This window comes from Patagioenas fasciata, chromosome 8 (assembly GCF_037038585.1).
Source record: "Patagioenas fasciata isolate bPatFas1 chromosome 8, bPatFas1.hap1, whole genome shotgun sequence".
NCBI lineage: Eukaryota > Metazoa > Chordata > Aves > Columbiformes > Columbidae > Patagioenas > Patagioenas fasciata.
In genome coordinates, this window is record NC_092527.1 from 4,650,806 (window position 1) to 4,791,666 (window position 140,861).

The following is a 140,861-nucleotide window of genomic DNA, read 5'->3' on the forward strand; positions in this document are numbered from 1 at the left end:
AAAACCACTCCAAACCAGGGCCCAGCTCCACTAGGCCACAGCTCCTCAGGGTCAGCTGCAGTTTGGCGGTTCCTCACTTCTCAGTGGCATCGCCCCTGCCGCCTGGTTCTGAACCGCACGGGTTCCAGCCCCAGACACCGTCCTGGAAACGCCAGCAGCACAAACCCCAGCTCAGCGCAAAGGTCAGGAAACAGGGGGTGCAAGTCCAGTCACTGCTGCAGTCCTAAATCCCAGGGCCTGCAGCCAGCTTTCCACGTGCATCCAGACTCCTGGAGCTGGCGTTAGATCTTCACCTCTGCTCTGACAGAAATCCAAGTGTATGGCAAGAAAAACAAAACCAAAAGGAATATCCTTCTTCCACCTTCCTTCCTTTCCTATGGTCACAAACCATAAGTCTGAACTTGCCAACCAAGCTGTCTCAACAAAACCGAATAGAAGCATACTTCGAATGAAGCACATACCTGGACATGACCATGTTCTTAGAAGGTAAGAGAATGGGTGTCGATTTTCCCCCTCAGAAAGCGAGTCATCTCCATACCATTTACGTCCATTCTGACAACTGGGAGCTCAGGGGCTGCTTCCCGGGTGAGGGGGCACTGTTCCCGAGGGCTCGGACCCACCGCCTGGCAACACCGTCCAGTAATACTGCCCCATAATACTGCCTGGCAATACCGCCCAGCATCTCAGCGCCGCTGCCACGGGAACAAAACACACCATGAGGAGCGACCGAGGGCTCAGCCACAGCTCCACTCTGGTTTTGAACATTCCCCAGCACAGGCTGATGTCCCCACTGTAACACACAGAGGTGAGGGGGAACCTCCCCCTCCCACATGTGAAACTCCGTTTAGAATATAAAGAAATTTTACCAAGAACATATCAAATATTAACACGATAGGATCAGACAGCACATTTATACCACACTATAACCTGAAATGGGACTTTCAAAGCTGCTGCTGTGATGTCTTCGTTGCTGACACTGTGTGAGCTGACACAGGCAGGTGGCAGAACAACCAGAGGCCACAGGTACAACACAAAGAGCAAATGTATTGTTGTTCATTGCTGCCAGGGGGATTTCCAAACAGCACCTCAGCTCCTGGCAGAGCTCACATCAGTGTAGCTGCAGGGCTGCGGAATTCAGGAGCATCCAAAGACTGGGGCAGTTCCCTTGGGGTGCAGCCTCCATATCAACATCTTGTAATAACTGGTCATTTTCTTTTCCTGGATATCCAGGTTTAGAAAACCAATGTTTCCACAGCGCTTCTCATCGTCCTCAGTTAGGAAAGCTGTACCTTCCGTTACCTTTTCTAAGCACAAACGTTTCTGTTTTAATACACACCAAAGTGTGTGAAAGCCATAACATCTTTAGGCCATGACATTTGATGGAGGACACACACTGAAACTATGGAATTATATAGAGAAAGCACAGCCCTGACATTTACAAGTGTTCAGATGCTTTTATGCCAAGGGTGTTTTTTGCAGGTTATATTCATCTTGTGTGAAAAAGTGACAATGACTCACAAGCTTTGCTTTGGAGATACATCTCATCAAATACCAGCCCTGCCTGAAACCATTCAGATAAAAGCCACTGGCCTATGTGGGCTGTACATGTGTGTGCACGAGGAGTCAAAGGGAAATCAGACACCCCAGGAGCCACCCTGCAGCACTGGCCTTGGTAACTGTGAGTCTCTGGTCATGTCCCATGTGTTCTTCACCCTTTCCATTTCATAGAGAAGCTGTCAGGTACTCAGCAAGGAAACACGGACATCACTGGCAGTGAGTTACTGCAATGACAGCCTCTGTTTTCTTTTTATAGTTGCTCCACTGAAAAAAATTTAATTTGAGCTATTTTTTCCTGCCTGACAAGCCAGGCTTCGCGAACAGACCCAGGTTTGCTGAGCGGGCTGAAGCCCCCGCTCAGGGCACAGGAGCCGCTGAGGGGTCTCAAACTCACGGAGAAGCTGCACGCACAGGGTGGCACCTGCAGCTGCGGGGTCACAACATCTCAACACGTCCCGGATAACGGCCCTTAAAGCCATTGCAAAGGGCAAGCCAAGAAAACCGAACATCTCCAAAAACAACCAGTCAAAAAAGCAATCACAAAACCAAAATCCATAACCAGCTGAACGTGGTTCACATCTCCAGTAAAGCAAATACTGTGCTGCAATTCAGACCAGTTTGTTGATCCCAGCAAGGAACTCAGATACTGCGATACTTAGTAGAGAAAAATAATTCGTTAAATATTTGCAAGAAACGACTACCATTGTTCTAACAGAGGAGCTGTGCCGGTGCTTGGAACCGACCAGCAGAGAGGCAGCTGGGTACAAAAGGGGTAGAGCCCCGCAGGGAGACGGCAACGCCGCCGCCCCGCCTCCTCAGCCGGGAACCGGCGGCTTCGCCCCGGCAGCCCCGCCGGCAGCGAGGCCTCCCCGGCAGGAGCCGCCCGGCCCGGTCCCGCCGCTGGAGCAGCCGCCGGAGCAGCCGCCGGTGCTGCCCCCGTTGCTGCCCCCGTGCTGCGCGGCGTCTGCAGCTGCCCCGGGGGGCAGCGCGGCGTCCACTACGCTCCCCGCCCACCCGGCGCGGAGCAGCTCCGGCCCGCACTCGGCCCCCCCCCGCCATGGCCGCCCCGCCCAGCGCCGGCCCTGCGCGCGGCTCCGCCCAACGGTCACCCCGGCACCGCCCTCGTGACGCGACGGCTCCGCGCACGCGCAGTGACACCCCCGTACCACCGCCGCCCCGCGAGGGTTTGAACAGAAAAACCGCACAGGGGGTGCGGGAGCGGCCGTGACCGGAACAGCGGAACAGGCAGGTGCAGCCACGAGTTCTGCACAACGTGCAATTACTGACGATCAAATACAACTAAACGCTCTGCTGTGCTCTCTGAAACATGAGTGGAGCGTCTGAACGTGATCTGTCCCACATTCATTCCTCAATACTCTGCGGCTGTTTTAGCAGGAGTTTCACACGTTTTCCCCCTGCTCAAGAATTTAGATACCAAAAGATCCCAATAAAAACAATAATGCTTGTTTACATCTAGAATTGTCTTAAATATACGTCCTTCTATGCATGTTATAGAACACTGTAACCCTGCTTTGTATATTGACATGTAATACATGCCACTAAAACCGTTTCAATTAACTGACTAGGCAAAGTTTTCCTCTGGAATTTAACACGTGCATTAAAACCCCTCCAAACCGAAGCCCAGCTCTACCAGGCAGTCCCACAAGCGCAGAGCTTGAGCTCTGGTTTGAGCCCAATGCCGTACACTCCCCGGGCCGGGCTTACAGTACCGCGCTGCGGCCACCAGGCGGCAGCACCAGCGACACCCGGCGGCCGGTGCACAGGGGAGCACCGGGGCGCCACCGCGCTTGCGTGGAGCCGGGGCTGAACGGGCGGGCGTGTGCAGGGTTGACCTGCACCGGGGTGACCACACGGGACCACCCACAGCAAACGAGTCAGCCGGGACAACCCGCAACAGAGAATCCGCTCTGGAGAACCACCCCACCCAGAGAACCCTCCTCGGCGGAACCTCCCGGCGGCCCGTTCGAGCTCGCTAGTGCCCTATTTGCATAGCCACGCCTCTGATTTGCATTTCTCCGCCCCATCCTCGCCCCGCCTGTCGTTCCCATGCGCCCCGCCCCTCCTCTTACCTCTCGCAATCTGATTGGCAGGCTTCGAATCTCAATTTGCATTCTCTCCGCCCACTCGCCTACCTGCCCAAGCCCCGAGGAAATTTGCATATTCGGCACGACGCTCTGTTCTGTTATGCTTCTATTCGGCCCCATCTATGTCTACTATTATTTCTATTTCTATTAATTCTCGTTCTATTTCTTTTCCTGTTTTCTGTTTCTTTCCCTGCAAAGTGCAAACCACACCTGATCTCACAGATGTTCAGTGTAACCTGTAGCTGCTTTTGGTAACTATGTGCAGAACTTTACAGCACACAGCTTTCCCAGCAACGTGAAGCAGAGAGTGTATTTAAAACAAAAAAAAATACACACAGCCTTATAAGTCTATGTGATTAATTCTATTCAATACGCTTTTACTTAAGTTAGATTACGTGAAAACTAAACTGGGCTCATCCAGTGACCTGTGAGTAGTAAAAACCATCACCACACAGTCAGTCATTCAGCAGAGAGCTCGCAGCAGCTCCCGTGGCTGCCGCAGTTGCGGAATAAAGTGTTTGGCTCGCACACAGACCACACCAGCCCCCGCTCCCACCGCTGTCCAGTTGCGAGTGCCGCTCTGCTCCCTGGGGGCAGCTCAGGCCTTTCCCTCGAGTGCACCCACCAGAGACACTTCTGGGTGAGGATGAGTTTTTTAATCCTTTTGATAAACAGGATTTCTTTGCATTTTAAAAACCTTGTACATCACTGACACTGACTCTTCTGTCTCTTTTTACATATACATATGTATTTAGGGAATATATTTGATTCATATATATCATCTATTTCCACTGTAATATATATCTACTTAGACATCTGCACACTTGTTTACACATTTACACGTATCTATGCTTAAACTTATACAGAATATCTGTTTACGCTTATATATCAACAGTTATTATCTAGAATATATACTTATGCACCTGTTTAGCCTTCTCTTTGGACACAAATATCTTTTTAGACTTGCAGATATTGGCGTATTATTACAATCATATTATTACAATTATGTATATTTAGACAGAGACACCGATTTACACTTTGCGTGTGACACGATGAGCAGTGACAGGTGGCCAGCTGCACGGCCCAAGTAAGAGGCACACCCCTGACATGCCAGGGAACGCACCACTGAAAGGCAGACAGAAATAAAGTACGTCAGAGCACTCTGTCAAAATATTGGGGAAAAAACCTCATAGCATTCAGTTGCCTCTCTTTTTAAATTTTTAGAACAAATACCCATCTGCTTAAGTGCATCTAATAAATTATATGCCGCGCCTACTCAGCAATTACTCTTAACTATGGAAGTCAACATGTAAATTAGACCATTTTATTTGCTTTAAGTTTCATTGATAGGAAAAATCAGTGAGATAGAAGACATGGATTTACTTTAAAAAATAAATAAATATCCCCATTCCTGCAGTACAACATAAGGCTGCGAAAAAGGAGCGTCAGACTCGCTAATGCTTTTGGCTGCACCACAGCACACAGGGGAACGTGTTTCTGTGACAGCTCAACTGTCACAATCAGGAACCCAAAGCCAGCGGTGCCACCAACCTTTGGCAGGTCTGCTGTGCTGGGCTCCGTGGAAGGAAATGGACTTCGGTTGATTGTTTCAAAGAAAATGAACAGTCCTGTTGTGGATGAGGCCACCGCCCATTACATCGCCTGGGAAGACCCACTCGGAGGGCAGGTTCATAAAACGCAGCTTCTTGGAATGAGGAATGCTGCCGTTTTGGAAGATTTCCTACCAACTGAAGTCAGAACTACACACTGTAGGTTAAGAAAAAAAAGTAATTATTGAAACAATAACTCACCCAAACCGCACCAGGACTCATTGCCACCAGTTACAAGGCTGAAAGTGCTTCTTGGGAACACCTGGCAAACGCGCAGAAAAAAACAGACTTGCCCAGGTGCCTGTATCTCAGTCAGCTTTTTGAGTAATGTTCTAAGATATTTTAAAAACCCGTTGACTGAAAAAGAACAAAACATTTGTCATTGAAGCAGGCTGTTTCTTCTGGACATCTGAACTCTTACAAACACCTCCTTCCCTCTTTTAGTACAAAATCATTTCCACTGTGTCATTCAATAGTAAGCCCACAGAAACAGAAGATAACACTTTCAGGAAGAGAAAATAAACAGAGGGAGGTGAGCTCTGCTCAGGTGCTCTGGAACAGACCTTATTTTTAGTACTTGTGTTAAAATATTTCATATGAAAAATATAGGAGAGTCGGTGCATTCTTAATGTTAACTTTAAAGTCCACTCTACAAGTACCTTAGGAAAAATGCAGACACACGTCCTAGCTGTACTTTGTACGGGCAGACCACTCCGGATTCCTTCTGTCTGTCTGCTACTTCTGTAGCAGAAGACGGAGCAAGCTGAAAGAGGAAAAACCCTTCAGAACAAAGCTGGATAGGAATCTGACACTTCCTTTTTTCTTGCGAAGGCTACAGCTGAGCGGAGGAAAAAGTATTTCGCACCTTCTTTAGCACAGTTTTTGATACGGCCACTGGAGCGTTTGCGTTTTTTAGACAACCAGGCCTTTTGTTTTTTTGACTCATTGGCAGCCTGAGTTCCCTAGAATGCACTTTCCCAGATACACACAGAACACAGACACAGATATCACCTAAGTATAGCCAAGATTTCCTTCCTCGCCCTGAATGTTGGTATTGAAGAGTCCAGCAGCCCATCTGCCCTTGGGAATTGTCCCACTGAAAAAAAAAATTAAAAATTATCTTTTCCAGGCTGTTTCTTCAAAGGGTAAAGATATTTTAAATTGCAGTTATCTTTTCCAACAAAGTGATTTTGTGATTCCTTTGAAAAGGAGGGTAAGGAGCAGCTGGTCCTTTCAATCCGCTCCGCCGGAGCGAACAGCTTCTGCTGTTTCCAAGCAATCGTGAGCCACTGACTGCAGAACAGATTCACTGAGGAAAGAAGCCGGATCGACAACGTTAGTGGTAGCAATATTTACATCGTTAAACTTTCTAAGGAGCCATCGAGGGAGGGATGTTGTTTTGACACAAATGGGAACGGACACTGACACATAGATACCCGGCTGCGAGCCCTGCGGGTCAAACAGCGTCTCCTCTCCCCGGCCGTGCGCTGCAGTACCCGAGTTTCGCACAGGGCGGCAGCACTGGGGCGCGCTGCGGCACGGCATTGGGGCGCCCGGGTGCAGCACCGCGCTTTGCGCACAGGCCGGCAGCACTGAGACCGCCGCGGCAGCCCCGGGCAAGCGGTCGTGCCGCGTTTCGCGGGAATCCCGCAGAAAAAAAAACAAAAACCAAAAAACAAACACAACAAAACAAAAAAGCACACAGAGAGCCGCGGCACGAAAGCCACGCGTACAGGACACAGAACCCGCCGGGCCTCGCCCCGAGCTCCCGCCGAAGCGGCGCCCGAGCCGCCACGCCACCGAACCTGCAACCGCACCTTAGCTCTGGTTTTAAGCGTCCTCCCCCACAGCAGACCCTTCTATCTTGCATTGCCCTTCGGCATTACAATTGCACAGGTGTGAACTCGTAAAAGTAAAGCAGCCGTCTGATAGACACGCACTCAGAACTTGACTAGGCTGGGGTTTTTGTTTGTGTTACACAAACGGACTTCTTGCACTCCTCTGAGGAAACAAATTCATTTTTAAGCATAGCCTCTCCTTGGGGGAAAAAAAAATGCCCACTTCGAGCTCCCAAACATTAGGGAGCCGTGGGGAAACCAGTGAAAGCCAAGACAACAGCAGCAACGTCAAGTGCAATTTTGCTTCAATTCTGATCGTGCACTTAAAAGCCTCAACAGTCCTCAACATAACATCAATCAACGGACCTATTAGCAGTGAGACTCGGGCACGTGGACAGCCCGTGAACATGGACAATATTCAATCAGCTAATGCATGCTTGGAGCGTGGACGCATGATCAGGAAATAACTGCACATATAAGGAGGCTTGTCTCTGTAATTATTGGCTTCGCTTGAATTCATATCGGATTGTGTGGAGTCCATGAGTTTTCACCCTCGTAGGCAAAAAACAAAAACCAAAAACTCAACCACTGAGCTTCTCTTCTACCAGTTAAGATACTTGATTTATCGTTGTGTGGAAGGAAAAAATAAAGACAAGACTTGTAGAAACCACTTCAGATGTGGCAGGACTGCCTTCTTCCTGTCTGTGCATCAAGAATTTCTACAGATTTTATTTCTAATTTATCTTGTTAAAACTAAGCCATCATACCTGGAACAGCTTTTTCATTCCATGTGAAAGCAACATGCTAAATACCTCCTAGCTACATTTTCACTGAAAAGCAAAACAAAACTGTTCATACTGTGCTAATATATAGCTACTGCTGGTACATTACCAACAGTCAGCAATAACTGAACTTAAAAAATGCCCAATTATGAAAATATTTTAACTCCAAGAATTTCTGATACTGTACTGAGGAAGTTAGGCGTACCTTCAAAGAAAAAAACCCAAACATCTCCAGTTGTATTTCTGTTTTTATTTTAAAAAATTAAAAAAAAATACTTGTAGCCCGTATTTACATATTCAATCCAATTACTCTTTAAATTGTTCTGGTTAATGAAAAACACATTCTTACAGTAATTAACAGAAGTTCTTACAATGAAGCATTTGTACTTGTGGAAGAAATATTAAGTGTCTGCTGAACGTTAACCAGCATTCCCGAATCGCCAAGAGAACTCTGTTCCTGTAATACGGCATTCCTCAGAACATGCACTGCTTTACAGAGAGTGAAACCACCTAGTAAAGGGTAAAAGGACATTTTGGAAATACGGTAAATTGGATGATCAATTTGAAAAACTGAAAACAGGTTCTGCAGCAGAAGTTTCATTCAAGCCACAACATCATTTTTCAGTTTTCTGAAAACGTTAGCACTGGAAAAATCTGATTGCTATCCAAGATAGGATCAGAACAGATGGCTTTTGCAGGCAAATTCACTTTGCGTCTTTAAAGTCACACATAACCAATGCATAAAATGCTTTAAATGCAAAACTTTTGTCTCTTCTTCCAAATACCGCTAGTCTTTCGGTGCTTTATTTCTCAGTCAATCATGTCTTCTGAATTGAGACAGTCTCTTATTCTGTTGCTCCCTTATTAGAGCCAACACGATCTGCATTTTCAGGTAAATACACACCCATGCTCTGTAAAATGTTTGAAGTGGGTCCTGCCAGTCCAGACTGAGCACTATAGGATTCCAGCAGGTTAGTTACGAGGTTCATATCCACATCGACTGGTGTCAGCTCAGCATCTTCAGCTTCAGAATCAGGGCCAGCACTTTGAGATGTTGTTGCTTTAACAGAACTTGCCTATGGCAAGTAAAAAGAGAAAGTTTCATCAAATGGTATAAACAGGTTTAGGAAAAAAAAAGCAACCAACAAACAAACCAGAGTAACCATAAGAAAAAAGAAACAAGGAAACACTTCTGCAGCCAACAAAGTTCAGTACATTCCACACTGTCTTGACAGGCAGGAATTTAGTCACCAAATGCTCACGACAGTTAAAACATCATCGCTTTACATTATACAGATGAAGTTCCAGAAGGACAGAGCGGGTTACTGAGTGCTGGCTCAGCTTCCTACAGGAGTAACCCACCACAGGAGTAACCCACCACAGGAGTAACCCACCACAGGAACTCCAGCGGCCAAGCTGCAGCTGCTCACCTTACTACTAATGCAGAGTACAAAAAGGAAATGAAACTAAGTCTTGGAAAGGATGTGCAAGTTAAAGCATAGCTAACTTTTTGTGTCCAAAAAACATTCAATTGCATCACATTTTGCTTGCATGTGGCTTTATTCTTTTTAATAATTAGGTAGCACAAGGTCAGAAGACAGAAGTTTTTGATCACATTACTCAGAATGACCACTTCTAGCATATTTCCTCTTTCCTACTAAAGCTCTTGAAACCATTATGCCACGAACTAGAACTCAGGGCATACTTACCCCTTTCTTTTGGGTGGTGAAACTTTTACCAACATTGGTATGTGCCAGTTCCCGGTCCATCTCATTCATATATGACTTGAGGCTGCCTATAAGCTCATCAGGCGACACCTTCTCGTCTTGCCTTTGATTTTCAGCATCTAAGTCTTCATCGTCCTCATCTGAGAAATTAAACTCCTGCTCTTCATCCAGATCATCAGAATCCAGCTCTTCTGAGTCCTCCCCTGTGCATTGTTTTGTGTCAGTAGACAGCAAATGAATCAGCGCAGTGCCCATGGGTGATTAGAAAACCCAGGGACACCAAATAACCAAAAGCTATTCCAACAAAGCAAACAAAGAAGCAATCTCACCTAAAATTCTGTCTAATGCTCTTGTGAAAGAATCTACATCAAAGGTAACATGGGATTCATCAGATGACCTGAAATATAAAAATATTTTTAAATAAATAAAGCTTTTATGCTTCCATGAGCCTGATGCAGACACATTATTTTTCTTTTTCTCTGAAGCCCAAACCAAAGTTGGGACATTTGAGCTGCTGCTCTTGGGAGTGCTTAGAAGTGAAACAACAAGTGGAGGAACTCCTGGCAAGAAAGAAAAAAATAAACAACTTCAATTGTTTGTCAATCGTTGAAAAAACCCTACATTATAACTCAGACATTGACACCAGCACTCATTAAAAATGATGAAACAGTTAAGGGATAAACTGACTAGATTCTTATATGCTTGATACAGCTTACACAGCATTATTTTCTCAATATCAAAGTCTTAAAAAGAACCTGGACAATATGCAACTACCCAGCTCTCTGGTTTTTAATTTTAAAGGCCTGTCCACACATTCACATACACTTTTTTGACTCCAACAATTAATCTGGTGGCATTCTGCTGTTGTCTAAATAGTTAAGTATCTTCAGTTAGCATTTTCTTCTGCTGTTGGGAACCATGAGAGGGATCCACATTGATTCTTTGCTGCTGCTTTCAGGTGCACAGTATGTGCTTCAGGGCTGCAAAAACAGGCCCGGTATATTCAAAACACTAACCTACAAGAAATCTAAATACAGTTGTACCACAAAAATCAACATTCTTAATTCAGAGAGACAGATTCCCTCCCCTTAAGTTTCATTTTTACTTCCGGACGGCCTCATCAAAAGAATCTTAGCAGTCTGAATAGTTAGTCCTTCACATAAGAAAAATTTCAGCACAAATGAACTTGAGATGCACATTTTAATAACAGTGCTAAGCACTATGGTAAAGAACAACAGTAAGCCTTCAATGTAAAACGGTTAAAATTTTTTTAAAACCACAAACCCAAAGTAAAAGTGCTGGAAAATAGTGCAGTTTCCAGCATTTTTACCTGTTCCAGTGTCAGAGTTGCCACAAGTTGGTTTAAAAGCAAGCACATATTTACTAACAACATGGATTTGTTTCATGCCTCTGCTAAATAGAACACTCTCAGACTTGGATTCTCTGCTTTACAGAATCAACCAAAGGGCTGCAGGAGAACGAAAACACATTCTAAACCAGACACCCAACTTGAAAATGCTACTACCATGGCATTTCTGCTCCTTCATGCGTTGAGACTTTGGATACAAAAGCTTTCATACTTTCAGCAACTGCTTCCAAGTCATATTTCTGCTCTTCCTCATTCAGAGAAGGGAGGGACTTGCTTCTTGCCTCCTTCAGCATCTGATCTAAATAATCTGGTGTAATCTCCAGCCAACTGTCATCTGAAAGAATACAGGACATATTTGTTACTCTGCACAGGTCTGTTAGCCCACAAGGTCCAAGCCAGATGGTTGAGAGTACTGACAGCATTTTGTAGCTTATTTTTGCACTATTAAGTTTTCATGCTGATACTGGGTAAGACAGGATATAAAGCAGTGGGAAACTGTGAAGAAGAGAGTTCATTTCACTACTTTAAAACTCTGCCTTATATGCTGCTTCAAACTAGCAGATATTTTTCTCGTCACAGATAATCCTTATGCCACTAAAAGAAGGAAGAAAAGGCTTACACTATCAAGGGAGAGACAATCCAAGCTCTGACTATGATCATTAACACTGAATGCTGCATTTGTGAGCTGCTGCACCATTCAGAAATACTGCACACTGGCAACTACATTTCTGTCAAATGAGTGAAAAAAACTCTATTATATGAAGTTTATGCTGGTCTTATATTGGGCATCATAGCAAAGTAGATCATAATTAACTTTGTATTGTCAGTATTGGAATTGGTTTATTATTACAAAACGTTTAAATACTTTCTGTCTGGTAGAGAGGTGACACAAAGTACTTCACAGTGCTCCTGATCTGGTCGTATCAAACCAGCGACTGGAGAGCAGATCTTGCCAATCCCACAAACTTTGTGGCTTACAAAACTTTAACTGTTCACCTCAATGTGAAAAGATGGCCCATGAGTAACACCTGTAGCAGTCACAGGAGAGGAGACAAACTAAGCAGACACAGAGACTGGTCCGGTGCTGTTGACATTCACCATCTCTCCCAACAAATAATCATTTCTGATGGCAACAGTCCACCCCCCATCCCGCTCACCATCCTCAGGAGGAAGGCAAGCTGCTTCCCTCTCAAATTCCTTCATGTCAATGGTTGTTGTCTGTAGCAATGTCAAGATTTCATCACCTGGGCTCTCTTCAGAGCTAGAAGAAAAAAACCCTCAATTTTCTGAAATGGAATTTTGCTAGCATTACAATGCCAGTGGCATCACACACTCTGCATGCAGGTTTTCATTTTAGTTCCCCATTACTCTTTCTGTGCAAAAAAACATCAAAAACAGAAGTGAATTTGGGGGAAGTACCAGAATACTACACAGATAGTATTAGCCAAAATAAGACACGGTCAATTACTGTAATTCCTTGTCGATAGCTCCAAAGCCCATTTCTCATGTTTCCTTCTCTGTCTTGGTAAACATCAGGATATTACAAGCTGGCAAACCCTCAGATATTTCGCAATGATCTATTTTTTGGATTCGATCTTTTGAAGAAATCTACAGCGAGCTGGCTGTCTTGGGTAAAGCACACAGGTTACTCTGTATTTACTGTTCACTGGGTTTGTTTGTCAATGAAACTTTTAAACACTTTCTATAGCCAAGCAACCAAATGATGCTTTTTAGTCACCTCTTAGCCCACCTGGAATAGCTTATCATTTTGCAAAACCAAGATAAATTGTCACTCAAGTAATAAGTTCTACTAGTAGAGGGCATTCTAGAGGCATTAATACCCATGTCTCCTAGCCAGAGCACCAATGTTAAGTGTACAAGGGAGAAAAGGGCTCAGGTTTTTTGTAACAAGTGTTTAAAAAGTTAAGTTAAAGTACTTGTAGGTACTGTGTATGATTACTCATGAATTTCAAGTAGCTCTTACCACTCTGGCTTGGTCACAGATCGCTGGAAGTAATCCTCTGCCATACACAACAGTTCCAAGTACTTGGTAGATCCTTCCATTTCTCCCTATTTAATGCAAGTCACAAGCGTGAGTCTGAACATCTCCCCCTCACAGTCAGGTGCACAATGACGATTATTTCATCCCGCAGAAATCCAGTGCTGAGAAAATACTGACCTACAGTATATACTTGGAACAGAGTATACGGAATGGACATAAGGTGCCTTCAGTCTGGTATGAATTAGACTTATGCTACAATATCATAAAAACAACCAAAGGCAATACTACGATTCCCACAACAGAGTGGATTTATCACACCCAGGTTCCAATGGTACAGGAATTGTGAATGGGTCTCTTGGTGTTTGGGAATTATTTACAGACGTGGCATTGCAATACTGTAACAACATGCCCCTTTTCCTGTCTTTTGAAGATATTAACCTAAGCATTCCCATAGAATTGCCCAATTTCATAACCTTCAAATAAGGAGTCAATTTATGACCAATTTGCAAAGTTCAAATAAGTAGCCAAAGCCATCTTTAAAAAAAAACCAAACCACAAACAAAAAAACCCACACCAAAACACACACACAAAAAAATACACTTACATGGGCCAAAATGGGTCCATGGGCATTAAGTGTGGATATTTAAGAATATTTAAGTCTACAGGAATGCAGATGAAGTGTAAAACAACAAAAACAGTTCGACTGACACAGAACCATATTGTGGTTTCCTTTATTCACATGTATTTCCCCTTTCTTTAGATGAATGAATTCATCCCCAAATTCTGCTTTTTCCTACTTCATGTCCAAAATAAATTAACTAATTTTAAAGGAGAACAAACTGCATCTACCTCCTTTAAAGATATTTATTCGTTTTCCATAGCCAAAAGCATCAGATTTCTTGCCCTGCTATAACAACTTACACAAGTTCAAGAGCTAAAAGGTGCTTTTTCCTGGAATGTTTAAAAGAGGAACACACACAACTTCACCTTGAAATAATTCTTTTCCTTCAGGCTGTTGAGGAACCTCTCCCACAGGGGACCACTTAACACATTCCTCTTGGAGTCAGGAGATCCTTTACTGCACTTGGAGCACAAGATCTCAAAGCCATGAGCCTGCATAAAAGACGCAACATCGAGAGACTCTCCAAATGTGAGAAATTTAAGTGCACCTTTCAACGAGTGCGTCAAGAACTGACTGTCACCGAGCTCCGATGCTGCCATTTGAGAAGCAGGTGACAAATCCAATTCTATGTCAGGTTCTTCATTTGGAAGCGGAATCTTTCTGCCACAATAACAGATCGTTTAGGTTTTGCAACGTTTCTCTACATGGACAAAGCAACCTAGAAGACAGATCTATAGTGCACAAGATATTCCTCACATAAGCACGAAGACTTTACCTGGATTTATAATCTATGTAAGTACAAGAGAGCTCTGTTCTGTAAAAGAAAAATCCCATGATATTGTACTTCCAGAAGAGTGGTAGCCGTGAATTTGCTTGGATTTTTCTGTACAAGCAGGCAACTTACAAGCAAAGCGTCATTTCTCTGACACATGTAAACAATTAAACCAAAGACTAAGTACAAAACACATAAAAAGTAATTACCAGTTTCATGCCCAGTTCATAGGCTTTGTATTGAGGGTGAGATGGGAGGGGCAGTGTGTACCCACTGCGTCTATCCGGAACAAACTTCTGCTGCACCAGTTGTGCGTATAAACACTTGGTGAAAGTAACCTGAAAAAGCAAAAGAACACTCCCTGCAGTGTGCCTGTGTTGTGTGTTGGCATCAGCTTCCAACCAGTCTCATCTCCATTTTGTTTTAAAGCATGCGTAATACAGACGATGCCTGAGACGGTGTTAAAAATACGACTTAGATACATTTACCTAAGATATGTTGCTTTTCAGATCTTAGAAAGTATATTCCAAGTTGATATCACTAAAAGAACATTAATTTCATGCAATCTAAATAAATTAGAAAAAATCCTCAGTATTCATGCCAACAAGGTATATTTTGGAAAACATAAAGGCTCTTTTCAATTAATGAAACCAGAGCTGAGATTTTGAAAACAGTCCAGAAGTCTAAAATTTTATTCCAAAGCTTATTTTAAGGAGTCTAGAGAGCATAACTCTGTAATGCAAACGTATCAGACACAACACTGCTTGGACAATGCTCACTGAACACTTCATAAAACAGCTTTCAGAGAGCTGTGTGAGTGCAGCTGAGAAGGTGAAAAGCCTTGGAATTAACAGCGAGGGGTAGTGAGGAGCAATTCCTTACGCTGGCTGGCAGTGCTGTCAAACTGCTCTGATCACAGAGCTACATCCATTCACTCAGCAACCATTTCAGCAGAGGAACTATTAATGGTAACCTCTGATTTCAGAAACACTTTTCTCATTATTTGAAAGTCCACCCATGTCTGTTAACATAACAAACTGGAAATTCGTGCCCAGTGTCAAAACAAAAAAATCAGAAAACATGCTATTTTAGAAACGAAACAGACATATTTATATCGCTTGACCACAGAACCATCAGTTACAGAACCTAATTAAGTGACAAATCGCATCAGAAGGATCACTTACTACAGTCATCACACGCTGGTCCGGAGGGAAAACGCGAAAAGAGCGACAGGCTCGTAAATCTACGGGATCCCGCAGGTAAAAGGCCTGGACGGCCGCAGACACCAGGGCCGGGCGCTGCCTCAGCACGGCCGCCGCGCCCGCCGGCAGGTAGCACCGCGCGCGGTGAAGCGAGGCCTGGATCTTCTCAGGATACCTGCATCACGCAATAGTAACACAGCGTATTGAGTGCACTGCAAGCCCAAACCACTCCTTTTTAAGTGTTATTCGCATTTTCACTTTAATATTCATCTATATTATGGGACAAGTGCCAGAAGATTATTCTAAACTAAAGCTAAAACTCAGCTAATCAAACACCTGGAATGTCTGTTTAAATATATACATATATATAAATATACCTGGCTAACAATAATTTAATCCCCACATCATTAAGACGACAAGAAAGCACCCCAGACAGCCCAGAATCAAAACTGACTGTTACAGAAGACCAAAATAAAACCCCCACGTACCCACTGATGCGTTTATACAGCGCTGTTCTGATGGGTTCCGCGGCCAGGAACTCCTCGGAGCGGATGGATAACAGCCTCAGCGCCTGCGAGATCGCTGGGCTGGCAGCAGATGGGTCGCACTCCTGCTCCTGAGCCTCTGACAGCGGAATGATGTGCAGCTCTCCTTTGTAAAAGAACACCTGGCAGATGGGATAGGAACAGTCACACGCGAAGCAACACAAAATTTAGTTTCATACATATTTGTTTAAACACAGAAAATACTGAATTACACATAGAAAAATCATACAGAAAACAGCTAGGGTTTTTTTTTTTTCCTGTGGATTTTGTTGTTAAATGGGAGATAAGGTAAATACAGATGGCAGAGATCACGATCCAGCCACAAAATAAACCCCCTTTTTTTAACTGCAACAAGTTTGGTCAAATATATCTTGTTTCCTTAACAACAGTAATACCAAAAGTATCTCTTCAACTAGAGGTTTGCTTCAGGAGAATCAGACAGTATAATCTAACTGCTGAAGGATAGGACAAGGACTAAAAAGTGTTATTTCGGGGCCACATTTGACCTCTGTTGGTTCCCGATCCTAACAAATGAACTGAATTAACGTGAACTCGCTCACTCCTCCTGTTCCTCCAAATGGAAGGAAAATATCACGCTGATAGTCCAGATACAGGTTTGCAATTAATTTTTGTGTTCTGTTCTGCCCCTTTTTAAGGGCCTTGTATCAGTGACATAACGACTTGCAATGATGTGGCTGCTAATTCACCCATGCCAGCCCAGTCTGCCTCTCAGTAGCATCAGCAATGCTCCAGTTTTGAGCATTCCCCAGTCTGAGGGCAGCGAGCCCTCCAGAACATGGTACAAAAAATCCAAGTAAGCCAAACTTACTGATTTTACAGATCAATCAACAGCACGACAGCTTCACCGCCTTCGCATTTGCCACCACGAGTAGCAAGTTTTAACAAGTTCAGTCAGTTCTGCATGATGGAACAACTCCTAAAGAATGATCTATGTGCAACAGTCAGACCCAGCTGAACACCACAGTTTAACAGCCTAGCAGGCAGGTCTGTAGGGTCTGTATTTCTGCCGTACTCTCCATAGTTTCGCCGTCAGCATAAGAACATAGCAGCATAAGAATGTTGTCTTCCTTCCATTGACAAGCCAACTCTAGAAGAACCCCTTGATACCTGTAACAATTTCCATATATCTCTACAGCAGTGTCTCGGGACACACTCACTCTACACAGCATTCTGCAAGAGCACACAGAGCAGAATCGAGTATCAGAGGTTTCCAGTGGTTTAGTTTCTCATTCAGCACCCAGAGCAAGCACAAAGCTCATTAAAACCAGACTGTGCTGAACAAAACCTGCTGTTAATTAAAACAAGTCTTGAGTTCTGACCAATACTCCAGATTTCCAGTGGTAGTCAGACCACTTGGCTAGATACAGGTGCGAGAGAAAACTCCAAATGGTAAGTGAAAGGCCACTGTGAGCCACTCACCAATTGCTACAGAGGTTTTACTCACCCTGTTGTCACTATTCTCAGGATTCAACCACTTCGGGAGAAAATCTGCTGCTTCTATCAAGAGAAACTCCCCATCGTTGTCATCGACCCTGGCCAATGAAAAATAGGCTTCTTACCTGGGAAGGTCTCGCACAGCACAACAACGCAGGCTTCTAAATGCGTGTCTGCGTGTTTTAAAGAAGATTAAGCCACGACTTTCCGTCAGGCCCTGCCAGTGAAGGCGCTGCCCCCCGCCCCAGCCGCCGGGCAGCTCGGCGGGGCCGTTACCTGCCCGCCAGCCCCGGGAACTCCCTGGTGATCTCCCGGACAAGGTACACGATGAACCACTCGTCCTCAACGTTGTCCCCGAACAGCGTTGTGCCGCCGATGTGCGCCGGGATCTCGCCTGGCCGGGGAGAGAGAAAGAAAGGCGGCTCAGCGCCCCGCCGCTCTCGCGGCGCTCTCGCAGCGCTCCCGCCGCTCTCGCAGCGCTCCCGCCGCTCTCGCAGCGCTCCCGCCGCTCTCGCAGCGCTCCCGCCGCTCTCGCAGCGCTCCCGCCGCTCTCGCAGCGCTCCCGCCGCTCTCGCAGCGCTCCCGGGCTCACCCCGCGGCGGCGCGTAGCGCAGGCGGAACGGCTCCCGCTGCCAGATGTAGGCGGCCAGGAGCGGCGCGAACCGCACCACGATGGCGTCTGCGCAGCGCCGCAGCAGCGCCTCGGCCCCGTCCCCCCTGGCCGCCGCCGCGAAGAGGCGGTAGCGCACGGCGTCCTCCGCCGGCGCGGGCCGCCCGAACCCCTCCATGGCGACGTGCGAGAGACAGCGGGCCGCGCCGCGGGGCGGGAACGCTCCGCCTCCCGGGGAGGGCCGTCGCCATGGCGGCGGGTGGCGGTGGCGGTGGCGGCGGCGGCGCGGCGGAGCTGAGGATGATCTCGCGATACGCGCGGAAGCCGGTGTCCCCCGGCGCTCTGGAGATGTGAGTCGTCGCCGCCGCCGCCTTCCCCGCCCTGGTCCCCGCCGTCGCGGTCCCTGCCGCCCGGCATGGTCCCGCTCCCGCTCGGGCTCTGCGCTCGGGCCTGCCCGCACCCCCCTCAGCCTGAGGGCCCTGTGCTGGGGGCGGGGGCGGCGGGGTGCGTGTCCCGGGGCGGGGTGCGTGTCCCGGGCGGGGGTGCGTGTCCCGGGCGGGGGTGCGCGTCCCGGGCCGGGCCGGGCCGGGTTACCGCGGGCTGTGCGGATCCCCTGTGCCGGGGTGAGGGCAGCCACGGCCGTGGCCTGACGCCGATCCTGCCCGCCGAGCGTGCCCCTCGCTTGGAAAATACAGGGAACGTGATTAAATCCCTCTTCTTGCCTTTTTTTGATCCAAGAGGTAACTGATGTGTAGGCGGTTTCGGGGGAGGGGGGGCAAAAGGTTTGAGCAAATACATAGGTTTGAGTATTTAGCTACTTTTTGTTCCTGTATTGACAACTCTCATTTCAGCTGCAGTGACTTTTCTTGTCCCTCTTTCCCAGCCATCTAAACGTTGACAAAACAACAAACTAGCACATGCTGGTTTTCTGACTTGCCCCTGCTTGGTTCAGTGGCTGCTCTTGTACTATTTAAGTCTGCTATGGGGACAGTGACATTCTACCTGCTGTTGGAGAGTTGCAGCCAAATTCACAACATTTTAAATTTAAAGGAAGACACTGATTTCTAAGCAGAGACCTTTAACTATTTAGCCTAGAGTTAGTTTTGATGCCTTATTTCTAAAGCTTTGTTAACAAGAATTAGCCTTCTAATAATAATAAATGATCTCTAGTTTGTAAACTAGTGCAGAAAGCAGAAGCAAATCCCTGTAGAGCTTGGGAACTCTGTAGATGTTCATTCCTGCAGGTGATGTCAAGTCCTGCTTCTTGTTTTAGACAAGGAGTTCCAAAACACGCCTTGCGGCATCATCCTCTGCCAGAGCCACGAGCAGAGGTGTGCGCAGCCGCACCCACGGCTGGAAACGACAGCGAGATCTCCAGGTACGTTATAACACAATGTGAACCCTGGTCTGGAGACAGCGGCCAAACCAGGCACTTCTGCGCTGAGCTACCTGTACAGAAGTAATGCGGCTGGCAGGCTCAGGCGTTACCTCAGAACTGTTTCGTTCCAGAACATGTCCTTCCTATTTTGGAAACAGTAAAAATGTGTGTAGCCATGTTCTCTTCCCAGGTCGCAAATAGCCTGGGTCATCTAGTTTTATGGCCGAAACAAGAGGAGAAAAGATAAAAATAATTCCTCAGTGGTGTAGAACCAGGACTAGAAATAGTCTGCAGTTTAACTGAGATAATTTTTGGAAAATCTGTTTTGCTTGACCTCTAGACTTCCTATGTCACTGAGATTATTAGGAGTTACAGTTTTTATAATTACTTGTGCATTATGCCTTCTGCTTAAATGCCTCAGCAGTAAATATTTACCCTGTGAAAACTCTATTACTGCTAAGACCTCTTCTGATATATCTTTGCTTTATTGTGCGCAAATAAGTTTACTTACGGAGTTTATTTGTCATTGTATATTGTTGGAATTTTTTATTCTTTTTCCCCTCAACATGTGCATTTCAGGGAGCAGAAGGAATCAGCTCACCCTTCTGCTGCTCCAGCCGAGGATGGGCATTCAGAGTCTGCTTGTCAGAGTTATGCTGACACCTCCACCGAAGACAGCTCAGTCCTCTCCTGGGGCTATGATGTGAGTACGTCATCATCCAAACCAAATCTGGCACGCTGAGCAGGGAGACATTGGAAAGACATTTCAGGATAAAAATGAGGATTGGATCTGCCAATAAATCGTGATAGTGATTATGGAAAAGACATCTTCTTTACTTCTTCCCTGTCTTTCTCTCAGATCAGATCATGTTAGGCTCATATTATTCAGTTAATATTCTGTATTTCCATCTAAAAATTTGGAAATGCAAATCATTTAACGCATAAGTGTATCTATACAAAACAGTAAATGCTGTTATTGTGGGATCCCAAATGTGACTGGATCACTTTCAGACACTTGGTGGTAAGTTTATCAAACTCCTGCATACTTATGTGTTGCTCAAAATATAGCAAGCCCCTAAAACATTATTTTCATTTGGAAATACTGGTTTTATTCTCTGTCTACCAAAACCAAGTGTGCTACTGCTTTTGGTGAGGTCTGGTGGAACTGATTAAATTACCCAAGAACTGACCCCATTTTCTAGCTACACAAGAACATGTGACAAAGGTCCTGAACGTCCTTCACTCTCAGTGTTTCACACCACTCTGCATTGCTTTTTGTTTTGCTGTAGTTGATGGATGTTGCAAGCAATACATTTTCCATTTCATTAAAATGTCACTGAATTTTATCCTTCCTGTTCTGATTTCTGTTACGTAAATTACTATGTCTTTAAATTAATATAATACCGATATTTCAAAATGCTTTAATAGTTTTTTCTGATGTGTCAATGGGAGTGTTTTATGTAGCTACCATCAGTATTAACAGCAGCCTGCATCATCTTGGGGTGAAAACTATTTAAAGTCTTGCTGTGGAAAAGAAATAGACCTGCTTGAATCAGTCCTGCTATGCTTTAAAGAAATAGTTGTAATTTTCAATTATTAAAAAATATTAATAAAAACCCCTCTGAATGCTATCCACTAAGTATTTATGAGATAACTTTCCTTTCTAGGAATTTGATAAAGCTGCCACACAACAAGTTCAGCAAATGTTCAGACAAATCGATGAGCTTCTCTATGAGCAGAAAGAGAATGTGCGTGTCGAGGGGCTGCGGGAAGAATGTCACCAGTGGGCATCCAGCTTCCCTCATCTCAGGTATTTTATCAATAGACTAATAGGGATGGAAACAGTTGGCTTTAAAATGACATTAGTAGCAGGGTGGGTTTGTGCAATTACACAGTAAATAGAGCTAAAAAGATCACTCGGGTATTCTGCTTGCCATTGTCATTAATAAACATACTGCTATCTCATGTTCGGTTCCTTGCTGAAGGATTATTGTCATTTGCAACTGACTTGGCCTTAACATAGCAAAAATCTCTTAGAAAAGATGGGTGATATAGCTAAATGCCAGGGGCTTAAAATAAGTTTAAAATCCTGTTAGCCTAGCTCAGCAGTCCTTATGGCTATCTGGGAATTTAAATGTTACCTCTTCATTATGTGTACTTGAACAGTTTTGTCCATATTCAAATGTCTTACAATTAGCAGAGCGTAAAAAAAAAAAAAAAGCAGAACTTTCTTAATGTACTTAGCTGACTCAAAGCAATCTATACCCGGGAAAACAACAGAAACCACGTTACCCATCACCAAGAAAAACACACAGCTTCCCTACAGAATTTTGAGGATTGGCTGCTGCCTGTTCTTGTACATGTCAATAATCTTACTTGCGATATTTTCTGATTCATATATCCTTTGTTTTTGCCACGGCAGGGTGGTGGGGAAGCAGATGGTGATCCCCATGGATGAAGGGTACAGATGGTATTCAAGTTCACCTTCTGGCAGTTTACGTTCCTCAGATGTGAGTTCACCACGAGAAAAAGATTCTAACGAGTAAGTGCCAGCGGTTGATCCAGACCATGCCAAGGTGGGAAGGTAATTCAGTTCTCAGTGAACTGCACTGATCCGCTTCGTAACATGTCAAGCCTAATTAGTTTGTTATGCTGAGTTTTGAACAAAGCACACTTTTTTTCCCTTTTTGACTAAAAGCAGTACCTTCAGAATAGCAAGACTACATAGCTGTGCTTGTTGCTAACTACAGTAAACGGATCAGTAAATAAACCTTTGCTGCTGCTGACTTCTTAAGAACATGTACGTACTGTAGCTGGCTTTATGGTTAATCATCTATTACATTCGTATAGTACATCAGAAATACAAAGCACTACATTAGTACCACTTTTATTATTTCATATTTTTGAATTAGCTTTGAATTTTTGTTCTGAAGTTTCAAGTTCCTTAGCAAGAATTAAAAATATCCAAACCAAGAGTTTTTATGTTTTGGCCTCGCTATGGCTTGGCCTTCTCTACTGTATTGTCTATCAGCTCACCAAATGCTGTTATTTTAAGCAGAATAACAACTTATTTTCATTTCTGCCTTCTGAAAATTGTCACCTGTTCAGATTCAGTGTTTTTGGCAAGAAGGTACCTCTTTCTGTTACTCCCGTTCACAAAAAGGCTGACCCTTCCAAGTCTCCGACCTCCTGTTCTCCAGAGAACGAAGAAGGTGAAGACGGAGTAATTATCTCTGAAGGCGTAATGGAGGAATATTTAGCATTTGACCGCAGAGATGTGTAGGTATCGAATATTAAGACAGCAACTAGTAGCAGTGTCCTGGAATTCCTGCTGTTCAGATATAAGTATTTGGGTTTGATGTTAGTTGATGAATTATGCAGTGCGCTGCTTTGGGTTTGTACCGGCATTTTGTGTGGAATTGCACCTTTCCAGATTTTCAGTGGTAATTTAAGCATTAGAGTGGATTTGATGCTTGCCAAGAAACAATTACCACTATTTTTATCTTAAGAAGAAAGGAGTAAGGGTGGCATGAATAGGATTCTTTTTGCCCTTTACTTTATTCAACCCAACAATATGAACATATGGCCTGGGCAAGGACTCTGGATGGTACTGTCGGTTGCTAACTACTTAATTGGTTTTAATAAATAAAGCCACTTAGCTGCATTGATTACATTCAGACTGGTAGGTGGCTTGCTTTGACCGGGCCAGAGAGACATTGCTGCAGCAAACAATATTGCTGTCTCTGTAAAATAATGGTATTACACCTTTTTTCTAGTTTTTTTTTTTTTCAAGGTTTGTAGCCTTTTGATGCTAAGTACTAATTCAGGGAGCAGATATGAAAGCCATAATAAATGTGCTTGCATCAGTACTATTTTCTCCCTTCTATAAAGTTTCTTTTGGCAGATGAAAATAAACATTTTAGCAGTTGTCTTCCAGGTTTCACACTTCAGAAAACCTCTTGCACTGTGGAAGAGTTTGCAGCAAAGGCCACTTGCTGCTGTGATTTATGGTTTTTCTCCTCTCTCATTTATTACATCTAATTGTCTAAAACTTAATTAAGCCTGTGCCCTGAACACCTTCTGGCTGTTAGAGCAACAGGCTGAGAGTGGCATTAAACAGTCATGAGTAGGACCCAGGAGTTCAGGGGGGACCCAGGAGTGCCCCCCAGGGAACCAGGAGTTCAGGAGGGACCCAGGAATTCCCCAAGGGACTCAGGAGTTCAGGAGGGACCCAGTAGTGCCCCACGGTACCCAGGAGTTCAGGAGGGACCCAGGAATTCCCCAAGGGACCCAGGAGTTTGGTCTTCAGAATCCTGTAGTGACATTAGATATGGAGCCTAACAATGAACAAACATCACTGTAACTATTAATATTTATTTTGAAATGAGACTTTGATCTCCTTGGTAAATTATTTCTTATTCATGAAGTATCATTTGTACTCATTCTGGATGGGGAAACCAAGGTGGGCTGTAATCAGGTGATTGTTTCAGTCATTTCTTATTTACATCAGTGGTAGATTCTGGAAGGAATAGAAGTTCAAGTGCCCAGTGTACAGGAGGTTGCTTCTTTCAGTATTAGACTGATATTTGATATTGCTGTTTATTAAACTGCCAGCTCTCTGTGATAAATACAAAACTTACTGTGTGATATATACAAAACTTCTCCTGAAGTCTAGCCAGCTGCCCTGCCCTATTTCAGTTTAAGAGAAAACAAAACAGAAATGCAGCCTTAGGTGATGTTTTAATCCTATTAAATAAATGCAGCAAAATGCAAAGACAATGTGTTTATGGTGCTGGTAATGCTTACATTTTTATAGGGAGGAAGAGTTGCATGAGAAGAAAATGGGACTGTCCTCTGGTAGACGGAAATTGGGGTTTCCTCCTCTGTCCCCATATTACTGCATGAAGGATTCTGTGCTCACATTTGTGTTCGATGATGTCTGGAGTGAAGTCCTAGGCTGCATGGAAGAATTAATCTGCAGACACTGGGAAGCTTCAGCTTCTGGTAAGGATCACAGTTCAAACTGCACATTCAAAAAGGGATCTCAGTTACTTATATTTGCAAGGATGCAATGAGAGAGAGATGTATTCGGGAATAATCTCTTCAGAGGGAAAAAAAAAGTTATTTTGCTAACAGTGTGAGACGTGCCTACAAAGATTTAATAGAGCTTAGCGTCTGAGAGGACTCTCTTTAAAATATTCAGATACACAGCACTGTCCATAAATAGCAATGCCAACAGTCTGTATTTACAGGAATTTTCTGTTGCTTTGCATAGATGATGAGAAAAATATCATAACAGTAGAAACAGTCAGAGCAGATGCTGGAAGCCCTTTGCAGTTTGACCCTCTGCCAGCATTGCTACCTCGTGTGCCACAAACTAAAACGCTCTCATTGACATCAAATCTGGTAAGTATTTTTAGCCAGCTCATTTGTGTAGGGACAAATCAATACAGCACTACCTAAGCACGCAGATTTGAGTATGTCAGGGGGCCAACTGGCATGGATTTTGTATGAATGCTGACTGTCCCTTCTACCACTTGAGTTCTGTTGTTCCTCAGTTGCAAGTTTTAATTCCTACTTTTCTCTTTAAAACTTAATATATTTCATATATGTATTGGACAACTATGTGGTGACCATTGATGAATGATGTAGTTCTTTCCACATTTCAATAATGTTTGAACTGAACTGTGAGGTGGAGCATTGTGTGTGCGAGATCCTATTCTCACTAGCTTATCTATAGCAAGAGGACAAATCTCGGTGCAGTTGCGTAACAGGGTTTTTTCTCAGCCCCTGAATTTGACTGCATGATCTGCTTTAGATGATCTGCACCTAGAGCGGTGAGCACCAGAGTGTTATCTGTTTATTCCATTTTAATTCAATTCTTTCCTTCTTTTTTTTTTTTTTTATTTCTTTCTCTTTTATTTCTACGTCTTGCTCCTTCCTCACATTCCCTGTACTCTATGTATAGGGCCCAAAAACCAGATGTGGCCGCAAAAGCAAAAAGAGGAGAAAAACACCTCAAGTATGTGTGCTGGAGAGATTAAAGCTCTGGTATTTTCTATTTGCTGTCGTTACGGTGGGTGGAATTGGATGTCTTTCCAGATCAGCCTGTATTCCAAGAAAGGAGTTGCAGTTCTGTTCTTGACATTAAATGTCAACATGCACTGAAAATCAGTTTCATAAAGCTTCTGATTATAGCCGTTTTTGGAAGATCCTGTCACGCAAATGAGAAGCTCAGTTGGAAAATATTAAGTATGACATAGCACAGTAGTATACATTTTCTAAGCAGTAGTATTTGCAATAATAATGGAATGCTAAGATGCTTATCTTAGATGGGGAAATAATATAAATGAGTATATATATCTGGGTGTCATGGAAGAAATTAGTTTATTTCCTCCAAGATTATCTGCAAGGACAAAATCTGTGAATATGTGCATATGACCCTGCTAGACAGTAATTTACTTTTTTTCTTTTTTAACTTTTCAGGTAAATCTCTCTCAAGGGTCAAGTAGTGGCTCTCAGCGTAATCTAAATGGCTTGATGGTGATACATGGGATCCAGTTACAGCAAAGGCACCTGCCTGTAATGGAGAAAACACTGTAAGAACTAGATATCATGTGTTGTGAAGTGAAGCATTCTCATGGTGAGAGAGAGTCAACCCAAGACATTGCGATATAACTTTATACACTGGAGAGTGCAATTCTCAATTATTTTCCTGCTTGGTTGTTTGTTTCTTTGCTCTCTATGAAACAGTATAGTTCTAGAACAGGTTTTCTGTTTGGTTGCTGCTGGTTTACCACACAGTGAACATTTAGTGGCATTACTGTTGGCACAAAATGACATCCTGAATTATTTGCTTGGTTCCTAGAACTGGACTTGTGTTAGTTACATCTAGGCTGTGGGTGTGAAACCTGGTTTGACAGTAGGGTTTTTTACTCTGCTTTGTGATTTATTTTTACTTTTATACCAGAATCTTCAATCAGAATGTTCATAGTTCATTTAAAATAACAAAACAAAACAGCCTTCTTTTTTCTTTTCCATCGCCTATTCTTTTCTAATTTGACTGTAAATTACTTTATATAGTTATGTGGAAAAAAAAAATCATCTCTATCCACACATAATATTATTGTCACCTGTGGATGCATACTTTGCTAACAGAGTATTTCTCAGTCATGCTAACCATATCTCTTTTGGTTTTGTAATTATTTTGTTAGGGATCTGGATGACAGATGGACAGGCCCCAGTTCCATCCTCCCTGCCAGAGTGTGGCCAAGCCATCCTCTCGAGCTCAGCACATCATCACTCTCACGCTCCACAAGAAGGCGAAACCCACCGCCACGTACCCTGCATCCCATCAACAGCAGCCACTCTCGTGCTGGGACCCCTGCGTCTGTCGACGATGTCTTCAGGGGAACGCGACTGTACGTCTTAAAACCAGTTTCTCACTGCAAGTATTTAGAGAACCCAGCTTATGCAAAACGCATTCAGACACCTTTCACGTGAAAATGCTGTATCTAGAAAACAGAACACTTATCCTTACTTATATCAACACTTATACATTCCTTCTGTAACAAATGCTTAATTCATTTAGTATTTCGTGCAGCTAGATTGGTTTACCTCCTTTAGAGGGCTTCTAAAAGTGTCTGGCACCTGTTCCTTCAAGTACTCAAATATGGAGAAGGTAGAAGCCTTGTTCTACCCCTAGATGTTTTATTTGATGCTTGTAATAAGTCAAAGAGCTACAATATGTGTTACGGAGAATTTTTACTTGCTCTACTTTAAAATATGGCCCACTACTGTTTTCTAGGCTCGCTGTTTATCTTCAGTTGCTAGGCTGAAGTTAGCAGTAAGTGGTACTTAATGCTAAAGAATATGAGCAAAGAGCAGAAGATAATGTGTCTGGGAATGGGCAGACGATTCTGCCGTGGTGTGGTAACTGCCCATGAGGACCCCTTCACACGCACGTTCATTCTGCGGTACCAGCCGCCCAGCAGGCTCCTCCAAATGCCTGGGTCATGACCCAAATGATGGGTCATCAATGCCTTACCAGGATTTCTGCTCAGACCCAGACTCACTTTGCCTATATGTTTAACATTAAACATTACAAAAACTAGAAGTTTGTGTTAATAGATGAAGATTTCTGCCAAACTTCACCCACTGCAGAACTCTTCTAAATCTAGTCTCTGATAGACAACCCTAAGACCAGCATCTTGTAGCAAAATTCCGCAGCTGTTGCTCTTGGTTTTAACATTCTTCGTCCATATAATGCCAAACAAACTGACACTGCTCTATGTTTACACAATGCCAAATGTATAAACTGTATTTTTTCTGTTCTCATTGGTGCATTTCAGTCTGACTGCACACGAGCAGCTGACCTCACCCTGCCCACTGCTGCTAAACCGGAAAAATCTCCTACCACCTATTACTACCACCACCGTGGCAGAGCACACGAGCACTGAAGGATGCCAGAGGGAAATGGTAACAGGCACAACAGTTCTGCTATTGCATCGTCTAAAAATGTAATCACTGCCGATCGAATTACCAAACCCAAGAGTTCCAGTTTGTTAGTTTTCTTGCAAGTGACAGCAACTGATGGCGATGCACAAAAACACTGCATCCCTTTTGACCAACAGCATCACCCAGAGCTGAATGGTTTAACTCCAATTAATGCCAGATTTTTTTTCATCCCCATAAGTGGATGTGGAATGATTGGTTTGAAAAATAGCTTTAATTCCTAGACTAATTATTTTAAATGTACTAGTGCAATACTAAAAAGTCATAACTGTTATTCTTCAATGCAGAAACCTCGAGGGAACTCAAGTCGAGCTCACAGTGTAACAACACATGAAGATACCCACCAGCAGCTTCAGGAGAGGCTTTTCTTACCTGATCATTTCTCCAGGCCTAACACAACCAACACATTACTGGTAAAGTATGGCAAATTATACCAAATCATCCTAGGGCGCTTGGGCAATAAACATTACTTAAGAACTATGTGACAGGTGATCAGTGCCAGGGAGTTCATCAAGTTCCTCACTTGATGTGATACTCATGGGTTAACAGAAACATCATTGCTTGGTGTTTCCAAAAGAAACAGGAGAAATCACTTGTTTGTGGATAACAATCTCACCATGCTCCCCACAGCCACCTCCTAACTACACCTAACAAGCAGCTACTGGTCCTACACTTTCCTTGAAGAATCCAAGTTTGAGATACTTGTGGAAAAAGCTAATAATTCCTTAAGGCGTAATAGTCAATGTAGCATCTTCTGTGAAGGTTTAAGAACTGTGGGGTAGGAGAAGATGCTTCAAGTTTTGCACAAACCTTGGGAAATCATTCTTACAGCAGTATTCAGAAACACAAGGGTGGAATAGCCTTCATTGCTTTCTTGCACAGGTTTGCTGTGCTGTTAATGTCCAGTCTGTTTCACTACCAAATGCTCTTGGTTTATTTTATTGAAACATCCACTCTGCCAATATCTTGTCCTATCTAACAAAGTATTTTTATCTAAGTTTTAAAAGCTGTAATTTTAATGAGAGACACTAAGTAACTGCTGGTTTGGTTTCTGTGTATAATTTCAACATCCTTGACTTAGTAGCTGAATGTACAAACTTAAAATCTGTTTTAAAACAAAACCATTTTCAGAAGTGGTGAGAATGCCTTTAACTGACCCAGTGATTATTCTAATTAAGATTGCTATAAAAGTGTCTTTACTCAGTAGGAGTTGTACTTTAGGTTGATTTAACATCCCTTAAACTTGTAAAAGCTCTACTTAGACCTTTACAACATCTTACAAATTAGGAAATACATCTGTTTAAGTAGTTTGTATGATAATCTTGATGTTCAGGATTTTTCACACAAAGATAAATAACCTGAACTGTCTTTTCAGCCAGATCCACAGCACCGCCGTTCTTGCACTGTTATTGATTATAGTAATCAATCTTGGACAAGCAGAGGATCGACAGGTTCAGGTATGCTCATCAGCCAGAGGCTTTAATAAGATGAAGCAAGAGGTGTAGGCTTTTGAGACACGGATGTATTGCATTGAAGAGATTTTTCAAAGTTCTATTCCATGTTCTAAATTTTCCAGTACACAAGTTTTATACTTACCTATAGAGTATGTTGGGGTATTTTTTTTTTTATTACCACCTGGTATTTTAAATCATTTAAGAAAGTTTAATGTAATCAGCCCCAGCGCCTCTCATGTCAAAGTTAATAGCCGGAGTTACCAGTTTAAACTAGAATTAGCAATAACTGCTTTCTGTCCAAGGATTTTTCTTCTGCTCAGCTACAAATGAAAGAAACTGCATTATGTCCAAAAGAAATTTATTTGCACTGTATCTGGAGGAGATTGTACTAGATCTGCACTAGGTCTCAGAATTGCACTAGATGAATTCAAAGTATATTTAAATCCAGTAACTGTACACTTCACATGCATGCCCCGAAATCACAATATGCTTTTACTGTTTAATTTGTAACAACTAGATTAACTCTTCCCTCCAGTTTCTCTTCCTTTACTGCAAAGTCATCTCCTTAAAGTGTTTGTGGTTAATACACTTTGAAAACAGTCACCATATATGCTTCAGAATAGCTACAAAGTCACAACCAGCGTTATAGGGTTTTTTACTCGCAGGAAGGTACAAGACTAAGTTGCACGCGTGTACACAAGCGCTAGGGTGGAACAGTGAACCTTACTTAACTTTGCCTTCAGAATTTTAGGTTTTTCACCTCATGGTCTAGTCTAGTCAGTAGAAAGGGAGTTTGTTCGGAGATTACAGTAGAGCAAAAGTTAAATTCTGTGCCTTGGAACAGCTTTTCTGAATGTGGTCTGTGTAACCCTCCCCCAAGCTCACCGTGAGCACCCTCCCTTAACTCTGGATTGGTGCTGAGTGTCAGCTCCACCTGGAGCGGGTGGCACAGCGCAGGGGGTTGGAGGCACCTTCCACAGACCAGGTCTGTCGGGGCAAGGGACTCTGGGTTCCTGGCATCACTGTTTTGGGATTCCTGAGGGAGTCGTCAGAACCTTCCCCACAAAAATACACTAACAGGATAGGATGGAAGCTGCAAAGGTTAAGGCAGCAAGCACATGGATGATTATTCAAGGACAGGAGCTTGTTTAATACCTGAATGGCCTACTACCACTAATATAAGGGATACAAAAGCCAACCGGAGTTTAACAAAGGCACTAAAATGAAGTAACTTGTTTTAAAACAAGAAAGAAGTGGTTCTTCCTGAAATTAAAATAAATATCTGCTCCTCCTCAAAACAAACAAACAAACAAACAAAACAAAACAACAAAATCCAGTATCTTTAAACGCAAGATGAATTTCATGACTGCTATATTAACAGAAAAAAGAATGAGATCAGCAGAACTTTGTAGACTTGAATACTTCACAAAATACAGTAGTTCCCTGCAATGAAAGCACAGAAGGCCAGTCACTTGTCTCAAACTTGCAGAGGTTATACATAATGCAGTTGATAGCCACGTATTAGAAAAAAATGCAAAAAAAAAAGGCATTTTAGTTTTAAGCTAGAGGAGATGTATTTCATGCTTAGTTTTAATACCTTCCAGAAGTCTTAAAATTCTACATGATCTCTGTTTATTAGGTCTTCAGCTGCGCGGTTCTGTGAAAGGTGAGAAGTCCATCGGTCACAAAAAGTAAACAGGGGTACTGACATGCCCCGAAGTACCCATCCGTCCATCTCCGGAGTCAGGAGCCACCTCTTGCTCTCAGCAATTCAACATTGTTTACAGAGAGTTCTCAAACACCCTTCCTTATCAATAATTATTTTTGTATAAACCTAAGAAGCAGCTGCCAAAGATGAGAAGTGGTTTACTCAAACATTCCATTTTCTACCAGTAGAAGTTATACTCCCGTAGAAGGGTGAATACACTCCAGTGGACAGTAAAGCCAAAGTCCTAGAAAACCCAGCAAATGCTCTCAGTTGTTGCTGTTTTCCCAGTACTGGCTTGTGACTGGCTCGTGTTGTTACGGGCAGGTACTGCAGAACCTGCTCATTTTTCTGTTAGCTCTACAGAAGACTAATGAGGCCTTTCACGGCAGTAGTAACTTAATTTTTTTAAACTGTATTTATATGTTTAAAGCAATATTATACTACCAAAAGCACGCACTGAACGTGATACTGCTTCTACAACTCAACTTAGTCAAGTTATGAATCCTGTAGTAATTGCAGCAGATATTAACGCAGTTGTGTAAAAATAAGGTAGCAAAGCAGCTGAACAGAACTGACAGCTTTAACGGTAGCACACCACTGCCTTTTCCTGTGTTACACACTTATACCTCTTCCTCAGTGACTGAAGAAGATTTAAGAGGCAAAAAGGAGTGTCTTACTCCAAGTAGTTCGGGACACTATGCAAAGAAAGTGACGTTGTTTTCCTGGTGAGATATTTTATGGTAATTTCACAGAATAGGTCAGTCTCCCCTTCTAAAAATACCTGCAATTATACAAGATTTCTGCACTCCACCATGAAGTTTCACAACTCACAGATGCAACATAGGTTTTAATAGATGTATTCTGCACTGTGTGGCAGACACACTGGGGGTATCAGCTGTAGTTGCCCTTGTGGCTCCAAATAAAAGAAAAACACAAAATACAAGCTTCTCAAAATAAGAGATTAGTTGAAGGTCTTACTCCCAACCACTGCCAGACTACAAGGAATTGTAAAGACAAGGTGGAACAACCACTTACTGTATTTTAACAAAGTCAGGACACTGCATGAAAACAGTTGTTCCTTTAAAGAGCAATTAAAGAGCACTTTTTTTCTAAATTCCCTTATAAATATTTTTCAAATTACAGCTAATAATGGAAAAAAAATCTTGTCAGTATTCTTTATGAAGTGGCTCCCCTATTTCCCCACTCTGTGTTATGCATCCTGTGGGTACCTGTTAACAGTACCTACAGAACAGCTAATCATTTTAATATTGAAGTTCTTGAGTCCAGTTGATACAAGTCTGCTCTAGTCAAAAATAAGGGAAAAGAAAGCAAAGTAGAACTGTGCAAATGTAACTGGGTTAACTTTCCTTTGCATTTCTAGAGGGGTAAAAAGAGCTCTGGGCTCAATCTAAATCTCTTAAATTTGCATAGAGATAATCTGATGCTAAAGAGAGGCCTCTATTCACTAAACCCTTTCGAAAGACAGTTTCTCTTAAACCGTAAAGACTACTGGAACATTGTACAATGTGGCATTTTGTTATCTCAAGGTAACTGGAGATAAGCATCCCATTTGTATCAGTGCCATTCTTCAGGGAGCCCCAGTGCATAAGTTACAAAAATACACAAATAGGCCTTTAGTAACATAACGCAGTATTTCACAGCCCAGATGAGTCAGTGTGCTAAAAAAGTGAAAGCATTCTCATCATAGAGTAGGTTTTTTTGTTTCTGTACAGATGGTTGACATAAGAGACTTCTCCTGGGCTGTTAGAGATCTATTTTGCATAGTGAAAGTAACATTCTGGTCATGTGTTAGGCAACATAATGATTTGCTGGACTCTCAGAACAATTATGAAAGCAGCCAAATAAAAGGGAACAGAGTTCCCATCCACCTCTGGCTTCCCCCAAGGAAGCTCTATGGAACGGTCTGTTCCTGAACCCACCAATGTAGCAGCGAGGACCTCGACCCACAACCTTGTGGCTCATAAGCCTTTGAAAAATGACCCACAAAATAAAGCCAGCCTCATCCTGTTGAGCTGTGGTACGTTGAAAATAAGTTACCCTTCAAATTCATGCCCCAGCACACTCTGTCAAGTGGATTAAAAATCGCTAAAGCAAAAACCTTTAAACCCTTGGCACACCTTACAAAAGTACTTTGCTTACAAAATAACAGCAGCTCATCGCTACCATCCTCCAGCAGACTTGACTGTGACGCTGTTGAACTAACACGCACTACATTTCTAAGCTTTGAAGCGCCTTGTCATGGGACATCACGAACCCTAGAAATACACAGAACCGACTCTGTTCTGTGGATTTTCAAGTTTATTACCTCATGTCAGCATGTTAGAGAATTTCTGCGTAGTCACACATGTGCTGTGGCCTCACATTCTTCCTGCGGCATCTGCCACAGGCAATCAAAGACCAAACAGCCCATGCGCCGCTCATCTACCAGCACTGCTGCCACAGTTAACAATACAGCCATGTCTCCTGGTGCTATAGAAGTATGTAGCAGTTGCTTAATTTACATCACTCAGGAGAGTCAACATGATCAGTTTGTTTTGAACAGCTACTTAGAAAACACAGAGGGCTAGGGAAGCAACATAGCACAGAATTCTGCAAAACCTCTTCATTTATTAAATCTGCCATTTTCCAAAGTATCTTTATAAAACCACCCGAATGTCCAAAAAACACCAGTTGAGCTGAACTGCAAAGACTTCTAAAAACAGCAGGAGGTTTGTTACAAAAGAAGCACATGAGTAGCACAAAGATAAGGCTTCCAACTTGGAAACCATAGGAATCAGCACTGAGGACTCTCAAAGATGTGGGATGACATTGTTTTGCCATCGGCTGCACTGATACCCATTAGCTGTTTGGAAAGAAAGTGCTTCAGCTCAAGTTTAACAAGCATCACATGCATTCCTTGCTGTAACAACACTTTAGTCAAGAATCTGATCTTCACTGAAGAGCTCCCAAAGGACTTTAAACAGTAGCACCAGAATGCTTTGTCTGTTTTGTTCATGATGTGTTCCGCATCGTACCTCCCCATCACAGCAAACAGATGCGCACACACTCTGAAACAGTAGTCCAGAAACACTCTGGAATTCTCCCAAATCTACATGTTCCCGTACAAAATGATACCTGATATTCCAGCCTACGCAATTATTTATTTCTTTCCTTTCTTGGCTGTAGTCTTCTTCCCTCCTTTTTTAGCATCGTTCCCATACTTCGCTTCCAGTTGGGCCAAAAAGTCATCCATCTCCTTTTTTCGATCCTTATTTCTGCTCTAGGGGAGGGGAAAAAAAAATAAAAACAAACACCAAAACTTTTACTACTTCCCAATACAGATTATTCTGTTGAAGTTAGATAACTACATAAAATCTCAGCATATATTAAGCAAGGAACACAAGCTACAGGAGGTATAGCACTGTCAACCAAAACCCTACTTGTATACTCTAGACTCTATACTTCCACAAGTATCAAGACAGAGGTAAAGAGTGGCTATAAAAAACCCCCACAACATAAGGCTAGGAAAGCAAAGTTATTTCTAGTCTAGACCCCAAACTATTATAATTTAAGGAATGATTAGGCATGAACATTTTAGGAAGCCTGTGGAAGAATGAAAAAAGAAACAGAAAACATTCCCCCAAACAGAATGTGAACAGTATGTTCCTTTTAAAGTTAAATATTTTGACTGTGCGTGCAGTAGGGACAAGCAAAAGACACAAGTAATAAAAACCATACCATACTCTGACTATTAAAGTACATGCATCGTTAACATGAAGATCAGATTTTAACTTCAGGAACTCAGAAGAGTTATAAGGATCCAAAATACAAAGATGCTCAGGGAAAACACAATTATAAGCCAGTAACAGAATTATCTTTAACCGATACAAAAAGCCTTACTTGAATCAGCGCTTTCAAGTCATCTTCTCCACCAAGGCCCAGTTCTTCCTTAGTCTTTTCTGCCTCTCTAGCTTCTTTTTCTGCCTAAAATAGCAAAACAGTTTTTTTAAAAGTATTTTGCACGTTATTTGACAAAGTCTTACAGTAGTTACCAAACACTTTATTTTGCATCTGTATATAAATAGCTGCAAGGAAACACAACCAATGTCCCAGTCTGGCCGCAGAGGAGAACGCCCGTTCTGGTTCTGCAGTTCAGCAGAGTGAGGCAGAGCTTTTGCTGTTTCACAATGCTGAACATGATGAGATGTCCATCCCCTCCATCCCCAGCCCTGATCCCTCCAACCTTTTGGGTTTTTTTTTTTTTGTCTTACCGGCTATTACATTTTCTTACGTTGGAGAAAGGTTACTGTGATGTGCGTATGACATATTCTACAAAATGTAAAAAAAGAAAACAGGAAAAAAAACAAACCACAACCACCATCTCCAGGATGGAGAAGAGGTCCATTTAGTGCAGAATGTTATTTCACACTTATCAGAAGGCAAGCATAATATATTTTCACCCCACCTACACTTCTTAACTTCAGCAACTCATGGCTCTGTGAATAGATGCACTGACATGCTGAACTGTAATAAGCCATTGTATGTAATAATGAAATAAAAGAAAGATTTACTAGGCAACGGCCTGTTACAACTCAAAAGCTTTCACAATTTGGGGGTGTCGGGGTGGAGAACACAAGTGACTAAACATTAAAGATACTGAGCAAAATCTGTAACCTGTGACAAGTATTTGTCTTAAGAACAGTTTCATTTATTTCTACCAAGGGAGATTAAAAGCTTATAATAAATAATGTTTCCCGTTGCTCCCTGATTGACGTAACCTACCCGTCTTTTTCTTGCAGTCATTTTCTGCTTAGACTCTTTTACGAAAGCTTTGTAGGATGGGACTTCTCCAGAGTCAATGGCTTTTTCTATGATTTTCCGTATTCTTGGTTCATCCGTATAGTCCGCACACAACACAGACTCCATTATCCTGTCCATGTCGCCCTCAAAATCCACGTACGCTGCTTTAATATCAGATAGCTCTTCTTCTGAATCTTTATAGTTCTTTTCAAAGTCCTCGATATCCTTTACAGTGATCTGAAGCAAAGAGGTGACAACCCCGAGTTACAGAATTTATTCGCCAGAGGGATGCGAGGGACAGAATTAAGAACACCCGAAGCGCTCTCACCTTCTTGAAGAGCAGCCGCCAGTACTGCTGCCAGTCCCGCTGGGCGCTCAGCGCCTCGCTCTGCTCGTCCACCGTGCCCTGCTCGTCGTACAGGGCGCGCTGCTCCGCGTCGCTCAGCACGGCGTACACCTTGCCCAGGATCTGCGGGACACACGGGCCGGTCGCTCGGTCGGTCCGCCCGGGGCCGCCATCCCTCCGTTCCTCCCGCCCGCGCTCACCTGGAACCGCCGCGTCGCCTCCTCCTTGGCATCGGGCTCGGCGCGGTCGGGGTGGACGCGGAGCGAGGCGCGGTGGTAGCCCCGACGGATCTCCTGGGCCGAGGCCTCTCGGCGGACACCCAGGACGCGGTAGAGGTCGGCGGAGCCGAAGGCGGCCTCGCACTGCTCCAGCAGCCCCATCCCGCCGGGCGCCCGCCTCACAGCGCCAACCGCGCCGCGCCGCCACAGATATCGCGAGAGCCGCGCGGGAGGCGGGAACGTGCCGGCGCGGGGCGGACGAGCCCGGGGAGCCGAGCCCCGCCCGCCCCGGGCCGGTGTCCCCAAACCGCCGGGCCCGGGTTCTCCCACACGCGCGGAGAAGGAGGTTGCGGGTCCCTTCAGGGACCTGCTGGGAACGTGTGCGTGAGGGATGAACGTCCCGGCTGGGGGAGACAGAAACAGCAGCGAGGGGAAAACGAAGAGAGAGAAGAAATGAAAAAAAGAGGGGAAAAATAGGGGAGGAAGGGAGGGAGAAAAGGAGGAAGGACCATTTTAGAAAGCAAGAAAAGGAAAAAAGGGAAGAAAAAGAAAGGAAAAAGAAAAGGAAATAAGAAAGAAGAAAATAATAAAATAAAATAAATCTCGGCGTGGCTTTGCAGTCCATGTCGGTAAACAAGCGGCTCTGTGGGTCAGGCAGCTCCGCAGGCTGACACCCCCTGACTACTGCCCAAGCGTTCCTTCTACAAACACAGGTTCTCCAGAACACCTGTGAGACTTCTATTAAAAGACACCAAGCCCAGCAAAATAAAAAACAAGCAGCTCTTCAAAATACCTGTATTTATTCCACCAAGACCAAAGTTCCACCAGTTTGTGTGTTTTCTATCCAGGCTGTTCCAAATACGACAACAGGAAGGCAAAAGTGTTTGCAGGTATCCAAACAAAACCATGGAATAAGAGTCCAATAAAGATGTTTATAGAAAAATCATATGGTCTTTAATGAAATGCAACAGAAGTGGTACACACAGATTGATACGTACAAAAAGACAGATGCATACAATAAAGGTATTTTACATTTCTTGTGCCTCTTGCTGAAATGTAGAACATATCTCTTCATGACCAAGACCACGGAGGGAATAAAACAGAAGTGTTAAAACTCATATTCCAGCTCTTATTTACAGAATTTAGATGGTAACACAGTAGGATATTCTCGCTTTCATAAAAAATATCTTATAAAAGCCAGCTGTTATCTACCGTTACTGAAGAGCTCTGCTGACGTCAGTATCACTATTCACAGCTTGATTAACCGGTAATTGTACAGTTCAGGCTACACTCGCAATGATTATTTCAGTCAGTTCCGGAGACCCTGGGTCCTCTCTCACCTCAGCCCCTTCTCTGTGTTGCCCTTTATGGGTTTCCCCAATTTCAGCACTAACACTGGCTGCAGAATTTACACCCCCAAAGGCATGACAACCAAAGGGCATTAAATATAAAATACTTCACCATTTTATTCTTCCGATTTTTTCAACTTTAGCTTTGTCACCTTTTCACGCGAGGAAGCTTTGGCTGTTTGGGCTTTCTTGGCAGTTTCGTGAGTTTGCTTTTTTGGCTTTTGCTTTCCGGAACGTACCAGGTCTTCGCGTCCCAGCTCAATCATTTTTGCTTCCCACGACTTGATTTCATTCTCATACCGAACCTTATCGTCTTCAGCAAGCTGCAGGTACGGCTGGAAGAAAGTTACGTATCGTTAGGAAATATAAGCAGTTATGGAAGGGGCTGTGCGGGGATAACTGCCAGGTCACATCCTCCCTTTGAGACTAAGGTGACTACCAGACCTACGTGTGCATGCCAGGCACGAACTTCTGCCTCCAGCAAATTTAAAATAAATCAAATTTGCACAAAAAAAATGAAATCTTAGCATTGAATTATGGTTATGTCAACAGATGGCATTCCTGAAGAGGAAATTTATTCATTAAGGCTTTTTGAGTACTAGTTTGAGAGAGTTGGCAAGTACGGAACATGGTATTTCTGCTCAACTTTTTCTACAGCAAAAACGTGAACCTAGCGCAGGTTTTAAGTACACGTTCCAAACAATCCGTAAGGAGGTCATTCGGGAGGAACATACAGAATACTTAAAAATCTGGAGGCTTAGGTCAGATATCAGTATCGCATCTCCTCTGATTTTCACACCCCCAATCTGCAGGTTCATATTTTGATACACTGAAAAAACTGGCAGAAAAGCATGCCCAAGAAAACCCATCTGTGCACACATTACTTGTAGATATCTGTTGCTTTTACCTGTCAGGTCTTGCAATGAGCAGCAAATTAATAAGCTGCCATTTAAAAATATTATAGATTAGAAAAAAAAAAAAATCAAATTGTTGTATGTTATTCCACCTTCCTCCTGAGATGCCACTCAACATCCATTTCCAGCCATACAGAACTTCCATCCCATCCCACCCGCTCACATTTCACCAACACCATGGAAGGAATGGTCACTACTGGAATAAAAATAATGACAGTCTTTCCCAAGATGCACAAAGATGGTCTTGGAGTATTTTCCTCAGTATTATATTTGAACAATCCAGTTCAAGATTCGGTGAGAATTCATTGATTTTGATTCGAGTTTGTCATCAGACCACTGCCTCATCAAAATCCACTGACGTACCTGCTTTTGAGTAGTGGACAGTTTTTGCCATGAGTCAAATAACTGCTTCATCTTTGCCTACAGGATACGGAATATGCAATAAATTAGGATTATTTCAACAGCAGGGTCACCACAGAGGGTTACAGATAAGTGCCAAACTACTGAAGACCAAGTATAAATCAAGGTAAAAACGCACAGTCACGTGGGCTTAATATCCCCCCCTTACTGTAAATAATAAATGACACAGTTCAACAAGTTGCTGGGCATCATCTGGGCTACATTTACAGGTAATATAAGCACAAAGCAGTTTAAAGTATTTAGACTGCCACAAAAGCAGGCAAGCAGAACAACTGAGCTGATTTATAGCAATAGGACATCTCACCCTGCATTCTGGTTTCATTTAAACCAAACCCTAACTTAAGGCAAGCCCACATAAATGTTAACTGTGACCACAGGAAACTTTGTACCACTTTAGGAGTGAACTGAACACTGAACTACAGTATGGTTTATTTGAAAATGACAGAATATAAACCAGATTTTCTCAATACAATAGATCTGTTTTAAAGGACCACCTTTCCCGGCTTACCGCAGGTGAAATTCCCACACTTTCTTTAAAGTGTTCTGACACAAAAATGTTAAAGCCGCTACGAGGTCTTTTAGGTTTTCCAAGGACAGTCAATTCCTTTAAAAAACAAGAAAAGTTATTCAATTCACCAAGCACGTACTTTTTCTGAAACAAAACTTAGCATTTGTCTTTATGGTTTACACAAAAATCAGATTCAAATTCATTTTTTGGTGGTTTATTCTGCAACCTGGACTGTATGTAAAGATGCTTTAGCTATTCTCACTTGACTAATGGTAAACTATATTAAGAAAAGCTAACAACTTGAATTCTCACACATTAAAAAAGGCATTTTAAAACTGCTCCTCACTTCAGCTAAGTCTTCCAGAAACCAAAAACCGTTACCACATTCCACTCAGTATGAAAGTCACGCTGACAAGTTTTCTATTATCTTAGAAAGGCTTTGGTTTCTGGTGTGAACCACGTGCTGAGAGGAGGGCAGATACCCCACTTGGTTGGAGGGGAGAAGGTGGAACAGAACCAGCAGATTTCCAAGGAAAAAAAAAGAACAAATTAGGTTTCTGCTATCAGAATGCTTTGCCTACAGGGATGATTGTACTTTTACAGATAGTCCTGTCTCTCAGGATTTGTATATAAACCAGCTAAAAGGGAACAGGGAAGACGATCTGCGTGAATAAGTCAATAAAGGACACTACCAGATGTGCCCCTACACAGTTCCAGTTCAACGTGCCAGCAGCCGCCCAGGTAGCAAAGTGGCAGAATTCAAAGGAAGGACGAAAAAAAGGTGACTTCAAACAGCCACCACCTTGCAGGGGCAACTGAAAGTAACGGACACAAGGCCTTTGTGAGAAGCTGTTTCTGGATGTCTTTGCAAGCACACAAAGCACTGCTGCTTCTAATGTCTTTTATCACCCGTCATTCCTGAGGCAGTTTTAGGAACTGGAAGTAAAAAGCATGGAAAAGCTACCTGTGAGCACGAAGGTCTAGCTCTGGTCTTCAAACACAGGAAAACCACTGAAATAACTGCTAACACCAGCAATTATTTTAGTCCAAGGGGTTTTCTGGCTTTTGTTTGGGGTTCATGGTGTGTTTTGGATTTTTATTCTAAGAGTCGCTTTTCAGCTCTGCTCTGTATACAAGACAAATAGAAAAGAACCTTCAGCTTCAAGGTACTTACTCTTCTGACCCTGAACAATCGTCTTTTCGCCAGTTGTTTTCTCCGTTCTTCTTTCAGAGCCGCGGCCTGGGCTGGCGTTAGCTGTGCTTTATACGCGGCCAGCTGCTGCTGGTATTTTTGCCAGTCTGCCTTTCTAGCGTCCTCATAAATCTGCAAAGCAAACCATTGCCAACCTCACACACATGCTGTCAGTCTGAAGCACTTGACCATTAAACAAGCTAACACTTCTAATCTACTAAAAAAAGAGAAAATGCAGACCACCCTGGAGCACAAGATTTTTAAAGTGGATAAGTAATTTCAGATGTTTGATTAGAATGGATTCAGAACTCTGATTCAAAACCTGGGCCTGTCCCATTAATGATCTGCTAATCTGGTAACGCTGGATGAGTCTTCAGACGCAGCCCAAAGCAATAACAATCTTCCATACATGGGGGAAATGCTGAAGCGCGGTTGAAATGATTGTCCAGTCACCAAAAAGATTCCTATGCGGGCCAATATCAGGTATAGAAGGACGACAAAACCATGGCCTGGGTGCCGAGCAGAGCTGAGCCAGGACAGCCAGCACCCAGGCAGACCTGAAAAATCACCATCCTGCTCTCCGTTCCAGGCATACAAATGGAAAGGCAGATTTATACTAAAGCACACAGAGCCAGAAGTCCAGAAGGGATGGAAAAGTACTTTAATTCCATCGAACAAAGACATTATTTTAGCTAGAAATCTGCAATTAGTTCCTAACTGAATCTAATTGCTAACTGCAATCAAGGAAAAAACAATCATTTTGCTATAAATGCACTTATAATCAGCAATGATTAGCAATTCAGTTGTTTTAAATTATCCCTTGAAACTGCCACTCTTTAAGAAACTTCACTACCTATGACAAAAAGAAGAAACTTCAAGAAAGTTACCTGTAAGTTTAGTCTCTGGTTTCTATCTAATCAGCAGAAAAAAAAGCTGGTCCTTTCATCAAAATTAATTGAAGTTTCACCTAACATGCATATAAGAGCAGAACAACTTTACAATACTTAAGTTATTATACACGTAATGCACACACATCTGCAATTACCCTTCCAAAAGAAATGAGATGTTGGCTCCCAGCCCTGCAGCCGCAGCGAGCAAGACCTGCGTCTTTCTCTGGTAACAGATTAAAAATACAGAAACCATGGCCACAGGTACAAAGTATCAAAGCTTCTTTCCCTGTGTACTTCAAAGATCCAAATTCTCTTCAGAATTGTATTTATGTCTAAACTTCTGTACAAAAGTGCCTTTTAAATGTTGTTTTAAAAAACCCCCAGCAAACAAAGAAAAAAATCACCACACAAACCAGAAAATCCACACAGGACACCAAACAAAACCCACCACCAAGATTCTATAGAATTCAAAGTACACAGGGCAAAGATACAAACTCACCTGCTTCTGTGATGCTGGTAACTCCTTCCAAGCACCTGCTATTTTTCTAACCAGCTCCACATTGCCTATTTCTGTCCGTTAAAATTAGAAAGCAAGAAAATAAAGATCAATATTGTATCTCTAGCAAACTGCTGCCATTTTTTCCAAGAAAAGCTGTCACTAGAATATTTTTCCTGTACAAATGCATTTTCGTCCTTTCATAAAACTTACTTACTGGGGCAATTAAAGGGAACTGTAATATTTGGGGGAGGAGTCCCTGTTCTTGCTGCAAACCCAAATGAAACACACAGTTATAAACGGAAGCACCATTCCGAGACAGACAGCTACCACCTCTGCACAAGAGTTTCTTTTTTCCAGTTCTCTGTTTCTGGCAAAAAGAGTCTACTGGATTCTTCAAAGCAAGTATAATGTGACTTTATCCACCTGATACAGCACATGTGCTTGATCTTTACTAAAATAAAGTCCTTCATTTACTATATTATTCAATAGAAGGTTAAAGAAAAAATAATTTCCTTCTCTCACAAACAAAATTACAGTGACTTGAATGTGCTTTGGTTTCCAGCTGACTGCCTTTGACAAAGCCCTTGCACTATGGTGCTTTGATGAGGTTTCCAGCCAGACCTGAATTTGTGAATGGGGAAAACAAAATAATTAAAAAAAAAAAACAAATAAGAACCCAGAAGGTGGTAGAAAGAAAATATAAGCTTTTATTTTCTTGAAAAACCCTTTCCAGGCTTTCGCTCTGCTTCATGCTAAAAGAAATAATAAATCTTTGTCTCTCCCACCTCACATGTACAGTTCAGCCATTTAACAGTAGAATTAAGCTCTTATCAGTAACCTGACTTTCAGAATTCTGGCAAAAACAAGACAGGTGGGGAGTCTCAAGTCGAAGTATACTGAGCTATATATATATCTTTGAAAACACAACGCTTTGCCAACGACACAAGAAAAAAAAAAGTCAGTTTATTTTTTAACATTACCTCTATTGGAACAAGAAAGCCCCGAATTCTCAATTTGCAGTGCACTTATTTGCAGATTACTCACATTTTGGAAACGTGGAAAAGCATGGTGTGGCACACACCTACAAAAACCTCTGCAAGTTCAGGGTCTCAGCCTTTCAGACTGCTGAACTCTTGAACCACTGAGCAACACAGGGTATCAAAGGGGCTCTATACTCAGATTTACCTCATGACTTGCCCAATGTGACCATGGATCTTTAAATATCCTAACACTCATTTCAACAGTATTTTCAAAATCAGCACAGCAATGCATTTTGCTGCTATCTGACAAGAGTGACCACATTGCCTATAAATGAATTTTTAGATAACACATTAAACACATTCACAGAAAAAAACATTTTCTTCTAACTACAGTCACTTTTTCTCACATATACATCGAGGTAATCCAGTACGTGTAGTTTTTAAATTGCTAAGGAGCGAAATAAAATCATATCCAGCTCATTGTATCAGCAATGGTGCACTTCAAATACATATGGATTTAAAGATAAACGAAAATAACAAATTATTGCTAACACATACTGCCAGGTGAACTCTTCCCTCAAGCATTTTTAAAGTTACAGAAAAGCTTTAACTTTCAGGGCTTATTGAGTATAAAAACTAAGTTAACACATGCAGAGGCAGGAATTATGGCAATGCTGAATCTCCTTGGGGTACATTACGGACAATGAGATGGTTTAGGTCTCCTAAAACCCGGGTAATGTACTTTAGCTACTTCCTGACACTCAGTTTCACAAAGTGATACTTTGTTCCAGTTTCCGTTTAGGAAGCGCTGGGAGCACCCGGAGGAGCAGCAGATTCTCTGGGGAACCCAGGGGGTTCAGATCTCTGTGTTTCAAAGAATCACAGTGTCAGGGGTTGGAAGGGCCCTGGAAAGCTCATCCAGTGCAATCCCCCCATGGAGCAGGAACACCCAGATGAGGTTACACAGGAAGGTGTCCAGGCGGGTTTGAATGTCTGCAGAGAAGGAGACTCCACAACCTCCCTGGGCAGCCTGGGCCAGGCTCTGACACCCTCACCGGGAAGAAGTTTCTCCTCAAATTTAAGTGGAACCTCTTGTGTTCCAGTTTGAACCCATTGCCCCTTGTCCTGTCACTGGTTGTCACCGAGAAGAGCCTGGCTCCATCCTCCTGACACTCACCCTTTCTATATCTGTAACCATGAATGAGTCCCCCCTCAGTCTCCTCTTCTCCAGCTCCAGAGCCCCAGCTCCCTCAGCCTTTCCTCGCACGGGAGATGCTCCACTCCCTTCAGCACCTTGGTGGCTGCGCTGGACTCTCTCCAGCAGTTCCCTGTCCTTCTGGAACTGAGGGGCCACAACTGGACACAATATTACAGGTGTGGCCTCCCCAGGGCAGAGCAGAGGGGCAGGAGAACCTCTCTGACCTACTGACCACCCCTTCTAATCCACCCCCGGATGTAGCAGCGCGAAGCCCCGCGGCCTCACCCGGGTTCCTCTGCCGGAAAGCCGCGTGCTGCTCCTTCAGGAACCGGAAATAGGCCGTCAGGGGCCGCTTGGGCCGCTCCTCCGCGCCGCTCCCCCGTGACAGGCACCTCTCGGCCAGGCCAGCGCTGCCGCCCCTGCACACAACACACCGCGGTTACCGCCGCGGGCACGGGGAGAGCCAGAGCGCCCCGCCCACCGCCGCCGGGCACCCCCCGCACCTGAGGAGCCGCTGCGCGCCGCCCAGCAAGGCCGCGGCCCGGCCCAGCAGCGCCAGCGCGCCCGCCATGCTGCCGCCGCACGGCACGCTGGGACTGCGACCTGCGGATTGGCTGCTTGTTGCTATGACGCCCACCAAGGGGCGGGGTGAAGAAGAGGCACCGCCCCCTACCCGGACCCAAGGTGACCCCGCGCTGGGTCCCTGTGCCCGCTCCCGGTTCAACCCCCCGGCCCCGCCTGACGCCGGTTCATGCACACGGGACACGGTGGGAGACGGTCTGAACAGCAATTCTGCCACGTTTATTAGGCCGGAGGGGGTACGTGCCGGCAGAAATCAGTACAGAGATCAGAAACTTAATTAAGTGGACGAGCTGCGGCCAGAAACTAACAGTACAGTTTCATTAATGTCCTCTTTCCAAACAAGAGACAGGGCAGCGCTGACAGGGAAACAAGGTGCAGAGATGAGGCCAGTTCGTTCCATCACAGCAAACACCCCAGGACAGAGTAACCCTTTAACCATTTTTTGCCCCCTTAAAATAGCATTCATGTAAAAAAAAAATCATTAAGAGAGGAACACTGACTGAGAAGTAGAGGAGATGTTTGTCTCCCTAGCTGAAATCTGACCAATGCTTTGAAACACTCAAGCTTCAACTCATGTATTTACCTCAGATAGCACTCCAAAAGCAGAAAGGCTGAACCACTCTGAGGACCAAAACATGGCCTTATGCCTCTAGAACAGCACGTTCATCAGACAGAAATTTTTGTTTAGTATTTAAATACACCTTGCTCATGTTGTTTTTCACTCGCCCTGCGATGGAAAGTCATTCTGGCACATATGGCACACAGAAAAATTACCAGTTGCAGCACAGATGTTCACAAACCATCCCTAATACAAACCCGTAAACCAAAAGAGAGGAGCGAGTCAACCTTCCTACTTCACACAGATGTCACCAACATTCAAATAACTTCTAGTACAAACATATTCTACCCATCTAGAAAAAAAAGCTCTGGGAACGCATTCTGACGGTCACTTTCCTACCACCGTTTTATCACTAAGTACAAACCATGGCTTTGCCTCCTAACTACATTGTAGGAGTTCAAGTAGAATGAAGCACTCATTTTAATAACAACCTCCGATGTATTCAGTACAGTCTGAAGAGAACAAGGATATGTGAAGCTTAAGAGAGCCACTCCGCACCATGCTCTTGTTTCAAAAGTCATGGTTACACCATGAAACAGTAGCGCAAAAGTAACATTTTCCCGTAGGTGACCCACTTACAGAGGTAGCATTCACTACAGTAAAATTCAAAAATTACCACCTTAAAAATGTATTTTATGCTGACAAATTTCCCAACTGCAGGTCACTTCTATTTCATGGGCAAGGTACAGAGAAAAGCACTAGTCACACGTTTTTATTTTCAGATAGCAAAGAACAGACTGTAGGAAATAAGTTTTTAATCTGCTTTATAAGAGATTGCCCCTCTTCAGCACTGGGAGTTTTCCACATGCATAGTCTGAAGCAACTGAAAAGCCACTTAACGAAGTTAGTTTCAAGCATGAGAAGTTCACTGTAACTCTGATATTGCAGATAAACCACGTTAACTCAAGTGTTTGACGTTCAAACACTTGTATATTAATTTACAGAGGAAATACCCCATGTAACATGTCATTAAACTAGTCGGAATCCTATATAAAACAATGTGCATCACATGCTAAGTAGATTCGGTTAAAGCTAGCATAAAGATTAATTGCAACACGGTTCTAAGTTGTATGTGATGCATGGCTTTACTTTCCCTTCTGCCTACAAGACACGTGCACACTTAATTTTTATTCTTTAGAACAAGCACTTTAAGGATATGCATGATTTTTTTTTTAAATAGCCAAGACAAGTAGTAGAAAATGCATTTTATTTATATGGAAAAGGCTACATTTAGATTTGTAAAAGGTCTGTGATAGTGTTATGTTGCCCACATGTCAAAAATCAGTTGTGAATAGCAACAAAATGGTTACATATCTTTCTATAGAGCAGTGCAATTAGTTCACATGGCAATAAAATCAAGTATGGAACAGAATCGAACCCAAGTGTTTCTCCATAATCAGCGTACAAAGAATTACAGTGCAAAGATAATTTCAAGACATCTGCAGTCAATCTTCAGAATATCCTAATGCATGGGATACTCCAATTATTTTCATTACTAGCAGTTGTATCTTGTCAATACTGTGCACAAGCAAGTCAGTCTAAAATGAAATGACTTACACAGTAAATAAAATATTTAGTCTATACAGTAAAAAACCCACAAGTTATATAGGTGAACAAACAAAATGAAATTTGAACATACCTAGACAACGTACTTTAAGTACAGTATTCTTCACATAAAAACAGCTGTTTTTTTCCAGCAAAAATAATTTGGTTGCTTTAAAACCCCACTGTGGGTCTCGTAGCCTCAAGATGCAGATGTCGAACTCTTAAAAACCAGAATAAATGTCTTCTGCAAAAGGATAAATATTCTTATCACAGTCATAAGGTTATTTTTGGAAGCTTGTTCTCCCTTGCTCCAGAAACACACACCAGTGAAAAAAATTCAAGAGGGAACATGATATATTGAAACAGTAAACTGTGCTCCGTTTCCTCCTAATTTTGAAAAAAACCCTAGAATTTACAGTACTCTGTGGTATATGAAAAAGTCTTCATAAGTTTACATTGCATATTTCTGAGTCCATTCTCTTGCATGTCTGTTGTATCTGTACGTGCAGAAAGAAGGGATTACAGTGAAGAGCTGTTAGTGATACACTGACAATGGCCACATCTTTACTTAATACACATCATTGAGCTTTTCACCCCTTAGCATAGATTCAGATAACACTAAAATAGTCTAAAAGCCAAGAAACACACTGTATGTTTAATTTCTAAGGTTACCTACCACGGCTGTTTAGATTCAAAACCAATCTCACAGGTTTGTATTCAAATGCATATCATCGTGCATACTTAATTTCCATTTCACAACCGTTTCCCTTATTTGTACCTTAACAGGAATTTGTTCTTAATTATTCCTAAATGTCTGTGCTATTAACGTTCTGACAGAGTTCACACATTTTAGTGGCATAAAATTCAGTATAATTAACTGGTTGGGGAAAAGGTAGGGACAGAAGGCACAGCGATATTTTTCTTCTCCATTCTGCACTGCCATCTGCATTTCAGAACCTGAAAAGAAAACGTCCTACATTTTTGACTGGATTTTAAGTCTTAGGCCTTTTCCTCTGCTTTGAAGCTGATCAGCACTCCCAGAGGTAAATGTCCCTAGAGAGTCAGTAGCTTCATCTCTGGTCCTTACATTCATTACATTCCACTCTTCAGACTAGATTCACTTTTTTCCTAAGTTCTTCAGAGAAAACGCTGACAAGTTTTTAAATCTGTTTCTTACAAACCATATAGCAACCCATGTACTAATTGGTTTTCTTTTTAAGAATATGCTACCAGACAAGTCTTTGGACTTATATTAAAATACCCACAGATAAATGCTTGGGGTAACTGGCCACATCTTTCATTTCCTAAATCCAAGATGAGATTAAAAAAAATTGAATAGGTGATCAACATAAGAAGATAAAGCTGTAATGAAGACCATATGGTCTCTCACCTTCTCTAGCAATGATTAAATGTTGAGTTTTGGAGACAGAGAAATATCCCTTGTTCACTTCCATTCACAAACAGGAGGCACAAGGGCTGCAATCACTATTAAGTGAGTAGGTGGACAAAAGCTGAGACACAAATGGGAGAAACTGAGGCACAACATCCTCAACTTGAACACTACCAGCTTTGCAGTACAAGCTACAGACTTTAACCACTTCAAACCTTGGAACCCACTTTTGATTGTATCAGACATCCAACTGTCAGGAAAAAAAAAGCCATTTTAATAATTCTTACTCCAGGGAGAGAAATACTATAGCACAGACTTCCATGTAACTTCTACATCACTGCTCCTCTATCCAGTCCAAGGTAAAAGCAATAGTCAGATCTTCGTGGACCTGTGATCTGTGATGAACCACAGGCCATTAACATGCATTGCAAGAAGTCTTCCACGGCTCAGTACTAAAAAAATAGGCACCAAACAATTTCTCAGTCATTTAACAAGGAAGTAAAAAAAAAATCCTTTTGGCTATCACAAACATTCTGCAGTATCTGAAATGAAGAGTCTAACAATTAAATAGTTAACAGTAAGGTTACCAAACAGCAGCTGAAGTAGCAAGGATAAAAAGCCTGCCCCAGACTAAATTCATAACCTTCTCCGCAGCCTGAGGAAGTCAGATAAACAGTGGTGGCTGGGCTGCCTGTGAACGTGTGGCAGGGCTATCACTATTTCATTTCTGGTCAAGGACATCAGAAAATTTGCAGCACATTATTTTTGGGGAAGCTTATTTCATTCTTGGGAAATTAGAACTGGATGTATTTGGAAAACCTCAGAGATGCCTACTCCTTGTTACTGTCCTAAACTGATCTTGTGTGTCAGTCTTTCTTAATCACTCACACACCTAGAAAATCCACAGGTACTAAAACCCAGTTACAGAAGACAGCTCAGGCCATGCTGATGGACTGTAGACTACATCCTGATTGTGCTCAAAACACCTATAGCAGCAGAGTTCAACAAAACCTCCCAGTGGTAAGCAAACCATTATTTCCTTCCTGGATCACCGATTCTGTGACCTTTCCCATGCGTAAGTTTATAAGCCCAGAAGAAGAAGGTAACTGGTATATCAGCAGAAAGCACTAAAGATGGAAAAAAAACCTTGGAAATCATGCAGGTTAATCTGTGGAACGAAGGGCCTGAGCTTCCTGCCACCTACAACTGCAACAAACTCTCAAGAAATCAATGCATCACTTAGATATGCACAGATGCCACAGTTCAGATTTTAGTGCTCAAAAGAATCACTGCAGAGAAGTAGTGCTCTGGAAAGAAACTTCATTGTGCCAAAGCACCAGGCTTGCTGGTGACCTCTAAATCAGACCTTGTGAGTGCTCAGTCATGTGTGCAGTTACCAGATAGCATTTCAAAATCCTCCTTAGGAGGGATGTTCAAGAAGCCAGCAAGCCTGAAAACTGAACTTGGGGAAATCCAGCTGGTTCCGCACTGTAAGATCTCAGAACAGTCAGCATAGAACCTTTAGAGTTAAAACCTCTCAAATCAAAATCAGATTCAGTCCAGAAGCACGTAATACTTCAGTTACGTGCTGTTCATGTTACCTTCCTGAGATCAGAAACTTTCTGTAAGTTCTACAGCCGTTCCAGAAATTAAAAAAAAAAAAGTTCTTTTCCTCTGTAAGATGCTGTAAATCGCAATGTGACGATGGTTCTTAGCACTGAAAAGAGCCTATCCCACAATGGTATCGAAACCATATGTTTGTTCTTCATACCTAACATCTGACTAAAGGCACAGGTCTTACAACCAGAGCATCACAGTAGCAACAAATGGCTCATAGTTTGGAAATTATTTTTTCATGCAGTTAATATAAAGATGAAACACAAAAGTGTGATGGTTTTATGTAACTAAGTACAAGAAATAAAGTACCCAACAGTTATGCATGTCTACAGTTCTCTGCTTGCCATTCCACTGATGGATATTTTCAAGCTTTAAAAATCTAATCCTGTAGAAATCTATGAAAAGAGTATCTTTAAAAGTTAAGACAGAAGATGCAAAGCAGATAACCATCTGCAAGTACCACACACACAATTATCTATATGTTATACTCACTTTTCCTTGTCTGACTTGTAGATCTGTGCAATGTCCGGTACTAAAGGATCATCTGGATTGGGATCACAAAGTAAGGAGCATATGGACAACAAAACTAAACAAAAGAGACACTAGATTAAACAAGTTAGTTTGCTTTATTTCTATAATCCTTTAATATATTCCAATATACTGAAGGAGGGTGGTGGGAGATTAGAAAAAGAACGCATATTAGCACTAAGCTTTCATATTGTAGTTCTGCTCAGAAATGTTCCTACAGCATCATTTTTCTAGCTCTTAAGTAAACACCATGTGATATCAGCCTAGAGAACCTGCAGCTCATGGTACCTTTTGTAATGATCCCTCCCCCATGTTTTAACCTGTGAGCATTGAACAAACTACAGACTACAGAGTTACAGATAAAATATTTGACCACACTAGGCCATTCCATCTACAGTTATTAATATTGTTAATATTACATTGCCATGCAATACTCTGTGCATATCCTTCTCCACTTGTGTGCTGACAGTTATTCTCTTCTTCATATGAACATTTCACCTAATTTGATATGTTTCACTTCCATTTTGGGAAAATACATCATTAGCATTATATGCAGGTTTCCTGGTATTGAACAAAGGATGTTTGATTTTTCTAATATTTTTCAGGAAATTTCTATTTTTATACTGAGAACTAATAGGAATACAAGGGCACACAGTTAAACAAGTCTAAACGTGTCATGAAAGGGAATTTGAATCTACTATAGAACAGGTCTGGGTTTTTCTCCTTGCTTTGTCTGGTTACCAAAGAGTCGGACTGACACCCATTTTTGGCTGTAGCAACTTTGACCACTTCACACTGAAACTTCCTTGAGCCACTGAGCTAATCCTCAGTTTATGAGTTATATGGTGTGCAAGCATTTTAAAACCTCATCAAATCAGAGCACTTAAGACCAGTAAGACTGCTTTGCTTTATACCTGAAGTATATATCTGAAGCTCAACAATACAAAGAAAATGCTGAAGATCTAAAAAATTAAAGATTTTCCAGTTCTAAATGCCGACTGTTAAACACGCTGTAAGTGCCAACTTTCATTTGCTAAATACCTTCTGAATAACTAGAAACAAGACAATTATTGCTCAGCAATAAAACAACGAATTTCTGTGGAAAGATAATACCAACTACACGCGACAGTAATTCACGTAATTCTTCAGCAACTATTTCATGAAATAGTATTAAATTTAGATTTTATTTAGCTTGTGAGACTCCTGCACAGGATCCTTGTGCATGAGCAGGAGCTGCTTTTTCAAGAAGGTATCGCAATCGCACTTGCATGGAGCAATTTCCATTGGACAGAGACTAACAGTTTTTCCCTTGTACAAACGTGATGACAGTGTTCTAAAACAAGGCACATGGTGTAGGGAGCTCTCAAGCACAGAAGCAAGACATGAACTGTTTAACCTTCTGTAACAATAGCAAGAGTGTGCCTAAGCATTTTGAGGATGGGTGGGAAAAACAAAACTATGAAAGCACCCACATTTTAAGCAGCTTTCGAAGTGACACAGAATGCCTACAACAAAAGAACTGCTTAACTGTAACCTCGATGTTCCAAAAATCTAGTGTTTATCTTGAGAAGTATAGCTACAGGACTAGAATATTGTAATGAATCTTTTACTGCTGGCTTTGAAAGCAGCTACATTTTAAAATAATCATCTTACAGAGGAATGCAAACTAGAACAATTTACCTCATTTAAAAACAAAGTGTAATTAAGACCTTAGCCCACACAAGGCTGCTCAGGCAGCCCAAAGAGCCATCAATAAGCAATCGGGTAAGCCCACACATGTCACTATGGGGGTTTTCCATTTACATCCAAATTCATTCAATTTTGAAGCTCTGCTCACCAGTTTCTCCTCAGTTCTGTATGCAGTGTCAGCTATAACACAGAAGTTGCATTTCAGGCTGATTAGACATTTATTATCCTATCCAATGTGTTTGGAACATTTCTTTGCCATGCATGTAGTATTTTATGTAACGCGACACTCCAAATAAACTGTGCCAGATCAGGACAACAGGAATTCCAATGGAATTTGCCATGTCTGTAACAAGCAGGATGAGTTCCCACTGCCCCTCCGGTCACTGCAGTAATACACAAGAAAGCACCGCGGTAGTATAGGCAATTTCATAAACACATGAGCAAACCTGCAAGTTTACCTTTAGATACAGTCAAAGCTGGTGACCATTGTGATCTCAGGATATCGAGACAAATACTGCCATTACTGTTTATGTTTGGATGGTATATTTTTGTTGTAAAAGCAATCTGGAATAAAAAAAAATAAAAAGAAAGCCAAGTAACATAAAATACTGTTAATTACATTTGGAATCCTTCACGTTGTCCCTTTAGCTCCAGTCATATCAGATCTGCCAATGCAGCTCATCTTACAGTCTTACCTGTTCACCCGCTATGAACATGTATCCCATTGCTGGCCTTTCTGGTTTGAACTTTCAAAATTAAGCCTCAAATAACTAAGACACAGAAAACAAAACTCTGACCAAAAAAACTGCCTAGGTTTTGAGAGAAAAGACTTACCTTTGGTGGTTTGAAAGGATAATCTGTTGGAAAGTGTACCGTGAGGAAAAATACTCCTCCTTGATATGCACTATCAGGCTGTGGAAAAAAAAAAAACAAAACAAAACACATTAATATATTTCAATTGTTTTGGAGCTTCCCTTCTGAATGCAGACAACCTCCCAAAGCTGTGAGTATCTTAGAAAACACATGTTTTTTCCCCAGTACACAGCCTGACGCCCACTGCAGGCTGTGCACGGAGAAGGCGCAGAGGGAGGTGAACCCCCCGCTGGCCGGCAGAGCTGCAGTAGAGCCGACCATAGCTCCTGCTGCAGTAGCCAACATGGGTATTGAGTGCTGTTCTTCCTGGGGAGAGAAAGGGAGGGAGCAGCACTTGACCGGTAGAGCCACAAACCTGCTGATCCATCAGCTCCACTGCACCAAGGGAAACAAAACCCATAGCTGGCCTTCCAAATCCTTTCTCCATGCAACACCACAGCTGCTCTGATCCTTCTCCAGCTACAAATATACTCACCTTAACAAGTGGTTTCTCTTTGCAGGTGCAAAGAGTAGGATTTTCCAACATAATTCAGGTGATCATGATGACATCATGACCTGTACAAACCTGCGAACATGCATTTTGTTAGAGAACATGTGCACAGGTTTAGGTCCAGGTTGTACACAGTTAATAGATAGAAATAACTTCGTTGCAGTCATCTGTTGAGGACATTAATCAGAAATCACAGCGCTGCTTTCTATAAATTTAGCATTGAGACTTTTCCCCCTCGCTTTTCTAGTTAATAAAAATGAAAGAGGGGAAAACCTCTCTCATTATTTGGTAAGTTTAAAACAGCAACAGAGGAACTCAGTCTCAGCAAAGCTGCATAACATCAAGTTTTTGAGTTTCCTTATAGGAACCAAAGGCAGACTGTGTTTAAAATAAAACATTTACCTTGTAGATGAGTGAAAATTACATTTTGAGAGACGAATATAAGAGGCCAAGTCGCAAATGGTCCACTAAGACCTGCCATCTTACACACACAAAATGCAGACAGTGTTGCAATGTAAGACAGGTTATATATAGAATTGCTAAGAAGCCAGCATTAGGTAACATCAGAGGAGATTGCCACTGTACTTCCAATTAGGTTTGAAAGGACTGCTTGCATGCCTACTAAATGGATTCGTCAAAGTTAAAATAAGCTGAAGATGAGACAAGTTCAGTTTCAGAGAGAAGGCAAAGTCACAGAATCCCAGAATGTCAGGGGTTGAAGGGCCCTGGAAAGCTCATCCAGTGCAATCCCCCCATGGAGCAGGAACACCCAGATGAGGTTACACAGGAAGGTGTCCAGGCGGGTTTGAATGTCTGCAGAGAAGGAGACTCCACAACCTCCCTGCACAGCCTGGGCCGGGCTCTGCCACCCTCACCATCAAGAAGTTTCTTCTCAAATTTAAGTGGAACCTCTTGTGTTCCAGTTTGTACTCATTACCCCTTGTCCTATCATTGGTTGTCACCGAGAAGAGCCTGGCTCCATCCTCCTGACACTCACCCTTTCTATGTCTGTAACCATGAATGAGTCCCCCCTCAGTCTCCTCTTCTCCAGCTCCAGAGCCCCAGCTCCCTCAGCCTTTCCTCACACAGGAGATGCTCCACTCCCTTCAGCATCTTGGTGGCTGCGCTGGACTCTCTCCAGCAGTTCCCTGTCCTTCTGGAACTGAGGGGCCACAACTGGACACAAGTGAAGTCACACTATGTGTTATGAGGTATATAAACCAAATTGACGACACTTATGGACAGGAGGCTACCCTGCTTCCACACATTGGAAATGAATTCTCAAGGTAAACTTTAGTCTTATGCTACCCTCAGGCCACCAGGAAACATACAGGATGTGCATCCCTATTTCCTTACATTATCATGATAAAGGATTAATGTCCCAACAATGTTCTTTTCTTGTATTTCAGCAGATATGGCTGAGATAAAAGTTGGCAAGAGGGGCTCATTCTTAACTAGAGAAATCTAAGGAACCGGAAGCAAAGAAAACAGTATTTTCCACTACAGAATATGGCAGGCGAATTGCAAGCTGGAAGAAAAAATGGAAATCAAGCCAAGATTTATGTGCTAGCATTTCCCTTACTCAGGTCATCAGAGTCATTCAGGACAGAGACATTATTGGTGGCAATCAGCACATAAGCATTCATTAACTCTGCTATTTTGCGATTCACCTTTAAGCAGCACAGAAAGATAAGGGTCAGAATGACCTTCTATGCAAAGGAACACAGTTGTTAAAGAAAAATGGCAAAAGCGGTAGCGTCCTACAGAAAAACTTGAAACAATCACTTCAGTTGTTGCTGGGCCACTGACAAGTTGGACACCAGACTCCAGCATGGCACTGGCAAATTAGTAACCAATCCTTCAGTGCTTCAGAGCAGCTCTGCTAAAAATGCACAAATAGCCTCAAAGCAGACAATTCCGCTTTTCTCCACCACGTGATGCTGCATCTTAATGGATTAAGTGTTGTCTCAAAATTTCAACTCAAACAATGATTCAGCTCACCATCTGAATCAGAGACGTTTCTTTCAAAATTAACAGGTCCAAAAGGAGAACACCAGGAATACAGACTCCTCACCATTATATTAACAAACACCCTTTCCCTCAGGTCATGTATATTTATTGTTTTTGCTAAAACTCTTTTCAGTTTTCCTTTAAAACTTTCTGTTCTTCAGCTTTATTGTCCGTCCTTATGTCATTTCCTTGACAAGAGTCATAAATGGGGTGTCTAGAGATCTCAACAAGCCCTTCCGCATGCAGACACCAAAGCACCCACCATTGCCAGGCTACAGTTTGCAAATCCAGTTTTTGCCAGAGTCACATCACAGCCATCAAACAAGCTCTATCTAAAAGCCCCAAAATGACCCTGTGCAGCTCTGACTTTGTGGTTACCAACTTGAACACTGGACTACACCCGTTCTTCCTCCTTTTGGATGGACGTATCTCCTAGAACTGAAATCATCACCTTTGAAAAGTGAGCCTTTCACTTTGCTGCCCCATCACCAATTCAAACACTGCAGCTGACTGATGAAGTACCCCCGACTTCACCAAGAGGGTGGATTTTTGAACAGTTACAGAAAGAAACTGGTGCCAGACCAAGAAGAACGACGATACCACCCTCAACCTTCACACGCAGCACAGCTGAATTTGGCTGCCATGTTTACAGAAACCCAAACGAATCCTCTACAACAGAAAGGCAAACGAGGTCTTCTTTCTAAGGGGCATGAATTATATACTTACAGGTCCCATAATTGTTGCTTGCCAGTGAAACACTGAAAGTCAAAAAAGACAGAACAATTAGAGATTTTTCTGAGCTTTCTCATAACCAAAAAAAAGGTCAGCAGTGGCAAAGCACTATGAGGAGCTTACGGTCATCTCCGACAGGCCCAGCGGAGCAGTGGGCCGGTGGGTCTCGCTGCAGGTCACTCAGCTCCTGTAAGAAACACACAAATATTTGAAAGACATCCACACGAAAAGAAACACCGCTCAGCAGCACCACTGCGAATGTGAGAAGGCAAACAGATTTTATTAAGCAGGTCTGTGGCACTTCTAAAGAAATCAATGCTGGAAATACCCGTTGATACTGAAATGCATTTTTTGCCAGATAGGTCTGCAGCTAAAGACAGCATTGTGCTATAAATTAACATCTGAAAGTATCTAAGAGCTATAGTCAAGTTCATAATAGGGTGAATTAGACACAGAAAAAAAAAAAAAATGAAGAAAATGAAGGGTTTCTTAACTTGTCTGTAAACTCACACTTAATTTAGACATTTATGCGCTAATCTGACTGTTGCTTTAGCTTCTGATTTTACAAAAGCTTCTTGTATTAGCATATGTACACTAGCCGAGTTAGCCTAGCTCAAAAAAGTCTTGCGGTCTGCCTAGGTGATATATGAACATAACATCAAGGTTCGTGAGTAAACTAGAAAATAAAGGAAAAACACTAGCTCTAGACCTTATTTAATATACATTGATTTAATTCTTTGTGTGCTTTTTTTTCAAAATGACTTCCACAAAACTATCAAGAAAGTTGAAATTTAAGAGAGGCATTCAGAGAGTCTTTTGCAGGTCAACTGATCTATTTCTCTTACAGAAGTCCATACAGTCCCAAATAATTTAAAATTATTATTTAATTACACAAAACCAGCTCAGCTTTCCATCACATTTATCATCACTATATCAAATGCAAAACAAGCTATATATCAGTGTTGTTTCATTTTCCTTGTTTAATTCAATATACTACTTTTGATGTCTGAAAATCTACTGTTCTAATAACAACAACTTTTTCCAACTCCAAGCTGGTAAGAACCGTGCTGTGAGAAGTTTAATGATTATGTGTAAATACTTCCATCAAAATAAGCTAAAAAATGTGTGTTAAACCACTGTTCATAAGGCACTCAAAACACACACATTTAAGTCAACAATAGACATAAGCAGGTCTGCAAACATCTCGAGTTTAGCGTGAGGAATAACAGTGGAAACATTTCTACCAAAAAAAAATCATTAGTCAAAACAACTACTTCAAAAATCAAGGTTTAAATCCAGCGTAGAATTTGTTTACATGGCATCATCAGATCTTACGTACAAACTGAAGCATTAGAACTCTGCATGTCTCAACTACTGTGACACGTTTATCCATTTACACCCAGGACACATTTTGACGGGCAGAGTCCTCTTTTGGAGGGACCCAGCTGACCATGGACTGGGCACCTAAATCCATGCACACTTCTCGCAGAGCCCCTCACTGCAACACGTCTTCAGCCCCTTAACAGAGTGATAATGTCAATAATGCTCTGAAGTCACTCCTCATAATCCTTGCAATTTAAAACAAAAGAGGCAGCCCTTTGATTTACTGAAAAAACTCCGTCTTCCAACTAGTGTTTCTGCCCTTAACTTCATTCTGTTGGTGAAACTGTGTGCTGGTCCACAAGAAACACCCCGAGCTAGACTCGGACTAATAAAGGCAACAGCAAAACCCCTTAGAAATGTAGTTCCCTTTTTAATCAGAGGATTCAAATTTCAGGAGGGGAATGATAGAAAGAACCAATAACCTATGTAAGACCAAGTCACTGCACGTATGCGAAGGGAGTCGACAAGTCTCCAATTTCTGAGTCACGGGAGCTGTAACAAGTATTAACGGCAGCACAGCCGTTCCAGCCTCTGTCTGCTCTCATTTGCAACTCAAGATCTAACTGAACAAGTGAAGATTAAGCCTTGTATGTAAAAAGTAACAACCCAGCTACACAAGAATGTTAGCCAAGAGAGAATTCAAAGCCTAAAAGTCATGCATCTTACAGCAGTCATGGTGGACTACTAAATCAAAGGCAATGATGGGAAAAATATGCAGCTTAAACTCTTCAGAAAGTCTCCAAAATATTATGCATATACGAACTGCTAGGCAAGCACTTGATTTGGAGTGACAAGTGTGTAACAGCACTCTCATTTGCTAGATGCTTTCCTCAAGCTCTTTACATACCCTCAACTCACAGAAATTGGTTTCTTTCCATATATAGGCATGTACTCCAGAATTGGCAGGAGCTTGGTAAGGTTCCTCAGGTGTGCATTTTCATCTTGTTCAGACTAAAGGCACTGAAATTTGTCTGTGATTAAAAACATGTTTTTAATTATACCTCAGTGAGACTCAGAACTACCAACTCCTGTCATTAATATTTCCCTAATAATGATGAAAAGGCTCTCTTCAACCAGACGTAGAAAACCTGCTTCGTGACTTTACATATTCACAAAAGAACAAGAAGCTGAACACAAGAATTCTCTGTACAAAGCAAATTCTCCCAAGAAGCCCAAAGCGTTTCCTGGACAAAGCTGAAGAGTTACAAAGCACCACGTGCTGAAACCTCATCAAGATGTGCAAGAGAACTGCATGTAAGGTATTACACAGCCAACACTAAGGATTTCTCTGTAATTTTAAGTTAATTGGCTCCAGTATCTCTGTCCATGTTTTATGCATTATCACTATGTAGCTCCATGATGCAGGTCTGGTTACTCCAAGGCCTCATCTACACCGATATTTTTAGTCACTGGTATAGAAAATGCCGGTGATGTACTTTGATGTACGTGGGCTAACAAACAGGGTCTGTTACTCGAAGCAGTGCAGATTCTGTTTCAAAAGAGAAACTCAACACTACAAATTGCAGTGTACACCTGTGCAGTGTCTGATATGAGAATACACAAACCCAAAATTTGGCCTGCAAGAAGTGCAAACAGAAGTATCAGTTATTTAAGACACTGGTGAACATCAAAGCATCTGTCAAGAGCTCCAACACATGCCACAATAACCCAGTGCTGCCAGGATAAATGCGTATGGAGAAAACAGCTAAGCTGAGGACAGGGGTAGGAATAATCCTCTAATCCTCTCAAACATAAAAAAATATTACAAAGTCTCCAAATTATCACCTTTTATTGCACCACACACTCTGTAGAAGAGCTCCGTGGGCAGCATGAAGCAAAAACATCAAAATCCATTTTAACAGCTGTAAAACACATGCTATGGTAAATTATAAAGCCTGAAAATATTCCTGAGTGTGCGGGACTAGTACTTACTGTCAGGGTGTAATACAGGATGTATTTCATAAAAGTGTGAATTGGGTGAAGACTGGAAGGCTCTTCTAACACTCACACGCTTCATGAGCGGTCAGGCTTCTCTCCAAAAAGCTACTGGAACGAAACTATGGAGGACACTTTGATAACAAGGAGATAAATATTCTCAGGATAGTACTTATGGACACTCAATGGTTATGAGCAGGAGTAATAACAAACAAACAAAAAAAAAGGCCCTAAAAATGCCTCCTTTTTCAGTTTAAAAATAAAAAAAAGGCTGCAGACTATCAGAAGACCAAAATAACCTGAAGGCAGCATCACTAAAAGCTATTTTAATTATTGAAGCGACAGAAAACCACAGCCAGAGAACTTTTCCACGTTGTTATTTAAAACATAGGCTTTCATATTTGCCAGCTATGTTCTTCCTTTCTTGCACAAAATGCACTATAGACCACGGACTCACTTCCATGCATACACTGCTGCTGTTATATTAATGACGTTTGAAACTATCTGTCAAAAAACCAGTGATTATCCTTAGACGAGTTAAAGGATTCTCTGTTCCTCAGAACTTGGGTAAATGTAAAGAAATACTTATCATTTTTTGATACGAAGGTAAGTCTTTTATACATTGCTTTAATGCAAAAATAATAATGCTGTGATATCACAGCATGTTAAATGGATTTTGATGTTTTTGCTTCATGTTTTGAAAGTGAATTAAAACATTTGCTATTTTGGATCCAAAAAAGAAGCTCCCTCAGTATGCTTATTGCCACCTAAAGACAGCGTGTGACTTGACAGTTTAAAGTCAAATTCTAAACCACAAATATTGATAAAATTTTATTTATCTGAGTCAATTTACAGTAAGAAAAGTTATTTTCAATGTAAATGTTCAAGTCCATATGTCCTGTGTAGTCTACGCATATATGAAACACATACTGAAACGAACAGGCACGCAGTTCGCTGACACAGCTAAACGTTTGAATGCCCCTGTTCTTACTGAGTTGTGGGAGAAACACAATCAAGCGCTATGCACCAATAAGATGAAAAAAAACAACAGCTATTTTCAAACCAGCCTTCAAATGCATCTCTTCTCACTGGTTTCAAAATATCTTCTAAAATTTCTTACAAGTCCAATTTTTTTTATGCCTTTAACAACAGTAATTACTGGTTTTACATGTATTTTGATAACAGCCTGAGCCATTAACAAGCACAACATGAACAGTAGAGGAGCAGCCAGAAGCACAGGATTTGTGATGAAAACTGTCTCCTCAGCTGTAGCACTGAGCTGACCGTACAACAAACTCACAGCTGGATATATGAACACAGAGTTCAGAACAGCAGCGGTGCTGCACAGGACGGACAGGTAGAACTGACCGACGCACTAACCTGCATAACCTGAATTATCTGCTGCCTTGCACAAAAGCCACAGTGTCTTGATTTCCAGAGGTGGTAAAAATAGAGGCTTCTTTGCACAGTTATGTTTTCAAACTAAAACCTACGCTATTTGTTTTGTTTTCATAATTTGCAACATCTGGAATTCACATACCCCACAAAAACCCAAGTTATTCTTTTACTAGTGCACCAGACTGCAGAGAAGCACCTCCTGCCCCAGGGAACATCTACGCTACATCACACACAGGGTGCAGCCTCGACTTTGTGACAGTGTAGAAGCACAGTGTCTCTTCCAGGCCCTGACAAGGTAAACTGGCACAGGCTCCCCAGCTGAAGATGAATAAGAATCCCCCATCCTCCTGCAATCCGCTGAGGATCTCTGGGATGGATTTGTGCCGGGGGCGGCCCTGACAGCTGTGCTGGCACAGCAGAGCGGGATGTCCTTGCTGCTCTGCCACCCCCAGCACTGAGCTGAACATGCTTGCACGCGATCATCTCATTCAGTTGTTATTCAGTTGCTCACTTTGTACGAAAGCTCCCAAGCGCAATGCATTGCTCTGTTACTAGTGTGTAATCTTGAGGTCCGCACGTTGTCCTCCTTTGAGGAGTCCCTCAGGGCTGATCAACAAGAGGCGGGATGCAACGACACAGACCACAACAGCAACGACATTTAGAAACTGGAGTCCCAAGCTGTATGAGACAAAATATGCTCACTAACATTCCTACATACTACAGCTTTGCTTTCTCTGTAGGTACTACCATCCTGAACACACAATTTATCAAAATTATCATGAACAAACACTCAAGCCTGACACCAAAATCCCTTGGCTGTGTTGAAGCGCGGTTCAGAGATCACATCTAGACTGACAAGCTCCCAAGTAACACCACTGTGTTTTCCAATAACTCTTTGCTCCCCAAAGAGCTCCTCTAGGCACTATGAAGTCCTTACAGCTTTTCCTCTACTCCAGATCTTACCCCTTCCTGCTCTTGAGGTATAAAATAGCAATCAACCTTTATAGCCAGTCTGAAGCATCAGGAAGTTAGATGGGATAAACACACCATCATACAAATACATAATTTTCAGGAAAGCTCTATACATTACAGTGACATCATGATAGCTTCTTTTCAATTTCTCCTCTTTATTTTAACTTTCCATCTGAAACAATCCTATTTTCTTGCCACTTTCCTATTCCACTGCTCTGGAGGCAGCTGCTGGCCAAATCTCTCCAGTCATATTTTCCTTTTCTTACCCTGGAAAGGCAGCAGATAGTGATGAAGGAAGTTAACGAAAAAAATAAAACCAGCAATAGTAATTTCTGCAGCAACTTAGAAACAAGAGCTACCTAGTTCTGAATCTACTCTCTATTCTCCGGTAGGTCCTTCCCCAATGTCTCTTTATTTTTCAGTTAAAAGTTACTGTGTAATTAGGAAATCTTACACTACCTTGAAGTCAGCATTTTGGGCAGTGTTTCTTTGTTTTCAAAGAGTAGAAACAGAATCTAATACATCTTACAGGATGAAAAATACTATTTCATAGCCTACTCATAATTTCACTTCTATTGAACACCAAGCTTTTAAATGCCACGTAAAGAAAACTGTGGGTTTCCAATATGTATGGAAGTCTTTAAAGCCGAAAGAAAAGTTACACACTGAATGTGGTAAGCTAAAAATACAGAGGAAAAATCCTGTTCTAGCAGGAGATAATTTGGAAGGCCACAAACTACCACTCTACCTCAAAAATACCAGAACACTACCAGACTTTGCACTTTGCTCACCTTAGCAGAATGAAACTGAACAAGAAGAGGAAAGAGAAGGGATTCAGAACAATCCTTCTCTTATAAACACCAAAGTCAGGTGACGGTCAAGAAAAGCCGCAAAATTTAGAAGGCAACAAAAGGTAAAGTATTCCCATAATATGTAAAAGCATGGCAGTTATTGCCAGAGAAAAATCACTGTAGTTATTTATTAATATTTGATATAATTAACAAATACAACATTCACAAGAAATATGTGATGTAAAGTAACAAAAATCTCCCTTAGTTACATTGCCTGTAAAGGCACAATAAAATTTGTAGTATAAGACTTATGAGACTTTTGGTAAAAATCCATCCAAATAACTTTGTATCTATTGTGCGGTATCTTAAATCAACTCCCTGCAGGGTCAACCGGTCACTAGAGACCCCTGTTTCTGTAAGAGCAACGTCTTCCAGCAACAAAAGGGAATCCAGAACAAGAACTTACAGCACAGCACAAACACCAACTGAATGCGCCCACCAACAGCAACAAAACACCACGGACTCCATAGCGCGGCCAATGCGCTGACACTAACTCAGCTTCTATGTTTACCATCCGTAACACCTTTTTTGTCAGCACTGTGCAATGACCGATGATCTTGCCAAGCAAAAGGAATATAGAAAAGGAATATAGACATTTACTCCACAAGTAAAGCCTGGTCATTCACAAATATGACCCCAAACTCCCCAGCTGGGATACACCCAGAGGTCACACCTGACAAAAAAAAAAAAAACACTTTCGCACGGAGCAAACCAAGCTGTCCGCCTCAGGAGCACAATATTTTGGCAACAGATATTTTATTTACACTTCTGCTAAAGATAACCCGCCAACACGAAGTCGCTTTTCACCCCCCCAGTTCACAACCTCGTGAAATATCTCGGATGTTGTATTAACCACAGCTTGAAACGCTGACTGGAAAGAGGCCTATGGAGGAGACGAAGGGTCCCGAGGCCCCGAGGAGCGGAACAAAAGCCGCCCTGCCCTGCTCTGCCCTTCCCTCTCCACCTCCGCTCGCTCCGCCCGGGCCCCTCACGGGCCGGGCCGGCTCGCTCCGCGGTGACCGCAGCGGCGGGTAGAAGAATGTCAGGACCGGTGTCAGGCGGAGACAAGGCGGGAAGCAGCTCCCCCAGACTCCCTCGCTCCGCACCCCCTCCGCCTCGGCCCCACTCACTTTCTGTATCCGCTTCAGCGCCATGGGAGCGCGGGCCAGGCGGCGGGAGCGCGGCGGGAGGGCCGGGCGGGGAGCGGGGCGGGGCGGGACGGGCCCTTTGTGTCCGCCCTGCGCGCCGGCGCTGCTGCTGCCCCCTGCCGGCTGGGGGTGCGCACCCCACCCCACCGCTGTTTCCTTTCTTTACATCAGCATCTGGTGAGCAGGCTTGTCTTTGACCTTGTCCTCGCCCCGTGGGATTTCGGTGGATGACTGGGAGACTAAATCGCTAGGAGGGCTGTTTGTGCTCAGAGGACAAAAAGTGTTCGAAGGTCGCGTCCTTCACAGGTGCACGGAGGAACGGAGGGAACGGATGGCGCAGGGCGCCGGGGCTGCCAGGAACAGCCACATGTCACATTCACGGTGCTGTACACACAGAATCCCAGAACGTTAGGGACTGGAAGGACCCTGGAAAGCTCATCCAGTGCAATCCCCCCATGGAGCAGGAACACCCAGCTGAGGTTCCACAGGAAGGTGTCCAGGCGGGTTTGAATGTCTGCAGAGAAGGAGACTCCACAACCTCCCTGGGCAGCCTGGGCCAGGCTCTGCCACCCTCACCGAGAACAAGTTTCCTCTCAAATTTAGGTGGAACCTCCTGTGTTCAGAGTGAACAGGAGGGGCGTGCTAATGGAAAAGACGGCTGAGCAGGCCCCAGACAGCTTCACTCGCAGAGCCTGCCCACGGGGCCGGTCACACAGCAACGCCCACCACCCGCTCAGGGCACCCTCAAAGCCCATCTTCCCCCGCAGCGCGCCCGCCCCGAGAGCCCCTGTTCCCGGCGGCGGGCCCTTTAAGAGGGCGGGCCCGGCTGCCATTTTGTGGTGGGAGGGTCGGCCGGCGGCTTGCGCATGCGCGCGGAGCTGCGCGTGCCAGTGGCGGCGTGTGGAGCGGCGGCCATGGGGCTGGGGCAGAACGCGCCCGTGCGGGGTAGGGGGGGCGGCCGCGTCCACCCCGCGTGCCGGCGGGGGGGAGGGAGGGGTGGGCGGCGCGTGAATGGTGCGGCGCGTGAATGGCGCGGTGCCGCCCTTGGGCGACTCCCCGGGGACAAAATGGCGGCGCCCTGCGAGGACGCGGGTGTCCCCGGGGCGGGCCGGATCCCCTCCGCAGCGGGACGGGCGGGACCTCTGGCCTGGCCTGGCCCGGCCCGCCTTCCCCCGGTGAGCGCCCGCTCAGGCTCGTTTGGGCCCCTGGCGGCCGGGTGGTGCTTTTGTTCAGGTCTCGTAGTTCATGTGAGGTGTAGATGTCACTGCATCCTGTAAATATCTGGCGTTGTAGCTGTTTCTCACGGCCCGGTGCCGCACGGAAGGGATGTCGTTGTCACTTGTGCCGTGCGGGCGGCCAGAGCCACGTGTGGTTGAAGGCTGGGGATGGATGGGTGGAGTGGAACAGCTGAATTACCTGATTTCCTCTAGAAAAAAATGAGTTTAATCCTGCGCGGCTCTGGTCTCCAGTTGCAAAGCTGCTCGTGGTTTATCCCCTTAAGTCGGGGGCCTCCATCCATTTTGGGGGGTGGGGGGGGCGGGAGGGGTACACTGTTGGTACAGAAGTGTTGGCAAAGGCATCAGCATAGTCCAGACTGGGTTACAGTAATGCAAGGTTGTGCTATTAAAATAACCAAAGCCCTGAGGATGATGACTTGATGAGAGTTTGCAGTCAGGTTGCATTCTCAAGGGCACTTTACCATCATTTGTAAGCTTGCAAGAACCAAAACAGCTCCTGTATACTAGGAATTGAGAAGGAAACTTAGTTTGTGGGGGAGGGAGAAGAACCTGCTCCTAATCAAGCTGGAAATGTCCTCCTTATCCCAGGAGAGCGGCGCAGAGTGTCTGGAGGTGCTTTGTTTAGGAGGCAGTGACACAGGGTTAATGTGATTTCTGTCCAGATTAGACTTGACCGGCGACTGGCAGGGTCACAGCTTTGTCTGCAGCTCCTGTGTGTCCCAGGCTGATTAATTTGGGGAATCATATGGATTCCTTATGCCCTACTGAAAATTAGGCACTAGGACCTTACCATATTTTTGTGGGATTTAATTCCTGGGAATAATTGGAGAGTTAATTGCTTCTGTGCATATTGGGGTGCATAGATGCTGGAAAGTTTCCCTTTGGGGGGTGGTGAAGGGCTCAGCAGGTGCTTTTTGTTGTGAGTAACACGGTTGTTGGCAGGTGTGACCCATGCTGACCACAGATCTGATCACCGTGACTTGTCTTTTGCTGCTTATCGCCCAGATCCAACAGCCTTTCTCCCTCAGGTGGCCTCTTTACCTTGTGGTTTCAGTTAAATTAAATCTGATGGTCATAATCCCATTTCTTGTGGATGCTGTGAAGTGGTAAAAGTGAGTTATCTGCTTGACTTTCACTACTGGGCTTTCTGTGCAGCCAGTTCTCCGGGACACTCTTCAGTAGGCAAACGTGACGTTTCTCCAGGCATGGCCCGCAGGACGGTGATCTGATCTCTCCTTGTGGACAGTTTGCACTACTGGCCTGTCATAATCAAGTCTTAGACAATAAAAGCCTCTTCCTTGGCAACAAGAGGAGGAGAACAACACTTTGGAAGTCATAAGCGCTTCTGCCGAAAAAAATATCGATTTTTTATGTCTGGGGTTATTACTCTGTAACTGATTTTCAAATAACATGAATGTTTTTTAAGCAGCAGAGGTAACTTGAAAATTGTCTCTTAGACCTGTCTTGGACTAACTTTGTTGGGGTGCAACTATTGCCCACGTCAGTGCCAGTTCCTGGAAGGTAAATTGATACGCGTCGTAACCAGGATCGCGTGCTCCTGGTTGGAGCCAAGACTGGCTCGGTTTCTTCGTGTGCTTGTCAGTGCAGATGGTGAATTGTGTTCTTCCTGCGGATGAAATATGTCTGAGCTTTCTGGTAGATCCTAAAGTATCTCTGTAACCTAGATCTGGAAACATCTAGAGCAATATCTGACCTGTTTAGAGAGAGAAGAGAGGAGAAATTTTGTGATCCAGATCTCATGTTCATTAGGATATGACCAAAGAATATTAAAAAAAAATCAAAATCCTACTGTTGGCTTGTTACTCTTCTGTCTGCTGATTGGTTTGTGTGCTCCTTTGCACTGTCTGCTCTCCTGGATTGCATTCTTTGGGCTTCTGGTTTCATCCTCCCATCTGTCGTCCCTTTTTTAATCTCCTTTGTGTGTTACTTTTTCTGGAGTTTTAGCCAGATCTTCTCCACTGTTTAGTGCTTATGACACTGAAACTTTTTTTTTTTTTTCTGCCGTGTTACACAGGCCTGTAGTTTTGGTATTATACCAAATTTTGGTTTGGTTTTATACCAGAATTTTGGGTTTTGTATTTTTATACCAGAATTGGGATTTGTTTAATAATCACCCAAATTTGCTCTTAGCATTTTTATTTTAAAAAATAAGTTAAACCCCTTGACATTCCATGTCAATGTCGCTCTGTTAACAGTTGCCTTTTCATGTAATATGTGTATGACCTTAAGAGTTTTGCAGTGAACTGTTAAATTGGCACCGGAGGCCTTTTGAAACAGAACTTTTAATGTTTTAAAACTCCTGAAAAGTGTTTTCCTTCCAGGTACACTTTTAGGTTCACTTAATTTGGAAGGTGAAATGGGCATTTCAGCTCTTCCAAATCTGTTTGTGAAACAACAGTTGACGACAAAACTTGGTGCCTCTGAAACCCTGGAGGATGATACTGTTGTAAGAGAGAGCCTGTTGGTCAAATTTTAAAAGCTTTCATAAATTTACATGATGTTTATTAAGACAGTGCTGAAATCTAAAGTGTTTTAAGTGTTTGGATTTCATGTATTATTGGTTGATATCATTTCCACCCTCATACAGCTCCAGAGAAGCGATGGAAAAAAGCTAATACAGTAAAAAGGAGACTGTGATCTATTATAAGAAAAAAATACATATATTAAGCTGTTTCTATACAGTGTGCTTGTGTAACAGATTCATTTCACCCTCAAGGGAAGAAGTAGAGTCATTGAGATACGAGGTGACAGTTGCTTTAAATGAATCTGTGCTGGTTGAGCTGGATGTGCTGTGAGACTGTGGGGTGCTCAGAGGGCTCTGGAGAGCACTCTCTGGATGGATCTAAACCACTGAATTTGGAGTGTGCTCTCTGGGGCTTTTATTCTTTTAAGGAGTTTGGGAGCAGTGAAACGTGCCCTAATATTTTTTGCTTAAAGATGGTTTTCTGCATCTTAATATCACCCTGTTGTTACAGGGAGGGTTTGTCACTTGTTGCAGGAGTGCTCTCAGTGTCTGTTGGTCTCTTCTGCTTCATTTAGTAAGAAAATTGACTCTGAAGCATTTTTGCGTCTTTTATTCCTAGAGTAAGACTCTAAAGGAGTGCCTGCCTTCCCCGATCTTACAGGGCTGAAGAAATGGTACAAATATTTATCTAATTCTCTGTATTGCTACATCCAGCTTGGTGCATGTGAGCTACCGTAGTGTTTTAGCTGAGGAAAGGCCTTGGTCTTTAAAAGGTCTTTAAAAAGGCTGTGGGATGGGGTAGAAACCCTCTTGATCCTGTTAGTGCGTGCTCACAGAGGCAATACAGCAAGTTAATTGGCAGTGGAAGGCAGCACGAGCTAGCAAAGGCTTTTTGTTTCTCCTTGGCCTTTACTGCAGCGAGGGCTCTTGCTCCGAGGATGCCGTCTGGCTTGGCGTTTTTCAAATCTGATGCAAACATGCAGGATAGAAATTTCCAACTGGAGACTCTTCTACTTTTCTTAAGTGGTGTAAATGTGCTAAAACTTAAATCCCTGTTTGATTTCTTTGTAGAGTCAGCCAGGCTCTGTATGTACATGTTACGAGTACATGTGTGAGGAGAGGCGGTGGAAAAGGCAAAGAGCAGTCACCTGCTGCTTTGAGGAAAAGGGCCAGGGCTGTTGCTGCAATCAGAACCTTCGGGCTGAAGTCCAGCGTGTTTTCATGAGACAGAGAGAAAACAATAGAGCCACGAAAAAGTAGTGAAATTATAGAAGGAAAAGGAAATTATACTAAGTGAGACTCTAAAGATTTTTAGAGAGAACTAGAGGGAGAAAAAACGCAGATGAGAGGTAGTGGAAAGAGGGTTTTTTTAATGGAAGTTGTCTTTCAGAGTTGGGACCAAATTCCGTTAAAATAAACTAGTGCTATTATTCCTAAATCTTTTTTGATCCTTGTTCTTTCCTGTACACCACAGTAGGCATTTAATCTAAGCTGTCTTTTGTTACTGGTGGTGGTATATAAATTAATTTCCCCATTGCCAAACACCGGTTAACTTTTTTTAGTTACCAGATGCATTATATTAAGAGCTACTCACTCAGTACCCATGGTTTGAGGGGATCCTGCTTGCTTTGCTAACACTGAGTGTTTTGCAGTGACTCTCCTGCAACTGAAACAAACAACAGGGTTTTTTTTGCTGCTACAGGGTGTATTATAGCTGGTTTAATGTGCCTAACTTGGAAACACTATACTGTGGATGTTGGTATCAGAGATTCCCAAATAAAAGGTTAAAAAATCCCCCAAAACTGTGCCAGGTTAATCTTCATCCTTGTGTAGAAGGAACTGGGGTGAAGGAGAACTCTGCTCAGTAGAAAGGAATAGATTAACTAGGTGAGTGTCGAAAGAAAATATGGTTCTACATTTCTATGTTACTACTACAGAACAAAAAGGTCTGTTGAAAAGTAAAGGTGTTGCCACAAGCATGAAGACACTTAGTACTGAGCAGTTTTAAAAGAAGGTTGTGATCAAAACCCAACAGTCACTCTTTTTATCTTCTCTTTTGTTCTAGTTGAATGGATTGCTGCAGTCTCCTTAGCTGCTGGTGCAGCTGCTGTTGGGTATCTAGCTTACAAAAAATTTCTCTCTAAAGACAAATGTTGCAAAGCAATGGTGAATCCCAGTGTCCAGAAGGATAACCCCAAGGTAGTCCACGCATTTGATGTGGAAGATCTGGGAGACAAGGCTGTGTACTGTCGTTGTTGGAGATCCAAGAAGGTAAGAGAGGAATAAGTGGTCCAGTTTTCTTCGGGTGCATGTGTCTTTCAACAAAGCTATTTTCAAACTGCTTTATTTAGAGGAAACTAACCTCACTTATTCTGCAGTGTTCTAATGGATAAAACTATGTAGACTGAGGCTGAGAGCACGACCCTGCAGGCGGGATAGCGCTGGATGCTGGCTGGTGCCGCCTCTTCCTCCCGCGGGGCTGAGGCAGGAGTGCTGCACAGAGTGGAGCCGAGCTGCTGGGTTTCGTATCAGGCCTCTCACCCACTCTGTGCTCACGTGGACGAAACAGCGTTCAGCCAAAACACAGGGAGACCCAAGAGAGCAGCACAGCAGCTGTGCTCCGAGGTCACAATGGATTTAATGGGGATGTTCTAATGAACTTTCAGCCTCAGTTCTTAATTCCAACTTTGGATGTACTTCAGATATGTTTATTTTCTTTTTTTTTTTTTTTTTTGCAGTTCCCGCTGTGTGATGGCTCTCACATAAAACACAACGAGGAAACTGGTGACAATGTTGGGCCTCTGATCATCAAGAGGAAGGAGGCGTAGAGTGGACAGTAGGAGCTACAAAACGAATGTCTGACAAATCCTCTGCTCACTTGTAACTGGGGGAAAAACCACAAATTCTTTGTCGTGTCACTGAAGCCTTTCCAGTGTAGCATATACATCAGGCTTCAGCATGTGTATTTTTTCTGGTGCTTGTCTTGTTTTAATCACTACAATGCATAATTTACTAAATAGTCATGGTTTAAATTTTTTGTCCTGTGAAGTAGCTGAACCTTCTAATTGAGTATGGAACTAAAATGGCGCACAGAATGTACTTCATCAGAAGATAGGTATTAAATGATTTTCAAATACGTGTGTACTACTCTGAGGCTATTCAGTAGAATGTGTGTTCAAAATGTAGGTCCTAAAATCCTGGAGAGGTTCTAAAGTCACAGGTCTGGATAGATTTCTATGTAAAAGGCAATGGCAGGGAAGAAGTCATGGGGCCAAAATGCAGCTTAACCTCTGATTGTGCTGCATTTTCTGCAGGTGTCATGTTTGGCCTGTTACACTACTGTTCTGTGTGGCTTCTGTAAAAGAACAAATTTTAAATTGCTAACTATGAACAGACAAACATTGAAGGCTTACAGCAGGATGAGACTGAAGGGCAACTTTACTTTTGATTTTACAGCAGTGTTGAAAGTTGACCCTACTACCGTACGTACCGTAGTACTGAACATACTACCGAACTGCAGACCTGTGTCTAGAGCAGGATTAGGAAGGTGGTCTCTGCGAGAGCTTTCTTAACAGACGACTGGGATGATTCCAAGTGCTCCAAGAGTGATGGGCAGGGGTTGGCAGAGTTGTCTTTGCTGCTAGGAAGCCTTAATTTCACTTGCGGTCTCTAGCAGTTTAAGCTCATGTCCCCAGACCACAGGGCACCTCTGTGGGGGAGGCTATGCCAATTTATTCCAGAAGGAAAAATAAAAACTAAAATCCCACCCACACTCTTAGTGTCTGCTCCATCCTTGCTCTGGCTGGTTCCGGAGGCCTTGTCCTGCTGCGGAGGGGAGGTACACCATTCTTACTAAGTGGCCTTAGGCTCTGTGTCTTAAATAACTCCTTCCTCCCTGGGCTACCTGTTAATGTGCTTCAGCTAATTTTACCGAAAGAACTGACATAGACAAGGAAGGGCTTTGACGACAGCAAGAAACAAGGGGGAAAGAAAGGACGAGACAAGGAGAGCTCTTACCCTTCTTTCGTATGGCCCTTGTCTGACATGGTTGCATTAATGGCTATCATGTTCGTTTCCTTAAATTAAATAGCTCTGGTTTATTAACATGCAAATGACTACAAAGCAAAACCCAAAGAGTGGGGTGGCAGAGGGCAGTTTTGTATTAAACTTGGTCTGTTAGTGTAATTGCAGTCTGTCTAAGATTGAGCTCTCGGTGTCCTGGGACAGAGAGACTACCTCAGAGCTGGAGAAAGGCCTTGTCAAAAACTGACATTTCTACCTGGATCCTAAAGGATTCTTCCACATGTTTGGGGCAGTAGAGGTTTTGTTTGTTTCTTGGTTTGGTTTTTTTTTTTTTTTTTTTTGTTGTTGTTGTTGTTGTTTTTTGTTTTTGTTTTTAGAGGGTTTGGTTGATACAACTGGTTCAGATTAAAGAAGATGTTTTGCATATTCTTGATGTGAGGCTTTTGGAGGCCACGGTCTTGGCTGACTGGTCTGAACTTTGGCAGAAGGCACATAAAGCAGAGAAGGTGCCACAGAGGGAGAGAAAGAGGGTTTGGGGCAACCACTGTCTGTGAGAGACCTCTGCTTGTAAGAAGTTGCAGTCAAATACATTTAGTTCTGTCTTTTCTTCCTGTCTTGACTGTAAAGGTACTTGTTATTTTTTACGTGGCAGAGTACTGATGCGTATGGAAAGTTGTTTTAACCTTAAATTATCAAATACCTTGCTTTTATTGAAAACAAAGTTATTTCTGTATTATTAGAATATGGCACTGGGTATTTCTGTATTTTTGTCAAATACACATCTGAGCTCATCTTAATCTCGAGGTTGTCATGTCTATGTTTTCTTGTGGGTGTGCAGTTTCTTTCCAGGGGGGGTTACACTGTGGGTAGTGCTGCACGCCAGTGCTGCTGTGATCATCCACCTGAGTCGGGCTTGGGTTCTCCTCTGAGACTCCCGTTCCTGGCACAGCAAAGCCCGACTGCTCTTGAAGGAATAAAAGTTCACTGAAAGCTGCATGAATGTTCTGAGAGATGAAGTCCTGAAGTTTCAAATGAGTCTCTTGTGTCATAAAACTATTTCCTGAAGTTTGGGCACCAGGGACGTGTGCTCCATGAGAAGTTTTTGATCCTGGGAAGCAAAGATGCAGAGTCTTGGCTGATTTACATCCTGGTGAGTTTTTGTGAAGTGTCACAGCTATAAAGGTTGATATAAAGTGGTTAAATTTGATTTTGATGTATGTGCAACTTTCTGTACCATACCTGAAAGTTCCTGTTACTCATGTTTGAACATGATCGTGAAAAGACAAACTTGCCAGCAGTCTTGATGAGCATCACAGAGAACACTTCATTTTTTCCTTAGTACCGTGACAGATGGGTTTCCTGTCCCAGGGTAAATCTGTATTTCTGTTCTGTTTCAACATGTAAGTGTTCATCAGTAAGGTAAGCAAAGTACCGATTCTGCAGTAATTGAGAGTGACTCATCAAAATAATGCGAATGTCAAATATTCAAGTGCTTCTAGAATCTACATTCTTGAAGAGGAGATGGCTGTAAGTTACAGGTATTTTTCGCACATTTAATTCAGGCACGGTCAATCGAACAGCTAATTTCAAATGGAGGCCAGCACTGCAATCATACACCAGCCCACTAGGAGGAAACATACGCTGTGCAATGGATACACTCCTTGGTGTGGGCAATGCCGGTTTAAAGGGTTTTTTTACACATACATATATTTATGTGCATTTTTCCTTAGCAGCATTGCTGTCTGTTAGAGCCCAGGCATCTGGAAGTGCTGCATTAACATGTTTGCAAGTAAGCAGCCTTCCATGCTCAGAGGCTCATGCACTTTGAATCCAGCAGCTGTTGTAGTTCCCAACAGCCTCAGCTGACCGCAGGCCCTACTGACATTTTCACCACGTTGCTGCAGTTTGAACCTTTTTCTCTTGCTTGTCTGTAAAATCTCTTTTGCGCAGCTGTGCAGCAGTTGGACCAGGATTTTCCTCTCAGTGTAATGCAGCTAGATAAAGACATGGCGATGTGAGTCATGGCTGGATCACAGTCATTCACTCCAGTAACGGAAGAACATTTTATAATAGCAGGAAGGATAAGAACGTAGGCGTGAAACTAAACATTGGAGTTGCAAAGAAACTTTCTTGTCGGCTGGTTTGTCTCTAGGCACCCTGAGCATGGAAGTCTCTTACTAAATTGGTTTTTGCTTCAACTCCTGAAGCTTCAAGGCTGACGGAACCCACCTCACACCCTGGCTGGATCGGGTGGAAGAGCACAATCTCCATGTAGCTGAGTTGATCAGTGCTCAGCCCCTCTCCGGTTCTCCCAATTGCTTTGTGTCCCCTGGCCTGTTCAGCCCTGGTTTTCCTGCTTTGATGAGTGGCTTCTCTGCACCAGCAGGAGAATGACAGTTTTCCAGGAGCCATCATTCATTTAGGACGGGTACGGAGAGCTGCTGCCTGAAGCTCCCTGCTGTTCCCTGTAGCAGTGGGGTCGCTGTGGTGCACAGCGTGTTTCTCGGGCAGGATGATTTCCAGGGTGCCTAGTGCTGAGGGTAGTGCAGAGAGGAGCTGAATAAAAACTAAATAACATAAAAACAAATCAAATGTGCAGAGAGAAACAAGAATGAGAAAGAAGAAATAAAATGGCAGATGGGAGGAGAGCATAAGCTAGAAGAGATTTAACACTGTGTAGCATTGCTAGGTGGTAGCAAAAGGAATAAATCAAAGTACAGAAAATGATGTGTTGCATTTTGTTAGACCCCTTAATAGACCAAGCACAAGATGTACAAAGTGGCTGTTCATTAAAGTGGTTCTATGAGCCAGAACCTCTCAGAACTGAGACTTCAGGGTTATGTATCTCGAGCAGACATCTGTTACTGCATTTTTTCCTCCTGAACTGTTTGTGAAATCCCACAGTACTGGACAGAAAGCAACATACACTCATGCTATGGGTCCCCGGTTAGTCTGACACTCCCACACACCCACCTTTGTAAAGTATTTAATTAGATGTGTAATTATAATAAATAGAAGTATTTACCAGTATGCTCCCTGGAGTCAGTAAAATCACAGTGGTTCTACCTGATTGTAGCAAAGCAGAATTCAATCCACCTTTCCCATGTGCAGTTTGGACTGGTAAGAAAGGATTCCTTGGGGTTCTCAAGTAACTTCTGTTTCCTTCCATACACAGAAATTACATACGTCTCACTTGAGCACAGAGAGATTGTTTCTGCTGTTATTTTTTTCCAGCTGAAGGTGGAACCATCCTTCCTCTCTGATTTGACATTGCACTGCCCTTAATCTGCTCTGCATCCTCTTTGTCATGCAGACTGCAGTTTTCTTTTGGTGTTTTTGAATGCATGGCACATTTACACAGAATAAATTTTAAAAAAAGGTGCCTCCTGCTCTCCTGGAGGAGCCTGTGCAGGAAAGAGGAGCTTCCTGAGCATGCCAGAAATTGCAGCTTTAATGTGCGAAGCATTCAAAATCCAGCGCACTGCAAAGGATCTGCTCAGTAGCTGGAATGTTTGTGCTGTTCCGTCAAGTCGGCTGGCAACAGAAACAGCAAAATTAATGGTAAGGTCACTGACTGCGTAACTTTTCTCAAATACTTTTCTGCAGCTGGCAAATATAACCATACAAGGATAAGACATGGTCAAGATGCACTGTCTGCTCACTGCCGGGACTTTTGCTGGAGACTCAGGTAGTAAAACAACGGCCAGAACAGACTTTCACTTCAGTAATCATTAAATTTGTTGCTCTTTTCAAACAGTGTGATCTTGCTGTTTCAATCTTGTTCTTGGCTCCAACGTCTGCCCACATTAAAATGCTTTTTAAGGGTTGAAATTCTGTTGCTTCTCAAAGTCTGGGAGTAGAATACTGTTTAATAGAAGAGACACTCCTTAATGCCAGTTGGCAGTGGGTTTAGTCAATAAACAGGTGCTCGATCCTGCTGCAGGTGGAGGCAATGTAAGTAGTCTCTAGGGAAAGGCATTTTAAATAAAGTGCTTGGCATGTTAATCATCTTAAATCAAGTACTGGGGTTACCCTAAAGCATTAGGATGGGACCGGTAAAATGCCACCATACATTTGTGAACCCTGAGCAACCCCCTGGTAGAGATACAGCCTCATACTGTGAACATCCTTGTGTAGAGGGACGAAGGGAGGAACCTTTGGTTACCTGTAAGCCATGGGATCGGGAGATGGTGCTGAAGACTTTGCTCTAGCACTTCTGTTTCAGAAAGAACCACAACTTCTTGCCCAAGGATGTCAAAGCACACACATCCTCACTGCCCTTTTCTAGGGCTGGAGCCAGCTAAAATATGTTTAGTTTGTTCAGACTCTCCATAAATCATGGTTTAATTCCATCTTCTTCATTGGTTAATTAATGGTACGTTCCTATTCTCTGTCAGAGAATGGTTCCAGAATCAGCATCAAAGAGCTCTGGTTTTGATTATTTTCCTCTACAGGCATCGTCCTGCATTCACCCCCACTGAAGCTCCTTTGCCAACATCGTGCCTTCCGTCCAGTTTTGTGAGATCCTGCAGGATTTCTTTGCCATCACCGTGGCCTTTGGCTGCCCAACGAGGTCAGGAGCATCCGCAGACCTGGAGACTTTGTGCAGATTGTGAATAAAGATGTTGAATAAAACCAGCCTCAGCAAACACCCGCTGCTGCCTCTTCTCCACCATGAAAGCCCTTCCATTTGCTTCCCAGCCCTTGACCTCCTCTCAGGCCAAAAAGGAACCTTTCCTCCAGCTTCTGGGCTTAGTTTAATGATCACCGCCACCAACAAAAAAATCCAAGGACTCTGAGGAAGAAATTAACTATTGGAATGAGCCTTTCACCTCTATAGTCCTTGTACTTTCTAATACAAAATGGACCACTCAAAATTTTACAGCTGCCTGTTTGTAGAAAAGGTGATCCATAAAATATACAACTGTTGTGAATTAACCTCACAGTCACTCCCAAAATGTGCTGTATTATCCCCGGAGAGGGTAAGGTGGATTTTGACACTGTCCCCATCCTGGAAAGGCCCAGCTGTACCTGGTTGCCAGGGAGGAGAGTAGTGTCAAAGAGTTTACATCAGTCAGAGCTAAGTAAAATATTAATCATTGTGCGATATGATGCCCAAGTGACAAGGCAGTAGCTAGGAAAGAAAGTGAGATAGCAGCACCGTTGAGTTTTACAGCTACAACAGACAAGGGCAGTTTAGATTTCCCTTTACTTAACAAGAACAAAAGAGCACAGAACTTCTGTGAATTTATCAAAGCCTTAAAAACCCTGAGCTATTTCAAGAGAATACCGAGAAAAAACAGAAAGAACTGTGACATGGCTGCCACTTCCACGCTGCTGTGATGACATCTGCCGAGCAGGCGGGACAGGCCTCTGCAGATGCTCTCGCCCTTCCAGCAAATTACTCATTTCGCTGATCAACGTTTCTTATCAGGACCATATGGACGGTGCGAGTTGGCTCTGTCGCAATCTTTTGGTCCGGCAGAAGCCTGGTGAGCGTGGCTGCCTGCAAAGGGACACTGAAAAACCCAGCCATGCTTGTCGCCGGCATAGCTCTAGGGTACCAATATTTTGGCCAAGATCTCACCCCACTCGCCTGTCTGTCTCATGTCCCCCTGAACTTCCACTGAAGTATGAGCTTATTCCCTGCACTAAACTGCTGTGTGTCTTGCGGTTAGTTATTAACTAGCTGTTGCACTTGGAAGAGGGCTTTATTTCAGCAGAAAGTGATTATTTTGTAATCCTCGCTCAGTTCAGGGGAGATTTGCAATCTGCCAGTGAGACGTCCTCCTGCAACACGAAGCACTTTGTGGAAAATAAGTGAGTGCCTAACATTTATTATGATGATATTGTTAGTGTTTACATTTTTGCCAGACTGGGTGAGGTATGATTGTTTTCCAGCAACAAAGAGTAATCCAGAATTAAGCATAATTTTGCCAAATGCATTTTGTTGTGGGGGGAGGACGGGGACGGGCAGACCTCCAACCACCTCTAGGAGCTGTTTGCAGCATCTTTCACTTTCTCTTCAAGTGCAATTGCACAGCCCAGAGACAAGAAGATTCCTTGGGAATCTTGCTGGTAGGTTCAGCTTTCAGCGCAAACTCCTACAGTATCACACTCTGTGCATAAATGAATTATTTGTTATTTCTGGTATTCTTCTGGTTTTGCTTGTTTTATTTTAGGAGTTCCCAGATAAGATTAGTGAACTCTGTGTGCTGAAGCGTGAGCGTGGAGTGAGTGAGAGTAAGACAGAGTCTTGCGTCACTTTATTTCTTTATGCATAAATCTGACTAAACCAAGTATCAGGGAAAAGGAAACAGTCGGAGTTGACTTATTCCAGTTGCTTGAGCCTTCATATTTCTTTTAATCCCCTCCAGATCCACTTCTGTTAGCTCTAAGGATATCTAGAAGGTAGTAGTTCAGGACAAGGTACTTAAACAGCCTTTAAATTCCAATTTTTTGCCTTGTAATTAATTTTTTTTTTTTCCATTTAGATTTTGAGCTCAGGTAGATTGCAGTGTTATAATACTGAAAGGGTATCTATGTTTCTCTCTCTTCATTTAGACCTGGATCAGACAAAGCATCTCACATCTCTGCAGGGGGAAATATCTTTCCACAAGGCTCAGGTTGGCATCTGAACCTTGTAGCAGCTGCTGCTACCGAGACCAGCAGCCTTCTCTTTGCCAAACATGTACCCCTTGTGCTTTTTTTTATCCACTATACTCCTCGGTAATTTCTTTTTTGTGCAAGGGCTGACCAATCTGTGGAATTTCTCTCCTGCGTCAGCATCCCCCTGGGAAAATTCTGTGTTGGGGAACTCAAGACAGGAGCTTATGCTTACAACCACCTGATACCTCATTTTTAGGGCTGGACAGTAATGAATGACGAGAAGGGGATATCCAGGAGGGAGAAACATAACTTCTCAGACCAGCCTTGTTAATTCAGGAAGGATCTTGCTGAGTTGTTACCACTGACTGTCTTCCCCATCTTACCCAATTAAGAAAGAAATTATTCCATGAACAATGAACTAACGAAACTCAGTTTTGACAGATTTACATGCTATGCTCCTTCCTCTCACTCTTGAACACTCCTTCTCTCTGTGACCTTCCTGTTCCTTTGACACTTTAATTTCCCCAGTAAATCCCCCAAACCGCCATCCCGTTCTCCCAACCACCTGCCACATCTCCAAGTTCTGGGATGGGGAAGAGGTGGCACATAATAGCTGAGCTATTAGAGGAACTGTCAATACTGATATGCATCCACCCATTTTTATAAAACCTCTGGAAATGTCTTGTACCTGCTAAAAATCGTTTTCCAGTCTCCAGCCTGGACTTCCCATCCCTGTGTCCTACTAATGCTAAACACTCAATACTGGCGGATACCAGGGCAAAAGGCACAGAGTTCAGCTGATTTTATCCAGGAAAGAAACAGTAAAAAGAAAAGGTAGCAATTACACGCTGACAAATAGAGCTGGCACATCCCTAGTGAAAGAATTAATCAAGTCTTGTAGCCAAGAAGCGGAGTCAGGAGTCCTGTGAGTGAGTGCAGGGCTCGTGCACAGCTTCGTCTACACGAGGGGGGTTACAATTCGGATTAAGGATCAGTTCGTCTCATTTGGATCGGCTGTCAGGCCAGGTGTGCCCACCCAAAACGCAGGACAGACACCTACGGAGCTTGACAAGACTGCTTTAGGCTGCTTTAAGGGTCCTCATCCACTTCAAAGATCTCACACTATTTACGCGCCTCAGCCTGCTCTTGCTTCTGGTCCCTCTGACCTATTGGAGGTAAAATAAACAAGCTTCGGGATGACGGAGAATCGGTATAAAACCGAGGAGGGTTTGGGACTCATTTCTCCTTGGCGGGGGAAAGGCCTCTGTCCGCCAGCGCCCGCCTCCTACCGCCCCCAACGGCACCTTGTCCCGGGGGGCGGGCGGCCCTGGCCCCGCTGCGGCTCGGAGCGCGCTGTGCTGGGCCTGGCCCTGCTGCTGGCGCTGCACCAGGCGCCGCCCGCCCGGCCTCACCGGGGCCGCGGCCTCAGCGGAGCCCCGGTGAGGCCTACCCGCGGCGCAGAGCCCCGCTCGGCGCCAACGCCACACCAGCCGCGGCCCCCAACCCCGCCGCGGGCCGGGCAGGCGGCAGAGGCGGAGCCGCGTCCGGGGCGGGGCGGCGCGGCGGCCAGTCGCTGGCTCGGCGGCGGGGTGGGCGGTGCGGCGCGGAGCGGAGCGGCGCGGGGTGATGGAGCCGCCGGCCCTCGCCGCCCGCGCTCCGGCACGCAGCACCCGCTGAGGCCCGCTCGCCGCTGCCGCCCGTCGGAGCGCGGCCGCCGCTCGCCTCCCGCCGCCACCCCCGCACCCCCGGGACATGGCCACGGAGCCCCCGCGGCCGGCGCTGCCCGCGGCGGGGCGCCCCGAGGGCGGGCGCGGGCGCTGCGCGGGCGGCGGGCGCGGCGAGGCGGAGGAGGCCGCGGCCCAGCCGGCGCTCGGCGCTTCCCCGTGCCCCGCGGCGGCGGGGGGGGGCCGGCGGCGGGGGCTGAACGGCTGCGTGCCGCTGTCGCACCAGGTGGCCGGGCACATGTACGGCAAGGATAAAGGCGGTGAGCGGCGGCGGGGGGAGCGCCGGGCCGGGCCGAGGGGATTCCACCTCGAAGGGATTTTACGCCCCCCCCCACACATACACTCCGGTTAATCTTATTTCTGCCGGACCTGGTTGTGGTGGGGCGGGTCTCGCTTCAATTCTCACGTCCCTCTGGCGACCGGTAGCTGTGCCCTTTTGGGGATGGGGGTGTTGGTGGCGGGCGGCGCGGGGGAACCGGGGCCGCCTCCCGGGCTGGGCTGCCCGCACCTGTTCTCGCCCCCCGGGGCCTCAGCGCAGGGTCTGGGGGCTGCGGGAGCGGTGTCCCGGGCCGGGGGCTGGCAGGGACCCTCTGTCTGCCGGGGGTTTCCTCCGTGCTCGAGGCGGGAGATCTGACAGGCGCCTTTGAGCCAAAGGGCCTCAGCGGATCAGCTTCATTTTCACAGGCAACCTTGTAAAAAGTGGGAATTGAGGTAACGGTGTGCTGGTACCCTCAGAACGAGTGTTGAAACTGTGCTTTATCTAAAGGGAAGCTCCAAAATTATGGCCACCAAGAACTTCAGAAACATGTTAGTGAGCGATTTCCCAGCCTGGGGTGACTTGATGGTAAAAGTCCAAAACAATGGCTAGTAAGTGCTCTAATAATACGAACATCATAAGGATATTGCATTTTTGAAGTGTGCCTCTGCTGCCTTTAAGGCTGTGCTTTAATTGCAGGTTGAGGAGGGAGGTGTTGGCTCTTCTGCTGAAGGTGCCTTTTAACACATGCAGTGGCCAGTGCCAGAGCAATGGCCAAGTCATTGTTGCCAAATAGCAGTTGTCACCTTTCAAGGACATCACATTTGGTATAATTCCGGCCTCTGAGCCAAATGTAAGGTGTACATCCATTCAGCTTCCAGTGTGCCCTTCTAGAGTGGCTGTAGCGAGTACCTGCTGTCATGTTGCCTTTGAACCCCAGCAGCAGGAACTGCCTCTGCTGAACTTCATACCCCGTCAGGGTGTGGAGTTACAACAGAAATGGCACTGTGAGTTTGTGTTATCTACAGCCTGCGTCTATGGCATTTCTTGCTGCTGATAATCTCCACAGCAAAGTAATTCTTGTGCCTTGTCCCTGCTGTCACTGGTGCAATAAAATGTCGAGAGAGGTGCGCTGGACCCTTGGAGCTGTATGTCTTCCTTGTCAATATATTGTAACGCAGGGTGGGTCAGACAAAAAGGGCTCACTGCAGGGAGGGCCTCGCCTCCAGCAGGTCAAATTTATTGCAGTTGTATCAAGCCAACATCAATGATACACCATCTGTATTGTGGGTGCAGCTCAAATGGATCAGGTAAAGCGAGCTCCACCACATCTAATGAGCAAGACCAAGGTTTTTCCTGCAGAGGTACCACCATGGTTGATGATCTCATCTTAGAGTTTCACATTTAAGTGAAGACCAAAGCTGCTCTGGTATTCACAGCTCTCTCATTTTTTGTAACGGAATCTTCTTGTTTTATTTCTTTACAGATGTTGTATGTAGGAATGCAAGTAGTCAAGATGCCAAAGATACAGGGTCATGTGTAATGCAAGGAGCAGTGCTGCTCCTTGCTGTGTCTTTGTTGTGAAGCTGGTGGGCAGATGTTTGGATATACGTAGTTGCTAATAGCACTGGTAAGGAATATCGCAGACAAACTGTATGCCACAATCTCTAAGAATTTTGTGTGAGGAGGCCGGCGTGTCTTATACCTTCTTGTCTTTTCCTACCGTAGCCACCCTTCCTGCTGTTTCCCATTCTACCGTCTTCTACCCCATTGAACCTCTAGCGTGTTAAATGCCCGAAGCTGTAAAACCAGTGTGCCTTTTTGTCAGGATACATCTGTTGCTGTACATACAACGTGGCAGACGTACCTTGATGGTTGTACCTGGCTGGTGTTGGTATCTGAGCAGTTTGCTGGTTCAAGCTCGGAGTCTTCCTTGTTCTGCTGCGCTTCCTTCTGTGTGTCACTGCCGCCCTCTGCTCTCCACTTCCCCTCTGTCCGTGCATACAAACATGCAGAGGGCTTGAAGTAGTCAAAAATATATTTAAACTTTTGTTGTTGTTGTTAAAATATGCCTAAAAATTTATTTGTCATCGGGTTACCTTCCTCTTGAATAACCTTTCTCTTTTCCCTTTGCTCCCCGTGGCTGTTGCTGCTTTGCAAAGGGCTCTAGCAGTTTCCCTGCATGCACACATAGACTCTCAGCTTTTGGGCATTTCAAATGAACTTCTGCTGAGTGCTGTGTTCAGTGGTGCTTCCCCCAAATAGAGTATATGGTGCAGTAAATAAGGTAACCATGTCGGATTATGTCTTAATTCCATGGGCAGGTGGAGACAGAGATAGGAGCTGATGGGGTACACCACCTCAGAGCCCCCCAGGCTTGGCTGCGGCTTGACACCTGTCCCTGCAAATTCTGGAGGTCCTCAAGCCATGGGTGGGGCCGTGTAGCTGAAGGAGCCTTGTCTTTTGTATGACTTGCTCAGTCACAGAAATCACAAACCCTCTAACCCTGGCTGCTGTTTTCCCAATGCAAAGGCGGGCACACACATACTGGTCAGTACTTACCAGGTGCCCTCAGAGGATCTCTTCTGAAGTAAATCTTTGGTGTGCTTGTGCAGAACGGGTTTTGTCTACAGTGAAACATGGGGATTGGATGTGATTTGTTTGTTTAGAAGAGTTGTACATCTATATTGGTTATTTTTGCAGTAGATTTGAGTTTCAGAATGCTAGCAAGCTTTGCATGCAGAGCCGTAGGTAAATGTGAGATATTTCAGAATTTTAATTTCTGTATAGTTCTGCTGCTTCTTCAGAGGTGTTAAATTGCTTGTTCATACGTTAAAACAATACTACTGTGCTGAGAAACCCCGGGAACCTGAGAACAAAACCACAACAAACCTCCATATGTTAGTATGGTCTGCAGGTGATGGTATCTCTGGTGGTTGTTGTAGGTCAGAGTGAAGGTTATGGAATTTCTGTCTTTGTGGTGAGTGTTGAAACACGAGCCTTTGGTTTCCTGAGGTCTGCCTCAGCTGCAGTTACAGAGTAGGTGCTCTAATCTGTCGAAATCCAGAGGGTGAAGGAACGTTAAACAACGTTGGGTTATATTAAACTCTTCAAGCAATATGTATCAATCCAGTATCATATGCCTTCTACTTCCAGGAATATTTGCCTGGTCTTTCTACCTTGTAGGTTATTGTCTTGTCTTGTCTTATCATCAAAGCCAAAGTACAGATATTGAGGAGGATGTGTTACAAAACTTTTTTTTAATGTTGTGATTGTTACCGATTCACATTCAAAACATGTGTCATCGACATACCGTGTGCACTTGGCTGAGTTGTTTCCAGCATGTGTAGAAAGGTATGGGGGTTGCTAAAAGAAGCTGTTGTGTCTTGCAGATGGTGGGGCAGTCTGCACATTGCGGTGTGGCAATATTTTTCTAGTTCTGGAAAGTATAAAAAATCCAGCTTTTAGCAAGCAACTTGTCTTGAGAGCTGTTTTACGCATATTTTTAAAACCACTCTTTGTTCATTGGCACAGCCAACTAATGAAACAACTTCTCTAAGTCTGGTGGTTGTTTAGACGTAAATACCTTGGGCTCTAAATATTTTGTGTAGTTTCCAAGACTGCACGACAGAGCCCATTCAGAGATAATGCTTTCTAAAAGATGAAAACACAATTGCTGTTACAACTGCAAATGCTTTTTGGGAGTTTTGCTTGTTCCATGTTTTTTCCTCAAGTGGTAAGCTGAAGACAGAACCTATTTTGGATACAGTTAACATTTTTCCTTCACTTCTAAACCAAAATAAATTGCTATCTGAAAAGCTATGAAAAAAATCTTAGGAGAAGATTTCTTTTCCAGAAGTGGGTTTTTCTTTTTCCCTTGCAACTGATGATTTTGACATTTAGAGCACATTTCACAGCGATGCAGTTACTTTTCTCCATTGTGACCCATTTTCATCTCTTGGGTACCCTCAGATATTCAGTTGCGTTTCTTATGCAGCTACTCAGCAATATTGCCGACTGAAGAGTCCTTAGGGCTGTTTCAGGAGGATATTTGGTGTTTTTTATTTTTGTGCATGCATGATGGTGGTTCCCTGGCTGAGGTGAAAGTTTGTATTGTGTTATAATTATGGGCGATACACATACTAGCATCTGATTAGCGTGGAGTGCTATAGGGCTACTACTTCTAGTAACAGAGAAATGCTCTCTATGTGTTCTGTGAATGTACCAGTGGCATAGATTTCCATTTTAGCTAGTGAGAAATACATTGAACTTGATATTAACTCCTTTTAACTTCTTGGCATTGTTGGAAAAACAACGTATCAGTTAAACAGGGAGTGTCTATGTAATCTTCCATAGCTGAATGAATGAATGTTTTCTTTCGGGTGGAACTCTTAATGTCAGATCGCAATACTGTACTTGAGCAGAATTAGACTCAGCAAACTGTCTGATGGCTGGAAAAACAGGAATGCAAGCAAACCCCAGCAGATGTTTTGTGCAGGAGCTGCTGATTGTGGCTCTATTGCGTGTGTATCGCAAGCAGTACAACTGAGCACGTAGGCTGTCCCCGATGTGTATTTGCTATTTCTAAAAATTAAAAAAAAAATAATTAAAAAAAAAGTTGCATTTGTTCAAACCAAGCCCTGAAGGCAATGCTTCTTTTCCAGGTATACTGCAGCATCCAGATGGGACTGTCCTGAAGCAGCTGCAGCCCCCACCTCGCGGTCCCAGGGAGCTGGAGTTCTACAAGAAGGTGAGGCTGTGGGTGATATAGAAACACATCCTTATTGCTGTGCTTGGGAAGGCACAACCTCGATGTCTGAATGGCTATTCACTGCCGGCCCTGTCCTGGTGTCTGTGTGCTGTCTACGATGTTCTCCTCCCCGAATGTCTGTCCCTGTGCCAGATCTCCTTCACTCACATAATTTGAGTGTGTTTGCTCATGGGACAGCAGGGTTTTCACAGCTGCTCAGATTTCACTGAGAAGCCCTGCGTTGCCTTCATCTGTGATTAAAAGGCAGTGTGTTTGATCCCATCGTTCTTCTGTTGTTGTCTCAGAATTGGTTGCATCCAAATTTGACATGTCTTACACTTGCATCTAGTCTGGTTTATTGCTAGAAGTGTTGCTCTTTTCACTGTATTAAAACTTGTCTCATTTAAAAAGTCAATGAAAGGTGCAACTCTCCAGTTGTTTTAACTCTGGTTTGTTGTGTTTTTCCTATTGCTCATCTTCAGTTTGCTTTATCAGTAACTGGAATAACATAAACCAGGAAAGCTGTTGCTTGTCTTATGAGGGCAAAGTGTTTTTAGAGCCTCTTAGTAAACTACCTGCCCACAATGGTATGTCACATGTTTTTTCTACATGTACTTGATAAGTCATCCCCTTCCATGGCTTATTAGCTATGAAGAACTGCAGAGATCTTTGTGCAGGATGAGAGAGGGGTCTTGAGACTCTGTTTTTATTGTGTTGTTTAGTTTCTTTTTTCCTCCCCTAGAAAGTTATTAATTTAAGTTACTAGAAGACATTATGTATGTTGTAGAAATGTCTCGCATTAAAACAGACTAAGCAACATGCTTTAAGTGAATGGTGTGTTTGCATACTAGCATTACTTGATAATTCTCGTGATGGGTCTGCTAGACAAAACAGCAGCTCTTGAATTAGTGGGAGCTCAGCAGGAGCCAGTTAAATCTAAACATAAATATTTTTCTGAGGTTTCTCAGTGACTGTCCTTTCCGTGAGGGTAGGAAGGATGCAATCCAGCCTGAGTGGTAACTCTTCAGTCGAAGAAGAGAGTTTGAACAGACTCATTTGAGTGCCAGGCTGCCTAATACTCTGTGAAATCCTGAGGTACGGACAGAGTTGGGCAGTTCTTGAAAAATAATGGAGAAATGGAAAGGTATATACACAGTTAGTTGTGCGTGGGTTAGAATGTTTTTTGTGGGAGAAGGGGAGAAAATGTCTGTGCGTTACGCAGGTGAGAGCACAGAAGAAAGGTCTTGTGGATTTGTCTCAGTGATTAACTGCTATCATGTTTGCTCTCAGGCAAGAACCACGTCCTGCGGGATATAGATACCTAAGCGCTACACATGGTCGTTACAAGATGAGGATTACCGCGGATTGTGAGGTTCAGTGTAAGGTACAGTTTCACATACAGCTTGAGCTGATAAAATAGCTCATTGCTGCCAAGAGGGAAAGGAAAGGCCGTTCTTCCCATTCTCGCCATTTACCTTGTGCTGTGCTGATGATTTTTGGACATGGGCAAACTGATTTGACTTATTTAAAAGATGGCAGAACATTCCTGTGTTGGTAGTTTTCTGTCAGTTTTAGTGATTAAACTGATGAACAGTGGGGACAACAGCAAGACTGCCCTATTTTGGTGACTGACCTCAATGCATCTTGTGGTCTGTATTCAAAGAGACATTATCATTATATATAGCCTTGGAGTAGGCTAATGAGCCTCCACAGAATGGAGGAAGCAGAATTTTACTGCTCCTTGAGACAAGAGTTGTTTTCAAGGCAGTCAGGTACAGGAGGTGGTGAGAAACTGCAGAAATGAAACAGGTGAGACACGACTGATGAATCCTAGACTGTCACTCTGTCAGGACTCGACAGCAAGTCCATTGATAGGCTACACTAATGAGTAACCTTCTGGTTTATGTGGATTAATCGTGAAAGAAGCCCAAAGCTGAGTGCTGGCCTGGGGAGCCCAAATAAAATGGGCTTCCAGTTTGGAATGGAAACTTGAGCAAGACACTGGTCTGAAACTGGGATCTACAGGTCAGCCTGCTCACAAGTGGGTGGCAGCTGGAAGTTTTGAAGAATTTCACAGGTCTTTGGCAAAGTGGAAAACTGGAAAAATCTCTTTAGCAATTCCTACTTAGACTGCCATTTGTTACCTTTTCTGTTTTCATGATAGTGTATTTTCAGACCAGCAGTTTAAAAAAATAAACACCTTCTAAATACTGGTGGTCTTAAGAGATTATTTCGCCAAGTAAACCAAATTTACTGCTATTACAGAAATATATGTAATTCTCTACTGATAGGGAAGTGGCTTGTAATGATTCTGTCTTCCAAGGGAGGGGAAAAATAGAGTATGACAAGATATCATGAATACCTTCTATGATAAAATGTAGCAGAACAATGAGCTGTTTGTAGTCATTGTTAATAACTTACTTTGTGTTGCTTAACTTAACATTGGAGTGTGACTTTCCAGTGGTGATGTCTGCATTATGTCAAGTTCTGTAAATATGAATAATTATGTAAACACAATAATAATGTTTTAATTCTGTTCCTGCAAACTCCCTTCCTGTACCTGAGGACATAAGCTTCTTGCAAACATAGGCTGCGCAACCATGGAGTGTTTTACCAGGTCTTCTGTTAACCTTCTCTGGTTAAAAAAATTAGCTATTTTTTTTTAACCTTGAAGAGCTACAAAATACTTTGTTTTCAATAGATATGGGTAGCAAGAGAAGAAAATAAAATGAAGTAGAGGGGTTATGGATTTTTTTCTCTACGCTGATGATCAGTCGTTCCCATCTAATGGAAATACTCAACGCGAATGTGTAGGTGGAGGCACTGCTAAAGGACTGCTTTTAAAGGGGTTTCAGGAGGGAACAACGTGCAGAGATGTGGAAACAGGAAAATAGTGGTGTTTGAAAATGCAGTACAATGTATTATGTAGTAGTGACCCATTTCCATTAAAGCAAATAAATCGGTAGAAGGCAGTATGTGCTTATGGTAGGCTGCCTATACAGGCATACTAAAGAAATCCACAAAAGTGGCTGCTACTCATGAAGTTTAAAGGTTGCTAATGCAGTAGCTAATAATCTGGGATTTTATGCTGAAGACATCAATAAATGTTCATGTAAAATTTTATTTGAGTTGCCTTTCTGCTCTCTTCTGGTGACTGCATGATGCCTTGGGTATGGGTGGTCCAACTTAGCCCTCACCCTGCCTGCCAAAAACTGTCCTGAGACACCTCTTTACCTTTTCTTTTTCCCTCCTGTTTGCTAGTGGCTGTATGTCAGAATCATCATAGCTGGTTCTTGTGATGTTGCCAAATCATGGCTCCAAATAACGTATCTGTGATACTGTTAAGGTTTCCAAGGCTGTGGTAATGCCAGGTTTTACTCACATTCTCAAATGCCCTTGTCCCTGAGGGCACGGGTAATTTTGGGGGTTTGGAATGGAAAGGCAGATGGGGTTCTCCCAGTCCCTGCACAGCCCTGAAAACCTGCTACCTCCATCCCAGTGCTTGGGAGCCCAGGGAGCTGTTTCACCCCACGCAGTGTTGAGAAGAGATAATGGGGCTAGTGGTCTGGCCCTTCTGGATAACACATCTTCCACCGGTTGCCAATTAGTGACGGCTCTGTTAACTGCTGTAGCAGTAGTCTGAAAGTTCAGGGTTCAAGCCCTGCTGACATATAATATGAATGCAAGGAAGCTGTTACCACTGTAGACAATAGAAATTGTTTTTCGCTGTTGTTACATGTCCTGAAAACAAAGCCAGGATGTGAGAGACACAAATAGCTCTAGCATGTGAAAGAGATTTACATTAATTAGGTGAGAGTCAGGCACTTGGAAGCTAGGAAGTAATGGTTTTGTGGCTGCCCGCACAATTGTTATTCTGAACTTTGGTTGGATGCATTATGATGCAGCTTTCAATAGGGCAATGACCTGTCTCGCTGTTTCATTTCCCCTAAAGAATATACTAACTCATTTCACCACCTGACATAAGACAGATTTAATATGGCTTGTGCAACTTCTGCTATCTCTCTTGGAACACTTAGTCTTTGAGCTTGTGACTGGAGGACAATGTATTAGTGAAGACCCAATTGCATTAATATTCCTCAAGCTGTAGTTCCTTGTGCTTCTGTGGTTACAGAGAAGAAATGTGCAAGAGCTATGCTTGTTTGGACCATTATCAATAATCTTCTCCTTAGTGGTTTTTTTCATTCTTAAAAACCTGCCACTACTCCTATGCCGTGGCTTTTCATTACTGCTTGACGCTTTCTTTGCATTGCCTATTTTTAATTAGTATTCAAGCAGCTTCAGGCAATGCAGAAGACTTCTGGTGACTTTCCTCTCGCTCCATGGCATAAAATCAAGGCAGCAGCCTGAAAGATGCATTTTGGCCTGGCGGCTTTTACATGAAGTTGCAAGAACTGGCTCGTAAGGCTCAGCCCCCTTTCAGCCTATATAGCACAAATCACGGTACGGCAGCCTGTGCTCTGTAAACTGTTCTCTGACAAAAAATAAAAGGATCACGGGGGCAAAGTGTGTCTTGCTTCAGGATGAATTGCCCTGTTTCGTAAACTCAGTTAACTGGTTTTATAGGCTTGATTTAGATGATTATCCTTGACAGAAAAAGAAGTGGATGGCGGCTGTCATGCTGCTGTTGTGTACTAAAATATGCTTATCCCAGGATCAGCTCTCTAGCTGAGGTTCTGATTTTCAGTCTTGTATGGATGAATCTTGGAGAAATAGGAGACGCTGTTCTCTTAATGTCTTATTTTGGGGATGCCCAAAGCTTTGATTGCTCCCACGTTTAGAGCTGTAGCTCGTTATCTTGACAGATATCTGTGGCCATGTCTCCTCCTGCGACATCCAGATCTGCTGCATTTCCAGAAGGGGTAGCAGTCCTGAAGTCTACAAATCACCTGTTTGGGAGCAGTGAGCATGCTCTGACACAGTCCATTCTGTCCTTGATGTGGTTCATCCTGCTGAGAAACTGTCTGGGAGGAGTTCTGGTTTGCTGGGGAAATAAGAAAATTTAAGTTTCCGAACTAGTGTGTGAAATTGCCTCACACTCTACCCTTTAAATCACAAGCATGGACGGAAGTCTTGTAGTAGAAGGAAGGGCACGCAGTCCTCCTTGGCTGATGAGAAGAAAATGGCTTTTTGACCAAACTATGAAATACCGGCAGCTTGCATTCAGATGTTTTCCCATTAGGTGTTGTCCAAGAGAGATGAAGAATTAATTGTAGGTCTAAGAATCTGCTGATTTCATACCACTGCCCTATAAACAATCTTATATTTTTGTACTTCAGATCACTATTAAACACCGGAAAGCCTACTGTACCAGGACTCCAAGACTTAGAAAGTATGTCAGGTTTTTGTGATTCCTGCACTCTGTAGCAAACGCAGGTTTGGACGGGACGCACCGCACAGCAGACGGTTAACCTAGAACAGTCCGGTGAACGGCTGTTCCCCGGGCTGCTTGTGCATCGTGTGCCACAGAATAAACTACAACCCGCTTTAATAAATCTAAGAAAAACTCGTAAAAGGAGACAGTAAAAAGCAATTATTGCAATTTGATGCTATCGAGGAACTACTGGGTGGAGTTGTTAACAGACTGAGTAGTCTACAATTTACGCTATGTAAGTAAGGAGGAAAAAAATCCAGTTATCTTACCAACCTGATTTTGAAAAAAATTCCTTGCCGAGAGTAGATCTGGCTGAAAATAAAACAAAAATGCATAGTTATAATGTGTGTATCCACAGTATGTTAAATTAGATTAAGTTACGGTGCAGTGCTCCTGCTGTGCTAGACTGTTATGCAAGTGCTGACTTTTTCAGACTGGATCAAATATTGTTTAAACTTAAATTGAGTTATGAATGTTTCAGAAAACAGATAAACTTACTGAAAGTATGTTGATGTTAACACAGAAAACACTACTTCGTGCATTGGAAGATTACTTAAAAATAAGATATGGTTGGTGGGCTGCCAGTATGGGATTGAGGAAAGTGTAGGTTGTCTCCTTGTAAGAAAACAAAAATAAATTCAGTCTCTGAAAATAAGCACTCCAGATTAATATGAGAATATTGCATAAAGACAGAACGCGGTGTGTATGGAAAGAGATGTGAATCACCAGCACCTATGGTGGAAAATAATGGAATGTTTTGGTGTGTTCTTGGTCATCCAAGTATCAAATTAACCCTGAGAAAATTTAAAAGTCCAGCAAGTGTTATGTTGAATACTGTGTATATAACGTGCTTGTTAAAATTGCTGTAATATCCAATACTTAGGGAACAATTTGGTAGCAATTATTTTACAGTCTGTGACTATTTAATTTTTCTGAGTGTGTGGCTATTTTATATATATTTATATTGTTTTATATATATGAATCTTGAAGACAAAGCAAAAGAAATGACTTGGCTCGCCATGCCTGAGTGTAACAGCATCTGCTTACCCAGATTCATTTTTTTTCTTCCTTCCTTACTGGAACAGACTGTGGTCAAAGGCTTCTGAAAGTTTCTTAGTGTTGTTATTACTACTCTTTTTTTAGTTTTTCTTTTTTCCCTTCTGTGTTCTAGCAGAAGTTAGCGCTGGTTTTTTTCCTTTCTTGCCAAGGGTGAGGAAGGGGGATGGTTCCAGATTCGGGCACCAGCAGCCTGGTGAGTGAAAGGAACATGTGGGCTCATAGCTGATTCTGTAACAAGCAGTTCTGCCTCAGGTCGACACGTAGGTGGGGCTCCAAGGAGTTGGTTATTCAAAGCAAATTAAAAAACATCTCTAGTTATTACAAACCAGCCATTTTGATGCTAGCATATCTTCTCTATCAAGCCACCTACTTGGGTAGAAAACATCAGAAGAGCTTTTGGGCTGTTACTTTTGGTTCTTGTAGAAGGAGCCGTTCCATACTTTCCCAGAATCATAAGCCATCAAATAAAATTCCTGTTAGTGGGTGCCGTTCTTCTCTGTCCATTAAAAAAATAAAATAAAAAGGTTATTACTAGCTGCCTCGATCTTGGTAAGTGTTGTCATCACAAAGCAGAGCCTGTTGCTTTTGGAGGAGTTCTTGATGTAGAAACTGTGAATCTGCCGTAACACTTGGGGGCTAGCCCTTGAAATGACACCTGGCTGCAGGTGACAGCTGAGTATTCTGGAATAAGGTGTGCTAGGAGATGGTAAAATACGTAGTTGCTGGTAAAGTACAAATAATAGAGATGAATGAAATTGTCAAAACTAATGGGAACGCAAACAGGTGTTTTCAGAGGAAGACAAAGGCATCATTTAAAGTGTGTCGGGGTACTGGCAGTAGATGTGGCGGTTTGAGCAGGGGGCCCTGGCCCAACACTTGGGTGAGCCGAGCTGAGGTCCCCGCGGTTGGTGGGACTGGCTGCACACCGGCGGTGCCGTGGTGGGGGCTGGAAGTGCCGGTGAGACTGCGGTGGCCCTGGCTCAGCTTGACTTAAACCGCTGTGAAACTGCACCTGGAGGGTGATGCTGCAGTAGATTCTTTGTCAGGGCTGCAGTATTAGGAAATAAAAACAAACAACAAAACTGACTGAGCTTTTGTCTGTCAGGACTTGTCTCCGCTTTGAAATGTAAAATTAGATTTTTAGGTGTAAGTGCTTCAGGGTTCTCCCCGCCCCTTGTTCTCTCTCACTCCCTAGCTGGAATCCACAGCTGTGATCAGATGGCTTTCCAGAAAGAAAGGGTCATGCTTATTAATGTTCTTCAAAAATGGGAGGGTCATACTGGCTTATTTTCCCTTTTGTCTTCTTGTTCTTCCATTGCACTTTTTCTTTCAGTAATTCCAGTCATAATTTACACTTAAACTCTTCATTAGTTGGAGCTGCTTAAAAATCTTGGAGCAGGAAGTTTGTAAGAAAACACTCTGGCTGCTGTCTTGGTTCAGCTTGTTTTTGCATCTGTGAGGGTTTGGATGTGTCAAGGTGGTGAATTCTGATCAGGTCTGTGTCTTCCCTTAAATTACTGAGCAGTATTCATGTTGTGTACCACTTTGTGCATTGCAGTAACAGAGCTGTATTTTTGCATAATAGTTGTAAAAATAGATGGGGGAACTGCTTGTACCGTACTTCTTCAAGGGAGGTACGAAGTGGTAAAGTGACTTGACTTCTTGCCTTGAAATTTGCTGGATCTCTCTGCTGGTATCTGGAGTTTTTGCAGTGGGTAACTTCAGGACAGCATCACCACAGCTCTGCTGGGTCAACGACGAGTGTTGTGAAGCTAAGGAGGAAAAGTAAGAGTAGGTTAAGAACGGTAGGAGAAGTATTTAGCACGTAAAAATTGAAACGTCCTTATCAGATGGTGGAACAGTAGTATGTCTTAACCGCTTTTTTAGGACATGTTTTCTTTATTTTGGCCTCTAGTGGAGAGTACCTAATGTTCTGCTCCAGTACGTACAAATTGGTATTACTGAACCAACGGAATGTAGAGTCTAGAGTAGAGACCATGTGCAATTTGTACTTTGGAGTATATTCACCCAAGAGTCTCGTAACCTACTTAGGAGGCTGCTTAACAAGTGTCTGCGCTGTTAATGTAAATATGATCACCTACACTTTCCTGGGTATCTCATTTAAAAAACAAAACAAACAAAGAAAAAGATGAACAGCACTGTGTTGCCTGACCTCGGGACCCCCCGAGCGTGGTGCCGGGGTCACCAGAAGTGGGTCAGCATTTGCTTTTCCTCTTGTAAGATGATTCTGTGCCTGGGGCTGCAAATCTTGCTCAGCTCAGCCTAAATTTCACTGTATAAAACATGTGGCAGTGGATAAAATACGGCCTACTGTTTTTTTTGCGTTGTTCAAGAATGGCTGGTTTAATTAACATCACCAAATAAGTATCTCTTGGGGAGATTTTTTGAGGCTTATTTTCGCAGCCTTCATTTTTTGGAAAGTAAAATAGCTGTAATTTTTTTTTCCCTGACTTGTGGAAGCAGGATATGATTGTCACAAGCGTGTGCCATTCTTATTTGAAAATCCATTTACGTGACCAGATTGTGGGACTTTTATCATGATTTGGTTTAAGCTTTTTTTAGTGTTTCTGTAGGTATCCTCTGTGAGAATAATTATTACAGCCTCATGTGTAGTACAGCTACATTTTGGATAGTAAAATAAGCAGCTCAGTGTAATAGGATTTAGTATAACAGCATTCACAAATATTTAACTTTTGGAATTAATCTGGTACTGTATTGTTTTTTTTTTTTAATATAAGCAGAGCTGGCACAATTCCAGTTATATTTGTGGAAACAGATACTGCAGATGCTCACAAGTCAAAACGGGATGGTGCTACTGTATTGGAAAAGAAGCAAGGGCTATCTGAGTTATAAAGCTGAACAGTTATGAATTGCTAAGCTCACTGCTGCTCTTCCAACCTCATTTTTTTGGCCCTTACACTTGCCTGGTGTAAGTGGGTGATGTAGGAGTCCGGAGGGAAATGCATGTGCGCTCAGGTAATTAAAGTCTGTAATGTAACACATACACGTTGGGAGACACAATTAAGGTTGCACTTTCATCTGTAAGTCTTGCATTGGCTAATTTGAACATGTGAGTTACTAACTGCTCCCCACCCCTCAAAAACCCCCCTGGAAAACATGCTGGGGATGGAACTGTCAGCTGGTTGTGTCTCTTGAGACTCTGCAAGTGATGGCGCTGCTGCCCTTGGGGACAATTGGTGATGGCCAGCAACAAGAACAGGTGATGCTTCAGACTGATGTGCCTCCTCTGGCATTTAAAGTTTCCTACTCGAATAGCTTTAAAATAAATGTGAATTTAAAGTAGATATTCCTTTAAATCAACTCTTTTATATACTGTAGAAGATTCTCTTTAGACTACATTTCTGTCCAAGTAGTGTTTTTTCATCAGGACAACTGAAGACATGTCTCTACTGCCAGCACTAGTTTCCTGTTGAAATGTAAACATTTCTTTTACCCTCCCTCAGTCATTTATGTAATTAGTTAGTCTTCAGAAAACAAAAAACCCAAATGTCATGCTGCTTTAAATAAGGAAAAGAACTTTCCCATTCTCCCAGGCAGCCCCTGTTTGCATTAAAAACCAGATGAATCTGTTTGGACCAGAGTTACCAAAACAAACAGAGTGTACTTTGGATTAAAAACTAAGGAATGGTAAAATTGCCTCAGAATTAACAAGTCCTGAGTAACTGGAAATTTTGACTTCATGGTGTCTATTAGGCTATCTGAGCTGCCGCAGGAAATATCTGGGGCATATTCTTCCCATGAGTTAGCTGCTGTAATTTGTTGTGAGCCCTCCAAATGTCAGCATCCTGTTTACTTGCTGTTAAGCCCAGCAGTTAATACATTTTATGTCTTCAGTTCGTTCTGTAGGAAGAATGCAGCCTGTGATACGTGCAATGGACACCTCCCCTGGCTGGGCTGACACTGAGGTTTTTTGCATGAAACTTGGTTTGTTGGATGAAGATGTTATGTGCAGTCACCGGTAAAGGAGAAATAAGCTGTATTTGTCACTGTATGCTGGAGAAATTAAGACGTGTAAAAATAAATAAAAGTGCAACTGCTTGAAGGGAAATTGGAATATTGCTGTTAGAAGTAAACCATTATATTTTTACTTATAGATGTTGTTCTGGAGTAAGTGATAACCTATCTCTTCCATGAGTTTCCCAGCAGTATAAGCTATGATACTTTTTGGGGCGTGAGGTGCATGGTTTCCATGCTGTGTAATTGTAGGGATGATTTTGTGATGTATAGGTTTCTGTTTGGCACTCTGAACGACACCTGAACATGTAGCTTGCTGCCAGGTTGCGTGAAGTGAGAAGGAATGCCTGTGGCATTGGTGCTGCTCTCTAATGAGCAGAAGTGGTTCTCTCCTGCATAGGCATGACTATAATTCCTGAAATGTCTGTTTTTGTTGCTCTTGCCCACACCAGATTACTTCCTCTGATCTTTAATAACTGAGTGCTTATTCTTGTTTGACATGCAAATACATTGCAGGCTGAGATTGAGGTCCATATTAAGGTCAAATAAGTGCTTTGTGTATCTTACGTCAAACTTATAAAAGGAATTTATTACTGTTTCTGGGAGGAAGATAACTTCTTGAGGGACAGAAATGATGCACGTAATTCTGTTATGCTGAAGTAATGATACTGAACAAGGCATTCCTTGTGAGTTTTGCCTCCATTTTAAAATGTCTTAGTGTATTAAAGGATGGACTACTTGGAAGATACAGCTTCTGGAGCTTTTTTCCTCATTTGGCCTTGCCTTTGGGCTATTACACCCCATTATAAATTCTCTGAATGTTGTATCCTACTAGTCAGAATACACAGGAGCATACTCATAGTTACTTTTTAAGGGTTTAGTAGTGGATCCTAATGTTGGTGATGAAAAAGTAAGTTGAAACAAGAGTGCTGTCTCTCTCTGAAAAAATGGAAGTGGTCTCCTGACACGCCACTTTCTCAGAGTTGTTTTTTTTTTTTGTCAATAAATTCAGCAGATAAGTTCTTATTAGGTTTGCTTGGTTTTTTTTCAGTTGAATTTAGGGTTTCTCTTCCTTGTCTACTGCACTTCTTGCTTCCAGTTCTCTCTTGTCGTGTCCTAAATATTACATATATACTCCCATGTAATGGCTGTGTTAATCCGTGATCGTCACTGCCTCTGATCTGCTTAAATTCACCTGGGAAATGAGTATTTGCACAGGGTGCAAGGCCATTCCATGCCTTGGCTATGAGGTGCTACGATAATTTACTACCACAGTAATGACAGTTAACTACCACAGTAAACAAAAATTGGGTTTGTACTGCTTGTCTGAAAATACCCACAGTGTGAAGCAATTCCCCCCAGTCAGTGCTTGGAGTCCTGGCCCAGAAACTGGCATCTGCATAGAGGGGAACCATAAACTCTTTTATAAAAACTAGCAATGGCCTCAGCACCTGCGAGGTGCTAATCTTTTTTTGCTGAGTTTGCCCAGCTTGAGGCTTCTGCGATGAAAAACTAAATTTAGCACAAACCCGCACTGACTAATTGCAACGTTCTGCTGCTGCATGAGGCTCTGTCCAGAGTTACGCGGCACTGGCAATCATAGCTGGGGCTTGCCTTGGTGCTCTAAAATAGTAGCTGGACTTGAGGTTTGGATTTTTTTATCTTTAAATCTATTAATATTACACCACTAAAGGCATGTATTTTACGATACTTACCCTTTGTAGTTTCCATCACAAGATATTCTCCCACTTTGGTTAAATGTGTGTCTTGAAGCAAAGAGCTGAGCCAGTGCTGCAGAGCTCTGTTAACACCTTAAGTCTTCTTTTTAAATTATTTTTTTTTGCATTGCTTCCGACCTTGCAGGGGCTCTGACCGCACTCCTGTGCATTCTGTGCTGAAATGAAAGCAGAATTATAATCTTAGTTTGCTCTGGTCACTGGTGTGCAGGTCTGCGGGTGGCATCAGGACCGGAATGGCTGCAAGGGGATTAGGAAGAGATGGTTCCTAAAGGCGATAATCATCACCGTAACCTGCACTTGGGTGGATGTAGATCTTTTAGGCGTGTTGGACCATGCTGTGAGCTGTCCCCTACGTGTGTCATGAGGTGGTCGAGGGAATGGTTTTGAAACCCTCTTAGCAACACCGCTGCACCATGGTGACAGCCACCTGACGCCGTAGCAGACAGGATCCAAGGCTTCGTTTTAACTCTGTAAAGAATGACTCGACTCCTTCAGGAGCGTGAGCCAGCTGCTGTTCCCAAAATGTTCTTGTTTTTCTTACAGCAGCTGAAAAAAACGTTGGAAGCATTACAGCGAATGAAAAGAAATATGTTTGAATTGTGCATTGTTGGTGTGATGTATTGAGGGGATGAGTTGTTTTGGAGGAAATAGTATCCAAGTCTGGCTTGTATACCTTACCTGATCTAACTGAAAAAACTTTGGCTATAGGATATGATGGAGCAATCCTACACAGTCTTGGATCCAGGGTGGGAGAACCCCCCTTTTTGATGCATAGGCTTCTATGCTGACAATTACAGTTTGGATTTTTATTCAAGTTAAGCCGTAAGTTAGTCTTAGTTAGAGTTGATGCATCTTTTCCACTTTAAAATTTGAAAGAAAGGGTACCATTCATTTATGTTGGACTGTGATGATCATAATTTTCATTTGTATATTTTTTAAAAGTAAAGTAGAAACTTTAAACATAGGAAAACAAAGGCTGTAAGAAATTGTAATAATGGGACAACTGGAAGTATCAAATGAATGTTTTAAACTGATGATCTCTCCATCCCTCCCTAATTTATTTCAGGTTTATGACTCCGACTGTTGCGACAGCATTCTTCTGGAGCTGCGGGAATATCTGCCAAAATACTTTGGTGTCTGGTCACCACCTACTGCACCAAATGGTACTGTTCTAATTTTATCTGTTAATCCAAACCCTCTGGAAAAGTGTTCTGGAGACTGCTTTTTGGCAGTTGCGAGCTCTGCAGGGTTTTTTTTGTTTTTGCTTTGTAACCCACTAACGTTCCCTCTAACAACTGGTCCTATTTGCAGTCTTCTGGCTGGATTATGTCCTTGAGGCCATCCAAGCCAGAGTCAGGCGCTGCGTGAGTGTGTAAGAAAGGGAAAGTTGAGAGGTAGTGCACGAGGGGAGGTGTTCCAACTGGAATGTGCTGCTGGGTCTCCAGAGGCTGGGTCCCATCGCCATCCCACATCATGCAAAGCAGTCATTTCCGCAGGCACCTTGCTGGGGAGCTCTCTGCTTGGCATCCTCTCTTACTGGTCTGAATGGAACAAAGCTCCGCTATCTTAACTTTGTATCATGTGCCGGTGGGTCAGGAAGGAAAAGGTATTTTTGCAGGACAGTTGGAAGATTTTCTCTTCAAGAGAAGATAGATGTCGTTCATGTATTTAAAACAGAGACATTTTTTTCTTCTGCTCTCTCTTATTCACGTGGAGAAAGTGGAGCTTCTGGAACATACAGAAACAAAAGGAGGCTGTCTAGTCTATTTAAATGCCTGGGCACCAAAATGAGATGCTGTGCTCCTTTAATATAACTCTGTTTTCTTTTGTTTTTGTCACTTGATCAACTTGTTTTCCAAAGAGAGAAGTAAGACTGTGTCCAAAGACACAGTCTTACTAACTAAACTCTGCAAAAAGAAATGCAAGGAGAATTATGGTAGTACCCAGCACTTTCTTGGCTCAGATTTCCCTTCACACTTTCGTATTTGGCACTAACTCAAATAGCTCTACCGGAGCTGTGTTTTTCCTTCCCTCATAAGTTTTTGTGTGTCATGGAGCTCACTTAATGTCCCCTCCAAATTGCAAATCAATTTATTTTCTGTTCATGGCAGGATCTTAAGATGTAAAAATACATGGTCTAGCCAAGATACAGTAATTCAACATATGCTTAGTTTAGCTTGGGAATTCACTAGCACTGTGTACCACGAGGCTGAATTTTGGAAGGTCTCCATCAGCAGCCCAGACGTAGCCAATAGGAATAACTGATTAAAGGAAGAGTAACCTCTAATTTGATTTATTTTGCTTCTTGAGAAGACTATGCACTCTCAGGAACCCTCTTCATAGGAAGCTATGGTGTGTTTCAAACAAAACACTCCATTGCTGACTCTCTTCTCTGTAGTTTAATGAGTTTTGTGTAGTCTCGATAGAAATCTGTGCATTGGAGTTTACAGAGCTTTACAGAACGTGTGTGCGCGCTGGGTGCATCCGAAGCTACGGAGGCGGTCATTGGTGTTGGAAGTCATCTGCTGTTAGCAAGTGCAGTCATCTGCTGTTAGCAAGTGCAGTTTTACTAAAGGCAGGTGTGGAGGAAAACCTCTATGTCTGTGCATCAGTACTTGGCACCGGTACACACCAGAGGTGACAAGAAGCACTGGTGTAGCATTTAGACCATGTAAAAAGGAGAGGAAAACAAGTTTTGAAAAATAGGAAGAGGGGAAGTAACCACACAGAAAGGGAGAGTGAGGAGAGGCACTAGGAATGGTTTTGTTTCCTCCCTGAACTAGCTGTGGATTAAGCTCTAGTTCAAAAGACTGAACGATGTGCATAGCTGCTGCAGTGTGTGCCAGTGACATTAGATGAAAGAATCGAGCTGCTGGAAAGGCATCTAGTTATTCAGTTTAGATCGAGGGTGTATTTGTAGGTTTTTGCAGTCTTGACATTGGAAGCCTGATCTTTCATTTGGGAATCCCTGCTCTGCAGGCTCTGGGGACATGGCTCCAGACACACTCTAAGTAGTGAACACAGCAACTCCTTATTGGTGCTAAATTGGACATAGGTGGCTCCTAAAAAAACCCGAACAAACAAAACAACAAAGCCAAACAAAACAACAAAACAAACACACCCCCCAACCAAACAAAACCCAAACAAACCTGAAAATTCAGTTAAAAAAATCTGTCACTTACAACATCGTACATGCTGCATGTTCTGATCTGTATCTTTTCACATAAAGCTCTTTTAATTTTGAGATAAGGAAGAAGAGCTCCTTGGTAAATGGTGTCTTGTGTGTGTAGTATTGTAGTTGTTAATCTTGGGTAGAGGGTTGAAAGTTTGAGCAGGTTCATACAGACGTTCAGAGAATTGTGTGTGGGCTTGTGGTGGAAGAAACCAGAGTAACTAAATTAGGACTACTCTGAACTTGATCTGTGACCACCTCGGAGCTTCCGGGTGACGAGTAAGCAGGAACTGCGCTGGGTAAGGTGGAGAACATGAGTTTATTTTCTTAAAGAAATAGCAGGGACAAGCATCAGTCTTCTGTGCTAAAAATGTAGATGAGCGGATGAAATTGCTAGCTGAAAGGGGTGAAATGTATTCAACGTAAATGAGAATGTAAGGAGTGTGAGAGAAAAGATGGACTGATTTTTCACAGTATCAGTAAAATGTGTAAAATAACTGTCCTGTTATGCTGAATGTGCATTGCTACTATGCCTGCACAGAAGCTGGAGTTAGAGTGGGTGACACTGCTTCTCCATAAGCTAATCTAAAATTAGAGTGAGTCACCTTGGTTTGAACTTTGGGTTCACTGGCATTGTGGGCATTTGGAGTTCAGTAATAAAGAAGTGGAAAAGTTGTTGTAAAGATGTAGGAGCCATGTTGAGCTTTTTATATCTACTGCTGAGAGTTCAGTGTTTTGCTGTCTACTTGTTACCCCTACATGTGGTCTTTTTTTAAAGGAAATTCACTGCTGCTCATTTCACACTGTGCTCTAATTTTTGTTTCCTAAACTGAGAACAGGGTAGATAAATATAAGCTAGCTTCAAATCTTTCTTTTCTTCTCTTGTTGCTGGGAGCAACTGAGGCTTTTCCGTGCTTATTCATATGTTTTGAGAGATGTATTGTAAAGTATGGGAAGTCAGATGGCTCAGGATATTTTGACATTAGGATTTCAGTGAGGGATGACACATCCGCAGGGACGTGCTGAGGTCTGCCGTGGTTCTTTCCGTGCATACTTGCTGAATTTTGGTGGTCTTTTGCTTTGTCTCCTCTGGGTGTGTAAGAAAATATGTAAATAAAATGTCAAGCCATGTCTTCCTGCCTCCTTCCCTACCACTGAAAAATCGAAAGGGGGAGGGCAAGCCTCTAAGGAACGATCTGTTTAAATCCTTGAAATATATAGTCAGGGTTATCTACCAAAGCTAAGATACAGAAATCCTCATGAATTATTTTCTCTGCAGGGGATTTTATTTTAACCTGGTTTTAGATGGCAAATGCATGATGTTTAGAAGCACGTTGGGTTAGTGGTGTACTCCGGAATAATGTGGAAAATCTGAACGGCTTGAAAAATCTGCCTTTTTTAACAAAATGAGGAAAGGGAGTGTGCTCTGGTGATCTGGGCTCAGCCACAGGCTTGGTGGTGACCTTGTGGTGGGATCCTCAAAGACTGGGAAGGCCTTCGTCTTAATTCTTTGAGATGTTGTGGGAGTAACGGCTGAAAGTTGTGGTGTGTTCTGACACTGAGGTTGGGGGGCTGTTTCAGTAGAACCTAGATTTTGAACACAAATAAGAAACCAACAGTGCCTGGAAAATGAAACATAAACATTTTGCTGAAGCTGTAATGAGAGAAAATAACTCAGTATAATGCTTTATTTGTGGAGGCATTGCTTTCCCCACAAGGACAAAAACTTTTTGAGTGCAAGTCTGTGCATTGAACAGACGTAACGTAGACTTAATTCTGAGCTAGCAGTTAGGTAACGATGAAGACTTTAATAATAATTCCAAAAAGAGTGAGAGAGATGAGGAATTCCCATGGTTAGTGTTAGCTCCTGAGTTATTTTAATGCTTAATTTTTAAAAAATAGTAATTGTTACATTTTTAGGAGGTCAATAAGGGAGATATTCGAGCTTAAGAGATTGGAAGTGGATGAGGAACTAAAAAGTGACAGATATTTAGAGCCTTTCAATATTTTGGAGGGCCTGAACGTTGAAGCTGTATGCTTAAAAAGAGAGACTTGGACCAGGGGAAATAGATGTTTTACACTACTTTATATACAATTCTGGTTTAGGATTGATAAAAACATTACATCTAAATATTTGTATGATTTGTAGTAACTTGCAATTTGCTGGTTTTTGTATTTGTAACAGTTTGAGACCAGCGGTGCTCACAGCATAATCCAGCGCATTTTGGAGTTGGTGGTTGAGGACTGCAGCTGTTTTCTGAGATCTGTTTGTGTTTGTTTTCTCCCCCCTCCCACTCCCATGGCACACCTCTGGCCCAGTGCTTTGAGAGCTCAGTTCTGAAAACTTTGAATTTCATTTAGTTGTTGTTTTCTGGATTGTTTCAGAGTGATTATATGAATGCATTGATTACGTTGATTTCCATGATATGCAGAATGGGTAGGTATGAAGGATGATACTTAGATTTTTACAATTTTTGTTTTAATACCAGATAGCTAACAGCTTGTATGGACTCTCCAGGATTCAGTAGCGGTTCCCCAAAAGCTGTGCTGCTATCTGACTGAATTAGACCTGTGCATGAAAACTTTGAGCAGAAAAAGCCTCCCCTGCAGTTCAGGTGATGCAGAATAAGCTTCCTGGTGTGGAGAGTATTTGTCTTGCTTCTCCTCAGCAGACATCTGGTGAGCAAATATTGAGTATGTTTGCTGCCTGTGGCTCCTCAAAGCTAAATAGGAGTTATTTTCGCTTGGATATCGGTGTGGTTATAGTTAACAAACCTGGTTTATGGGTGAGCTAGTCTATAAGAGAACTCTTTTGCTGTAGCAAGATTGATGCTGTAGCCCGGAGGACATGGAAAAGTAATGAGAGCTGATACGAAGAGTTAGTATGAGGCAGGACTTTTTAAAGTAGTGGATTGGTTTGACACACTTTCCTGAGAATGGCTATTCATTAACAACGTGCCTAGTCCCATGGATACAAAAAGCAGGCATTTAAGGATTAAATCAAGCCTATTTCATATTCATACCTATGTACTTTGAGGAACTGGGCTTCCTCCGAATCGAGCACTTGCTGAAGTTTGTTCTCTTGTAGTGTTCTGACACTCAGTGCTGTAGACGTGTTGGAAATAGTCTCTTACCTGCAGCAGAGAAAAGCGTAAAACCAGTTTGAGCAGTTTTTAGAGACTCCTTTAAATCTTCAGGCACTCCAAGGCTGGGGGTGGTTTTGGTCCACTCACCCTCCCCAAGGTGAGGATGGGATGGAAGGAGCCTTGCTGTGAGGAGTGTTCTCCCCAAAAGGTGCCGTGAGAAACAAGCACAGGTGGGAGGGGGATAAAAAAAAGAAAACTGACCTGCGTTTTGGCCCCTGTGTGGTAGGACTGTGAAATGTTCATTTCGGTTTGTAAATGACACAGAGAAAAATTGCTGGTTTAATTCTACCCTTTCACACAGAGAAAGGAAAAAACCCACCATCTCCATTGCAAAACCAGCCATGTAGTGACCTGCATTTGCGTGTGCTTACTAATGCTATTTCAAGCATGTTAATGGCTTAATAAACGCTCCTCATTAATTTCATCTGAGCAATAATTTGAATTTGAATGCTAGATTAGCACACTTTAATTGCATACAATTTTCTGTACAATAAGGCATTTAGAATTTAATGACAACAGAATTTGTGGCTGTCAATGACCATGATTTAGTCTGTGTTCTGAGACAAATTGAACTCTTAAGGAACTCGTGTTGTTAAGCTTTGAACTATTCTCCTTCCTCTGCAGAAGCTCAGCAGAAACTATATAATTCTTTTGCTTTGATCCACTGTTTACAAAAGTTTTGTCTTTTTAACAGATACATATCTAAAACTGGAAGATGTGACCCGTAAGTTTAATAAGCCTTGCATAATGGATGTGAAAATAGGTCAGAAAAGTTATGATCCGTATGCTTCAGCTGAGAAGATACAGCAGCAGGTCAGCAAGTACCCGCTGATGGAAGAGATTGGCTTTTTGGTACTTGGCATGAGGGTAAGAACTTGTTTTGTTTTCAAATTCAGCTTATGCTCTGGCCTATTGCCCCACACCAGATACAGGGCTAATTTTTCTAGCAAATTACAACCTTCTCCAATTTTTATGTAAATAAAGCGTTATCAGAATATGTTGGTAGTACTGGTATCAAGTGTTGTGTGAAATAATGTTCCAAAACAATGTTCCTGTTCACAACAAGCGTTCTACCTCGGCCATGTCCCTCCTGGGAATCTGTTCACAACCTGGGTTCTGTGTACGTGTACCAGAAAGTGGTCGGGACACACCATAGTTATTTAAAACTGAATGGAGCTGCAATTAGTTCTTCTCACATAGCAGGTGTTTCAAATTAGCAAAGTCTTTTTTGGTCTTTCACGTTTATATCAGAGATTTGCATACTGAACCAGTCTTTGTAGTAATTTAATAACAAGCTGTATCCTCTCCAAATTTTTCATCCTGACTTTTTTTTTTTAATAAAAATAATTTTAATATAACTTTTCTATTTAGAGAACAGTAAGTTAGTGCTCAGGGGTGACGCATGTAGTTATAAATAGCTGCTTACCTTCTGCATTTAAAAAAGCTTTCCTCCAGAAGAAGATATCTTTGATGCTTATGTGCTGGAGGAGCAGCTGCCAGTTGAAGGTTCGTTTGAGCTGGATACGGCGCTGCAGATTCCGTATGAACTCTCTTACGTTTCCTTAGATTAGGTGAGGAGAAAGGTGAAGGTTCAGTATTGGCTACTCTAAAATTGCAATGTAAAGTAAAGCTGTACAGAATGTTTATGGATCAGAAGTATGTTGATGTCAGTAATGAATTCTTGACGCAGTGCACTTAAAGTACTTTTTTTTTTTCCTGCTATGATTAGCATAGGAATAATTTTCTTTCGGATAAGAGATTTTTGTTTTCCTCCTTGCTGACACAAAGCCAGGGTTTCTGGAGCTCGGCATCAACAAGCACAAATGGCTGAAGACCTTGATAAGCTTCCCCTCCGCTGTTAGATAGCAACAGCACACAGATTGCACCATTGTTTGAAATAATTCTAGTATCTCTGAAGTGGTTTGTACTTAATTGCCTGGGCTCTCAGCCTTAACTCTTGTCTTGAGATAAGTTTTTTACAGCTATAAATTATAGTGGTCATGATTAGTAATTATGTAAGTCTATGTGAAAGAACGTGGGAGTCAAGTCAAAAACCAGTCGAGATTGAGAAGGAAGGCTGGAAATTGCTGCTTTGGATGTGGCTCATGTCACGACATAACCTTTCTTATCTCCTGTGTAAAACAATGTGCTTCACATCCATCATTTCATGACAGTGCAAAAGGAATGAGCTCTTGCTTCCATGGTATTTTTGCTTCTAACTATTGTTTTCAGCACTGTCATTTATTGGTATCTTTATCCTGTTGCAGAAATTGTTTTGATTCCCCAGTTCAGGCTGTCTGTGTATTAATGGTTCCCCCAAGCATTACAGGTTCCCATCCAGAGTTTAACTAGATGAAATTTGTTTTGTGCCTTTGGTACCAAAGTGCACGTTGAAGTTTTTTTCCAAAATGAATTCAAAAGGTTCCTCCACCCTTTGCGGAACGCTTAGGAAGGTCCAAATTCACAAGGCACTTTCTCTGTTCAAGTGCCTCCTCTTGATCAGGGAGTGCTCTCTGCCTGTTTCCGTGCTTTATTTCTGCAGTAGTGTGCCTGCAATGTAAAACACCCCCCTGTGCAGGCATTTTCTGCCTGTGACAGCTAACATGCCTGATAAAAGTTGCTAGTGTTTGCTGGACAAAACATAGTGTAAGATGATGCAGAGAGGAGAGGGGTTTGGTTTTAATCTCTCAGTTCAGTGTTATTTTTTAACATGGGGTGGACTTGCTTATTAAGTTTCTATTTTAGAAGAGCAAGAAAGAGAGGGTCAGGAAAAAGAAAAACGTAGTTATCTGTGTTTTTTAAAGCGCACATCATAGAGACTTACATGAAGACAAGCAAAACCATGCTATAGGTGGTGGTTTTTTTAGCCCCAAAATTCTGTATAGTGGGATTTTACCCCCAAAACCATTGATACAGTTTTTTTTATGCACTGGTAAATAAGCAGTCATCTGTTTTTTTATGTAAAATCTGTATGGTTTGTCCTTAAAAGAAGTTGAGTCTCTGGCCTGTCAGAGCTTTGACTTATGTACATAATTCTGGCAGCTGGCAGGTGCTAAACTATATTGATCTTAATGCACTGAGTAGACAGAAAAGAAGCATGGAAACACATTTAGAAAATTCATATTTGTTGGAGAGGTTAAATTCTTAAATGGATGATGACACAGATTAGTTATGAAAGTAGTGAGATCATAAATCTAAGTTGGAAAATTTGGATATGGATGCAATAGCAAAAATACAAGTTCAGATATGATTTCAGTAGTAGACACATAAATACATGAGAAGTATCTTTGCAGCACATGCAGTATTAATAATAGTGTTTTGTGTGCTGCTGAGTACAAGCAGAACATGTGGGTTGTGATCTCACTTTGGATTTGCAATCCGTTCAGAATCCACAATTCCTGATTTCTGCAGGTTTCCTTTTTCTTCCAGGACATCTTGGTTGCGAAATCGCATAGTCCATAATAGTTCCGAAACATGTTTTTAGAGCACAAACTGGCAATTACATAACCTTACCAGTATAATCCGTCATTTACTTTTATTGTTTGTGCCTATGAACCGTTGCATGCAGCAATGCAGATGCCTCATCAAAGCTGTTTTTACAAGGGAATTTCCTAATCTACACCACATGTTCCTGCAAGATATTTTAAGCCTGACTGTAGCTGAGTCTGTTCTATGAGTTCTTTATGAACCCTTTCTAGTATCCTGGTAGTTTTCATATACTCTGATGTGCTACAAGATTTAGGAGGGAAGGAATAATAAAGATATTAAATCCTGTGTCTTCATCCACAGTAAAAAATGAACAGAACTGTTTGGTGGGGGTTTTTTACATTTATAAATCCAATTTATGTTTAAGAGAAGTGAGGAATACAGAACATAAGCTAAAAAAGGAGCAGCAGCCCAGGGCTGTGGGTCGTTTGTCTGTGCTGGCTGGGTTACCTCTCTGCGTTTCTCTCTCCACTTTGGCTCCCCAGTTCTTGCAGTCGAGTTCGGCTCCTCTGCTTCTCAGATGGTGCCGTATTGGTGCTGCAGAGCTGAACACAGCGATTCCTCTGAGCTGCTATTATACTTTAGAAATGCTTTGCGATCAACTGCGGTGTCACTGTTTCTTTTATTTAGGAGATTATTGGTCTTTTTCACTGAATTCGTTTCAACATAATTTCATTCTACAAGGGCCTTACCCAAACTTTCTGTTGATGATCAGAGCCTTTGGTGTAAACGTAATCATATAAAGCACTCTGTCAAATACCAGCAGAACAAAGAAGCAAAATGGATAGAATAATACAAGTATAGTCTTAGAATGGGGGAGCGGGGATGCATCCTTCCCCTGCTGAACTGTTAAGCCAGCAGCAAAGCAGCAGTGTGTGTACTTTGATCACTTGTGCTCTAGAGACAACATCATTTTTTTAGTTTAAAGGGGAAGGAAGTGTTGAGATAAATGGATGTAGATAAATGGGCATGCTCTCAGCAGCAGTAATAGTGTTGGAATATTACTATAAAGCAGTAGTATTAAATAAGAAAATGTATTTTAAAAAATTTCTCCCTTTGCTATTTTTTCTTCAAATCCTTGTCTTACTTCCTTTTGGAAAAAGAAAAAATAAGATTTGTTAAAACTCAGTGTTTTAAGTCTTCTGCTGTGGCAGGATCAGTCTGTGGAGGAACTCACCAGGTTCTTGAAACATGAAGGAAACCTGCGTATTTACATAGAGACATGCGTATTTATATATTTATAAATATATTTACAAACACATACCCTGGCAGGTCCGGGTGAGGGTGGTGGGTCTGCTGGGGGGTGCTCCTGCTCACCCCCAGCTCCCAGCTCTGGCTTTGGCAGCAGTCAGGTCCTGACCTTCAGGTGCCAGTTTGGAGCGCTGTAAACAGAAAACGGTGTGATATTTAAACACTTGCATGCTCCTACCTTCATAAATGTAACATGAGGTGATTGTTAAGTATATTTACGGAAGAAATAGGAGGGGTGGACAGCTTAGCCATTTGAAGCCTGGAAGTCCCTGCATCAGAGCGTGTCTCTGTCTCCGTGCTCTGCTGCAGCGCTGTGCGAGCCAGCTCAAAATTGTATTTCTTTTTTTTTTCCCAGTTTTGAAGATGCGGATTACGTAATATTTTTCACAGATGTGAAAGAGGTCTGCAGGTTATTTAACAGAGATTTTTATTTGCGATAGCAGTATCTCCATCAAACAGGCTAGTCTTAATTAATAGAAATTTAAATTATACTTTCTGGAAGTTAGGGAGTTGCCACAGATAAGTATTTGAACAGTGTGTATATTTTTCTGCCTCACCATGGAAGTGAGTACTGAATGACTGTAAGTAACATTACGTAACATTTTATATTTGTTCTCCTAAATGCAGTCTTCAGCATAATGTCCTAAAGCTGCAGTTGCAAGGTTTCCAAATGGCATATCTCACTGTTGAGATCTTGCAAGGCGGGTACTTTTTTTAAAGCGCACACTGGCCCAACTTTTTATTTTAGCTCAAGGTTTCCCTCAGTTCAAGAACATCAAATTAACTAATGGTAATTGAAGAAAAGGTACAAAAATGTGTGTGTGTGCAAGCAGCAATAACTTAACACCTCATGGGGAAATGAAAGCCAAGTGCAGGTTGAGAAAGGCCAAGGATAATTTCCCTTGACAGTTAATCATCTGGATTTTTTTGATGTGCTGCCCATACGAGGTAGCTACTACTACTGATTAAAAACCTGACCCTGTTGGCATGCTGGATTCCAGTTGTTTGTGGAGAAACTCACGGAACGAGAGCTGCCTGGAGTCACAAGGAGGAGCCTCCACATAGTCAGACAGAACAGCTCTGACCTGGACAAGAGTGAGGATGTACAGAAGTCACTGGTGAAGCAGGGGTTCTCTTGAAGAGTGTTCTGCAGATCATTTACAGAGCACAGTACAGCGAAACTCCCTGTCAATACAAAGCAAACACATAACGAGTTGTGGCAGGTGGACAAGAAAAGAGATTTTCCTGTCTAATAATTTCCTAGCTGTTGTTAAGGTTACAGGTTTGACTTATTTGACTTGTCACCATTTTGACAGACATGGGCCAGTACAGACAGCTGCAACAACAGGGATACAGAAAAAGGTTGATTCAAAAGCAAATACCCTTTTGGAAAGGGTTAGAAGCGATGACAGTGTGAACAAAAGCAGGGTGAAGCCAGAGGTCTAATTTTAGTCTTGGCGTGGTTTGGGGGTAGCTGAAGGTGAAGCAAGAACTGATGAAAGGTTCTCACTGTTTGAACTTGGGTTTCTGTTCCTCTGCTTTCAGTATGGGGCTTGATTTACATGTGGTAGAGGTTTTCCAGGAATGTTCCAAGTAGTGAAACCATATAGAAAGCCACTGGGGGGGGGAATGGCTTTGTGCAAATTCTAAGAGGTCATGTGGCTTCACGAGAAACACAAATGGGGCTTATGTGCTGCTCCAGCCTTTCTTGGGAAAACAAAATGAACTTGCAGATCTTAATCGGTATTTTTTGAGCAAGTGCCCGTGTCACAAAAACTGTTGCTCCTACGGGGAAGAGATAAGGTTCTGGTAAACAAGATTGTTCGTTCAGGAGTGTGCTGCAGTGCTGGTGTATGGAGGAAGCTGCCCCTAGATCAACTACATGAGGACCTTTAATATTATTAAAATGAAGACACAGCTAGTTAAAACTTACATGTATTCATCGGAAACTTGACCCTCTTCCTAAGCAAGATATATTTTTTAAATTCTTGCTTTATTTAATTACTTTTGGCTTGTCGCCCTTTAAATTTAAAAAGTTTGTGAAACTTTTTGTATTGTTTTGAAAGTAACTTTGGTACCTGAAGCATTTCCATAAGTAGTCTTTGGTTTCGTGTGTTGTATGCTGTACCTCTTTTATGTGCTTTGGGGAGAAAAAAAAAGTAGTGGTGAAAAATGATTCTTTTTGTGAAACGAGACTCACACTTTTTGGATGCTGGTTTAGAATAACTCCCCCTTGCTCTGCTCTTCTGCAACGTACAGACACCAGGGCCTCAGTTTCTGTGTGTATCACAACAACGGGAAGTGTTCCTGCTACCAAGTGAGTTTAAGCATTCAAGCTTAGAACTGTTATTTCTTTAGAATAACCAGAATTATTTACTGCCCCTTGAGTTCATAGTTGATGACTTAAATCAGTTTCTACATGCTATGATTTAAATTCCTTGGGGACCCTGAATTTAATTACTTCTATCTTTTTGTCAAAATAAGAGCCATTTGAGAGTTGTGGGTTTTTTTTCCTAGCTAGTTTGCAAAGCAGGACTTCTGGGCCTGTGTTTTCAGATGATTGTGCTCATTGTGATTTGCATGGGGGAGTCAGGTTTCAGGGTGAAGGGCTGCAGTGAAAACAGGGAATTTTTATTTTTTTAAATTATTGCGTATTTACCGCTTCTTTTTATGGGCTGATTTTTTCACTCTCCTGGACTGTCTCTGGACTACAGCAAGAAACGAACCCGGAAGGACCCACGGGTGCCCCCCGACTTGCTTTCTGGGGGATCCGCACGGGGTGCGGGACGGGTGCCGCAGGGTTGGGTGGTCTGAACACACGCCAAGCGCAGCGTTTCTGCCAGAGACAACTGCCTGCTTGGTAACACCATTATTTCTGCAAATAAGAATTGTTTGTGCTCTCATAAACAAATTATACTTTAGCCTGGCTGGCTGGCACGTTTCCGCTATGGAAATTATTTCAGTTAGAGAAAAAATGCGTCTCTATGTAAAATGTTTTTGAATTAAGCTGTTAAGCTTGTACAATTCCTGATATGGACAAAACTGTACCCATGTAAGTTGCCTCCCTTTCAGGCAAGAGCTGATGTACCACTATTGAGCCTGGAACAGAGTTTTTACTCGGCTTCTGTCATTTATTTAATATAATCTCATTTGTGCCAATGACTGTAGTTTCAGGTGGGTCTCACGGAGCCAAGCCTTCCTGGTCACATCATAGTATTTCTTGTTGTTTTGCTGTTGTGCTAAATATTTCTATAGTTTTAAGAACTTCAGAATAATCACATTGAAATTCGTAGCATGTTATGTCTTACTGGTTTAGTATTGGTAGTAACCTGGTTAGGAGTATGATAGTTTCAAGTCACAGCATTGATTTGCAAGGCAGGTGCCATATAAAATGTTTTCCTGTATATGTATATGTATATTTTTGCCGATTCATGACGTCTCTGAAATGCAGGAAAACTGTAGCTTAGACCCTCAAGAGGGGAAGGAGAGGATTTTGCAGATCGGAGCGATGCCGGTACTTGAAAGCTGTGCCAGGGCAAACCAGTACCAAAGCTGTTGTAAACTGTTGGTAAGGTGTCCCACATCTCTGCAGAAATCGCGGTTGTTGGAAATCAGCACAGAATTTTCTCCTTGTTTCATGCAGGTTTACCACCTCTCTTCTGACAGCTACGAGACGCAGAACCAGCACTATGGAAGGAGCTTGACAAAGGAAACAGTAAAGGATGGTAAGGAATTTGTGTCACAGATTGGTGCTCTGGGATATTATTTATTTAGGGAACTGTATGAAAAAGCAGTCTGTGTGTTCCCATTTTAATAGGCCCTTTCTCTCTGCTTGCCAGGTGGATCTTCAGCGGTTTTCTGTAGCATTTGAAGTACCTGTTTATCCTAAATTACATTTGCAGTTGGTTTTAACAGCAGCATAGACTATACGAGTTTCCTCATCATGTGTCTTTTACTACTTAATAAGGGGGTGGTAGTGGTAGATTTCAGTTTCTTTGCAGCTTTGAAACTATGATGAAATAGAAAGCTTTTAGAAGTGTAAAATGTTTTTATTATGTGTATATTTCTATCTCTAGTTGTCTTCTGTGGATATATCCTGTCTTTTATATTAGAAGGCTACTCTAAATGCAACTTTTAATCTAAGGGACCTTCTCAGTTGAAGTCAATCCCTATGTTGCTCTATATTAACAATAAATAAAAATGGTACCAGCATACAGCTGTTTGGTGGTGATAACTACTTCAGATTAGTTACTAATTGACATCTGTTCATGTGTCCTACCAAGGGACAGAAGGACACACACGAACACACCCCTCTCCAGAGCTGGCACTGCCTTGTCAGCGCTGTCACTCACGATAAAGAGCCATTTGAGCTTGTTTATCCCCAGAGAATTTCATGGGTCCTTGCCCAAAACTGCCCAGACATTTGCTAAAATGAACTGGGGAGCAGGAACCACGTTCCTCTACTGTTTGATCGATACATCAATTAGTTTTATTTCTATTCCAAGCCCAATCTGTGGGCCTTATACAGGTGAGGTGACTGAAGGTATCGGAGTTTCTTGGTTTGCTTCTGATTTAGTTGATAATTGCCTCAAAGGGAACTAAGTGAATACTGTCTGGTTCTTCAATTCGAGAACTACTTTCATACCCAAAGAAATGAAAAATCTTCAGTTTCTTTTCAGAGCTGCAAATAATCCCAAACTCGGTCTGTTTCTTGCAGGCATCTCAAAGTTTTTCCACAATGGGTACTGTTTGAGAAAGGATGCAATAGCTGCCAGCATTCAGAAGATTGAAAAGATTTTGGGGTGGTTTGAGGGCCAGAAGCAACTCAACTTTTATGCAAGCTCATTGCTCTTCGTTTATGAAGGTTCCTGTCAGGCAACAACCGTGCGGTTGAGTGATATGACCTTGGCAGAGAAGAGAGGAGTGCCCAAAGGACTGTTAGCAGGTGGAGACATATTGGAGTATAATAATAATATTCATGTCATAAATTCTACAGAGAATGGAAAAATCGAGGCCTCTGTAGGTAGAGGCTTGTCCAAGTTTTACGCACTTCACAAAAAGGCGTATTCTAAGAGGCACCACAGTCAACTCTCACTTAAAGTTGAAAACTTGGAGCAAGACAACGTGTGGAAAAGCAGCACGTGCATTACACAGGAGCATCTGAACGGAAACGTTATACCCCAACTGGAAAAAGTTTTCTGTCACATGCCAGCAGAGATCAAGGAAAGCGCCAGCGTAGAAGTCCGGATGATAGATTTTGCTCATGTGTTTCCTAGCAACACAAAGGATGAGGGCTACGTTTATGGTCTGAAGAATTTAATCACAGTACTTCAAAATATTTTGGATAACTAAATTCTTTGCTATGGTTTTTACTGGGGGCCAACGATAAAGAAGAGCAACAACATGAAGAATTTCTGCACTTGTAATGCTGTGTAACTGGGTTTATATTGTTCTATATTTTATTTGTACTTTTGGTAGAAGGGTTTAACTTTTTATAATCTTACTCAGGAAAATAATTGATAGTGAATTAGGGAGTGTGAAAGGCTGTGGATACTGGAGATTAAGCAAGATAGGTAAATGACTAGAACGAAATGTATATGGCTGGCTTAAATCCAAGGAGTACAGTTGTACAATAAGCAAGGGTTATGTTAGTTCCTGTAATGACTTTAGCATAGTCAACATTTGCCCACTTAGCCTTGACACTGAGCCGTATCTCCATTAACAGGTTTTTAGAAAACGGACTGAAAACTCTCGAACGTGCGGGATTGATGTCCTCAGTGCTGCCCTCTTGTGTTTACTGTATCTGAATAACTGGAGTTAACCCTGCTTGGACAGAAATCCCCTTTTGAGTCAGTAGTCTAACCTGGAAGCCAGTGTATCATATCAGAAAGTGCTTTGCAATGTCCCGGGATGATAGTTCTGTTCTTTCAGGCCTGGGGCGGGCGCGCGCTTCCCCTCGTGGTGGTTGTTCGGAGCTGATGTTCACCACAGACAAGCTGCAACGTAAGTTGTGTCGCGGTGCTAAGAAAATGCTGGAGTAAAATACCGTAACAGGCTTAAACTGCACAACTGCTAGAGAAACTGTTTGTTCGTAAGAAAGGGTGAAAGAATGCAAACACGAGATGTTCCAGGAACTAATTTAGTTCAGGAGCTTAAGTCCATCTGTTAGTGGAGTGTCTGATATGACTGAGGGAAATGCCTCACTCCTTTGTTCTGATGGCCCTTCTCCAAAAACATTGCTTTTAAAAGCAAACTGATCGAATGGGGAAACAAAGCATTTTGAGTAAGTGTACAGAGATTTCCTCTAGCCACTTGTATTTTTGCATCAAGCGTTTCACATTTCCACTGCTGGGGAGCACCAGCTGGAAACGACGAGCAGTACAGGTGAAGGACCTTTTGCTGCAGAGATCCGGTCAGCCCTGGAGCAAGCAGACGTATCTCATGTTTCTCTGCTTGTCGAAGAGGAGTTGAGGCTCTTTTTTCTTTTTTTATGACATGTAGGAGAGTGGTGTAATTTGAAGGTTGTCACACTTCCTACTTTTTCACAGGAAAACTAAAGCTTTCACGTGGAATATTGGAGATCAGGATGATATATCCAAAGCATTTTTGGTGTGTCTCTTCTGTGTGCTGCATACGTGGCTGTCCTACTTATATAGTCAGCTATATGGAAAGTTGGGACAGAGGAGTCTTGCCATCTGTAGAGCGAGATTTTAATGCTTTAACCAAGCCCCAGAAGCAGAACTTTTTAGAGTGGATTTGGTCATTGGAAACATACATTTTTCACACGTGGATTTCGTGTGACATCATGGCATTGCTGCTCTCTGCGTGATGTTCTGCACTATGCACTCATGTGTACACGTCTTTGCAAGATCTCGATTTGACATATTTTTTCTATATCAGAAAGAGAGAAATACTTTTTCAAATAAATATGCTGTTTTAATTAAAGCTGAAATTTTAGCTCTTTGAGAACCTGGGTTAATTGGAAGAAACAGGGTATTATGTGTAGAACTACATTGTTTAAACTTTAGAGCTAATATTGGCCAATACTTTCAAGAATGAAACCAATCTGTTAGTAACATCATGTTTTTGAAGCATGGGACGAGACGCTTGCAGGAGGGACAGTATCATTGTGTTGAAAATTTTATGCAAATTATGGTGAAGGCTGAGGGGAAAGTATCAGGAAGAGAAAGTATTTTTTTCTACCTGCTATTTCCATTGCACCATACAGCTAATATATTCCTAACTCTCTGTGAACTAATTTAAGCCATATTCTAGGAAGAGTTTGTGGTTTTGTTTGCTTTGACGCTGGTTTATCTCTTATGATTTTGTTCTTCTATCCTGCACACAGTCAACACTAGGGTAGTCTAGGCTTGTAGTGGCCTCATGTGATAAATTCACCATGTTTTATAGAAAATACGGGGGGGAAACACTTATATAATGGTGTTTTTGTCCTCTGTAATTCATCTCTTCTGGATTTTAATCCATTTTGTGCTGGAGAAATCAGACATCTGCCTCAAAGAAGTCAGTTATTGGAAAATGATCTGTATGCTCTTAGTATAAGCGCATTCTCCTGTCTCTGCTTTAAGATATAAGTCTTCAGTGTTTGAATGCTCTTAAAGTATTGATTGTTGTGTTGACTATGGCAGTGTTTGTAATGCACCTGGAATATTGTTAAGTTGTCAGAATATTTTAAATTAAAAAAATAAAATAATTTTATCATGTTTTTTTACCAGTTGTTATTATTGATATATTTCTGTTAATTTAAAATGTAGCTTGAGAGATAACAGTATTTTTAATGGGAAGTTGTATAAATGAAGCTTGCTGTACAGGTGTTTTGGCATAGTACCAACTGTGAATTTCTGCCTGCAAAGGCATTATATTCACATTGTTCTTGCACATTTTAGATTTGGTATTTCTAGATGGTGTTTCAGATCACTTTCAGTTTTAGATGTATTCACAGAAACCGTTAAACAGATTACGGAGTTAATTACACAATGAAGAGGGGTACACTGGTCACTAAACATACGCATTGCCATCATCTCCCCCCCTCGCAGTGATGCCTCTGTTGTTCTCTGTACGGAGCGTATGGGACAGGCAATGCTTACATGGAAATCTTCATGGAAACAGTAACAAGGCTCATAGATATTTCTGTCCCGTAAATCAGGTCCCTTCCCCAGACTGGTGTGGCGTATCTGTCATCGATGAAACGCGGCCGGTTCGATTTTAAGCAATAATAGTTTGATTTAGCAGAATTGATTGTCAAAAGGGAAGATTCTTGGAGACGTTGTCATTGATGTACTCTCGGAAAATATACTGTTCTGAAGACTTCCTACCTAGGTGATTGTGAGAATTGTGTATAGGCTTACCTAATGAGAGCTTGAATTGTATCAAGTTTTTTAAAAAAGCATTTACATATGTGCTATTTTTGGATATGGGTGGAAGTTACTGCAAAAACTACGTTGGAAGTTATTATATCATTATGAAATGTTTAAAATATTTTAATCTAATCATTTTATGAACTAAACCGGAGACTTTACATATAGTTGTGATTCACATGAAGCTTGTACTGTTTTCTCACCACCCCCCCCCCCCACCCCCCCTTGCTGTAATGCATACTCAGATTGTTTTTTCCATAACCCTGTGCTTTCATGGATAATTTTTAAAGTGCTCGGTAGATCAGGAAATCACTAACTCCCTTTAGTTTGATTAATGGAGTGCATATGTTGTTGACATACTTCAGTGCACATGGTATTTTAAGTACTGTTACTGAATTATACATCTAAAGCCCCAGTAAAACTTCCTCACCTGCATCAGGGAAGGCATCACCTGTGCTGGCCTGATCTTACGCAGCATTGTAATTGTTCTGCTTCACCATGTGAAGTATTCCCAAGGACAGGAGGACAGTGGAAGAATAGAGACTCACATCTGCATCTGCTGTTTAAAGTTATGATTCGTTGTTCATCCTCCCTCCTATTCTTTTTTTTTCTTCCAAGTAAGCTTTCCTTCTGAGTGCCTTCTTCAGCCCTTGCCACTGGTAAGCTCCTGTAGCATCATTGTGGAATGATTTAAAGTGAGATTTTTATTTCCTAAAAAAACTTACACCACCCAACTGCTCTTAAAGTGCAGGTATGGAAAAACACCATCAAAATGCCTCAAGTCCTGTGGGAAATGCAATTTCCTTTCTGCAGACTTTCCCGTGGAAGAGCAGGAGCGGAACTTAGTGGAGAGCATAGTTTGCTGTGAGACAGGTTCGTAGGTTTTATGAAACTTCTTTATTTGTGTTTTGAAGAAGATGTTTCGAGGGCAAGGTGAGTGACAGCCAAACTACATGAAGTTTTCCTTTTCTTGCTGCAATGAATACCGAGGTTTGGGTGCAAGAAGGTAGCATGGTGGGAAGCGATGAAAGGTCCTAAGGAGCAGTGAGTAGGACATCTGGTCCATTCTGCGGTGCAGGTAATCGCTATGGATAAGATCCAAACAAGTGTCTTGCAGGGAGAATAGCCATGAATATTCATTGAGTTACAACAGACCCTTGTAGGATGTTATCCCTGAAGCAGATCCCTCTCTGTAGCCACAGGCCAAACACTTGTCTGTGTTCACAGCAATCTGCAAATGAAAGCTGCAGAAAAGGTTGTCGTCCAAAGGACAAATGTAACTGAGCAGTGTTTGAAAGGGAAAGTGTGAGAAAAGCTGAGCATTGTACAGCAGAAAACATAACTTTGAGAAATATCTTTTACTGTAATCTTGTTTAGTGGCTATGGGCCCTGTGTATTTGGAGTTTAATTTGTTTGTTATAGGACATTCAACAGCAAATAGTCAGAGCAAGGGTACTTCCAAAACACCTTAGTTTGAATTGTGTACATTGGTTCAAATAGTTATATTTTTTTAAAAAGTGACCTGTGAAGTAACTTCCAAATACGATGTGTGTTGCACCTGACTATAAGTGAAACTAGAGTGCACAAAGGCACTTTAATACTCTGGGAACTGTACTGGAAAACAAATGAAAGCATGTGAAAATGCACCTGGTGTTGTGTTGTTAATTGTTTTTACAGTCTAAAATTCTACATTAATTATGCCTGATAGGTGAATGTATCTAGTCTGGTCTCAGTTTCTTTGATTCAAGTGTCTAAAGCCGTCACTCAATCTCCTCTAATTTGTATGCGTTTGTAATTTAATTTGCTATTTTTGGCCATTACTGGACTGCAGGGGGTATTGTTAATATTACATGTGTTATTTTATAGAACATTGTACTATGCTATCTACCAACTTTTGTAACTTAATTGGAAGTGATATTGAGGGTAATTCTAATAGCTGTATATTTGGCAAATTATTAAAAATTTCTGCAAGTGACTTGCAAGCATAATTGGTTTCTTTTTAATACAAGAGGGTTGTTTGGAAAAAGTTTCCCTGACTATACCTGCACTGACTGATCCTTCTTTCTTTCTCCTCTGTTCTATGCACTCTGTAATGGGTGTTTACCTTGGATTTACCAGTTTTGCTTTACCACTATGTTTTTGTCATGGCATCCATTCCTACTGTTTGTTGCAAATACCTGCTTTGGTATACAAGAGTCACCTCTGTAAAATGGAAAAAAAATCCAAATACACACACAGACACAAAAAATGGACAAACAAAGAACAGAGCTTGTTTTTTGAACAAAAGTCCATGCTTTGCTGTGTTGCATGTGAATGGTTGGTCAGTGTTGTGTTTGATTTTGAAAACAGTCACCAGTCTTTTTCCTAAAACCTTCTTCCCTGCTAGGAAGTACTACCCTGAATGAAAGATGATTGGAGAAGACAAAGCCATTCCCCTAACTGCAACACAGAAATTTTTTTTAAAAAGGTGTTTTTCATAAATTTGGGACAGTTCAGGCCTTGATGAGCAACTAGGAAATGGCTGTTTTATTCCAGAATAATTGAACCTCAATATTACCTTTAATGTTTGATTGAAAGCTGTGAAAATCACAGCTTAAGGGTGTTTAAAGTTGACTTGATTTTTGTCCTTGTTCTTTCAGAAGAGGGTGAGTAGTCAGGCAGTAAAAGGAAGGCAGAGGTGACAATGTGGAAAAGCTACACTTTCCCTTTGTGCTCTGGGCTGTAAAGCAGGAGTTGTCCTCAAAGAGGCTGTTGTCTGAGCTGTGTCTGAAAGAATATACTGCCCATGTTAAAGTAGGCAACAGAGATACTGCTTTGCAAATGTGAAAACTAAATTAAATAATCAACTGATGAGCATCATGGTTGTAATTGTATTTGAACAGTTGGTGCCAATTAATATTTTGTTCCAGCTAAGAGATACCTGCAGACAATGCCTACAGTAATTTTGGAATACAGAGCACAGCAGTCTTGTTTTACACCATACCTTTGAGTAAATGAATTAAATTGTTTATGCAGGACATCTGTATTTAAAACATCTTTTGAAAAGATGGACCCAATTTGAAATTGCTTTACCTCTGAAACTGGGTCCATCTTTTTGAAACACCCTGTATTTTGGAGGAGACAAGTGCCTCTTCTGGGTGCAGTGGAGGAAGTGAAGGAGTCTGGCTATGGAAGGGGACTGGGATTGCTAGAGAGCCAATAAGGAGGCTTACCTTTAATATCAGACATTTTTCTTCGTCTCCTGTTGCCGCTCTGCTGTCTTCACTTGTACTTTCCGTCCTTCTTGCCATCCTCAAACGTAGACTTCCACTAAATTTGGGTTTGTGGATTAGAACACCACAAGATTTGAGGATAAACGTAATCTAGAAGACAAACTGTAAAACATCTGCAGTCAGTACACATTTTCCTCTGGTCATCTAGAAACCCACCTATATATTGTGCAGCACAGCTGAAGGGCAACCTGTAACCCACTGCCGTATACGTCCCCATGGCTGGCAGTAAAGACTCGGCATCAGCACATGCTTTGGTTGATGAAGCATAAGGAGAAACTGACTGCATCTCGTTTTCCCAGAGCTATAAGCTTCACAATAGGGCTAGTGACCAAAAAAACCCTTTGATTTTGTTAGCAATTTCAGTGGACATAAACTGGGCAAGCAGATGGGAAACTATCAAATAGAAACTGTCCTAAAGTACCAATTTTGCAAAATTACTTTTTAAAAGAAGAGCCAGAAAACAACCAGGAACAGCTACAAAGAAAATACTGACTTGCTGGACTTCGGTCAACACAAACAATTTGTTCTCAAATACGGTGAGTCTGCAACTTGAGTAGCATCTCCTCTGAGATGTATTGGCACCCTTTTGCACACAAAAAGCTGTGCTTATGGCCTTGGGCTTCTCCAATACCCATTCCATGTACATTTATGGGTAGGGGAGGCAATTCCGAAGAAATATCATGTTCAGTAGCAATCAAAACCTTTGGGAATTTGTATTGGATCTCTCTTCGATCCAAGCAGGAAACAGTGTTATACAACTATGCAAGCCCAGGGGCTTCCTGTCCTCTTTCCAGGTTTTATTCCAACTTATTTAATGTTTCTTTTTTCTGCTATAATCCATTGGGGGACTGGGGGGAACAAGAAAAAAAAAGGCAGCAGTATTTTTAACGTGTGAAGTGCCATGTGATGCTCTGGATTGTAGGCAGCTGGGCTGGTTATCAGAGCCTGCTTGCAGCAGTACGCTGTACTCCTTAGCATTTAGCAAGTTCAGAATAACCCATTAAACTACAGTTGTTGCCCCAGGCTTAAGTATTAATTATTAATACTGTGTTGTGCAACCTTCTTCATAAAGAAAAATAATGTTCTCGTGAACAGACAACATGTCTTCAGTCTGCCTGCTTTCTTCTCTTTTAAATCTGATTTTTCGTAAACCTGAGTATTAAGCTCATAGTTTTAAAATGAACTTTTATCAGTTAAACCTTCTTTGCGGTCTGTATGAGGAAAACGGAAGGAATAAAATGGAAAATTTTATTTTTGCAATAACATAAAATAAAACTTTGCAATCCAGGCCTCAAAGCAATAGTTATGAGTTGTCTGGGTCAACAGATATATTTTTATGAGTTTGTAATTATTATTGCAAATTAGAAAAGATGTACTGCACTATAAAGAGACTTGAGAGCTGGGCAGTTTGCACACGCGCTTCTCTTTCCTCTGTGGTGTTAAACAAATTAAACCAAAATCATAGCCTATACACGGCCTTTTCATTAAATTACAGTAATCCTTAAAGGCAATAAAAATGTGTGTAACTGGATTTCTTGGTCTAATTAAAGCCAAACAATTCACACAAGTTTGTGGGAGGTGCTTCTGGAATAATTTGACGGTTTTCGGCAGCCTAGATTGAGCTCTCTCTGAAATCTTGGATCTGACTTAAGTAATTTTAGTGCTAGTGGCAGTTCTTAAGTTTGACCTAAGTTTAGCATTTGCTTACTTGTAGCTGAGAGTAATAAAATTGTAGTCTTTGTACGTGTTAGACCTTTGTGCAGCCACTGAAAGAGAGGTACCCTCAGGGGATGAAAAACACACTCCTTTTCAGCGCAACTTTTTGTTCAGTGACCTTCTTCAAATTAATTGGACAGAGGGAAAGGTGATTGTAAAAAAGGCAAAGAGTGGAAGAAGGTGGCAGGTCTCCAGTGCTTTGCTTCCCTCACGTCCCTCCTCACTCAGGGCTTTTACAGACTTTTGCCCACTGATTCTAACCACACATTGGTATTTGATTGGTGTGAATTTATTTCTTCTTCTCCCTCTGCCTGGAAGCTTTTTGGCCCCAATTTCAACAGTGGCACCCCAGTATCTGGACCAAGGAGGCTCCAGGTCCCTCTCGTGCCACAGTGGTGCCTCGGAGGGGCTGATAACTGGCCAGGCTCTGTCACAGCTCATCTTTGACATCCACTTGCAGCAAGACTAGAAGCAGTAGTGTTCTAACGCTATTAAAACCGTCCAGAGAATTAAAATGATTAATCACTTGATCTGTAAAAGCCACTGTGCCTCTAGGAAAACTGCGAAGACACAAAGTCCTGAGTATGCTCTTGAGTTATGCATCTTTATTGGCCCTTTTTTATTTTCAAAGCTTCCATCTCACCTGGTACTTGCCAATAGCAAAGCAACCGCACTGTGCGTGGCAGCAGTCGGCAGGATAACTGTGTGGGAAGTCTGAGAAGTGAATCAGAAGGTCTTTATAACGCTAAACTGCTTTGCCAGCAGGGAAGGAAGGTGCCACTTTTAGTCCTCAATTATATTAGCTTTGTCTAAATGAAAGTCGCTCCCAAGGCATAGAAAACAAGACAGAATGGACAGTCAGTTAAAGAAAAGAGAGGCGGAGAGAACCATGCAGAAGAGGAGGAAGTGTTTGCAGGGAATTTGGAGTTTTTCCTTAAAAACCTGGGATGTTGGTCAACAGGCAGCTGAACGTGAGCCAGCAGCGGGCCCTGGTGGCCAAGAAGGTCACCAGCATCCTGGCTTGTACGAGAAATACTGTGGTCAGCAGGACCTGGACAGTGATCATCCTGAATTATTCTGTGATTCTATGAAAAACAAGGGTTTGTTGTGAAGCGCATCAGTATAATGGGCTAATAATAGGAATCACTGATTTAGTCACACTAAAAGAGGGCCTGGGAATTGCAGAAGGGCTACCTTAACCTCATCTGTTTTTTCCTTAAATCCCAATGTTGGCTCTCCCTGTGGCAGCCACTCTGTATATTAACCCGTGATTCTTGAAAAAGTGGAAAACTGAGTTCAGTTTTTGCCTTTAAGTGGCTCTAGTATTTGATAGAGAAAACTTGAGCTGTTACATTTTGGTTGGTATTACTAAATGAAGAATGTTTGGGTCCACTTTTCTTGGGTACGTCAGCAGGAGCTTTCCTCTTGGACTGTTTGGAAAAGACCCTTTTGCTCCTCTGATTGAATTCAGTGCCATTTCCAGTGGCACACTGCACCCCTGTCTACAGAGTGCTGCCAAGTATCCTGAGAGCTTCGAGGCTGATCCAATGGTCTGCAGCATCCTTGTAAAGCTGCTGCTTCTCCGGGTGATATCAGGTGTTCATTTGTGATGTGCCTCTTGTACCCAGCAGGGACAGTGGCATTTGGCATTAGGTCACACTGCTGATTCATTCATTCATTGCTTCATGTTTTTTTCTCTTTCCCTGCCTTTCCTTTAGCAGGAGATAAACCCCTCACTGACAGTGTTTACTTCCACCACTGGCACATTTTTTTCCAAAACATGTAACAGTAATTCTGGCTTCTTAGGCATGGGGAACAATGGGGATGTTTTGGCAGATAGCATCTTTTGCACTTTCCCTGGCTGCAGAGCCCCACGGCAGTGGGGAGGCCCTGGAGCCTCCCAGGTTCCCTGGGTACCTTCTGGCAATTGCTGTGGCCTTGTTCTTACTGGGGGTGTGAATATTTTACCAGGATAAAGGGAAGATAAACCCTCTGATGGTTCTGGATGAAGACTTGTAAAACTCATGGCAGAGGTGGCTACTCCCCACAGGGCTTTTAGCTTTTGACCTGCAATTATTTTAATTCAAAATAATTTTAAGGCATTGTTCATCATCAGAGACTGATCAGACCTGATTTCTGTTCCACACCAGGGTCATCTGTTAGTGGTGATTGCTTTTTATTTTTTTTTTCTTCTCAGAGGCAGGCAGGACAAGCTCTGCACACCTTGGCAAATGCTGTGTATTTGTGTTTCAGCTGTGTGATATCTTATCTGCCAAGTGAAACATCCCAAAATCAATGTTCCAGTTACCTGGGGAGGGAGTGACAACACTTGTCAGTCCTGCGCATGGCAATTGGATTAAAGTGGAGAACTTGGTTAAATAAGGATAAAATTTTGTCAGTTGTGAAAGTATTTTGTGGGGGACCAGAGCTGGAGGTGCTCTGTGACTTGTGCCAGAGGCAGGTCATGTTAAGGAGGCTGGCAGGGGGGTGACTGCTGAAAACTTCCCCAAATTTGTCTCCCCTGCTTGGAGATCTACAACTATTTTCTTTGCCAGTAGCAGCTGAGATACTACTGACAATAAAGAGAGCTGCTCTACTGCAATAAAATGTTAGAGAGTGCATTAAACCTGACCAAGAAAGGTTTACTACTGCATATCTCTTGGCTTTACAATGTATATTAGAAAAAACATTCTATACATTAATGGGATTATTTCACAAGATGGAGAGAAGTGATGGAACTCTAATATCAGTGGCACTGTGGTAAATATTATTAGGACTAATTATAAGTTACTGATTATAAGGAGGAGCACTTTCACAAGGGAATCTGTTGCACATGCTCAGTGCCATGTGTTACTGACCAATATTGATGTATTTTCTTAAAAATGTGTTTTTAAGAACATCAGTCTTTGATTTCTTCAGCTGTGTGGTTGAAACAGACATTTATTTTTAAATTAAAACCTGCAAGGGTTATGCTACCTTGCAAAACAAGAGACCCTCTGGAAGACAAAGATTTATATACGGGCAATACTGGTTCCTCCAGGAGGAAAGGCTGCTGGCTTTGGAGGAGAAAAGGGTGGCAATAAAACCCCAGAATCCTCCGTGCAGCCTCATGAAGTGCCAGGCAATGAGGGGATGTTGGCAAGGGAGGGGCACACAGCTGGCAGCTGGGATGTGGGAGAGATCCCAGATTTCTCCTCCAGTTGAGCCTACATCCTCTCATCCCTCTAGTTAAGGCTCCATAATCACAATTTCCTCAACAAATTGGTCCTCAAAAGTAGGTTAGAGATGAGTTTATAACCAGCAGCCCTGCCAGTGTCAAGATAGAGAGGGTTTTGAGCAAGGGGGTACCAGCTGCTCCCTGCAATGGTTTCTCTTCCCCTGAGGACAGTGGTGATGACCTTTGCCAGCAGCAGGCACGGCAGCCTGGTGAGTCAGAGTGACTTCAACCAGAAACTCCACCAGAGTGCCTGAGAGGATCATGTTAACCTGCTGACTTAGGAAAAAGAAGAAAAACGCTGTTTTTTTTTCAATATCTCCCTATTCATTTACTAAGTATAATAGTGGAAATTGAAATAACACCAGGATTCATTATTTTATTTCTTTACAGCAGCCTGGGCTGGGTTACAGCTACTTTTGGAAGCAGCTTTGGAATAATTTTCCTTCTTGTTCTAGGACAAATAATTTAGGGAGCTGGTCTGGGTTTTACCCTCTGGCAGATGGTTTCCAAAGAGTGTTAGGAACAGTGCATTTCACAAAATAATTGCTTTTGTAGCTCTTTGCGTGTTTTCAGTTGAAGATGCTGCTCTAAAGCCCATGCATGTGTGTAGCAGCATGGATGCCAGGGGCCCTGGCCATCTTGTACAGGGGATTCAATATACTGTAGGTTTGCACAACCAAAGCTTTCTTGCTTGTGTGGAAAGACTGAATTTTGGCCACAGGAGAGCTCCTGAGAAAGGACAGAGGTTGGGAAGACCGGGAGGTTGGGGGGGGAGGGTGTCTGTTTTTTTCCCCAAAAGGCTGTAAAAAGAAGAAAAATAGTCATGCAATTGCAGGCCTTCTGGCTGTTTCACAGCATTTAGGATCATTAAGAATGGTGCAAAATACTGTGGAAAAACTGAGACCGTTTGAAGTTATTCTGATTTTCTTTCCTTCTCTGATGTTCTCTTATTTTCCCTCCCTTCCTGGTTGCTCTTGAAGTAGCCACAGCCCTTTTTTTAATCAAATAGAGGAGGGCAAAACCTCTCCAGAGTTTGCCTGTCTATATTAGCCTACTGGGAAGAAGCTGTTGGAAACCTGTGGAAAATATGAAATAAGTTCCTCTCTTCCCTTTGATCCCTTATATCAGTTTACGGGGCTGCTGAGCTTGCCCTGCTGCTGGTCGGCCACCCTCTCAGACCAAGTCCTGTGCTTGGCATAGGGGACATGTTGTGGTGGGGCATCCAAGTCCATCAAGAAGTCAGCTCCATGATGCACAAAAGGCAACACTGAAATGAGAAAGTGCCGTGGCACAGGTGGGTGGTGTGGCAGAGGCAAGATCTTCCCACATTCCCCCCTTCTCCCCTTCACACTCCAGTGCCTCACCAAAGCCTTTCTTGCATTTGTTTTTGCTGGGAAATAGCAAACACAAAAAACAAAACACAAAAGAGAAGATCTAAAGCAAAACATTTCATTTTCTATTTCATATTGTTATTTAATTTTCATCTTCTAACAAATAAAATTTTCTGTTGGCTTTCCTGATGGAGATTGAAAACAGGTGTTTTTAGTTTATTTAAGCATTTAGCATGGGGATTTCTCTTTAAAATCCACCCAGAAGAGATCTGTGGAGATTGGATGGTGCACAGCTGAAAAAGCTGATGTGGGTCCCCCATACACCTCCCTTGTATGAGGGAGGCTGGGTAAGTTATTGTCAGCTTTGAGGATTAAATATGTGACTAAAATGAGTAGAACTGTGAATTGCTAAGAAAACCTTGGTGAAAACTTGAGGGAGCTACTTAGAGCAGGATTTCCAAGTGGCTCCAGCAACAGAAACTCTGGAGGGAGCTGTATGCACAGTGCCTTTTTATTTTTCTTTTTATTTTTCTTTTTTCTTTCTTCTCTCCTCCTCTCAGCCAAAACTGAGCTTTAAAGAGGTGATGTGTTGGGCATTTGAAAGTATATGTATTTGTGAGTGATCCAAAAGGAAATTGTTTGTCTTACCCATTCCTACTTCTATAAGCTGCAAATGCAATTACTGAAGTCTTCGTAAGCAGTACTCACCTGTACCTTTGCTGGTCAAATTCAAGCAGTTTTCATCAGTGTATGAGGCCAGCTCTGTTTTCTGTGCTGGAAATCAACTTCCTCTGGAATAGAGAAAAAAAAAAAGTAGGTAAAACTACAAAATATTGACAACAGGTGTGGATGGAATTTTTGTAAAGGATTTTTATAGCTTTTCAGTGTTATTGCTGGTTTTCAGATGGTGATCATAGAAGGGGACTGGTGAATGTAGACACAAAACCCCCAAGATGTACATGTGTTGAAAAACAAAACTGACAAAAGGCAGCACTTAGCTGTGCAATTTTTACACTACTGGGAGGACTTTTTATTGTTGTTGTTGGCAAATGGCTGCTGAGAAGGTAGAGAACCACAAATGTGAGGAAAGAAACAGTAAAAAAAGCCTTGTTGGAGACTGACCTGGGTCTGTGTGGTTTTCCCAGGCCTGGGAGGCCGCTGTCCCATCCTGCTCTGTGCTCGTGTTTGTGATTTAGTTCCTATTTTTTTGTTGGCTTTTGGGACAGCTCTGTTTCTTCCAAGTTGCCCTGTCAGGAAGACTCTTTTTTCCTCCTGACTGAGGGAATAATTTAGTTTGTCTCTCATGGATGAGTCGGTCTGTGAGAGGCTGAGCTTAGAGTCCCGATTTAGGCCAGAAATGCCTCATAGTGAGGAACATGCTATATCTTCTAGTGAAATAGCAGTCATTTACACCGAAGACCTTTTTTAGTAAGAACTGCGAGCGTTTCTTTTGATGGTAAATCCGCGTTTGAGGAAGGCCTTCATTTTTTTTCACCACATGGAGAGCCGTGTGGTAATGGCGGGCATTACTGACCTGCTGCTGCGTGCCTGGGGCCCGCCAGGCCGAATGACCCCCTCGCGCCTCCTTCCTGCAGTATTTACCACTGAAACAAATGCAGATTTGATTTTGCTTTGTGTGTTTTGGGTTGTGTTTGTGTTGTGTTTGTTGTAACCCGAAGCGCAGAGGTCAGTCCCGCCGTCCCGCCCCGGCCTCGCGCGCCCCCTGGCGGCCCGCGCGGCGCAGGGCCCGGCGCTGAGGGCACCCCCTACCCGGTGCGGGGTTTGCCCTCCAGAGGGAGCAGGCGGCAGGCGGCGCGGGTGAAGATCACGCTGCGGGTAAGCCAGACCTTGCTCCTTTTAAACCATTCGTGAGTGGTGTGTGTGTGAGGAAACAACGTGGCGGGGGAGCCGTCGGTGGCGGTGCCCGCGGTGGCCCTGCAGCGGTGCGTGGGTGAGGTTTTCCCAGGGCGCGGCTCCGCGGCCCGTGAGGTGAATTTGAAACAATTTGAAGCTGCCCCATGCTCAGGCCTGTGTCTTCAGTGCAGCCTTCGAGGCCGGCTCATGGGGGTTTGTTTTCCCCTGGCTCAGCCCACGGGCAGCGGGGAATGGCTTTTTGCAGCCAGTAGGGCCAGCCAGCCAGGGATCCCGTGGGATCCCGCTCCGGGAGCAGCAGCAGGCCTGATGTGTTGCGTTAAACACCGTATTGCACACTGTGAGCAGGTAATCTCAGCCTGTGTGGCAGAAAACTGCCCCTCAACTGGAAATGGAGGGGAAGGGAAGACGCACCATTAAATATGCAGTCTTTGGGGGTATCTGGTGCCCTTGGGCTTGCAGAAGCTAAGGATGCGCCTGGTTGATGCTGGAACCAGGCACAAGAGATCACCCCAAGGCCTGTGTGCCAGGTGGGTACTGGCTGCTGCTGAAGGTGGCTCTGGCTTTGCTGCTGTCTGGGCAGTGAGCAGCTCTAATTTGGTGTTCGTAAGTTGCTTGTTGTTACTGCACTGGCTAGCAAGCAGGAGCAGAGCAACAAGACTAGCAAGGGTGCTGCAGGTGTAAAACTACTCCACAAAAAAGAAACACTGTATCAAGCACTTATTTTGTTGTGTTGTGTTTTTTTGTTGCTGTTTTGTTTGTTTGTGTTGTTTTACATGCAAATGTTTGTTTTGTGTATGTGAGGGGCAGCATTACTTTGTTTGGCGTTACGAAAGTGCAGCCATCACAAAGGTCGAGCCTGGAGCTCATCAGGTCAGTGTCCTATTAATGAAGCCAGACTTCATCAGAGCTCAGGTCTGCTTTGGAGTCCTGCAGTGAAATCCTGTCACGCTGCTGTCAGTAGTAGTGATGCTATTGACTTTGGCAAGTTGAGGGCTCAGCTGCTGCTGTCAGTCTCCTGGCAGGCTTTACCTACGCTTTGTCACTTTTTTTCCTATCATCTGTTGCTGGAGACTGAGGAAGGTCATACACAGGTAAAATTAGGGCTCAGGACTGCAAGCAAGCTGCTGCCTGCTGTCCTTGTGACCTTTCATGCTGAAATAATGTCAGTTGAGGCAGTATCCTATAGAAGCAAAGATTTCCAAATACTAGTGGGTACTGTAACTCCTTTGCAGTGTATGACTGTGAAATGGGACTTCAGGTTTGTACCAAGATAGCAAAATAAAAGCCCTGAGTCTTCATTCTTAGAAATCTTAAAGTTTTATTTTAGGGTTGTCTCAAATGTAGCTTTGAGTTCACTTTGTGATTCGAAATAAAACAGGTGCTTCTGCAGGTGCATCAATTTAATGATAACAAACAGCAGTGTAGCACTAGATGTCAGTAGTGTTTCACCAGTTTCTGTGTTGGACCTTACAGGCTTTGCTGCTGGGTTTTGGTACATGGATAAGCTCTCCTTATTCTGTATTTTCCAGAATAAACACATACAAATATGTTGTCCTTCAAAATATATTTTTCTCTTACTTTGCTGTCCTTGGTGAATAACCATCTTTAGGTCACTGATTTCCAAAAATGGCATGTTTTCTGACATTTCAGTAGATCGTGCATAGACTTTTTTGTTCTTAGTGGTCAATCTATAAAAGCTGCACCTGGACTTATAGCTTGGTAAATATCACTCATGTTGCAGTTGCTCATTAAAATCCAGGTGTAGAAGTTTCAAAAGCACTCCTTATTTGTAAAAGCACAGCCTAGCTCTAAAAGCTCTGCTTTAGCTGCATGCCTTTATTAAACTCAAAGCATCTGGCTGATAGTGGTCTAGTTTAATGAAGTTTCCTTTATCACACTTCAGAAAAACAGACATAGAATGGCCATAGCATAATTGGCTGAAGGACTCTAATTTGTCTTCTTAACGTGCTATAAAGCAGAAGCCACATTTTCATGGCGATTCTAGGCTGTTTCCTGGTTCATAATACTTAATAAAAAATACTGCAGCTAATGTTGTGATAGGAGACAGACAGTACAGCTACTTCTCACTTCTCCTTCCTGAGAAATATTTAATACATTAGCATAATATTTCTGAGACCAAATCTCTGTTATTGGAAGAGTTTCTGGAGGTTGTAGTTATTTCTCAAGGGTACACTGTTGTAAAAATCCAGCCTGTATCAAATAATTATGCTATTTGGCTTCAGAATGAAGATAAAAATGTCAGTATGTCTGATGTTGACTCCTGTTTTGTTCCTTCAAAGTTACTGTAGCCTCTTGGGGCAGGTGGTGTCCTTGTGTGATTAGATGCTGGGCAACATATGGGGCTCAGATCTCAGGTGTGTGTCTTGGTCACATCACTTACACAATGTGGGGAGGAGAGATGTAAACTTAGGAAAAAAGGAAGCTGTTTATGGAGGGAATTTGCTAGGCCATCAAATATGCCGGAGGAATCTTGACCACAGAATGAAACTTTGAAAAGTGCTAATTTTCCCAAGATACCAAGAGCAACAATCTTTCCAATAACCAGTGATCCTCTAGCGTGTGTGGGATTTAATGAGGTAGAAGGACATTCCTCCTAATACAAGAGCTGGGAATATAACATGAAATAGCTGGCAGGTTTGGGGCAAACAAAGTATGTCTTTTACACAAAGTTCAGTGAAACTGGAGAATGCTGAATGCTGATACAAAGTCAGTCTGTCTTCTTGGAGGTTAGACAAGGCAACTTTTGATGTTGCTGGGTGCAATTCTTATGAACCTGGACAAGTAAGTGTATTTAGGAGAGGGAGCTGTTACCAAGAGTCACTTTCCTGTCCTGATCTCAGAACAGTTGTCACCACTAGTCTGCAAAAGGTGTGGGTTTACACTGGGGGAGCAATAGCTGGAGTGATGTGCTCTGTTAATACCCAGCGGCAAAGGTGGGCACTCTGAATTGTTGCGTGAGGAAAAATGTGTTGTCACTTTGAAAGACAGCTGTGTTTGTTGGATGGGAACGCTTGTGCAATCTTATTGTCCACTAGGCAGTGAACATCGCTGTCCAGCTCCTGCAAACTACTGCCAAAGACTAACCAAAACTAAAGAAAACAGTTGGAAAAGCCTGTCCAAATATGAACCTGTGAAAGGGAGTGTCCACTTTTCAATATCATCTGGTGTTGCACTATTTAAGGCACTCTCATGAAATTGTGTTCTGTGGCTCTGCTTGGTGGCATCAGCTGAACTGAGTTTTGCAGCTGAAGGACAGGAAAAAAAAAAAAAAAAACACTTTAAAAACTCTGTAGGTGCTCTGTGTACACAGACTCTCTCTAAAACAAGTGCTATTTGCTTTTTCTGTGTGGTTACTTCCAGTACTGGGCATTGGGGTCAGGTGTTACTGTTCAAACGAAGGCTTCCTAGCTTTGCTTTCCTTCTAGAGAAATGAAGATAGATAAAGGTGACTGGCTTTGTCTTTCACAAAAATAAATAATAGCACTTCTTTTTAAGAACAGTAGGAAGTGTTGTGAAATAATAATGTGGATGATATTGGTCTTAAAATCTTATGAAGACAGACAGGTGTTGCAGATATGAAGGTGTTATCATATACTTGAATTAATCTGTACAAACAGTTTTGTAATTGAGTCTGCAAAATTATATTTTACAGTGAGATAGTGTTAGCTGTATGCATTGCTGACATAAGTATCTGGTTACTTGATGTTAACAAAGTAGATTCTATGAACGTAGCTATGTAAATAAGGATTTAATGTACTTGAAAGTGACTTAAGGGAAATTATTAACTTATTCTCATTTTTTCTCCCTCATCTCTTCCTGTATTAAACCTGAATTGAAGCAACCAGAGGGCTGAATTTTTAAAATAGGAAATGAAGGTAGCAGTCCTGTGCATTTTCTTAAATTGTTCCCTGAAAGCTCAGCTTCATGTTGTCCTCCAAAACATGATTATGAATCTTAAAGGATTAAATTATCTCATTTAAAATTTCTTAATGGTTTGTTATTAGTCCTACTGTATTTTCTTTTTTTCAACTTGTGTGTTTCTGAAAAATAAAGAACTGCAGAGGTGCAAGAATCTTTTCAGATCCATGATCTGAACTTAACCTTGTGATGGGCAGGTCTGGCCACTGTGGGCCCATCAAGGTCTAGGCAGGTGCAGTAAGTACCAGTGAGGTCCTCCTGGTGTTGGCATGCCTCTGAGATGCTGTCTCACTTGTTGCTCTGGTGGATCACTTAGCAGTGATAAGTGGTGCTTTTTTGCCATATTGGGGAAATAAGATGTGTTGTAGTGATAAATAGTTGTCAAGAGTGAAACAGGGGAAAGCTTGTAGAGAAACTCTTGTGTTGGCGCTGGAACCTGGAATGAGTCTGACTCCAGCTTTTTGTATGATTTCTAAGAACATAGGGCTGGTGAAATTAACTGTTACTTGTCTGCGTTTGAGCTCGGCTGATTTCCAAGGTCATTCTTAGGGCTCACTGGCATTTCTGGGCACAGCTCCCTTGTCCTTCTGCTTTCTTATATATCAACTTGTCCTCTCCTTGCAGAGTTTCTGGTGGGCTTTCCCATAGCCACACCAGAAATAAGAGCATGTCCTCAACTAATGGGACCTTCCCCTAGCACTGCTTGGGACTGTTCTCAAGAAGGGCTGCAGAAAAGCTCCATCATTTCTGCTCGTACAAGAGGCTGCAGGATCAACATCCCTGGAATCAAAAGACTAAGCATAGTGTCAAAATGTGCCTCCTCAAACCAGGAGGAGTTTTGTTGGTAAGGGGCTGAGAATTTCAGGGACTTTCTCCTGTAGCTGGTCTCAGGTAGGACTGTTCATAAATGCTGGTTCTCAAATCTATAGAAATTCGTAAGGTATCTGAAGCTGTCTATTAGCCTTCAAACAGTATTTACAAATTTTATTGTGAATATCCATTTTGTTAGCTCTCTCATAAAGTATTCCAATTCTTAATATGGAATTAAATAAACTGTGGAGTTGAAGTAAAATTGCTGAAATACAAACAAAATAGATGTAAATCCTCCTGAAGGACGATCATCTAGCAGTAGTGACAGAGACAAGAGGTCATTGTCCTCATAGGAAGAAATTGTGTGGTAGGGGAGGAAGAGATTTCTGTACCATGAGAATTGTGCTTGTTTTGAAGTGAAGGGCAGGAAGAGGTCAGTAATACACAAATTGTGGCAGAATGAAATGTAGAAACAAAGAAGTAAATTCCCTGAGTAGGACACACGCAGTCCAGAGAGGCCTTTGATTCATGAGGCACAGGAGTGCTATGCTGGCAAAGGCACTTGTGTGTGACTCGAGAGAGATGGCTTTGTCCCTGGTTTTGCTGTTGACCTCACTCCTCTGTGGGGTTTTTATGTTGTTTGGTGTTTGTTTTTTTGTTTGGTTGGTTGGTTGGTTTGTTGTGTGGTTTTTTTTTCTTTTCCTCCTTTCATCCTCTACTTTGTGTGCTTAGACTGTGTTTCTTTGTATCGGGGCTAGCTGTAGAGTGTGTCTTCATTTGAAACCTTGGCTTGGCCCTGCAGACACCTTTGTCATAGAAATACTCTGTAAAATGCGTGGGGAAGCTGTAGAGGATGAGGTGGAGGCGACACTCTTTGGTGCCCTTTTGATAAACTGATAGCAGTGTTCTGCATATAGAGAATTATTTTTTTGAAAAGCAACCTGCTATGCAGTGGGGAATTGAGGACAGCAGCAGCAGAGATTTGAAAGAAGCTTGATGGTGTGATGTCCAGCAAGTGGTGTGAACCAGCCTGAGTGTTTCTGCAGTAAGGACTAACCAGGTATTAGCAAGGAGAGTTTTGGTGCTAGGCTAATAGACAAGTTAAATGTTATGGTTGTTAAACTCAGTTGTACTGCAGCATGCTGCAGATGAATGTAGATGTAGAAAGAGTCACTCACAAAAGCTGCTGTTTTTAACAGTTTTAGATCTGTTAATTACCAGATATGAGTGAAGAAGATAGGAGTGTCTGTTAGATTCAAGCCTACCTCTCCATAGTGATGTACCGACATAACTAAACCTGGAGACTTTTGTGTTATAGACAAGAGAAAACTAGCTACCTCATCAGAAGTGTTTTTTGAAAAGATGTGTTTTAAAAGCTGATTTGTTGTAACTTAAAAAGCAGAAAATACCTATGGGTAAGGAGCAAAGCAAGTTCATATGCTGTTGTGAAAAGAAAATTGAAACCAGAATTCCTTGAAGCAGAGACTCTTAGCTTGAAAATAATGCTGGTTTTGGAACAGGACCGGGAGAATGGGACCAGCAGTGTTGGTGTCTCCTGAAGGCAGATGTGGTGAGGTGGACCAGATGGAGCTTCCTTACCTGGCGACTGGTACGTGCAGAGAATGTGTCTTTAGCTAAGACTGTGTGACTTGGGCATGTCAGTGATTCCCCAATCTCTGTGCAACTTGTGGTCTGCCCAAGTGGTATGGCTTTGCCTCCAGCTTGGAAGAGAGAAAACAGTCCCAGAAAAACTAAAGCAGCTTCTTGTACTAAACCAGAAGATGCTCACCCAGCAGCAAGCTGTCATCTGCTGTATGTTACCAGCCCTTTCCTGCTGTGGGAGCCTGAGATTTAAGAGCAATTTTACTGCTGGGGTCTTTCTGCTCAGCAGAAAAAGCTCTCCATAAAGCACAGAGCAACCTTTCTGACAGCTACTGTAGGGAATATCACTAGGAAATGTAGCCTGAGAGTTTGAGTACTCTGGGATTTTTTTTGTAACAGTGCTATTTCCAGAATAAAGCTACTAATTTTGGCTCTTGACTCTGCTCATGTTCATTAGGCAGATTTTGTGCCTTGAAATGTGTGCCATTGAATAAGAGAAGGATAAGAGATGTCAGTGGGGAAAACCTGAGAACATTGAAAAAAAGGTAAAGCTGATAAAACAGAGCAGAGAGGTAGTGATGAGGTAAGGAAGTCCCACTGTGAAGTCCCTTACAAAGAGTGTGAAGGGGGAGTTGGCGGGGGGAAATGTAACCCTGTCTGGGAGGAAGGAACAGAAGACATTTGGAGCTCTGTGAGCAGGAGAGAACACCAGTTTCGTGTTGTCCCCCCTCCCCCCCCCACCTTCCAACCCCAACACTTTTTCTAATTGCTTCTTGTGCAAATTTCCTCATTTCTAACCTTCCCTGAGCAGCCTGACAGATGTGAAAGGACTGTTGTGGAGCTGCCAGGGCACCTGGGGCTGATTAGCAGAAAAATGCAGCTCTGTGTCTGCCATTGCAGGCTTCACCTACTGATTTTGAGTCACTCTGTGTGGCAGAGTGTGCCAAGGAAAGGCCACGCACAGTGTTCTTTTGTAGGCTTGCTTTTTTTCCTTGTAGTCCTTTTGCTTTTTTTAATCCGCATGGAAATGTGGGCGGCAATCTGTAAGAAAATCATAACCCAAAGCACTCAAACCATTTTAAGACTTGTGTCTCAAACTTCTCGACAAGGCTATGTCTTCACTGCCTGAATCAAGCTGGTTTTCATTTTAGTGCTGGGCATTTGGCTTTGAAGCTGTTAGTGCGAACCTGGAAGTCACTGGTATTGCTCTGCAGCCCGATGGAAAATTGTTGAAAGCTCTCTGAAAGGGTATTTTGGATACATTCAGAAGTGTTTGTGTCTTGATGTTTGTAACAAGTAAACTATTTCTAAAGGATGTGCGTGTTGATCACCTAAATATACTATGATCCTGTTGAGTTGTTGGGTGAGTCACTGAGATCTTCTGAGGCTTGAAATTCAGTGAAGCGGTTTTGCAGTGGCAGAAGGATAGGATAGGTGCTTAATGCAAAAATGCTGCTCTTGAGCCTCTTCCTGTAGCCCTCTGGGTCTCTCTGGAGGAAAAGGTGTTTGGGATGAGCTGGGCTATGGGTTTTTAGTGCAGACTGTATTCGTATGTTACTGCTTTGAAGCAAAGTGCTCACTGACAGCTTGTGCGAGGTTAAGGAGCTGCAGACAAAGCCAAGTGTCTCTGGAAATGTCTCTACCTGGCACAGGAGAGTGTGGCCTTGCAATGGCCGCTATAGCTCTACCTCATATTCATTCATTGCAGCACTACTAACAGGAAATAATATTTCTCATAATTTTACCGATAACAAGTAAGCATTCAGTCTTTGAAAATAAAAATCTACAAGTCTTGAGGGACTCCCTAGAAGATTTTTGGTCCAAAAAATATGAAATCCCAAGTTGGCACATATTGCACATGAGATGTTGTGAAAGGGTAATGAGAGTTCAGTGGTGCAACCTGGGATCCCTCTGTTCATGAATAGTGATCTCAAGGCATATTTACACCAGGTAGCTTCACAGCATTATCTAATTAAGTACAAACTGAAAGGTATTAGAGTGTGACTGTCTAGAAAATGTTTATCAGAAGTTTCTGCTTTCAGTAAAGCTTTTCCCAACCTATCATGCTGGTAGATTAGGTATCTATTTCCCTTGGTTAACAAAGGCAGTGAAATTGGTATTCTAACTCTTTCTGAGTGAGCCATTACACATATTCACTGCAGCTCTTGGTAGTAATGTGGGATCCTCTTTGCACATAAAGTGCAGAGAGATGATTCACTCCAAAATTATGGAGTGGCCCTTTAGAGAGAAGCAATATTTGAGTTCCCTCTAACCAGTGTTTATTATAAATCTGAGTCTCTCAACAGCAGTAATGAAGTACTGAAAGCACTTTCTGAATAGTATTGTGTGAGCTGTATGTCTTGATGGAAGATGTTATATCACATCTGAATCCCAACACGTGGGATAGTTAGTCAGTTTGTGCAGTTGCCTGAGTGAATATCTACTTCCAAATCTACAAGCACAATGAAGACTTCCCTTTGACACAGGCTTGTGCTCACTAGTGAAGATGATGGCAGTAAGTCAAAGGGTGGTTCTATTTTTTTGTGGTGAGTTAAAGTTTGTCACATATATAAATGTATCTCACTGAGACTATTTGCTATAAAAGTGCGTATGTACTTCAGATACTTTCATTTTTCACCAAGATTTGTATTGCCATAGGAGCTGTTTCGGTACTGAAAATCCCAAAACCCCACAGGTAAATCCTAGTGATTTTCTGTGTTGCAGTTGCTGGATATATAAACTATCAGAATATCTGTTCCACAAACTGCCCCAGCAGAAGTCCTGGCAACAACATGTTGGAATGAAATAAATATGGTGAATATGCATTTCAGAGGAATAGCATCTCAGGGCTGCATCATCTACTACCCTTACCATGTAAAAAGGATGACAAGGTGGCAGATTCACCCTATGCCCTTATGTGTAAAGGAAGGATGTTATAGAGCAAGATTTTTCTTCTTTGAACACCACAGGGCAGATAAATGTCTTCTCAGGTACCTTTGTACTATGCATGAGCATACCCAGGAATCAAATTACTTTCGGGGGCATGGGGCACCTCTGGGTGCATGGATCCCCTGAACTACCTGTGATCCTGTGAATAACAACTCCAGATTTCTCCTGCTGCTAAAGTCTTAAGTTTTGCATTACAGTTACTAATTGTTGCCAAATCCACCATTTTTAGAAGGGCTTTTGCTGTCAATGTTGATAAGTTGTGTTACTATAACATACTTTTGCGAAGTCACTAATTGCTGTAATTTGTATGCTACCATGTGCTTTTAGTAAATTAATAATTGGACCCCCGGAGTGATTGTCTGTCATTCACTTCGCATTGCTGTGCAGAATTACCCAGAGTTAACTCACACCTGATCTCATCTGTTGAGTCAGGGTGCGTCTCGCGTTCAAAGTGAACCCGTTGGATTTGAAGGTTTCGGGTCCTGGGAGTTTTGCAGTGTGGGTCTTGTCTTTGGTGTCATTAAAGCAGATAGTAGTTGATGTGAAGTGGCTGCTGTTGAGGCTGCTGTGGCTTTACATGTTTAAAGGAAAGATTGCTTGTTGGGAGAAAAAGAATTACAAGTCAGTACATTGCAGACAATCTTATATTGTTCCCTATATTGTTATGATATTCAGAGAATTTGTTGTTGTATTTGTTGTTCTCACAGAACTTCTAGCTGAAAGAAGAATAACTATAATGAAGTATTTAATGGTAGCAATCAATCCAATATTTGGATATATACAAGAAGCTAGGTAACTATTAAAGGAAAAATACTGTAGTAATATTGAATGATCTGGAGTACAGCTCCTCTAACAATTGATAGAGAGTTCAAAGAACTAATCCAAAAAAAAAAAAAAAAGGAAAAAGACTATGAGGACAGCAGTGGATAGGAACAATGTTATTCTGAAAGGTCGGCTTTTGATAAATGCAGCTCCATAAGCAACATGCCTGTGCCTGCTCTTATCCTGAGCTTGAGTGGGTTTTATTCCACATACCATGAGCATATCTGAGCACTTTTCTTTCTGTTAGTATTTCACTATTTACATATGTCCTAAAGTCTCTGAGTTTGGGTGAAAGTTGGGGATTCTCCCTCCAATGTGTTGAAATGTGTTGAGGCTGGGAGTAGGTGAAGAAACTGTCACTGCATGCAGTAGGAGATATACTTTGTACTAGAAAGCATCATTTTTATACTAATAGAAGGATTTGTGGTTCTGTGCAAATGTAGGCAACCTCAGAATAACTTGTGTCAGCAGAATTTGGTTTGAATTGTTCTTTGCCTCACAAAGAACTGCAAAAAAAAAAAAAAAAAGAAAGAAATCAAGATGATAAAAGAACTTGTGAAGACTTTTTCTGCTATGAGTGTTTTAAGTCATTTTGTTGCTAGGAAGCCATACCAGGGTAAGTGCCATGCTTGCAATGTGCTACTGTAAATGGCTATCCCCCCAGACTGACTACAGAGATTTATTATTATTTTTTTTTAAATTTCTTTGGAATTCAACTAAATATCGATGGTAGGATTTTACAGACAAAACAATATGTTTATTTCCCTTTTTCTCCTCTGCCCTGTAATAACGAACAGGCATTGATTATCCTGCTATAAAGATGAAGTAGACGGAGCATTTTACGCTTTTACCTTTTATGCTGCTGAAGCAAAAAAAAAGATGCAAGTCCAGGTTAGCTACTTAGAGATGCTGGTATTCATGCTGATAACACTTGGAGAGATAGCAGCCTTAATTGCTCATCTGTCAACTAAGCCTTGGCTCTGTGTGGAAGCACCAAAGCAAATGAAATTATCTTCATTAACCGCTCCTTGGACAGCACTATAGCACAGTGCACGCTCACAAGAGCCACGCGGCAGCTCTGTGGTTTTACAGCTGAGGATAAGGCTGCAGGAGCTGGTAGCCAGCATGCTCCCACCACCTCCTCTCCTGGGCACTGGCACTCAGCTCTCCAAAAGGGAGTGATGGCCAACTCTGAAAGGAGGCTTGTGTGCACAGCTGTGCTGTGCAGCTGTGGACCCACCGCAGTGCCACTGGAGGAGCAGCTGAGATCCCAAAGCTGGCGAGTTATCTTATGTGAGGCACCTGTCTATGGAAAAGACCTCAAAGAAAATGCTTCTCACATCATGTTTTGGGAAAGATCTCTGATCTCTGAGACAGGAATGACAGAAAAGTACTTCCTAGCTGCAGGCTCAGTGTTGCTGTTTGTCAAGTAACCTGAATTCTGGGGTGTCCTCATGCATGCTCATCTGATTTTATTCGCTCTTGGCTTACACATACTTTCAGGATAGAGCGCTGGTTATTTCTGCTTTAATATGTGTCTACTCTCAAAAAAAATAGCAGGAAACTCTAGAATGCAAATGCTGCATGTTGTCACAGCACAACAAATTGTGATGATAAAATGTTTTTTGAAGCCGTCAGTGTGAATTGCCTGTTAACACTGTGATGGGGACCCATTATAAACCTGTTGAAAGTGCAGACTTCTGCTGCTATTTTTGGCACAATCGCATTTGCAGATATTCTGGTGGGATTGTGCCTGGCCCTTGGTGTTTGTGCCAAAGACTGAATTTCAAAAGAATGTTCTCTTGAAATGCAAGACTTTACCCTCTTATCGCTGTGCTGGTAGACTATAGCAGGTGTACAGTTATGTGCAAATAATCTGTTCTAATGCAAGGAGATTGAAGTGCTCCTCATATTAAGTGTAACTGGAAAATGGACATAGGCCGTCTTCTGTACCTGCATTAGAAACTTTACCACATTGTTACAGATGCTTTGTCTGGGGGCTGGAATTTCTCTGTCTTGTTACAATTGTACTAACACCCAAACTTCTTATTTCCAGATTGCTGAAAATCCTTCAATGCTACTCATCCATTCCAGCCTGCAACAAAAAGCATCTGATTTCCTAAGGTTGCAAGGCTAATAACTGTTGGCTGCTTCTTGTTTTCTAAAATTCATGTTTTGTTATTCACTTTTGGAGCTGCTGTTTCGGCTTGCTTCCCCCTCTGAAAACAGGAGGTGTGGGTCCTGTGCAGCTCTGTGCCCCTGAAGTTTCAGACCTTCTTTAAAATGGGCCAAAGTAGAAAT

At 42.7% G+C, this 140,861-nt stretch overlaps 7 protein-coding genes and 1 long non-coding RNA gene across 14 annotated transcripts; 3 read left to right on the forward strand and 5 right to left on the reverse strand.

Annotated features, from left to right (window-relative positions):
- Positions 1-8,122: 8,122 nt before the first annotated feature.
- Positions 8,123-18,395, reverse strand: ECD (ecdysoneless cell cycle regulator). The gene is made up of 13 exons (XM_065843945.2): positions 18,179-18,395; positions 17,863-17,980; positions 17,597-17,684; positions 16,075-16,253; positions 15,569-15,761; positions 14,594-14,722; positions 13,978-14,103; positions 12,973-13,058; positions 12,146-12,249; positions 11,145-11,322; positions 9,949-10,016; positions 9,602-9,822; positions 8,123-8,968 (listed from the first exon to the last, which is right to left on the reverse strand). The coding sequence occupies exons 1-13, from the start codon at positions 18,372-18,374 to the stop codon at positions 8,738-8,740; spliced, it is 1,917 nt and encodes a 638-aa protein (XP_065700017.1). The 5' UTR covers positions 18,375-18,395; the 3' UTR covers positions 8,123-8,737.
- On the forward strand, positions 18,356-36,000 carry FAM149B1 (family with sequence similarity 149 member B1). Of its 2 annotated transcripts, XM_065843946.2 has the most exons (15): positions 18,356-18,546; positions 19,470-19,574; positions 20,154-20,277; positions 21,242-21,384; positions 21,997-22,116; positions 22,683-22,853; positions 24,391-24,578; positions 24,850-24,980; positions 25,543-25,596; positions 26,061-26,173; positions 26,789-26,995; positions 27,926-28,052; positions 28,376-28,501; positions 29,464-29,545; positions 31,182-36,000. In XM_065843946.2, exons 1-15 carry the CDS (start codon positions 18,446-18,448, stop codon positions 31,235-31,237), a joined length of 1,848 nt encoding a protein of 615 aa, XP_065700018.1. In that variant the 5' UTR covers positions 18,356-18,445; the 3' UTR covers positions 31,238-36,000. The 2 variants fall into 2 exon arrangements, with proteins under 2 accessions (XP_065700018.1, XP_065700019.1); XM_065843947.2 differs by lacking the exon at positions 25,543-25,596.
- DNAJC9 (DnaJ heat shock protein family (Hsp40) member C9) lies at positions 20,090-36,824 on the reverse strand. 3 transcript variants are annotated; one of them, XR_011740215.1, is made up of 7 exons: positions 36,597-36,824; positions 36,379-36,519; positions 36,033-36,287; positions 35,151-35,234; positions 34,386-34,530; positions 24,381-24,597; positions 20,090-20,312 (listed from the first exon to the last, which is right to left on the reverse strand). XR_011740215.1 is itself a non-coding variant. In XM_065843951.2 (6 exons), exons 1-5 carry the CDS (start codon positions 36,774-36,776, stop codon positions 34,411-34,413), a joined length of 780 nt encoding a protein of 259 aa, XP_065700023.1. In that variant the 5' UTR covers positions 36,777-36,824; the 3' UTR covers positions 30,181-30,985; positions 34,386-34,410. The 3 variants fall into 3 exon arrangements, 2 of the variants coding, with proteins under 2 accessions (XP_065700023.1, XP_065700020.1); XM_065843951.2 differs by lacking the exons at positions 20,090-20,312; positions 24,381-24,597 and adding an exon at positions 30,181-30,985; XM_065843948.2 differs by lacking the exons at positions 20,090-20,312; positions 24,381-24,597 and having other exon boundaries at positions 33,859-34,530; positions 36,597-36,823.
- Positions 36,825-37,545: 721 nt separating this feature from the next.
- On the reverse strand, positions 37,546-45,180 carry TFAM (transcription factor A, mitochondrial). Its single transcript, XM_065843853.2, has 7 exons — positions 45,068-45,180; positions 44,850-44,983; positions 42,387-42,457; positions 40,980-41,129; positions 39,806-39,901; positions 39,241-39,297; positions 37,546-38,298 (listed from the first exon to the last, which is right to left on the reverse strand). The coding sequence occupies exons 1-7, from the start codon at positions 45,133-45,135 to the stop codon at positions 38,080-38,082; spliced, it is 795 nt and encodes a 264-aa protein (XP_065699925.1). The 5' UTR covers positions 45,136-45,180; the 3' UTR covers positions 37,546-38,079.
- A 1,775-nt stretch (positions 45,181-46,955) lies between these two features.
- UBE2D1 (ubiquitin conjugating enzyme E2 D1) lies at positions 46,956-64,419 on the reverse strand. Of its 3 annotated transcripts, XR_010651792.2 has the most exons (8): positions 64,309-64,419; positions 56,763-56,826; positions 56,634-56,665; positions 53,369-53,446; positions 52,993-53,098; positions 50,810-50,903; positions 48,701-49,152; positions 46,956-47,807 (listed from the first exon to the last, which is right to left on the reverse strand). XR_010651792.2 is itself a non-coding variant. In XM_065843854.2 (7 exons), exons 1-7 carry the CDS (start codon positions 64,330-64,332, stop codon positions 47,762-47,764), a joined length of 444 nt encoding a protein of 147 aa, XP_065699926.1. In that variant the 5' UTR covers positions 64,333-64,419; the 3' UTR covers positions 46,956-47,761. The 3 variants fall into 3 exon arrangements, 2 of the variants coding, with proteins under 2 accessions (XP_065699926.1, XP_065699928.1); XM_065843854.2 differs by lacking the exon at positions 48,701-49,152; XM_065843856.2 differs by lacking the exon at positions 48,701-49,152 and having other exon boundaries at positions 46,956-48,267.
- Positions 64,420-65,154: 735 nt separating this feature from the next.
- Positions 65,155-72,869, forward strand: CISD1 (CDGSH iron sulfur domain 1). Of its 2 annotated transcripts, none has more exons than XM_065843606.2 (3): positions 65,155-65,271; positions 70,115-70,320; positions 70,788-72,869. In XM_065843606.2, the coding sequence occupies exons 1-3, from the start codon at positions 65,193-65,195 to the stop codon at positions 70,875-70,877; spliced, it is 375 nt and encodes a 124-aa protein (XP_065699678.1). In that variant the 5' UTR covers positions 65,155-65,192; the 3' UTR covers positions 70,878-72,869. The 2 variants fall into 2 exon arrangements, with proteins under 2 accessions (XP_065699678.1, XP_071667662.1); XM_071811561.1 differs by lacking the exon at positions 65,155-65,271 and adding an exon at positions 65,333-65,501.
- A 7,411-nt stretch (positions 72,870-80,280) lies between these two features.
- Positions 80,281-116,381, forward strand: IPMK (inositol polyphosphate multikinase). The gene is made up of 6 exons (XM_065843145.2): positions 80,281-80,665; positions 85,326-85,411; positions 98,664-98,760; positions 104,610-104,782; positions 112,296-112,377; positions 113,370-116,381. Exons 1-6 carry the CDS (start codon positions 80,434-80,436, stop codon positions 114,002-114,004), a joined length of 1,305 nt encoding a protein of 434 aa, XP_065699217.1. The 5' UTR covers positions 80,281-80,433; the 3' UTR covers positions 114,005-116,381.
- LOC139828530 (uncharacterized) lies at positions 89,085-105,510 on the reverse strand. The gene is made up of 6 exons (XR_011740216.1): positions 105,342-105,510; positions 103,793-103,903; positions 97,574-97,752; positions 91,851-93,634; positions 91,077-91,115; positions 89,085-90,413 (listed from the first exon to the last, which is right to left on the reverse strand). It is a non-coding gene; the product is annotated as an uncharacterized lncRNA (long non-coding RNA).
- Positions 116,382-140,861: the final 24,480 nt, after the last annotated feature.

Coding starts and splice junctions, on each gene's coding strand:
- ECD (XM_065843945.2), bottom strand. CDS start 18,374: ATGGAGGGGTTCGGGCGGCCCGCGCCGGCGGAGGACGCCGTGCGCTAC. Junction 16,254..17,596: donor CTGAGAATAGTGACAACAGG/GTGAGTAAAACC, acceptor CCCATCTGCCAG/GTGTTCTTTTACAAAGGAGA. Junction 15,762..16,074: donor CTGTATAAACGCATCAGTGG/GTACGTGGGGGT, acceptor TGCGTGATGCAG/GTATCCTGAGAAGATCCAGG.
- FAM149B1 (XM_065843946.2), top strand. CDS start 18,446: ATGGCGGCGGGTGGCGGTGGCGGTGGCGGCGGCGGCGCGGCGGAGCTG. Junction 22,117..22,682: donor CGAGAAAAAGATTCTAACGA/GTAAGTGCCAGC, acceptor TCACCTGTTCAG/ATTCAGTGTTTTTGGCAAGA. Junction 25,597..26,060: donor AGAGGAGAAAAACACCTCAA/GTATGTGTGCTG, acceptor TTAACTTTTCAG/GTAAATCTCTCTCAAGGGTC.
- DNAJC9 (XM_065843951.2), bottom strand. CDS start 36,776: ATGGGGCTGCTGGAGCAGTGCGAGGCCGCCTTCGGCTCCGCCGACCTC. Junction 36,520..36,596: donor AGGCGACGCGGCGGTTCCAG/GTGAGCGCGGGC, acceptor TGTGTCCCGCAG/ATCCTGGGCAAGGTGTACGC. Junction 36,288..36,378: donor GGCGGCTGCTCTTCAAGAAG/GTGAGAGCGCTT, acceptor TCTTTGCTTCAG/ATCACTGTAAAGGATATCGA.
- TFAM (XM_065843853.2), bottom strand. CDS start 45,135: ATGGCGGGCGCGCTGGCGCTGCTGGGCCGGGCCGCGGCCTTGCTGGGC. Junction 44,984..45,067: donor GGCGCGCAGCGGCTCCTCAG/GTGCGGGGGGTG, acceptor TGTTGTGTGCAG/GGGCGGCAGCGCTGGCCTGG. Junction 38,299..39,240: donor TGTCCACTACTCAAAAGCAG/GTACGTCAGTGG, acceptor ACTTTCTTCCAG/CCGTACCTGCAGCTTGCTGA.
- UBE2D1 (XM_065843854.2), bottom strand. CDS start 64,332: ATGGCGCTGAAGCGGATACAGAAA. Junction 56,827..64,308: donor CGCTGAAGCGGATACAGAAA/GTGAGTGGGGCC, acceptor TGTTTCTTACAG/GAGCTGAGTGACCTGCAGCG. Junction 56,666..56,762: donor TGGGCCTGTCGGAGATGACC/GTAAGCTCCTCA, acceptor TTTGACTTTCAG/TGTTTCACTGGCAAGCAACA.
- CISD1 (XM_071811561.1), top strand. CDS start 65,354: ATGGCGCGGTGCCGCCCTTGGGCGACTCCCCGGGGACAAAATGGCGGC. Junction 65,502..70,114: donor GCCCGGCCCGCCTTCCCCCG/GTGAGCGCCCGC, acceptor CTTTTGTTCTAG/TTGAATGGATTGCTGCAGTC. Junction 70,321..70,787: donor GTTGTTGGAGATCCAAGAAG/GTAAGAGAGGAA, acceptor TTTTTTTTGCAG/TTCCCGCTGTGTGATGGCTC.
- IPMK (XM_065843145.2), top strand. CDS start 80,434: ATGGCCACGGAGCCCCCGCGGCCGGCGCTGCCCGCGGCGGGGCGCCCC. Junction 98,761..104,609: donor ACCACCTACTGCACCAAATG/GTACTGTTCTAA, acceptor TCTTTTTAACAG/ATACATATCTAAAACTGGAA. Junction 112,378..113,369: donor AAAGGAAACAGTAAAGGATG/GTAAGGAATTTG, acceptor TGTTTCTTGCAG/GCATCTCAAAGTTTTTCCAC.